This window comes from Natator depressus, chromosome 2, assembly GCF_965152275.1.
Source record: "Natator depressus isolate rNatDep1 chromosome 2, rNatDep2.hap1, whole genome shotgun sequence".
NCBI lineage: Eukaryota > Metazoa > Chordata > Testudines > Cheloniidae > Natator > Natator depressus.
The window spans coordinates 91,749,946-91,894,124 of NC_134235.1; positions in this window are offsets into that span (position 1 = coordinate 91,749,946).

A 144,179-nucleotide genomic window follows, 5' to 3' on the forward strand; every position below is an offset into this window, starting at 1 on the left:
CTCCCCAAATGATCCTGCGGCCTCAGCCTGATCACCTGATGCCTCAGGCAGATTGGTAACTGAAATCTGTCACACTTGTGTGAAAGATGTGTGCATACTAAGTAATCTTCTCAAGGCCCTATATGGTAGTCAGCAGTCCCTTCTTTGACTGCTTATGTAAGGAAAGATCCTGTGTGGAGACAGTGCCCCGGTCTACACTGAGTTTAGGTAGAATTTAGCAGCATTAGTCGATTTAACCCTGTACCCATCCACACGACCAAGCCTGTTTTGTCGACTTAAAGGGCTCTTAAAATATATTTCTCTACTCCACCCTGGCGAGGGGAGTAGCGCTAAAACTGACCTCGCTGGGTCGAATTTGGGGTAGTGTGGATGCAATTTGATGGTATTGGCCTCCGGGAGCTATCGGAGAGTGCTCCATTGTGACTGCTCTGGACAGCACTCTCAACTCAGATGCACTGGCCAGGTAGACAGGAAAAGCCCCGGGAACTTTTGAATTTCATTTCCTGTTTGGCCAGCATGGAGAGCTGATCAGCACAGGTGACCATGGAGTCCCAGAATTGCAAAAGAGCTCCAGCATGGACTGAATGGGAGACACTGGATCTGGTCGCTGTACGTGGAGAAGAATCCATGCAGGCATACCTCCATTCCAAAAGATGAAATGCCAATATATTTGCCAAAATCTCCAAGGGCATGATGGACAGGGGCTACAACAGGGACACACAGCTGTGCCGCGTGAAAGCTAAGAAGATGAGGCAAGCCTACCAAAAAACAAAGGATGCAAACGGTCGCTCCGGGTCAGAGCCCCATACATGCCACTTCTATGATGAGCCGCATGCAATTCTAGGGAGCGCCCCACCACTACCCCACCACTCTCTGTGGACACCTGCAAGGGGGCAGTCTCACACAACAGGGATGAGGATTTTGTGGATGAGGAAGATGATGAGGAGGAGGAGGTTGAGGATAGCACACAGCAGGCAAGTGGAGAATCTCTTCTCCCTGGCAGCCAGAAACTGTTCACCACCCTGGAGCCAATGCCCTCCTAACCCTCCCAAGGCGGGCTCCCGGACCATGAAGCTGCAGAAGGCACCTCTGGTGAGTGTGCCTTTGTAAATATAATACAGGGTTTAAAAGCAAGCGTGTTTAATGATTAATTTGCCCTGAAGACTTGGGATGAATTTGCGGCCAGTATAGCTACTGGAAAAGTATGTTAACTTATCTGGGGATGGAGTGGAGATCCTCCAGGGACATCTCCATGAAGCTGTCCTGGAGGTACTCTAAAAGCCTTTGCAGAAGGTTTCTGGGGAGGTCAGTCTTATTCCATCTTCCATGGTAGGATACCTTTACCACTCCAAGCCAGTAGCAAGTAGTCTGGAACCATTGCAGAACAAAGCATTGCAGCGAACGGGCCCAGGCTTTGGTGGCATTCAAGCAACATCCATTCTTTATCTCTTTGTGTTAGTCTCAGGAGAGTGATATCATTCATGGTCACCTGGTTCAAATTTGGGAAATTTGTTAAAGGGAACATTCAGAGGTGCCCATTCCTGCTGGGCTGTTTGACTTTGGCTGAAAAGAAATCATCCCACTGTTAGCCACATGGGGCCGGGGAGGCCTGTTCATGCTGAGCTATTTGCGTTTGGCTGAAAGGGATCTTCCCTGATACTAGCCATGCGGTGGCAGGGTGTGGGTGAAGCGATCATCCCAGAGAATTGCGGGGGGGGGGTTGCATTGTGCTGCACATTCACCCTAAAACCACAGTCCCTCCTTTTAAATGGCCAACCCAACAGGCTTTGCTTGGTATTGGAAAGGAGGGCGCTGCTGTTTGAAACTGTTCCCACATGTTATGAAGGTTGAAGAAGCTGAAATGCTTTGCCTTACCATGGCTGCCTGAAAGCCGAATTCTATTGCCCAGCTGAGCATGTGTGATGTCTCACACCAACTGGCAGGCACTCAATATAAGAGGCAAAATGCAACCTTGTAACAAAAGCACATGTGCTACGTAATGTGAATTGCTTGATTCAGTGTGAAATAGTCTTCCCTTTTGTTCTCTAAAATGTTTCTTTTGAAATACTACTCTCCCTTTTTTTTCCTCCCGCAACTGCAAATGTTTCTACGCTCCCCCTATCATCTCCGTCCCAGAGGCTAGCGCAGATTAGAAGGCAAAAAAAACGCACTTGTGATGAAATGTGTTCAGAGCTCATGAAGTCCTCCTGCACTGAAAGAGCTCAGCAAATGCATGGAGGCAAACAAGGGCAGAGACCAGGAAAGCATTAAATAATGTGATGAGAGGAGGGAGGAGTGCGATGAGAGGAGGGAGGATGCAATGCTGAGTCTAATGGGCGAGCAAACTGACATGCTCAGGCATCTGGTGGAGCTGCAGGAAAGGCAGCAGAAGCACAGACTGCCACTGCAGCCCTGTATAACTGCCTGCCCTCCTCCCCAAGTTCCATATCCTCCTCATCCAGACGCCCAACGATGTGGGGGGAGGCTACGGGCACCCAGCTACTCCACCCTGGAAGATTGCCCAAGCAACAGAAGGCTGGCATTCATTAAGTTTTGAACTGTAGTGTGGCCTTGTCCTTCCCTCATCCACCACCCCACCCGGTGCTTCCCTCCTCACCCACCCCTCCCAGGCTACCTTGTGAGTTTTCCCCCTATTTGTGTGATGAATGAATAAAGAATGCATGATTTTGAAACAATAATGACTTTATTGCCTCTGAAAGCAGTGATCGAAGGGGGAAGGTCGGTTGGCTTACAGGAAAGTAGAGTCAACTATAAGGGGGTGGGTTTTCATCAAGGAGAAACAAACAGAACTGTCATACCATAGCCTGGCCAGTCATGAAACTGGTTTTCAAAGCTTCTCTGATGCACACCGCGCCCTCCTGTGCTCTTCTAATCGCCCTGGTGTCTGGCTGCGTGTAATCGGCCACCAGGCGATTTGCCTCAACCTCCCACCCTGCCATAAACATCTCCCCCTTACTCTCAGAGATATTGTGGAGTACACAGCAAGCAGCAATAACAAAGGGAATATTGGTTTTGCTGAGGTCTAACCGAGTCAGTAAACTGTGCCAGCGAGCTTTTAAACGTCCAAATGCACATTCTACCACCATTCTGCACTTGCTCAGCCTATAGTTGAACTGCTCCTTACTACTGTCCAGGGTGCTTGTGTACGGCTTCATGAGTCATGGCATTAAGGGGTAGGCTGTGTCCCTAAGGATAACTACTGGCATTTCAACATCCCCAACCTTAATTTTCTGGTCTGGGAAGTAAGTTCCTTCCTGCAGCTGTTCAAATAGACCAGAGTTCCTGAAGATGTGAGCATCATGCACCTTTCCCAGCCATCCCACGTTGATGTTGGTGAAACATCCCTTGTGATCCACTAGTGCTTGCAGCACCATTAAAAAGTTCCCCTTGCGGTTTATGTACTAGCTGCCAAGGTGGTCCGGTCCCAAGATAGGGATATGCATTCCATCTATCGCCCCACCATAGTTAGGGAACCCTATTGCAGCAAAGCCATCCACTATGACATGCACATTTCCCAGAGTCACTACCCTTGATAGCAGCAGCTCAGTGATTGCATTGGCTTCTTGGATCACAGCAGCCCCCACAGTAACTTTGCCCACTCCAAATTGATTCCCGACTGACCGGTAGCTGTCTGGCATTGCAAGCTTCCAGAGGGCTATCACCACTCGCTTGTGAACTGTGAGGGCTGCTCTCATCTTGGTATTCTTCTGCTTCAGGGCAGGGGAAAGCAAGTCACAAAGTTCCATGAAAGTGCCCTTACGCATGCAAAAGTTTTGCAGCCACTGGGAATCATCCCAGACCTGCAACACTATGTGGTCCCACCAGTCTGGGCTTGTTTCCCAGGCCCAGAATCAGAGTCCCATGTCATGAGTCTGCCCCATTACCACCATGATGTCCACATTGCCAGGGCCTGTGCTTTCAGAGAAGTCTGCGTCCATGTTCCCATCACTATCGTGATCATGCTGTCATCGCCGCCTCGCCTGATTTTGCAGGTTCTGCACATACTGCAGGATAATGCGTGAGGTGTTTGCAATGCTCACAACAGCAGCGGTGAGCTGAGCGGGCTCCATGCTTGCCGTGGTATGGCGTCTAAGGGAGGAGAGCAGAGTTGCAGCAGAAGCAGTGGATGACGAGGGATGCCACGAGAGTAGATATTTATACAGAATGATGAGAGGACCTGCGAGGTGGATTCATGGCACCAGGAGAGCAGAGGTGCAGCGGAAGCAGTGGAGGACGATGGTTAGCACCGCGCACATTTCCCGAGGAAGAACACAAGTACCCGGGGGAGCACATGACAGACAACATGGAGAAATTCGCTATTGAGACAAGAGCAGCAGAGCAGAGTTGCAGCAGAAGCAGTGGATGACGACGACGGTTAGCAGTCTTACTGCACCGTCTGCTGACAGCAGTATGGCGTCTGCACGGAAAAAAGGCAAGAAACGATTGTCTGCCGTTGCTTTCATGGAGGGAGGGGCGACTGATGACATATACCCCAAACCACCAGTGACAATGTTTTTGCCCCGTCCAGCATTAGGAGCTCAACCCAGAATTCCAATGGGCAACGGAGACTGCGGGAACTGTGGGATAGCTACCCACAGTGCAACGCTCTGAACGTTGATGCTAGCCACTGTACTGTGGACGCACTCCACTGATGTAATGCGCTTAGTGTGGACATACGCAATCGACTGTATAAAATTGATTTCTAAAAATTGATTTCTATAAGATCAACCTAATTTCATAGTGTAGACATACCCATAGGGTATTTTAAATTAGTTTGGGTGCTAGAGAGTCAGAGAGCTACAGGGTCTTGTGTGTGGGAAATGGTCTCAAAGAATGGTCGATGTTGTTTAGTGAATCTCTCCAATCTTCACAGCTCTCAAAACGAAAATTAAAGGTAACAGATGCAATTATCAATTTTCTTAGATTTAATCCTTTCTACTTTCGTTCTGGAAAGTCAGGTCATATTTTCTTTTCCCTTGGCAACCATTCATCTAAATACCACTGGATAAATTAGCAGTTCACTGCTAAAAAACAGCTCTTCACTTTCACTTGAAAAACTGAATCAAGAAATAGACATTCTTCCCCCCCCCACCACTGACAAAAACTAAAAGTTTAGCTAGCTCAGCCTTAATATAAATATTCTGCCCAGTTCCAGTATATATTCATTTCGTATGAATTACTGTATTACAAAACATTAGCATTGCTGCAGTTATGATTGTGCCAGCACTTCCATTATAAAAGTCACTTGTCCAGGACTTTATTACTTGGAATTTAAATTATTTTTCAACCCTATAATGACATTACTCTCCAATTCTACAAAAAAGTGTTGGAAATACACAAGTGTCAAGATTGAAATTAATTGCTTATAATGATATAAATGTGTGAACATTAAATAAAAAATATTGTGTGTGACTGATGATTTCACTATAATACCATTTTTAAGGTAAAATGTATGTTATAACTATACAATTAGTCAAACAGCTAAAAATTGGCTTTTAGTCATATTACATATTATAAAATAAAAAGAGACTTTAATGTTATATTATGGTTTATGTGAGAAAATTCCCATTAACTGTAATTCAACCCAATATTCATATGTAGTATTTGCATTTCTGTGTATGGCATTAACTTTAATACTGTTATATCAATTGTTCTGTGACTGAGATAGGAAAGCTGTGGGAATCAAATATGAATTGTCTGATTTTTTTCCACACTAAAACATTTCCCTTCAGTTTTTATTTGAAAATGAAAAAGGGAAAGAATTATAACTTAATTCACATTTAAACAAGCGTTGCCTGCTTCTTTAATATGGAGATATACCTAACTCATAGAACTGAAAGGATCATCAAGTCCAGCCCCCTGCCTTCGCAGCAGGGCCACATATCATCCCTTATTTTTGCCTTAGATCCCTAAGTGGCCCCCTCAAGGACTAAACTCACAACCCTTGGTTTAAGAGGCCAATGCTCAAACCACTGAGCTATCCCTCCCACAAGTTCATTCAAACAAATTGACTAAGGCCAAAAACCTTAGGTCTTGCATCCCTCATGGTACGAACCCTTCAGAACCTCTACAGTCCATTGGTCTCGACAGTCACAGAAAAAATGAAATATCCCTCTTCCCCCACCAGCAGAACTCACATAGCTCTTACCTGTGAGTCACCTAACCTCATCCTCTGTTCCTGAGATCAAGTCCATGATCAAATCATTCCCCTCTTCTAATTGCCATAGATGATACAAAGGGAAGCTGGTGCTAACATCAGCTGGAGGTTGGTTTTTTTCATGGGCTGAGAGAGTTAGAGCTAACAAACTGTGGAGCCTTCCTGGTTCAGATGAACAGCTTGAAAACATAACCCACATAAAGAAAAGGAGTACTTGTGGCCCCTTAGAGACTAACCAATTTATTTGAGCATAAGCTTTCGAAAGCTTGTGCTCAAATAAATTGGTTAGTCTCTAAGGGGCCACAAGTACTCCTTTTCTTTTTGTGAATACAGACTAACACGGCTGTTACTCTGATAACCCACATAGGAAGCTTGAAGCAGTGGCTCTAAGAAGCATGAACTGTCCAGTGAATCATAAATATGGTATTATCCACACTTTAAAGTAATAGAGGGAGCTACCTACATGACCCCCACAGAGAATTCTGTGTTCAGCAGAAGAGTTCCTTGGGCCTGATCCCCCACCGTACGAACAAATACACCCTGGCATCCAGGTTAGGAAGAGCGGGGGCTCCATCTTCTACCATCCCTGCTACTTCAGGGAGGGAAGGGACCTTTGTTATCATGCCTGCTGTTCCTAAAGGGAGTAGACCCTCCTAGAGGGAAAGAGTGGCTCCATGCTGTTGGTTCTACCTCTCTGTGAGGGAAGAGAACATCCTCTTGCCCACTTGAAATGGCGGTGCTAGGCCACAGCATGTGGCTCTAAGGGCAGAGCCATAGTGGGTTCCTGTGTCATAGTGCATCTATGGCCCCAGGTTGCCTGAATCCAGAACTGATCAGGAGAATGTTTTGATGTGGAGCTTTCAAAAGAAGATGGGCCTGCCAGGTTGAACTCTACCAGAATCTTCACATCAGAAGGGCATACTTTTTCCTCCTGAAACTCCTCTACCCACAACAAAGCTGTTTAAAAAACTAAAACAAAAATGAAGAACAGTCCCATCTACCATTAGTAGGTTGCTTTCACTCTTTATGATCTTGTGATATATGCAAACCCACCCTCCATCCTCAAGAAGCATTTCTTTCTTTGTTCTCTAACCTATACCCCTGACACTTCCCAGAGAGACCCCACTATTTTAATTGATTATAAATAGACAAATATAAAACAGTGGGATACAGGTCTACTCATAGTAGAGGCACCTCCAATGACTATTCACTATTGCAGTGTTCTAACTATTATATCTTTTGCCTCCACATATTATCCCTTCTTGAACTTTGTCTAGTTTAGACCTTGAAGTCTCTAATCTTTCTGTAATCTTTCTACCTATAGAAAGAGAAAATAATATTAAAGAACTAATACATTTTGTAGTATTTTTAAAAGTTAGTTGCCCTGAGTTTCTTAAACATTAAAATTAGTACTAAGAATAGAGTATGTAGGCACACTAAAATACTATAATGTGTTTATCATAATATATAAAAGGAAATTAAACACTGCTTTGAATAGAGCCCTACAAGCACTGATCTGGCATTCATGCAGTCAAGATGATAAAGTACCCAGCTGGAGGAATTGAAAAAGCAGCTGGGTTTTATATCTTGTTGAACCTAATTGAGGGTGGAGTAATAGAAGGTCTTAGTTCACCTGTGGGCTGGTTAAGGATTTGCTTGCAGTTTTAAAAGCCTCATTTGGGGACCATAGGGAGAATTAGGGTGTTCAAAGGGAGAAAGGTTAGTCTGTCAGTCCATCTGTTGTAGGATTACTGTGTAAAGATAAAAAGAAAAGGAGAACTTGTGGCACCTTAGAGACTAACACATTTATTTGAGCATAAGCTTTCATGAGCTACAGCTTATGCTCAAATAAATGTGGTAGTCTCTAAGGTGCCACAAGTACTCCTTTTCTTTTCGTGGATACAGACTAACATGGCTCTTTACTCTGAAACCTGTGTAAAGATATATTTTCTAGAATCTTTTTTTCCTTTTCTGAGGTTTTTTTCCCTAGAGTGATGCCCTCTAGAAACATTTTCCTTTGTAATGTTTTACCTAGAGAAGCAACTTTTATAGGCTCTATTACCTTTAAAAAGGCTGGCTTAAATCTTACTAGACTTTGTTTCCAAGTTTACCTCAAAGTGAGAGTTAATATAGAAGAACTTCAGCCCAAAGAAAGAATACTGTGTGTGTTTAAGGTGGTAATGGGGGAAGAGGACCCTACAAGATCTTGAAATTAAGGTTTGAGTACCTGGTTCTACAAGTCTTACTCTGATGAGAGTAGCTCCTTTAAATCATCAAAACATCAGATGTGCTTTCTTGACCATAATTACAATATTGCTGATGAAACTATAATATCTGTCTTCTAAACTTGCTAATTGGGGGTCCCTTTTAAAGCAAGATTTAAACTATATACTTAAATTTTGTCTCCTAGACAAAGATATTCTAAATCCACTACTTCCAGTGAGGCTGAAATAAAAGCTACAAGTCTTATGTGGTGGTGGCTGTTTATTATTTGTATTACCATGGCACTTAGGACACCTAGTCATTGGCTAGGATCTTAGTATGCTAGGGACACCAAACAGAAAGATGGTCCCTACACCAAAGAGTTTACAATTGTTATCCAAAAGGCAAAGATTTTATGCTGAACAAAAGTAATGAATTAAGTCCCAAACATTAAAATGTTTTCTGTTATGGCTTTGTGCGCCAGAGGTAGACAGAGGAAGGACCTTCCACTGCAATCAAGAATGCCTTGGGGATATAAAGGCAGTACACTTAGAAGCAGTGTTTTGCTCCTCCTGTACAGAGTACTCTGCTCCCCTAAATGTTGTTCTGTGACCACAGAACAACAGGGAAGGGATCCAAGTTCATGCCCCACCCTACATTCAAGACGTGATCTCTGGAGCCTGAAGTGCTGCTGTTAGTGGAGGCTGGCTTCCTTTTATTGCTCCTGGGGCCTGATTTTCAGAGGAGGAAAGCATACAAACACACGGCTGAAATCAGTTATAGTAAAGGGTGTTCAGTGCTTCTGAAAATCATGCCCTTGGAGTGCTAGCAATCAAAGCATAGATGCCTATGATGTGTGCTAGCAGGAGAATGGGACTCATTGGTCCCTCCATGTGTTAGCACACCCAGGCCTAGAACTGTCTAAAGACAGTCTTCCAGGATGAGTGATATTCGGGCAGCTGTTTCTTCCTCCTGTGGTCATGGTAAAGCTGTAAAGCTGCATACATGGAGGCAAATAATTATCTTAGTTAGATTCAGGAAAGAATCAGACAGTTCACAAAAGAAACAGATACATAGCCACAGCAGCAGTATTTATGTCTAAATGAAACGACAGCATAAAATTCAAATATATCCAGTTGATATCACAGCAGGAATATGACATCCAATTATAACTTAAAAAAGCACTAGTCTGTGACAGGAGTTTTAATTGAAAGGATCCTCCCAAATAATCAGTGAATTTTTTAAAGAGAAGAATTCTTAGGTAAAGAATATATTTTAATACCAAAGACCATACTGGCACCTTTTGACAAAAAGACAGTATAAAGAATCTCCCTACAGCAGTAAAACATCAGTAGAAATATTTTTTGATATTGCATAGAAGCAGTATGGTGCTATTGTCTGTTTGCAGTATCCTCTTTAGCGCTGTGGGCCTCCTTTCACTTATGAAAACATCTTGAACTTCAATAACTGCACAATTCCATTAATACTTGGAGCACACAATATAGTGTGTATATATACAGGGGACATATGGGTTTCATGTTCTTTATCATTGATTGATATAGCAATTATTAGATAAAAGAATGTGGTCAAAACTGTAATATACTCTTTAGGATGTAGGCTGTTTCCTTTAATTTGAAAGCAACCCTGCAGAGGGAATTGCTTTTTATAATAGTTTGTACACAGGGCTCATAATAGCATCAGTCCAGTGGCCTGTGTGCTCTATAGCAAAATGGCCCTTTGCATCCAGGCTGGTGAGCAAACACCAAACTACAGGTGTGCAACAGAGATCTCAAACCCTGGTAATTTTTGCACATGGTACATACATAGGCTGTCTGGGGATGACTGACAATGTCACCAACTCGGTTCTATAGTGCTCTGCCATGGACTCTTATACCTGTAGAAAGTCCTACTGAACTCAGTGGATTTCCACAACAGCACAGAAACAAGGCTCATGTCTGCATAATGGTGGAAAAAAGGCGGGAATGGGTGTGTAGTGTGTGGCAAATTGGCGTGGCCATGAGTAGACCTCTGTACGCTGATCCTATCAAACAGTATAAACTGTAGTACTACCAATGCCTATACATAATAGATAGTGATATCATTTTCATTAGGATGTGCAGGTAAATGAAAGACAGACATACTGATAGATTTAAGCAGCAGGGTACAATTTTATTAAATTAACAGTAGGAAGAGGCTCCATCTCTATGCCCCATTTCAGATATTAAGCACTTAATTGGGGACAGTACAGTGTTAAAGGGCTCACATCCTATAACCAATCATTTGGGGTAGACCCTCTTCACCCTGACCCCTAGAACTCAGCACATTTCTGAATCATCTCACCCTTCTGGGATTGTACCAAGGAGTACCTCAGTCTGAAAAGACTTCAGGTCTCCCCTTCTCCTTTCAGGCAAAAGGTCCACCAGCCTTTTCTTGGGTCTCATTTACCTCTGGGAGTTGGCCCTTTTAGCCTTGATCTGCACTGACCACAAGCTACAAGTTTTTGGTGGACTAGCCTTCCTATATTCCTCCCAGCATGAAATTCCTATTTTTTACACTTTTTAACCTAAACCGTGGCTCCACAAAGCTGTGAGGAAGGTGAAAAACACTTTGGACAAATGGAAACAAATTCCTTCCTGAGTCCATAAAAAGGCACTCATTTAGATCTACAGCATCCTGGAAATGCAGTTCAATATACTTCCACTACAGAGGTGAGGCCGGGGGGGGGGGAAGGGGGGTGGGAAACTAATTACAGTAAGATCGCTCCAGATGCCTGGGAAGACTTTACACTGAGTAGGAGGGCGGTACCCATAATTTCCCCCTCTGCTGGCCAATGGGAAGCCCCTCCTCCTCCCCCCAGGCACACTCCCACATGCCCCTTGAGGCACAACAAGGGTTAGGCTTGAGCATGTCTGTTCATAAGATCTTCCTTCTCTTGGCCATGCCCTTGTTTGGACTGACCAAACTTTAAATCTAATATTTCACAAAGTATTACAGTATTTATAATTATTTATGTATTACTGTAAGTGTACACCATGCTCAAAAGTAGGAGAAATATTACAGATAACGAGTTCCTAATGATGCTGCTGGAGCAGTAAAATAGAATACAATCAAAAGTATGTCTGTGTTTGTGTGTGAATTTGGTGTTTGCACAGTGCTTTGAAGATGTAAAGTGTCAGTGTATATGTGCTACATTAGTAAGAATTTAAAGAATATTAGTTATGGGATAAATCTTAAAACAGTCAAAGTCTGTGTGTGTATTCACATGCTTTAAATCTGAATTGTTTTGAAACAAATGAAATACAACTGTCTGGGTTATGTGTCCTACTGGCTCTATTACTACCTTGACCTAATTTTTCTCTCCTTTCTGAAACTGAGAATAACGGATTCTGGTTGGGATTTTGGTCTAAGAGATAATTAGCTTTTTCATGTTTTGAGAATATTATCTAGTTGACTTTATGTTCCAGCTCTACAATATTCTATAAAATTAGTAAGTCTCTTCCCTTTGGGTGTGTGAATATAAAATTAGAAATTGAGATAAAAGTAAATTGTATACAATTATTAATCCCTTTGCTGCCCAGCTCTATTCTCAGGGATCCAATTATATTTATATTTCTCCATGAATGGGGGTAAAATCCATTCCTGTGCAGGGGGTCTCACAAGACACTATCAAGCACTTAAACCCTTGTACAGAGGTGAATTTTACTCTGGATTTCTGGAAAATGATGCCCATGAATTTTTAAATGGCTTATTTAAGTAGACTATTTCTTATAACCCACTAGTGAGCAACTCCCAGTGCTTTGGCTCTTCTTCTTTCTATTCCTAATAAATACAATGGTCCAGAACTATTCTTAAGTCATGTGATGTCTTTATTATGTCTAATGTTATTAACAACACCACAACTAATTGGCATGGAAAATCCTTGAAGAGATGAGCAATTGCCCACTCAGTATTTTCCTTAAAATGCCCACTTTTAAATGGGATCCTAAACTGGTGGGGTGCCTGTTCCTTCCCCTCACTTTGCCAATTGGTATATCCATGCCCAGGGCGATCCCTAGGGGGGCCCGGGGTGGAAGTGATGAATCCAGGACCAATCATGCCAGCCAATCACACTGGCCCATGGGGCCCGGAGCGGTTGTCCCAATTCGCCGTACCCACGGGACAGCTCTGTCTATGCCAAAATTCCTCCTGGGGATTTCCACTGAAGCCCTTTGGGGCCCCATTTAGTGTAGCCATGACTTAACATTAGTGACTTGTCCCCAGCCACACAATAAACCTGTGGCAAATCTGAGATTAAAATTTTGGATTTGTGTCAGTAACAATATCAGTTCATACTCAGAACCACATTACCTCCACAAAGGAAGAGTTAAGGGGATGGTATGCTGTCATCTGCTTTGGTCATCTCAAACCTTGTTTTCCTAGGGAGAAGGGATTGTGAGTGAGATTTTCAAAAGCACCTAAGTGATTACCTTTTTGGTTCAATAATTAGCTTGTTAGTGGTCTGCAAGAGTTTGGCCCCCAAATTAGCCATATTGTCAGAACTGTATTAGAATGACACCTAATGAGCACAGGAGAAACAGCTTCTCTGGTCATGTCTACTTTATTAAAAATCTTATACACAAAGCAAACAAACCAAAAAGTACTGTCATATAACAAAGGAGAGAAACATAATACCAAAAATCCAGCACATGCATCACTTATTCATTCTTTGTGGAGAGCCCTGAAGTAGAGGTGAGATGATCAGAAAGTGATCACCAGTCTGGCATATCTCAGTAAGTACCAAAGCACATAGACCAGGCCACAACCTATATGGTTGTTACATTAACACCCACTCTATCTTATGCATACTCAGCCCCCTGAGTTCAGCCCCCCTTGCCTTATCTATGGGTTCTGCACTCTACTAATAATTATTTTAATTAATCATCTACATTACACTTACTAGCATTCACATTAATTGGGTACTAGGCATGTTGAATATATGAAAGTTTCACTTATACATACTTCCCAGGAATCTCTCAAAATGTCACAACTTGTGTTCTGCTGTTCCTTTCTTCATCTCCATCAGCACTTAACATATTTGCTCACTAAGAGGCTTTATCTTGTGACCAAAGGTCACTTATTTGTTAGTTGTTCATGTCAACCTAAGACTTTCGGCCTCAATTAGTTTGGCTAAGCTAACTGTCTTGGAGGCCAGAGCATTGCTGGTTTCTCTACTTGTGTTACAGCCTTAATCAATACCTATATCCTTACATACCTAAATGCATGTATTTGGCTACAGTGAATTACATTTCCTATTTTCATTGAAAGTCATGGGAGTTGGGTGCCTAACTTTGGGTGACACCTTTGAAAAAATCATGTGTGTTAGTCATTGAAAGTAATTGGGAAGAGATGTAAAAAAACTGTGAAAAGAGCACTTTGTCCTTCTCTTTTGGACTGTTTATAGCACACAGTTGAGATATCAGCACAACAGCCTTATACCATGAATGCTAACCCAAGAAATGCTTTCCAGATCTCTAATGCAATCCTTGCACCAGGGCACAATATTTGATTATCTTGTCTAATCTAGTTATTAACAGTAATAGTGATGATATCTCTCTGGTCATCCCAGGTTGGCCAGGTTCTGTATTTTGCTGTTCTGTTGTTCAAGCTTTTGCAGGGCCATAATTTTCAAAAGCTAAGACCTACCTACATGAAGGAATTATGTTTAGATACATTCACTCACATTCAGAAGAGACTTTTGCACATGCAAAGTGAGAAATCCATGTGCAGATACATATTTGCATATATTACCCAGTTTCTTTATGCAGAAATTGGGGCATTTTTTTTTCCTGTTTCACACAGCTGTACTTTTGTGTTTTTGTGGGTTTTTTTAAAGTTGTTTTTTGGCACAAATTTAGCAAATGTGGTTTTTATTTGTGTGCGCCCAACCTTGGTGGGAAATCATTTGTACACAAAAGGCAAATTTCTTTGAAATGGTGTGACTACTTTACTTTGCACTGCTGGTGAAATCTGGCCCTGAAGAGTGCCTGACTAACCCAGGAGGATTATCCAAGTGTTAAGGCAGTCCCTTGGTGGAAAAGCACTGTGATGGGGCAATTATGCCTCTCACCACCCCTCTGTTGTTGATATAGCAAGAAAAAGGCAGCATGGCCAGAGGAAAGGAACATAGCCTGGATGCCCTTGCACTGCACTTATCCTTAGGTCATTTTAGCTCTTTGTAGTTGTTGCAGCCCTTGTAGTCCTTAGGCAACATGCTCATGGCATAAAACAACAGCAGAGATCTCCCACAGAATCAGAAGGGTGCGATGAGTGGTGAGCTTTGAAACATTCATCTCACCTTCATGTGTCAAAGTATTGTGTACCCTTCCTTTTCAGAGAGCAAAATTACTTGACAGAGTGCTGTATTTGCCCAGCAATTAACCACAGGTAATTTGTAAACAACATCTTGACAAGTGTTCATGAACCATGACTGGTTGTCTGTAAAATCTTGCGTTTTGCAAACAAAACTATGGACCTGCAGTTCCAGAAATGGTGCGTGCTTGGTTCACTGTTGAGCAGAATGCAGGGAGGGTGAGAGAGCGAGTGCTCAGAAAAATGGGAATTTTTCACTTTTATGACTAAACATATTTTTGAAAAAATTGACTGCTGATATCTGAAAACTGCTTAAACATTTAATAAAAACTTGTAAAAGTAGAGGCCGTAAGAGAGAGACAAATGATTTTGAGGGCTTATGATTGCTCATTTTCCCAGAAGTTTTGAAGAAAAGAGTGTAATTTCCACAGTTACAGTAAGCCATTTGTTCTAAACACAACAGGAAAAGGAATATCTATCATCTGGATATTTTTGAACTGTCTTCTATAATACATTCCTGATAAATGAACCATTGCACTGCCAGGCTATAATGGGTGAACAGCTTTACCGCTGAAAGCACTATTGTCCTTGTGCTAGCTTTAATCTCAAACTGCAGATTCACAAAGAGCCTTTCTGTTTGAAGAAAAAAGTTTTTTAGTAGGGTTCAATGCATTTTACTTTGGAATAGCACAAATACATTCAGTCATTCCCACCCCCCGCCCCAAAAGAATCATTCATGAAAGCAATTATCAAAGGAAGAGACTTTGACCTTCTGTTCCTATAGCATTTCCTCCTCATTCAGTCAACCGTCTAAGCAAAGTTGAATTTGGTTTATGACTGTCTACTGCGACCATATTCACAGTCTCCAAAGACCATGCTGTCATAACTGTAAATTTTTGGAGCCAGCATTATTTTGCACAATGACATTTAATGAGTGGTCAGGTCAGTGATTACAAGATATTAAAAGTAGCATTTGAAAACCCTTCATGAGCAAGCATGCTGAAAAAAAGAATGTTAAAATTTATCATTGATTAATATCAAATGTGGTGATTCAACAAACAGGGTTTAAAGTTTAGGTGCTCAAAATTCAACTAAAATATAGTTTGTCTATGATACAATGTGATCTGTGACCACCCTGTTCTAGATAGGAAAGTTTGACCAATGGAAATTATAGTCCTATCAATCTTCTCTCTGGCTTTGAAGGGAAGTTTGTTTATTTAACAAACTCTGAAGATTAAACGAGACTTGTAGCAAAAAAGTATTGTTACTTTATTCATTAAAGTAATTCTTCACCTTACATGCCAATAGGTCATCTGAGAAATACAAAATGTTCTACTTATTTAACAGACTTCTCCTGGGCCATACCAACCATCCACAAATAATTCTGAATTGCATTTTGTAATAAATATTCATAAAACCATGTTCATAAATGTCCACTAACATTAATTAAAAAGCTCATGGATGTACTATGAATCAGTTCTAATTAATACAAAATAATACATATTTATTTTCAATAGGTTAATGAACTCAGAAAAATGGTATAAATATTAATACAATAAAAGTGTGATCATTATTAATAGGTGATAAATATCCACAAGCAAGAAAATAGTTGGAGACTGACTGACTGTGAAAGGCATTTTTTAAATGAAATTCTGCAGAAAATACACATCTGGTTCGTAACATGAGGGTACAGGTATTTGTTTAGAGCAGGAATATAACTAAATTTAGTACAAAAACAATATCCTGGACTTTTCTGGATTTCTTCTCCAAAATTTCCACTGAATACAATTGGAGTTCTGGATATAGGACTGCAGTAAAAGTATTATTATAAAATAGTAAAATAAGTTAAAAAAAGGGAGTCAGTAAAATTAAAGTGTGCATAAATATGAAGGAAGAGGGAAGGTTATGAGAATAGATGTGTATGAGCATGAGTAAATGTATACTTAAATTTTAACAAGACCAACATGGGCCCTATATTATCATGCAGCTCTTTTTTTACTCTTATATTCACATTTATATGTTACTTTAAACAGCTTTCTCCATGATAATGTCTCTTTTGTGTTCACTTTTCACAACAATTTGTGCAAGTGAGTTGTATAGCAAATAAATGATTAATGTTGAATGTGTGAGCATTCTTGGAAATGGAATTTAAATTCACATTTGCAAGCATTTGCACAGTGGTTCAATGACTGACTAAAGACCAAAAACAATACTGCGCATTTAGAATTAACCAACATAGATGAAATAGTGAGTACTCACAGGGAACTATTCACAACCAATCCAGAGAGAAATTTTGACCCCAAAATAAATTGTTACATAATTTTGAATCACAAATACATTAGACAAAATTATGATAGTCTTGAACATATTATGTATGCAGAGGCTATATTGATAATATACATGATTTCTTGTAAATTAGTCCACTTTTAGTTAACCTAAGGCAAATTTTGAGATATAACCAAATTATAGCATTTGTTGTGTTTTCTGATTTCAAATTTAGTTATAAAAGGTGTGCACACAAAGGCATAGAGTTATGGTTTCTATAAAAAACCATGACATTAATGGTTATGACTTTTGTGCAATTGAATTGTTTTGTATTCTCACTGGCAGTTTTGCAGTATCAGCAGTTTGTGCATATATTTTCTTTCTTATATAAAAAGACTCTTGAATCACAAGTAGGTATCTATCATAGATTGCAAGTGGCATCTGATTACTATTCAAAAGTGCATGCAATGAGTTTAGTGGTCTCTATCCAGCTGCTACTGGACAGGTGTCTACCTCACAGAAATTACTATAAAAACTTAGTAGTTGATATCCTTGTTAGCAGTCTCTTCAGAGAGGCCAAGAACAGAATGGGCATGGACACTAACTATTCCAGGGATCAGCAACCTTTGGCACATGGCCCTCCAGGGTAAGCCTCCTGGCGGGCCGGGCCAGTTTGTTTACCTGCCATGTCCGCAGGTTTGGCCGATTTGCAGCTCCCACTGGCTGTGGTTCGCTGTTCCAGACCAATGGGGGCTGCGGGAAGCAGCAGCCAGCACATCCCTCAGCCCATGCCGCTTCCCGCAGCCCCCATTGACCTGGAGCAGCGAACTGCAGCCAGTGGGAGCCGCGATAAGCTGAACCTGCGGACGCGGCAGGTAAACAAACTGGTCCATCCCAAAGGTTGCTGATCCCTGAACTATTCTCTTACTATACAGGTGATGAAAATAGAGACACATTGTTGGATCAATGTAGGAAATATTGGACTGCTGCTGCCTATGCATTACTTGTTCTGAAAATATATAGGCAAAGAATTTTGCAGGCTATCAATCAGCAATCTTTACAAGTACTAAATTTACATGAACAATTTCAAAATTAAATACCAGTATTTTTAAAGTAGTGACAAATAGCTATTAAGAATGCAAATTTTAAAAATGAAGCAAGGGATAAGAAAGGAAGTAGGGAGGATCTGAAGAGTGAATGAGCGATAAATGCATATTGGTACTCTACATAAAGAAAAAAAGAGATCAATTTTCACTGTTATCACAACAGAGTATCTACTGAGCTGAACATTTTCAGTCATCATTGTTTCCATCTCAACATCCTTATCTTGAAGCAAGAACTCTCTTTAACTGTTTACCTTACCTCCTAAAAAACACTTCATTAATGTGTAAAGATTAAACTAGTAATAAATAAAAATAACTAATACATAAATTCAAACAGGCAACAATACATAAACATTGTAAAGTCTGATGTGGACAGTAAAAATTAGAGGAAGGCAATTAAGTAAGCTGCAAGCTGAATGGAAATAATTCAAAACACTATACTAGAGGCTCAAATTAAATTTGAACCCCTACCCTCCCCCTGAAAAAAGTAAGAGGTCCAAAACAATGCCACCATGGCTAAACAGAGTAAAAAAAAGATAGCTAGAAGCAAAATAACATCCTTTAAATGTAGGAAGTCAAATCCTACTGAGGAAAATAGAAAAGAGCATAAACTCTGGCAAGTCAAGTGTAAAAATAAAATTAAGCGGGCCAAAAAAGAATTTGAGGAACAACTAGCAAAAGAGACAAAAAACAACCACAATTTTAAGTACATCAGAAGCAGAAAGCCTGACAAACAATCAGTCGGGCCACAGGATGACTGAGGTGCTAAAGGAGTACTCAAGGAAGACAAGTCCATTACAGAGAAGCTAAATGAATTCTTTGCATCCATAATCTTCATTGCAGATGATGAAAGGGAGAGTCCCACACCTGAGCCATTCTTTTTAAATGACATATTTGAGGAGCAATCCCATACTAAGGTTTCAATAGTGGAGGTTATGAAACAAATTGATAAAATAGTAAGTCACTAGGACCAGATGGTATTCAATCAAGAGTTCTGAAGGAACTCAGATATGAAATTACGGATCTACTAACTCTGATACATAACTATTGCTTAAATCAGCCCCTGTACCAGATGACTGGAGGATAGCTAATGTAATGTAGATTTTTTTTAAAGGCTCCAGAGGTGATCCTCACAATTACTGAGTGGTAAGCCAGACTTCAGTATCAGGCAAATTGGTTGAAATAATAGTAAGGAACAGAATCATCATCCATATAGATGAACGCAATATGTCGGGGAAGAGTCAATGTGGCTTTTGTAAATTGAAATCCTATATCACCAATCTATTGAATTTGTTGAGGGTTCAGAGAAGAGCTATGAGACTGATCAAAGGATTGGAAAACATGCCTTTACAGTGAAAGATTCCAGGAATGTTGTCTATTTAGCTTATCAAAGAGAAGGTTCAGTGTGACTTGATCACAATCTACCTACATGAGGGACAGAATTTTGATAGGTTTCAGAGTAACAGCCGTGTTAGTCTGTATTCGTAAAAAGAAAAAAGAAAAGGAGTACTTGTGGCACCTTAGAGACTAACCAGTTTATTTGAGCATGAGCTTTCGTGAGCTACAGCTCACTTCATCGGATGCATAGCATATTGTGGAAACTGCAGAAGACATTATATACACACAGAGACCATGAAACAAAACTTCCTCCCACCCCACTGTCCTGCTCGTAACAGCTTATCTAAAGTGATCATCAAGGGAGGGCCATTTCCAGCACAAAGCCAGGTTTTCTCACCCTTCCCCCCGCCCCCCCCCCCCACAGACACACATACAAACTCACTCTCCTGCTGGTAATAGCCCATCCCTCTTTGAAACCTCTCTTTATAATGCGCATGATAATCAAGGTGGGTCATTTCCAGCACTAATCCAGGTTTTCTCACCACCGCCACCCTCCCCCCCCACACACACACACCCCCCTCCAAAAACCACACACACAAACTCACTCTCCTGCTGGCAATAGCTCATCTTACAATGTGCACAGCAATAATCCAAGTTTAACCAGAACGTCTTGGGGGGGGGGTTGTAGGAAAAAAACAAGGGGAGATAGGCTACCTTGCATAATGACTTAGCCACTCCCAGTCTCTATTCAAGCCCAAATTAATAGTATCCAATTTGCAAATGAATTCCAATTCAGCAGTTTCTCGCTGGAGTCTGGATTTGAAGTTTTTTTGCTTTAAGATAGCGACCCTCATGTCTGTGATTGCGTGACCAGAGAGATTGAAGTGTTCTCCGACTGGTTTATGAATGTTATAATTCTTAACATCTGATTTGTGTCCATTTATTCTTTTACGTAGAGACTGTCCAGTTTGACCAATGTACATGGCAGAGGGGCATTGCTGGCACATGATGGCATATATCACATTGGTGGATGTGCAGGTGAACGAGCCTCTGATAGTGTGGCTGATGTTGTTAGGCCCTGTGATGGTGTTCCCTGAATAGATATGTGGGCACAGTTGGCAACGGGCTTTGTTGCAAGGATAGGTTCCTGGGTTAGTGGTTCTGTTGTGTGGTATGTGGCTGTTGGTGAGTATTCGCTTCAGGTTGGGGGGCTGTCTGTAGGCAAGGACTGGCCTTTCTCCCAAGATTTGTGAGAGTGTTGGGTCATCCTTCAGGATAGGTTGTAGATCCTTAATAATGCGTTGGAGGGGTTTTAGTTGGGGGCTGAAGGTGACGGCTAGTGGCGTTCTGTTATTTTCTTTGTTAGGCCTGTCCTGTAGTAGGTGACTTCTGGGAACTCTTCTGGCTCTATCAATCTGTTTCTTCACTTCCGCAGGTGGGTATTGTAGTTGTAAGAATGCTTGATAGAGATCTTGTAGGTGTTTGTCTCTGTCTGAGGGGTTGGAGCAAATGCGGTTGTATCGCAGAGCTTGGCTGTAGACGATGGATCGTGTGGTGTGGTCAGGGTGAAAGCTGGAGGCATGTAGGTAGGAATAGCGGTCAGTAGGTTTCCGGTATAGGGTGGTGTTGATGTGACCATCGTTTATTAGCACTGTAGTGTCCAGGAAGTGGATCTCTTGTGTGGACTGGACCAGGCTGAGGTTGATGGTGGGATGGAAATTGTTGAAATCATGGTGGAATTCCTCAAGGGCTTCTTTTCCATGGGTCCAGATGATGAAGATGTCATCAATATAGCGCAAGTAAAGTAGGGGCGTTAGGGGACGAGAGCTGAGGAAGCGTTGTTCTAAATCAGCCATAAAAATGTTGGCATACTGTGGGGCCATGCGGGTACCCATAGCAGTGCCGCTGATCTGAAGGTATACATTGTCCCCAAATGTAAAATAGTTATGGGTAAGGACAAAGTCACAAAGTTCAGCCACCAGGTTAGCCGTGACATTATCGGGGATAGTGTTCTTGATGGCTTGTAGTCCATCTTTGTGTGGAATGTTGGTGTAGAGGGCTTCTACATCCATAGTGGCCAGGATGGTGTTATCAGGAAGATCACCAATGGATTGTAGTTTCCTCAGGAAGTCAGTGGTGTCTCGAAGGTAGCTGGGAGTGCTGGTAGCGTAGGGCCTGAGGAGTGAGTCTACATAGCCGGACAATCCTGCTGTCAGGGTGCCAATGCCTGAGATGATGGGGCGCCCAGGATTTCCAGGTTTATGGATCTTGGGTAGTAGATAGAATATCCCAGGTCGGGGTTCCAGGGGTGTGTCTGTGCGGATTTGATCTTGTGCTTTTTCAGGAAGTTTCTTGAGCAAATGCTGTAGATGCTTTTGGTAACTCTCAGTGGGATCAGAGGGTAATGGCTTGTAGAAAGTGGTGTTGAGTTTCCACAATATGCTATGCATCCGATGAAGTGAGCTGTAGCTCACGAAAGCTCATGCTCAAATAAACTGGTTAGTCTCTAAGGTGCCACAAGAATTTTGATAAGAGGGCTCTTTCTATCAGACAAAGGTATAATAAGATCAAATGACTAGAAAATGAAGCTAGACAGATTAGAAATTAGGCACAATTTTTTAACAGTGAGGATAATTAACCATTGAAACATCTTACCAAGTGCTGTGGTGGATTCTTCATCTCTAGAAAATTTTATATCAAGATTGGTTGTTTTTCTAAAAGACTCACTCTAGTTCAAACAGCAATTGATTCAGGGAAGTCTTATGACCTGTCATCTGATGACCACAATCGGACCTTCTGTCCTTATAATCGATGAATCTTCTGTAAGAAACACTAAACAGCATTCTGAGAGAGTACCTCCCCCTGCGTGCCATATAAAAGAAGGTATGCTCAATCAAGAAGCAAAAAAAGTTGACAGAAGTCATACCCAGGAAAAATAAGCATCCAGGGTGGATTCAGCTTTCCATTGTTTAGATTTACAATATTACATCAAGCATGCCCATGGTGGGATTTTTCAGTAAATTAAGTGTAGAAGCTGTAGCAAGTGAGGACATGTGACTTGTATTTCATGTGTACCACAAAAGAGAGAGGAATTCAACAAAGAGAAATACATTTTGGCTGCAGTTATGAAATGCCACGTGGGCTGTGAAAGAGCCCATTACAAAATTTGAACCTGTACATAACAAGATAGCTTATGATATGAGACTTTTCTAGACTCTTTGTAGTACAGAACACTCTGGATACTCCATGTTGGGTTAACGTAAATATAAACAATGTAAATAATCAGAATGAAAACTGATAGAAACACTGCACTGTCTGTAATTTCTGAAGAGAGGTCTATGACAACAATTGCTAATATTAGAGTTAACAAAATTGTTGTAGTGTTGAAAAATTATAGACAAGGCAAGATAAACATTTTAAGATGCCTTTAGGTCACTGTAAAGTGATTCCTTTTACCAATAACTTTTACAGATGGAAAGGGTCCTTCATTATTTAACAGAAATTGGATTAACAAAATACTGCTGTATGAGAGTACTGTGCATCCTGTGGTAGATCCAGTGGTAAACTAAAACAAAGAAATATTAATCTCTTTTTATTCACATATAGCTATAGTGGAAATCATATAGCAAAACTATATGGAGTTTAAAAGGACACACCTTTTTTTTAAAAACGTATCCTGCTTCTTTTGTGAAAACTTGTAGGAAAATAATTAGAAGAATTGCAGAAATAGGGAATCATTTTATCTGGATAATGAATAGGCAGGAGCAATTGTATGTGTTCTTTAAAATTTATGCAAGTGTGAGGATCTACATCTGGAGTCATCATGTATATCTGATTGGAGGTGGATCAGTGTCCAGTTCCAAAACCACAATTTTATTGACTAATCTGGCAAATTGGGGTGAAGACATAATGAAAATAAAACTTTGGATGCAAATTACTCTTAATAGTTAGGCTTTAGACCGGGCTAGTGAACAAAAAAATGTACGTAAACACTGTAACTGTCTCGGAATCATACCTCAAACTGTTCTATGTTTTCTATGAAAGAGGGCAATATGCCTTGGCAGAAACTACATATGGTTTTGCAGAGAAAAATAAATAAATGTACTTAGTTATAGTTTGTGTTTGTTGAGGGCCAGAAATGGTACATATGACAAACACTTCTGTTGTAAAGACTATGAAGGCATACTGTGATTTGTTTGCCACATATGTTTTGCCTGAAGAGATAATATTGGATAAAAAGCCCTCAGTTTGTTCCTGCAGAATTTCCAATTTTCCACAAGGAAAAAAATAAAGCAGTAAAACACACTAAATCAGATACTTATTACCCAGCTACAAAAGGATGACCAAAATACTTTCTGCAAACACTAAGAAAAGGCAGTAGAAGAAAATGGGGGTAGAATCTTACAACAACATATTGCAAACTTTTATTTTATTATATAGTTCAACATCACAGACCACCACGCAGGAAGAAAAACAAACAAACAAGCCTCTCAGAGTTGTTTCTTACAATAAAGAATTAAATTGGATTGGCCTAGACAAAGTTTAACCAAAGAACTAATGTGAAAGGCTCCGTAAAAGAGTCCACAACATGGACCTCCTGGTTTGTATGACTAGGTGAAATAGGACCTACTGGGGAAAACTTACTCAGGAGGAAAGGTACTTATTCACTTTTGCTTGATAACCACTGCAGCAATGCCAATATGCTCACTGCAACCTTCATGTGTGAGGGTCTTTTTGCCGCTAGTTGGAAGAAAAGGACTGTTGCCCCTTTAAGCGCTCATTTACAGGAAGTTTGGGAAAGGAGGGGAGTTTATAGGGATGGACAGGAAAGGCAGGAAACAGCTGGGGCCAGGTCAGGAGTAGGTCACTGCACTGCCCTTCCTGCTGACTGGAAGATGGGTGGAGTATATTTATACCTCATGAAGCCCTGGAGAGACCCTCTGTACCAGGATCAGGCTGGCAGAACCCACCCATCCCTGACCTTTTACTTGTAGGGGTGGGAAGAAAATTTTCCTCCATCACCAGATTGGCTGAGGTGGGGTGGGTTTTATTGCTTTTCCTAAAGCTGGTCTGGGACCCAGTGGGTTGGAGTAAGGGGATAATTTATAATGTCAAGTAAGGGGATAATTTATAATGTCACAACTTAATATGAAAAACTTGTGGCAGATGTCCAGTGCTGGCCCTTGGCATGGAAGGGATACAATTATCAGATAGAATCGATTGGAAAATAGTTTGAATGAAAGCATCCCTTGAGGGAGGAGCTGAGTAATGGGGGTTTGTGGCTCCTATGTCTATAAAGTGGAAATCCAACCCTCTCCTTTTCCTAGCCCTCTAAGCTGAGGAAGGTGGTTTGAGGCTTCTCTGTCTGCAACAGTGGGGAGCTCACCCCCTTCTTTCCCGCACTCTTCAATTTGTTGCTAGGTACTCTCAGATATTTTAAGTGAATAAAGTTGTGGCTTAATTAAGCCACGTCCATTGCCTCCTGTCTTTCTTCCAGCATGGATGGACAAAGAGGCCATTCTATGTCCAAATTAAAGTCTCCACAAATAGATTGAGAGCTTTCCAAAAATGAGAAACAGTTCACTCTGAAACTGGATGGAGGCAATCTGGGTTATTCAAATGGCCTGTCCCCTGAATTAGTTCTGATGTATGGGATTTCAGATGCTATAGAAGAAAAATACATTCCTATGCCACAGAGGTTCTAAAACTGTGCCAAAATTGATCATATGATCAAAATCGATCAATTGATCCGAATGGTCTGAAGTAAATAGGATTAAATTCAATAAGGACAAATGCAAAGTACTCCACTTAGGAAGGAACAATCAGTTGCACACATACAAAATGGGAAATGACTGCCTAGGAAGAAGTACTGTGGAAAGGGATCTGGGGGTCATAGTGGACCACAGCTAAATATGAGTCAACATTGTAACATTTTTGCAAAAAAAGCAAACATTCTGGGATTATTAGCAGGAGTGTTGTAAGCAGGACATGAGAAATAATTCTTCTGCTCTACTCCACTCCATGCTGATTAGGCCTCAACTGGAGTATTGTGTCCAGTTCTCGGTGCCACATTTCAGGAACGATGTGGACAAATTGGAGAAAATCCAGAGAACAACAAAAACGATTAAAGGTCTAAAAATATGACCTATGAAGTAAGATTGAAAAAAATGGGTTTGTTTAGTCTGTAAAAGAGAAGACTAAGAGGGGACATAACAGTTTTCAAGTACATAAAAGGTTTTTACAAGGAGGAGGGAGAAAATTGTTTTTCTTAATCTCTGAGGATAGGACAAGAAGCAACGGGCTTAAATTGCAGCAAGGGAGGTTTAGGCTGGACATTAGGAAAAACTTCCTAACTGTCAGGGTGGTTAAGCACTGCAATAAATTGCCTGGGGAGGTTGTGGAATCTCCATCATTGGAGACTTTTAAGAGCAGGTTAGACAAACACCCGTCAGGGATGGTCTAGATAATTAGTCCTGCCATGAATGTAGGGAACTGGACTAGATGACCTCTTGAGGTCCCTTCCAGTCCTATGATTCTATGATATTCATTGTTTAACCCCCTTCCATTATAGTCTTCTCACTTCATCGCTCATGAGTCTCTGGTGTACCATCATGACATACACAGACGATGAGGTCAGACACACTTGGACACACTATTGATTGTCATGAACATCAGATGGTGTAATCCATCAAGTCATCCATTCTTGTCTCAGAAGGTATGTCTGCACTGCAATTAGACATGTGCAACTAGCCCATGCCAGCTGACTCAGGCTCATGGGGTCTGGACCTAGGAGCCCTTTAATTGTGGTGTAGACATTCAGGCTTGAGCTGCAGCCTGAGCTCTTGGACACTCCTACCTGTCAGGGTCCTAAAGCCTGGGCTCCATCCTTAGCCCAGACATCAATGAAACAGCCCTGCAAGCCCAAGTCATATATATTTTTAAAATAACATGTATTTTCAAAATAAATTAATTTTTGTGCTGCATCAAAATACAAGAAATTTATATGTGTTTAGAATTAAAGTACCATCTTAACTTTAACTGTACAACTATGCTTATCAGGCAAATTCTCTGCCAAACATTAAGAAATTCAGATGTTCATCACATTTTATTCAATAGCTTTAATTAAACCAGGACACATGGTAAAGAGAATACTTTTAGAAGCTCAGACTTGTGCTATAGTGTTTTGATATTGATTCAGTGCATAAAATTAATTATAGATATTGAAGACTACTTTTCCATCTGTATTTTTTTTTCAAAATGTATGTGCCCTGATTCCTTCCTAGCTAGAGTACTCTCTATTACAGACCAAATCCTTCTCCACAAAACACCCAAGTAGCCACACTTGATGCATGCTAGGAATGCTGGATTTTCAGGGCAAAAATGATACTTTTTGTCAGGGGTATTTGGAGCCTCTGGTGCAGTTAAGGATTGAAATAGTGGCTTAAAGCCACATAATCACTTCTTCCTTTGGGCTGTGAACGTTGTGCTGCTCCTCGTCAAGGAGCTTGGACAGGGGATTCTTAAGTAGTAATAGGTTACTTTATCTCTGTATTTGGCACTGCTTTGGCCACTGCTGGAATACCATGTCCAGTTCTGGTGTCCACAGTTCTAAGAAGGATATTGATAATTTGGAGATGGTTCAGAGAAAAGCCACAAGAATGATTAAAGGATTAGAAAACATGCCTCATAGTGATAGACCCAAGGAGCTCAATCTCTTTGTCTTAACAAAGAGAAGGTTAAGAGGTGACTTGGTTACAGTATATAAGTACTTACATGGGGAACAAATATTTGATAATTGGCTCCTCAGTTTAGCAGACAAAGATATAATATGATCAATGGCTGAAAGATGAAGCTAGGCAAATTCAGACTGGAAATAAGAGAAATATTTTACAGTGAGGGTAATTAACCATTGGAACATCTTACCAAAAGTCATGATGGATTCTTCATAACTGGCAATTTTTAAATCAAGATTGGATGTTTTTTTCTGAAAGTTATGTTCTAAAAGATATATATGTTCTAGTAATTATTTTGAGGGAAGTTCTCTTGCCTGTCTTACACTGCATAGAAGGCTAGGCTAGATGGTCAGAATGGTCCCTTCAGGCCTTGGAATCTATGAATCTAAGGCACAACACGGAATTTCACCCTGACTCCTAATACTATTAACATTTAGTATCCTTTGTATGTCTGATACTTACAAAAAAAATGCATTCTATTTTGAGACGTTTCTATTGCAGTAATATTGTGAATGGTGTGTTGATATTTGTCTAACTTATATGAAGTTTTCTTTGGATAACGTGCATTGTGAGGAGATAATTGGTAAGATCCCCATTTGGCATAAATCAATATCATGCCAAGTCAATGGAAAAATGCTGATTTACACCATCAGAAAAGAATCTGAACTTGTCTCAATTTTTTTTCATCGTTTGTAAACTCTCAGGAGTGTAGTAAAATATTAACTACCTATGAAATACAAGAGAGACAGGGTGGGTGAAGTAATATTTTTTATTGGACCAACTTCTCTTGATGGAAGGGGCAAGCTTTCAAGTTTCACAGAGCTCTTCCTCAGATCTAAGAAGGAAACCAGAGTTTCCAAGTTAAATACAAGCTGGAACAGATTGTTAAGCATGAAGGTTCATAAAAATTGTAGGAGGCCACTGAAAATAAAGTGAGACAAAAACATTTATAAGGCAAGTAAGATAACTGGAAGTATCAGTGAAGGAGTTAGATATCACATCTAACAAAGAATGGAATGGAAGATTCACCCCTAGAAAGTTGGGAAAGAAAATTAAGAATGAGGGTTTAATTTTGGCCTCTGTTACAAACATGCAAAACTCCTAGGCCACATTAAGCATTGTGCAAGCAAGCACATGGAGTTCAGGAGTTTTGCTGGCTAACTATATGCCAATGATAGATTTGTACCATTGATTTCATAATACGCCATAATTATTAGGTTGGGCAGTATGCATACAAATTAAAGCTCTTTCTAATGTCAGAAAGTCCATTAATAGAATTTACAATGACGTAAACACCACATTCAGCCAACACCCAAAAGAGACCTTGAACAGCAGGGGAAGAAGACTTCTCAAAAACGTATTTCTGCTTAAGAAGACTAACTTTATTCCCAATTTAATTTACTCATCTTTTCGAAAAAAAATTATGAACATACTGGACTTTTAAAATTCATACCATTTAATAATTACATGGCCTGAGAACTGTTTCAATGTCTATGAAGCCTAGTTAACTTTTTCAATGTACTTGAATATGGAGCATGGGCTGGATTTTTAAAGTGGATGTATGCTTACCAGTCCAACTACTAATATTGCCATTGGGATTAGTATTTGTTATGTTTTGTATAAGATCATTATGGTTAGAGCTGAAGAAAAATGTTTTGGATGAAACTTTTTTCACCATAAAATGCAGATTTTGGTTAACTAAGACATTTTGCAAATTTGTATTAAAATTGCTGAATTATTTTTGTCCCCCACAAAAAATCCACCCTAAAAAAGTCAAAATGTTTTGACTTTTCAATTTGAAACAACTTTTTAAATTACACCATGTATATTTTTTTTAATAAAAGCTAAGAAAACCCCCTCAAAACCAAACCAAAACATTTCTTTTTGGTGTCTACAAAGTATTTTGTTTGACATTAAGCAATTTTTTAAAAAAAATTTCAATTGGATTTGTGTTAACTTGAAACTAATTTTTTTAATGTATGGCTTGGTCATCAAACTGAAAAATTAGTTATTGTCACAGCTTTACTCATGGTATCAATGTACGTGCTATATATCTACCCACATTCCCCAAAACAATGGCACTTTTGGAAAAACGTTGCTATGGGCATTGGAGTAGTGAAAGGGTATAAACTGTATTTCTAGTTTCCCCACTAAAAAAAGAACCTCTGTAAAGCATCCTTGAAGATGTGTGCTTGACAAATAGCCTCTGTGGCATGTGATAGGGAGCACTACTTATCTGGTAATAAGAAAGGTAAGTGTACAGATCAAGAGAAGAATGGTGATGAGAGAGAGAGACAAAAAACTCTTTTGGAGAAGGATTTATTAGCATGTTACTTTATTCCTTTTACAAGTATTCATAAGTATTTCAAGAAGTCCCTGCCACCTCAGCACTGCTTTGGTTTATGTCATTGCAAAAGGGAAAAGGCTTGCTACCTTATTATTAAGAGAAGGCTTAGTTTTTTCTCTTGTCTCATCAACTCTTGCTGTGGAGACATCTTCTTGTTTCACATAATGGACGCCAATAATGATGAGATAACATTTTACTAGGGAGAAATTAATATTCAAAATCCTAAAGTCAGACTTTGGGTCAAAAAAGAGTAGACTGTTTTAATTAGATCATTCTGTAGCCTTGCTTTAGGGGGAAAAAAACTGGTATGACTAGATATAGTACCTTAGATTGGTAAATAAATATTCTTACTCCTATTTGTTCACAGGGTTCAATGCTCCCCAGTGGAACTTACCAAATTCCTCCATCGGAATGAATCATTGGGAAGTTCTGCCAAGGCAGTCTCATTGAATTTCCTGGTTCCTTTGTGGGAAGGAACAACTTGGCCCATAGTTTCTTTTCTGAATGCCGAAGTATTTCCACAAATAGGTGATGCAGCATGTTGCATTATACATAATGCCATGATTGGTCACATAAGTGCACATTTATCCCTAGTATGGAAGAGGATGCAAATTCATTGACCTGAAAGTAACATTGTATTCACATCTCAGTGCAGATAACCCATATATGGATAATGTTCTCAGATTTAGTGTCCCCCTCCTACCCCCCCCCCCATTCTAATATTGCTTAAGAACAGATAATTTCCTGGTTTGGAGGGGAAAATGTACCAGATTACCTGGATTATCAGGAATTGTAATACAGCTCTGTTTAGCAGTTGACATTAATTGTTTGTGCATGATGGTTTAGAGACATATACACTTATTTTCCTAGGGCTCATTGTACCTTAAAACAATGGGTTCAACTCTAACAACACTGCCATGTAAATAGCCAGTACATTAATTAACAACCCACTCTAAAGCTTAAAACCATGGTAAATATCTGTTATGAAAGACTCTTCTGCAAACAGCTGTAGTTATCTATCACTTGCACTAGGATTTTTCCTTCCTATCTATGATTTTAATCAACAGTAAGCAGAAAATGTTAACATACAAATTTAAATTGCAATATATGTAATACATTCACAAGGTGCATTGTTGTGCACAGTACAGTACAATCAAATTCACATATTTGTAATTCTTACAAAATGTCCTGTGAAAGTTTGGAAAAGGTTTTCAAACTCACAGGTAACTCTAAAATCTAATATAAATCATAGAGGGAAAAATATTGGATTTCTCTCATAGCTTAATCCTAGCAACAAAAAAAGAATAACAATTTCAACAACAGCAGTTTAATATTTATTAAAGAAAATTGTATACACCTATATAATATTAAGATATTGAAACTTTAGGAATTACTATTCTGTATGAATGAAAACGATTAAATAAAAATATGATCATCGATGGTTGCCATTTTTTGTTTCAATATGTATTCTTTAATTTTAACACTGTTTATTCCATTCCAAAAGACAAAGATAAACAATATGTGAACATCTTGGCTAATCTGAAGTGTCCTTTTATTGAAAAATATTTTAAAATGAAGAAAAATCAAATATTGTAAAAAATTAAAATATATCATAAACAATAATTTTAAACCTCAAATAATTTTTTTCAGACACAGGTGTACCTTGCTTAGTTTCAGTCCCTTTTGGAGTTAGTCTTGTTAACACGTAAGGGAGTTAAACTCTAATCTTGAATCTCCATATGGCACAGTCTAAAAGAGTAGAACTGTATCCAGTGGATTCAGTGGACAGCTCTGCCATATGGCTGGACTATAATCTTTAGTAACTCAGATCCATTTTATGTCATCCTTCCTTATCTTATTTTTTTATTTAGAAATCGAGAAAAAACATTAAAAGGATAAAATTAACAATACTGACGTGTAGTTTCTTCATAAACTATAGATATTTAACCAGATCCCTTGGTTCACTCCTCCGCTTTGCAACAGTCCAGCAGTAAAGCCAGCTTAACCAGCCAACTAAGGGTTCTCCATAGCCATGGGAAACCCAGGAGGTAAAAGGCTCATATGCAATCGCCCTTCTAGGATCATGCTCTAGGTTCTCTTGCCAGTGTGTCCCAGTACCCTGGCAATCCCTTGCTGCTGGAACAGACCCTAGGGGTGAGAGGCCAGTGGCCATAATTTACAGGAATTTGAAGGTTTCTCTGGCTTCTACTGAGCACAGACTCAGAGCACAGCCATCCCTAGGATTAGAGGATTGTAAAGGTGGCTGAAAGTTACCCTTCCCCTATACTCTCCAGTTTTGTGCAAGCAGTTTGGACTCCATTCAGTCACTGTCTTGCACTGATATAAATATGCTTTTATGGCCTGGAGCAAACAATATGACAATGATATGACTGTTTCAAAGAGTGAAAGGAAATACTGTAGTATGTGTTAAAAATGACAAGATAATTAAAATGTGATTCTTCTACTGATTAAACTGTGCTATTTAATACACTATTATTGTTTACCCTCTGAGTCATGAGAAATAAGTACATTGAATTTTAAAGGGAAGGGATCAACTCTGGATCCTGTGGTGCAACTTTGTCTCCTTGACTCACTGTACCAAATTCTTCCTTACAGTAATTCTTTTGATGCCAATGGGCTTACTACATGAATAAAATTGATTCACTGACTTGGGGTCATAGTATTGGCCTTCCACAGTCTGACTGCGTCTTCGATCTGGGTTTCATGGGGTAAGTGCTGTGTGGATTTTCACTGCAATCAGTTAATCAATGTGATAATACATTTGACTACATCTCAAGAAAATGAATTCACTTATGTTCTCTTTCAGTTTATATATTGAACTACAGGATCACATATTTCTGTTGTAAAGGACTGGAGATAATACCGGGTGAGTGCTGAAAAGGACAATATAGTGATGAGAGAAGTTGAGACATTTAGGTTCAAAAGCTAAGATGGTAGTAAAGGTTGAGCAATTAATTTACAAAATCAGGATTTAGATGTAATCTTGCCTACAGATAATTAATTACTTCTCAATCAACTTTAAAAATAAGAAAATAGAACGGCTTAGACTGATAATGGGAATAGAATCTTTCACTTACAGATCTATATCATTTGAAATTTAGCCAAGCCGAATAGTGATCTTACTGCAGTTTTGTCTGTATGGAATGAATTGTTGGATCTCAGTCCAATTCCTAGTGACAAGATGCATAGATCAGAAAAAAAAAAAGAAAAAAAAAATCAGTCAGTGCCCTTGTCAGTATTCTCAGCAAAACATCCAATATCAAATCGACATGGATCCTAAAAACTACATTTTCACTCCATATTGGTGGTGCCAATCAGTTGAATAACATAAAAACCTGTATTCGTTCTGGCCCTTCCATACCTGCTCTGAATATACTGCCTAGAAGACTTCAATCTCCAAATACAAGACTAAATTTATCAATATATACAAAGTGGAGGATTTTTTTTAAGTAGCTGTTCGTAGTGTAATAACTTCCTTGGAAATGAATAAACTGAAGATAATTCTAGTATCTGTGTAATTGGAATCTCTAACGGACATTAAGTGCCTTTCTCATTATGAGGAATTTATGCTCCACAATAGCTCAATAACAGACTACAGCAATTACATATGTTGCATTATGTCATCTGTCTGGGACAGAGTTCTTGTTTGATAGATTCATAGAGTCACAGCCTTTAAGGCCAGAAGGGACCATTATGACAATCTTCTCTGACCTCCTGCATAATACAGGACAAAGAACCTCACCCAGTAATTGCTGCATCGAGCCCATGTCTGAGCTATGGCATATCTTTTAGAAAGTCTTGATTTAAAGAATCAAGCGATGAAGAATCACCATGTTCCTACATATGTTGTTCCAGTTGTTAATTATCCTCATTGTTAAAAAGTTTCACCTTATTTCTAGTCTGAATGTGTCTCACTTCAGCTTCCAACCAGTGATTCATAGATTATAAGGCAAGAAGGGACAATTGTGATGATCTAGTCTGACATCCTACATAACACAGTCAATAAAATATTGTTATGCTGCCTTCTGCAAGATTATAGCATTATCTATCAGAAACTTCTTCCCACATAGGTATTTACTGACTGATTTCATTATCTCTTAATCTTCTCTTAAATACATGAATAGAGCTTCTTATGTTTCTAGTATAAGTAAGGCTACAATTTTGTCATGGATGTCATGGGCAATTAACAAAAATTCATGGAAGCCGTGACCTATCCCTGACTTTTACTAAAAATGTCCATGACAAAATGGGGAGGGAGGAGGGTCGAGCGGTGACTGGGAGCTACGGCCCCTACCCCGTACCTGGGAGGGACCCCTGCCTGTGATGGCTGGGGAGCTGTGGGGGATCCCCTGCCGCCCAGGGACTGGTGAGCTCTGGGGGATCCCCCCCATGGAGCCTGGGGAGCTGCAGGGGAGCACCCCACCCGTGGGGAGTGGGGTGCTGCGGGGGACCCCCACCACTCTGGGTGGCAGGGGTACCCTGCAGCTCCTAGCCACCACGGGAGGCGGGGGTATCCTGCAGCTCCAAGCCGCTGCAGGCTGAAGTCATGGTGGTCTGAAGAAGTCACTGATTCCATGACCTCCATAACCAAATCGTAGCCTTAATTATAAGGCATATTTTTCAGACCTTGTATCATTTTTGTGGCTTTTTTCTCAGCCCTTTTTTCAACATTCTTTTTGAAGTGCAGAGACCAAAGTTGATACAGTCTTCCAGTATTGGTCTCACTAATGCCATATGTAGCGGTATTACCACCTCTACTCCTCCTGATTGATACTCCCTTCCTTTTACCTCCATTGATTGTATTTTGCCCTTCCGCTCATAGAAATTTATGTTCAACTGGTTTTCCATCATGACCACTAATTCCTTTTCAAAGTCACATCTTTCCAGGATACATCCCCCCTTTTAAAAATGTGACCCTACATTGTTTGCTCCTAGATTTGTACCTTGCATCGGTATAACTGACCTGTCCCTATAATTATTTATCACTCTATCAGCTTTTATGTCATCTGCAAACTTTACCAGCAATGGTTTTGCATTTGCTTACAGGTCATTGAGAAAGGTATTGAATAGCATTGGACCAAGCACAATTCCCTGTTTGACCCCAGTTGAAATACTCCATTGGATGAAAATTCCCAGTTGAATTTTATTAGCGCCAGATATATTTAAAAAAACCGTCCTGTTTTGCTCACCTTTGGTAAATAGACATATTGTTTTGATTACTTGGTGTTAATAATTATCCCTTATAAAAAAACAACTTTAAGAACAAGAAATGGTATGGCAAGGAATAGGTGATTTTTGATGTCTTCTACAATGAATGTGCACATATGCTGTACTAGTTGCAGAGTCTGAAGATTTCAAAGCGCTTCACAAATATAAATTAAGCCTCATAAAAACCTACATGTGGCACATAATTCCAGTTACACTCATTTAAGTACAGAATTAATGTTACCCAGAGAGTAGTTATGGCCTAAGTTTTTTTTAGAAATGTATTTGCAAAGTGCACAAAAAAAAAATCTTGTGTCTGAGATGAGGTGTATAAAATGTTTGAGGCATGTACATAAGATATGTATTGGACTAAGTAAGTGTCTACCAGGTCACACAATGATTCAGTGGAATAACCAGGAGTCCTTCTGGCAATCAGTCCCCTTCTGTAATCATTTGATAAGAGTGCAAAAGATACTTGTCAGAGATGCAAAGGTGTATCCTGTGATCGTGGAAAGTAGCCTGGTTTTGCCTAGTGAAATAAAAGGCAAGTATAATTATATGTTGTAATGTAAGGGTTTTATTGTGACTTTAGAGTACTGGCCCCTGGAGATCCTCAGCATGCAATCATTTAAGAGGATATAGCATGCATTCCCTCCATAGCTGGGCAGTAATGCTGGCTGCTTCAGAAAAAGGGGGAAAGGGGAATTTCAATCACACTTAGTCTGATGAGCACAAGAACTACAGTTCCGAGTAGTTCCAGAATCTGGATTAAGGGAGTAAGATTGATTGCAACCTCCTTAAGATGGGAATAGACTATTGAAATGAAAAACAGGAACAGCTCTGTTGTGAAAAGTGGACAGTTTTGGTAGGTTGAAGGGAAGATGTATTCAAAGGATGGTTCAGAAGCTGGAGTGTGAGACTTGTGTTGGGGGCATGAGGACAAATTGGGAGGCTTCATCTGACAGGCCTGGTCAGTCAGGTTGGAGGTGTTCCTTAAAGTAAAACATTTACTCAGGCTGCTATTGATTTTACTGTTTTTTGAAAGCTTCCACAGTCCTTTAGGTGACAGGCACACTGGGAGAGATCCTGAAATCAGGGACATGTTGTCAATATGTGCACAGTCTTGTCCTAAGTTTTATTCCATTCATTCCATTTCATCAGCTGCATTTGCTCCTGACATGTAAGCATTTCTATGTGACATCAGCTTGTTAGGTCAATATGATTTGTTTTGTTTTGATTTTTTTAGCTGTGTCTTCAATCTTGATTTTCATTGGGAACCCATTGGGCTTATTAAGGTCAAAATTGTAGAATGCGGCCACCAGGTGGTTTCTCCACAATTGGTTGCCATCAGACACACAACTGTCTACATCTCTTATTTGGGAATGGAAGGGGAAAGTTTCTCTTTTAAATGATTCATGGACTGCTCGGGGAATGCCAAAGGCAATGAAAACTAAATCAAAAACAAAACAAAACACAAAACAATTACTAAAGGTTTAAAGCACTATGTGGATAGACACAATTCATACATAAGCAAGAGTTAAACCTTTCAGCTTAGTCCCTGTGTTGTCATTAGTACCTTTATACTCATTGGGTTGTCCCTTCTCACTTTGCCCAGCACGGAGCTATGAGAGCATTCAGACAAAGAGCATTCCAGTGAGTACACAAAGTGTGACATTTTACTTCTAGAACTTCAGTGTTTGGATATAAAGCATTGTAAAACAGATGAACATTTTCAAATAATGGTGTCAGACTGCTGAAGGACACTCAACTGGTCTCAAGCCAAGAAAACCCATCCAGATTACTTCAGGCCTGACTTGTGGACAAAGAATCCTTAGGATACATTTCTAATTTTCGCTTTCTAGATATTTTATGCTGATCAACCACCATTTTTACATCACAGGCCAACTTGCTCTCTTCCTTCCTAGTTAAAAAACAATAGCAACCCTGTCTTCCAACTTTTAATGATGTTCCAAAAGCTACCTTACTTTACTCATTCAGAGAAATACACAGCAGATTTGAAGGTCTTACTACTGCAAAAGGCAGGAGTATATAGAATCCTTGGCTGGCTAAAAAGCAGGGTTGCAGAGTAGTTACTTCAGCTACTGCTGAGGTATTTAATTGACACTACTCACATTTTTACACACTTCAAGCAAAGATCTGGTAAAATATCAAATTTGTGTTTGACTGATAGCACAGCCAGCTCACTAAATTGAACAGAGCAATATGTCAGATGGGATGTGAAAGAACAATCTAGCCCTTAGACAGAGATTGTCATCATCATATGTGGCCTCATATCTGGAACCTACAAAAGAGGCTATTGGTCATCATTAAGGCTGGTTCATAGAATCATAGAATATTAGGTTTGGAAGAGACCTCAGGAGGTCATCTAGTCCAACCCCTGCTCAAAGTAGGACCGACACCAACTAAATCATCCCAGCCAGGGCTTTGTCAAGCTGGGCCTTAAAAACCTCTAAGGATGGAGATTCTACCACCTCCCTAGGTAACCCATTCCAGCTCTTCACCACCCTCTAATGAAATAGTGTTTCTTAATATCCAACCTACACCTTCCCCATTGCAACTTGAGACCATTGCTCCTTGTTCTGTCATCTGCCACCACTAAGAACAGCCTAGCTCCATCCTCTTTGGAACCCGCCTTTGGGTAGTTGAAGGCTGTTATCAAATCCCCCCTCACTCTTCTCTTCTGCAGACTAAATAACCCAAGTTCCCTTAGCCTTTCGTCGTAAGTCATGTACCCCAGCCCCCTAATCATGTCCGTTGCCCTCCGCTGGACTCACATCCCTTCTGTTGTGGGGGAACCAAAACTCGAAGCAATACTCCAGGTGTAGCCTCACCAGTGCTGAATAGAGGGGAATAATCACTTCCCTTGATCTGCTGGCAATGCTCCTACTTATACAGCCCAATATGCTGTTGGCCTTCTTGGCAACAAGAGCACACTGCTGACTTATATTCAGCTTCTCGTCCACTGTAATCCCCAGGTCTATTTCTGCAGAACTGCTGCTTAGCCAGTTGGTCCCCAGCCTGTATCGGTGCATGGGATTCTTCCTTCCCAATTCATGAGTGTGCACTTATCCTTGTTGAACCTCAGCAGATTTCTTTTGGCCCAATCCTCCAATTTGTCTAGGTCACTCTGGACCCTATCCCTACCCTCCAGCGTATCTACCTCTCCCCCACAGCTTATTGTCATCTGCAAACTTGCTGAGGATGCAATTCATCCCATCATCCAGGTCATTAATAAAGATGTTGAACAAAACCGGACCCAGGACTGATCCCTGGGGCACTCCACTTGATACCGGCTGCCAACTAGACATCGAGACATTGATCACTACCCATTGAGCCCAACAATCTAGCCAGCTTTCTATCCGCCTTATAGTTCATTCATCCAATCCATAGTTCTTTAACTTGCTGGCAAGAATACGGTGGGAGACAGTATCAAAAGCTTTGCTAAAGTCAAGATATCACTTCCACAAAAGCATCTCTAAAGTTGGAATATATTTCAGAAAAATAAATTGGACCTGGTGCCATAACTACATCCAAGACTAATAACTTTAATGCAGGTGACTGCTGAGGAATAGGGTCCTCTTCATTTGATTTAGCACAATTGTTCCTGTAAGGCTTAGAGACTACCAAATAAGTAGTACTATAAAGTAATGTATACAGAAAACATTATGTCTGATGAACGAGGCAACAGCTACTCTGCAAGGTTTCCCTCAAGGATTGGTTTTAAGGTCTTGTTATATTTAAACACCTGTATTAAATGATCTTTGCCTGCAGTTACAGCATGTTCATTTGCATTTTAATGTGGATGATATCATTTGGATGTCAGTGGGCCCTGTTTAGAGAAGTTCAAGGACACTCATCAGAAGGCTTTTGATATAGCACACATTTAGATCAGCATCTAAGTAGGTATATATAAAATGAAAACAGTACTATTTTCATGATAACATGTACATTTGGGGAAATTTTAAGAAACTGGAAGCTTCAAAATACATAAATGCACAGTGTTTCTTTAGATAATCTGTATTTATACACATCCTAGGCTTTTTCTGACATAACTAATATATCCTTTGACATATATACAGACTTTTTTGTGCGAGAGTAAGACTCATTTTTTTCTTTCAAGAGCATACATTGTTTCCTTTATAAAATCCTATAACCTCAAGCTAGTTAAGACAGTTTTTTTTCATTCAGTTATTCAAATTAGTCCTGAACACCAAATCTAATGTGCACTAGTGCAATTAACCCCTTAACATCAGTGCACACATGCCTGAGAATGACCTATATCCAACAAAGTCATATCTGAATATATAATAAGTGGGAGAGATCACTCTTATTCCTTTGTTGCTTGGTGGAAATCAGTATTGAAGTTTAGGTTGGGGCAGCATTGTAAACAGGGGTAAGGAAGTCAGTTGCACTACATACCATATCAAAATACAGATTAAAGAAACTCATTTTTTGTAGCATTACAAACTTAAAAAAAACCCAATCAAACCTCTTTTACAAACAAAGTTTTCTTGACAGCTGGACATAAAAAGTAAAATATGTGATAGAAGAAACCATTTTTTAAAAGGATTGTTGTTTTCATATTATCTTTTAATTAGTGCATCATTTATTCTGTTAAAAATATACCGGCAGGTCTTCCATAGATTATTAAGCACCACCGTTGTGACTCTCAGGGCAGAGATGTCAACGGAGATTGGGGCCCATTGTGCTAGGTACTGTGCAGTCTCATATCAAAAGGCAGTCCATACCCCAACGAGCATTTAATTAAGTAGACAACACAGACGGAGGGTGGGAGGGAAACAAAGGCACAAAGAGACTTAATTTTCCAAAGTCACACAGTAGGTTAGGAGCCTGTTTTTCTGAGTACTACTCTACTGCTTTATCCACAGAACCCCACAGCCTTGATTGAAGTTAGTATGTAAGACATTTCAGAGGAACCTAAAGACCATTATTTAGGATTTAAGTCTAAGACACTTATGCACTCTAAGGGTTTGTCTATGTGGAGCGACAAACACACCAGACTGGTATGATTTGTAAAGAACACTAATATACTGTAACTGCCCTTGGTAGATACTGCTGGTGTGCACCAAAAGACATCTAATTTGCATTAACATGATCTCAGTCTGAAATAGATATATTTTAGAGTGCACCAGCAGGATTTACACGGGGCAATTAGAGCACTTTAGAAAGCACACCGCTCTAGTGCACTTTGCTGTAGCTGTGTAGATAAGCCCTAAGCAGCACTTACAGGCACAATGCCATTACATTATGGGATTTATTTCCTTTCTTGATTTCAGTGGGACTGCTCACATGAGTAAGGGTGCTCAATGTGAGGAAGATTTGGGCCCATAATTTGAAGGCTTGACCACTGAGCTGGACTGAACTGTTATATTAGCATAAATTTGGAGAAACAACATTTATGGTTTCAATAAAGTTGGGTGGAGAAAGGTAATTATATTTTGCGGAGGATTTCAGTATTGGTTTCATTTTGATTTGGAATGATAAACTGTGTGTATGAGCTGGAAGGAAATCAAGCAGGTTTATGACAGAAATCTGGCAAGGAAATCTTGAACCCTGCCTGGTTTCTATTGCAATTTTGTCAAAATCAAACCATCTCCGCAAAACATTTCAGTATTGATGGATCAGCAAATTCTAATCAAAAGAATATTTTATTGGAACTTTTCTGATCAGTTCTAATTTACATGGCAGTGACTGAGAACAAATATCACCCAATGAACATTCAGTCTTTTTGTCATACATTAAGTGTAATCACTGTATAAAGTGTGCATCAGTAGGAGAGCAACTCCCCTTTTGTTGTTTGTTGACAATCTGTCTACATATATATTTATAAGGACATCCTTCTGTGTTTTGCTGTAATTGTAAAGTGCTTTTGTGGATGATACCTAGAATATAAAACACAGGTGAGGGTGACTAAGTACTGAACCATCTGTTTGATACATCAACCGATAAGAGAGAAAAAAAGTAGAGAAGAACATAGCAAACTAAAGTGATAAAAGCAAGGAGACCATAAAAATAAAATACAAAGGTAAGAGGCATGACCACAAGGACACCATAACTTTATTGTACAGATGTATAGTTGGTAGAGATTTGTTAAACCCTTCCCAGTACAGCAATGAGGGAGTATAAACGAGACAAAGTTTTTACAACTGATCAAGTGACAAGTCTAGCAACTGGTAGCTTTTTCCATCCTCAGCATTTCCCCAACCAGTTGGTCAGTATGTAGGAAGGGAATTTTATGTGCCCTGGCCCTAGTCAATGGCTCAAATAAGTTTGTGAAGAATAGAGTTCATGCTGAGCTGTGCTTTCTTTCAATATATGTTAGACTATAGAAGTAGTTAGCAGGTATTTTAATACTCATACATATCTCTATATATTCATTTTATCCTGTTTTTGTTAGTGTGGAAATAACTAAAAAAATGCAGCTTACTTTTTTTGCACGTTGGCACATTCTGTGACTTTGTGTACATAATTGGTTGAATAGGGACCACCAGTATTATTCTAAATGTTACAGGGGAGGGGGGAAGCAAATGAGTACAAAACAAATCTGGTCTATTTCTTGTTTTGATCCCTTATAATCAGAATTAAGTACATTAAGGCTGAATTCTGAATTGTTCATCACTGCAATACAGGGGAAAAAAAGCCCTTGAGAATTTCTGCAGCTAAAATATATAGCAGAATAACAGAAGGCATATTATAAGAATTCACAGATAATGCATTAAGGACAACAAAGTCTTTTTAAACTAAGGGTATGTCTACACTACGGAATTAGGTCGAATTTATAGAAGTCGGGTTTTTAGAAATCCGTTTTATATATTCGAGTGTGTGTGTCCCCACAGAAAATGCTCTAAGTGCATTAAGTGCATTAACTCAGCGGAGTGCTACCACAGTACCGAGGCAAGCGTCGACTTCCGGAGTGTTGCACTGTGGGTAGCTATCCCACAGTTCCCGCAGTCTCCGCTGCCCATTGGAATTCTGGGTTGAGATCCCAATGCCTGATGGGGCTAAAACATTGTCGCGGGTGGTTCTGGGTACATATCGTCAAGCCCCCGTTCCCTCCCTCCCTCCGTGAAAGCAAGGGCAGACAATCGTTTCGCACCTTTTTTCCGGAGTTAGCTGTGCAGACGCCATACCACGGCAAGCATGGAGCCCGCTCAGGTAACTGTCACCTTATGTCTCCTGGGTGCTGGCAGATGCGGTACTGCATTGCTACACAGTAGCAGCAACCCATTGCCTTCTGGCAGCAGACGGTGCAATACGACTGGTAGCCGTCATCGTCATGTCCGAGGTGCTCCTGGCCATGTTGGCCAGGAGCGCCTGGGCAGACATGGGTGCAGGGACTAAATTTGGAGTGACTTGACCAGGTCATTCTCTTTACTCCTGCAGTCAGTCCTATTGAACCGTCTTATGGTGAGCAGGCAGGTGATACGGATTGCTAGCAGTCGTACTGTACCATCTTCTGCCGGGCAGGCAAGAGATGAGGATGGATAGCAGTCATATTGCACCATCTTCTGCCAAGCAGCCATGAGATGTGGATGGCATGCAGTCCTTCTGCACCGTCTGCTGCCAGCCAAAGATGTAAAAGATAGATGGAGTGGATCAAAACAAGAAATAGACCAGATTTGTTTTGTTTTGTACTCATTTGCTTCCCCCCTCCACTGTCTAGGGGACTCATTCCTCTAGGTCACACTGCAGTCACTCACAGAGAAGGTGCAGCGAGGTAAATCTAGCCATGTATCAATCAGAGGCCAGACTAACCTCCTTGTTCCAATAAGAACAATAACTTAGGTGCACCATTTCTTATTGGAACCCTCCGTGAAGTCCTGCCTGAAATACTCCTTGATGTAAAGCCACCCCCTTTGTTGATTTTAACTCCCTGTAAGCCATGTCATCAGTCGCCCCTCCCTCCGTCAGAGCAACAGCAGACAATCGTTCCGCGCCTTTTTTCTGTGCGGATGCCATACCAAGGCAAGCATGGAGGCCACTCAGCTCACTTTGGCAATTAGGAGCACATTAAACACCACACGCATTATCCAGCAGTATATGCAGCACCAGAACCTGGAAGAGTGATACCGGGCGAGGAGGCGACGTCAGCACGGTCACGTGAGTGATCAGGACATGGACACAGATTTCTCTGAAAGCATGGGGCCTGCCAATGCATGCATCATGGTGCTAATGGGGCAGGTTCATGCTGTGGAACGCCGATTCTGGGCTCGGGAAACAAGCACAGACTGGTGGGACCACATAGTGTTGCAGGTCTGGGACGATTCCCAGTGGCTGCGAAACTTTCGCATGCGTAAGGGCACTTTCATGGAACTTTGTGACTTGCTTTCCCCTGCCCTGAAGCGCATGAATACCAAGATGAGAGCAGCCCTCACAGTTCAGAAGCGAGTGGCGATAGCCTTGTGGAAGCTTGCAACGCCAGACAGCTACCGGTCAGTTGGGAATCAATTTGGAGTGGGCAAATCTACTGTTGGGGCTGCTGTGATGCAAGTAGCCCACGCAATCAAAGATCTGCTGATATCAAGGGTAGTGACCCTGGGAAATGTGCAGGTCATAGTGGATGGCTTTGCTGCAATGGGATTCCCTAACTGTGATGGGGCCATAGACGGAACCCATATCCCTATCTTGGCACCGGAGCACCAAGCCGGCGAGTACATAAACCACAAGGGGTACTTTTCAATAGTGCTGCAAGCTCTGGTGGATCACAAGGGACATTTCACCAACATCAATGAGGGATGGCCAGGAAAGGTACATGACGCGCGCATCTTCAGGAACTCTGGTCTGTTTCAAAAGCTGCAGGAAGGGACTTTATTCCCAGACCAGAAAATAACTGTTGGGGACGTTGAAATGCCTATATGTATCCTTGGGGACCCAGCCTACCCCTTAATGCCATGGCTCATGAAGCCGTACACAGGCAGCCTGGACAGTAGTCAGGAGCTGTTCAACTACAGGCTGAGCAAGTGCAGAATGGTGGTAGAATATGCATTTGGACATTTAAAGGCGCGCTGGCGCAGTTTACTGACTCGCTTAGACCTCAGCGAAACCAATATTCCCACTGTTATTACTGCTTGCTGTGTGCTCCACAATATCTGTGAGAGTAAGGGGGAGATGTTTATGGCGGGGTGGGAGGTTGAGGCAAATCGCCTGGCTGCTGGTTACACGCAGCGAGACACCAGGGCGGTTAGAAGAGCACAGGAGGGCACGGTACGCATCAGAGAAGCTTTGAAAACCAGTTTCATGACTGGCCAGGCTACGGTGTGAAAGTTCTCTTTGTTTCTCCTTGATGAAACCCCCCGCCCCTTGGTTCACTCTACTTCCCTGCAAGCTAACCACCCTCCCCTCCTCCCTTTAATCATTGCTTGCAGAGGCAATAAAGTCATTGTTGCTTCACATTCATGCATTCTTTATTCATTCATCACACAAATAGGGGGATGACTATCAAGGTAGCCCAGGAGGGGTGGTGGAGGAGGGAAGGAAAATGCCACACAGCACTTTAAAAGTTTACAACTTTAAAATTTATTGAATGCCAGCCTTCTTTTTTTGGGGGCAATCCTCTGTGGCGGAGTGGCTGGTTGGCCGGTGGCCCCCCACCGCGTTCTTGGGCGTCTGAGTGTGGAGGCTATGGAACTTGGGGAGGAGGGCGGTTGGTTACACAGGGGCTGTAGTGGCAGTCTGTGCTCCAGCTGCCTTTGCTGCAGCTCAACCATACACTGGAGCATACTGGTTTGGTCCTCCAGCAGCCTCAGCATTGAATCCTGCCTCCTCTCATCACGCTGCCGACACATTTGAGCTTCAGCCCTGTCTTCAGCCCGCCACTTACTCTCTTCAGCCCGCCACTTACTCTCTTCAGCCGCCACCTCTCCTCCCGGTCATTTTGTGCTTTCCTGCACTCTGACGTTATTTGCCTCCACGCATTCGTCTGTGCTCTGTCAGTGTGGGAGGACAGCATGAGCTCAGAGAACATTTCATCACTAGTGTGTTTTTTTTTCTTTCTAATCTTCACTAGCCTCTGGGAAGGAGAAGATCCTGTGATCATTGAAACACATGCAGCTGGTGGAGAAAAAAAAAGGGACAGCGGTATTTAAAAAGACACATTTTATAAAACAGTGGCTACACTCTTTCAGGGTAAACCTTGCTGTTAACATTACATACATAGCACATGTGCTTTCGTTACAAGGTCACATTTTGCCTCCCCCCACCGCGTGGCTACCCCCTCAACTCTCCCCCCTCCCCGTGGCTAACAGCGGGGAACATTTCTGTTCAGCCGCAGGCAAACAGCCCAGCAGGAACGGGCTCCTCTGAATGTCCCCTGAAGAAAAGCACCCTATTTCAACCAGGAGACCATGAATGATATCTCACTCTCCTGAGGATAACACAGAGAGATAAAGAACGGATGTTGTTTGCATGCCAGCAAACATACACTGCAATGCTTTGTTGTACAATGATTCCTGAGTATGTGTTACTGGCCTGGAGTGGTAAAGTGTCCTACCATGAAGGACGCAATAAGGCTGCCCTCCCCAGAAACCTTTTGCAAAGGCTTTGGGAGTACATCCAGGAGAGCCGTGAATGACAGGGCAAAGTAATCCTTTCACATGCTTGCTTTTAAACCATGTATAGTATTTTAAAAGGTACACTCACCGGAGGTCCCTTCTCCACCTGCCGGGTCCAGGAGGCAGCCTTGGGTGGGTTCGGGGGGTACTGGCTCCAGGTCCAGGGTGCGAAACAGTTCCTGGCTGTCGGGAAAACCGGTTTCTCCGCTTGCTTGCTGTAAGCTATCTACAACCTCATCATCATCATCATCTTCTTCGTCCCCAAAACCTGCTTCCATGTTGCCTCCATCTCCATTGAAGGAGTCAAACAACACGGCTGGGATAGTGGTGGCTGAACCCCCTAAAATGGCATGCAGCTCATCATAGAAGCGGCATGTTTGGGGTTCTGACCCGGAGCGGCCATTCGCCTCTCTGCTTTTCTGGTAGGCTTGCCTCAGCTCCTTAAGTTTCACGTGGCACTGCTTCGGATCCCTGTTATGGCCTCTGTCCTTCATGCCCTGGGAGATTTTGACAAAGGTTTTGGCATTTCGAAAACTGGAACGGAGTTCTGATAGCACGGATTCCTCTCCCCATACAGCGATCAGATCCCGTACCTCCCGTTCAGTCCATGCTCGAGCTCTTTTACGATTCTGGGACTCCATCATGGTCACCTCTGCTGATGAGCTCTGCATGGTCACCTGCAGCTTGCCACGCTGGCCAAACAGAAAATGAGATTCAAAAAGTTCGCAGTTCTTTTCCTGTCTACCTGGCCATTGCATCTGATTTGAGAGTGCTGTCCAGAGCGGTCACAATGGAGCACTCTGGGATAGCTCCCGGAGACCAATACCATCGAAATGTGTCCACAGTACCCCAAATTCGACCCGGCAAGGCCGATTTAAGCGCTAATCCACTTGTCGGGGTGGAGTAAGGAAATCGATTTTAAGAGCCCTTTAAGTCGAAATAAAGGGCTTCATCATGTGGACGGGTGCAGGTTTACATTGATTTAATGCTGCTAAATTTGACCTAAAGTCCTAGTGTAGACCAGGGCTTAGTTTCAGAGTTAAACAGATGATTGCAATACATTTATTCCTATTATGACACATAAAAATGATTGCATATAAATAATACTATATGTTCAACATTTATTATGCATGTTTGACATATGCACATTGAAAGACTAATTTCACATTCTACTCCCCTGTGGCAACATCTGAAAGTGTTATAAATTAATAACTCACAAATTGTCATACAAATGAAAAGCAATCATACACATTAGTCTCTTGACTTATAGCTGGACTTTGGAGGCTCTAGTCATTGTCAGTTATGATAATCCTCAGTAAGTCTTCCTGTTTAATTACTAACCCTCTTGTATGCATACGATTTAATAATTCATGCAAACTACCATGCTGTTTGTTGTGATAAAAATTTTATCTGTGCACACTGGGAACAGATGAGGAGTAGCATTAGTGCTCAGTTTATTCTTCCCCAATAGTTCATGACATTTACATCAGTCTCCTGTGATCATTAATATGCCAATCCAACAATTATTTTCAACCATGCTTTTGGATGATTGGCACGCTGTCTATAAAAATCCTTTTTAATAAATAGAAGCCAACAATATGTGAGCTCATCACAAATTCAGTATCATCCAGCAAAAATGTTCAATTTACTGGTCAGCTGCTTGCAAGATATTCTTTGTTCATTCTTTATTAGACTACAGTCTTATGATCCAACATCAGAATAGTTATAATTCGGGTACTGATGCTAAATAAGCAGTCTTTATCATAAAAATACAGGAGGAATACATTAAATGCTAAGTAAAAAAATTAAGACCAATTCATTCATTCATTCAAATCTGTTTGCATATGGAAAGGTTGTTTTTTAAATATTTAAACAGAGCCCAGCATGATTTATGTCCACTTTAAATAAATAAATAAATAAATAAACCCACACAATTTTCACTTGTTTATGGAAGGATATATGATTTGCTTTTATAGGATAGAATTTTTATGTTTTATCTTAATGACTCCATCCCCCACACACTTATTCACATTCTTCACTTTAAAAACACAGATACTCAAATTGAAATTAGAGGAACTAATCCCATGAATAAAAATAAGCAAGTGTGTAAGCGTTTGCAGGGCTGGCATTTGCGTTAGCAATACCAACAAGGAGTATACATAGAGAAGTATTTAAATGTACTAGTTTAAAGCACCTACTGGCATTATCTGAGAGGGAATATATTAAATAACAGAATTTCATCTAGAAAAAGGGAGACAACAGGAGAAATGAAAAGTACTAAAATAACCTTCAGCAATATAGTAGAGGGCTGAGATTTTTCTCTGCATCAGTGTAGCCTTTTTGCCTTCTGAATTTCATGAGCTGACAGGGGGGGAAAACATTCAGATGCGTTTTTGAAAAATATTACAGCCTTATGATAGAGTAGTAAGACATAAAATGAGTTGTGACTTGCTAATATTTCTATCATATTAACACATTTTAGAACAAAAATATATACTACTATGGAAATTACAAAAATTTCTGAGGTCTGATAGCCCCGTCATTTGAGGGGGGTGTACATCATTTGAGAAGGAACATAAGACTTCAAAGTACATATATCAGGTTCTTAGCAGTATTGGTGAGTTTGCAGTACACTGGCATATATATCTCTGCCAGGTTGAAGGTCTGCAAATGGACCGCAAGTAGGATGGCTGGTTTGTGCAGTGTTAAGACAGAGTTAAGAAAGGCCTCCTTCTATTTCTGTAAGAGGCCTCTGACCTCAACAGTGCCAAAAGTGTCATATCTCATTGCATCCTCCTGATGGTCCTTCCGCGTGTTGAAAGAGAGGTCCATCGTTTCAAGATGAAACGGTAGGAAGGTTGGCCATCTCCTTTCATCTTAGAAACTCTAGTTGGCCATATTGTACTTATAATAACTGACTCTCCGGGAAACAGATCAGATGAATTGGATTTAGAGGACACCGATAAAAAAGGAAAAGGAGTTATTTTCTCTCTGTCTCAGACACAAAGTCCAAGGAAGTAGCCCAGACAAGCAGTCCCAATTTTTTTGCTTGCACTTGCCTGTGGATAAAAGATTAGGGCAGAGGAAGAAAAGAAGCTAGTTTAGGTCAGGGAAGGTAGAGGAAAGGGTAATCCCAAGTTACTGAGGGGATCAAATGTCATCTGAGTCCTGACTGAAGGGAAGGAAAGAGTATTTCCATCATCCCTGTGTCCCTCATCTTACAATAAGCAAGGGTTCAGCATTGGATAAATGAACAGGTTAAATAAAAAAAATTATAATTAAGACACATAAAATAATAAAATATTAAAAATAAGGGGGGGAGTATGAAAACTCTCCCCCACTTATTTGTAATATTATATATTTAAAATATTTTGTAAAGGGCAAAATTTAAAATAATGCCTCAATTATGCAAGTATTTATGCTTGTATAGATGTGTGGCCTAGAAAGAAAGAAGGCCAGTGGTAAAGTGATGGTTCAGTCAGGCCTAGTGAAGAGTATAAGAAATGCAGCCCAAACACTAAATACAGTATATTACCAAGTCTGTAATCAGAAGTGCCTAGGGTAGCCCTCACTGAAAATGCCAAGGCCAGGGCAGGCTGCAAAAGGAGAGGAGATACTCCCAAAACTGTTGTTTACTACTGAAGTTAGATTCACCAACCAGTATTAATAATATAATAAATGGTCACCCATATTCCATACTGCATCATAAAGCCATTGAGCTGAAAGTATCGGCAGTGGTCACTGTACTACCCAGAGGAAGTTCATTTCTCTGCCCCTCATTCTTTCATATCCTGTTACTTTTACACTTTGCGTATTGGCCAACAGAAAGGAAAAAAAAATCATTTTAAATGTGAGGGCCTTGGAACAGTTTAATGGTTTTCAGATTTTAACATGTTTTAATAATATTATTAATTATGTTAAGTCAACTCACATTTGTTATCAGAGTGGTAAGTCTGCAATCTGCCAGGAGATGGCAAAGGAGACCTGTCTTTTTAGGAAGTGGAGGCATGACTGGGACAGCTTTGTTGTTTGGTACTTACAAAGGAGATAATAGTCTCAGGTCAGAGATTCCAGAATCTGTGAGTCATCCAGTAAGAAGCAGACAAAATGTGACCTGGAAAATATCCTTATGAAGAAGTCAGAAGCTGCATCAATAAAAAAAAAAATGGAAGAACTAAAGAGCCTGATTATGCTTGATGTAGTTACCTCCAATGTTGGGATGAGGGTCCCAGCATGGGCCTTTCATCAGTGGGGAATAACGGCGCTCATCATTTCACCTGAGAGGAAGGACAGTCTGGTTATTTTGTTGTTAAGGCAAATTCAATTCTTGTCTCTGCCACAGAAGTTCCTTGGACAGGTCAATCTCTCTGCCTTAGTTCCTGATCTGTAAAATAGAGAAAACAAGAATACAGACTTTCTCCCACTCTTTTTCTGTATTGTCTTTTTAGATTGTAAGCTCTTCAGTGCAAAGTCTGTTATTTTTTTATATGTGTGTGTTGCACATAGTGCAAGGAGGTACTGATCTTGGTTGGGCTCTCTAGCAACACAAATACATAATAAGAGTAACAAATAAGCACCCAGTACCTTATGTGATTGGGGCCCTCCGTCTTTTTTTTTTTTTTGAAGTTATAAAACAGACAAGCAAATAATGTCTAATTTGGGGAAACCAAAAGCTATTGACCAAATAGAGGTCTTTTAGAGATAGGTGCTAGAGACCTGCCATTTCTCTCTGGGGTAAGAATGAGGATATTATTTTATATTTCATCCTTACTTTTTTTAAGCCAGTAGGTATGGATGAGAGAAATAGATTGAAGTGACAGAGGTGCTGGTTTGGGATATTGATTTTTCATGTTTCTTTTTTGTAATAATGTGTTAAAAGGACCTTCTTTGATGCTCATTGTAGACAATGGAAAAAAATCCTCTGACTTCAGTGGGCTTTGGATAAGGCCCTTAAATGATCAGCTTATTAATAAACTGCCTTACCCATGGTTCTTTAATAGTTTAATGGTGTGGTTCATAGAGACAATTAGTAACCAAATGGAAAGAAAGGAGCCCCTAGGTTACATTATTATTTGCCCATGTGATGCCAAAAGTTTTATTTCAATATCTTGACTGTAACTCTGATTACTTGTGGAAGTCACCTGGGGAGCTAGCTTGCCTTTAAAGAAGAAATAAATCTTAATTTCATGAGCCTAAGGCAAACTTCAGTCTATTATCTTCTGTAGAGTCTACAAAAGTAAGAAGAAATTATTGGAGCATCAGCAAACAGCAATAAATACAAATAGGTCAAAGATAGACTGAAACACAAAGCCATGGTGCTTGTCAACATTGACATGAGCAATGGGAGGAATACAGTTGGCAAAAGATGAATAATTTCATGTTAAAAGCACAACTGGCATTAATTAGCACCCTGGTTGGAAGTCTCAGCACACAGGCCAAGGTTACACTGCTGATCCAAAGCTCACTGAAGTCAGTAGGAATCTTTTCATGGTTTGGGCTGAATTATATAGGCTGAATTCATATAGGCATAGGAGGCTTACCATTCCTCCAGGTCAAGATTTATGCACTTTGGCAGAGCAATACAGGGAAGCTTTCACTATTACTGACTGTTGGCTACAGTGAACAAACAGGGTGCTTCACACACCAGAATGTTAATTGTGGCATCTGCAGAGCACTCGAACCACTTCAAGTTATAACTGAATTATTTTTAATAAGAAAAATGAAATGCTAGAACTGGGGTAATACTGTTATCTAGAGCAAATCTATCATATCCTAGGTTCAGGAATCCTTCACCATTTTAAACCGTCCCCTCCCCGATTTATAGAAGTAAAATCAAATATACATTTCAATCAAAATTATTCCCTGTCCCTAGCATCCCTGCTAGGATGCAAGCTCTTGCTATGGTATTTTGTTTTGTTTGTCAGGATTGTACTAGAAAACCAAAAGTGTTGTGGTTATACAATATTTTCTAACCTATGTTGTATAAAATTTATTTTCAGGGAGAGGATAAAGTCTTCTGGGAGATCCATTTTCTTTTACTGGATTTTTTTTTTAAACTACATGGTATTTTGGGTACAGTGAGATACATGCCAAGGACAAAAAAAATAACTTGTTCTTCAGACATATCCTAGACAGAATTGACATTTATCCTTGTATCTTAAAGGTAAATGTCTGAAAAAAAAACATATTTTTATTTATTTTGGGTTTAGGAATATATTAGGATACTCTCTCTATACAACCATATATGATAATATTTATTACATAATATTAGAAAAGTGTATCATATTGTGATTTCATGGCATTCAAGTTTCTATTAAATTAAGTTTAATGTTTTAACTAACTATATCTGCTATTCTTTATACTATCTTATTTCCCTGTTCTCTTCCTTCTTTACTTTTTCCTCAGTTACTAATTTTTATTATTTATAGGTGTTACAATATCAGCCAAGGGGAATAATCAAGATTGAGGGACATTTTCCTAAAAGCTGTAGAAAACACTGAGTAAAGTTTAACTCTTTCATCTCTTCTTCTCTCTTTTAGGGCTTGTCTACACAGGGACAGCCAGGAATATTAATCCAAATTAACTAAATGTGTGAATTTGCAGTGAATTAGTTAAACCACTAATTAGTCACACCACTTTACAAAATTCACAAATTAAGCTAAACCACAGTAAGGCCACTTTAATTCTTAGGCTTTGTCTACACTACCACTTTTGTTGGTAAAATTTTGTTGGTCAGGGGTGTGAGAAAAACACCTAACTGACATAAGTTTCACCAGCAAAAGTGGTGGTGTGGACAGCGCTGTCGGCTGGAAAAGCTCTCCTCTCAACATAGCTAACGCTGCTTGTTGGGTATGGTTTAATTATGCCAGCAGGAGAGCTCTCTCTTGCAAGCAAAGAGCGGCTACATGGGAGACCTTACACGGGCACACCTGTAGCGGTACAGTTGTGCCACTGTAAGGTCTGTAGTGTAGACATAGCCTTAATAACAGTGTCCACACAGGGATTTAATGTTTAACTAATCCACTTCAGATTCATACCTTTGTTAATGCAGATTCATTTTCTTGGATGATCCTGTATAGACAAGCCCTTAGTCTCTGGTGTTCCTTCTTTCCTTTTCTCACACCCTATTTTTGTATCTTCCGATGAGTTTTCTTTGTCTCCCTCTCTTTACACTATTTAAATTTCTCCCTCCTGACCCTCCAGTTCGCCTTCTTTTTCACTATTATTTTTCCAAATTTCTCCCTCATTCACCTCCCACTGCAGCTCTGGTCCTTTCTTTTTTCTTCATCTCCCCTTTTCTCTTTTCCTGCCCCCCCTCCAGTCCTGTGTACCACCTCCCTTAGTGTCTGCAGATCCCAGCTACCACCATCTTCTTAACTGCTATTCTCCTAGCAGTGATCAGTCAAAGCCTCCACTGTTAGCCTGTAAGGAGGATTTGGCCAGCCCCAAACTCTGCTCCCTCCCTCTTTTTATGAGAAGGACAAAGAGGTTGTAGGGAGTAGAGATCAGGATGTTTCCCAGCTCCTCCACTTCCCATTACCCTACCAATGTTTATAAGGAGAAGGTTCTACTGAGGGTATCCTCTCCCACCATAGCAAAGGAAGCCATGTTAATAGATTTGATGTTCTGTATAGTGTTCATCTATCCAAGTAGTGAGCTGTGGTACCACAGACCTCTTTGATGGATCTACAGCTGGAGAGCCCATGCTTGATCATTTGCTGTCTACAGCTGGCGAGCCCATGCTTGATCATTTGCTGCTTAATTTAACTATTAGAAGTTTATATTATAGAGATATAGTTGGATGTTTGTGAATACGTATAGACATCATATTGTATGTGTAGACATATTATGTGCAATCTATATGCACATAAAATATGTAACATCTTTAATAAATTTGTAAGACCAGTTAAGTTTATTGTTGTGCACTGTACTTGACTTTCAGATTGCACAGTTTATAACACTAATTGCCATGATATCACAAGTCTTTGCCAAGTAGTGCCCCTTCCTCTATTTTATTACCATTTTTCCCAAGTCCAACGATAGCAATCATTGTCTCAATCAAATTAAACGTAATGTAAACTTATGGAGAAAAGGAGCAAACAAAGATACACAGTAACTATAAATTAATATGCATGGTCTATTTTCCAAGTCAAGCAATTCAAGATGCTTACATGCTGCCGTAGGATTCATCTTTAGAGGATTGCTTTTGACCTTGGAGTCTGTTGTCTTGAACTGAAATTACACTCCACTCATCACTGTCAGTGTCAAAAGATATATCAGTATTCACAGCAGCAACACAAGCAGCAAATTCCAGAGGAAAAATATCTGTTTACTTTTAACACTGTCAATCGTTCTGCAATCTCACTATTTAGTAAAAAGAAAAGGAGTAGCTGTAGCTCATGAAAGCTTATTCTCAAATAAATGTGTTAGTCTCTAAGGTGCCACAAGTCCTCCTTTTCTTTTTGCGAATACAGACTAACAAGGCTGCTACTCTGAAACTTGTCAATATTTAGTCTTACTCATCAGTGGGTAATATGATTCCCAAATGCACAGAAGGCTTTTAAAATTAAACCTGGAAGATTAAATGCTGCGCAGAAAGTAGGCCGTATTTGAGGGGCTTTTTCAGTTGATTTGTTTGTTTTCCCCCCCCTCATCTATTTTTCAAACCAATAGGCAAAGGAATCTCTATAGACAAGCTTTTTTGTTTGGTTGGTTTGATTTGTTTTGTTTTTTTGTTTTATTGCTCTTAAGTTTGGGTAGGTTTTCTATATTAAGAGAGTATGGTCAGAGTCAGACAGTGACCTTCTACTTCTTTTTCTGAATTGTAGTGGTGATTTTAATTCCTTTCTTGATTGTGAGACACAGGGTTGGAGGTTAATGGGATAAGCATGAGGAGGTATATATTGTAATGTAATTGCATTGATCAGCAAGTGTCAAAGGTTTTCTCTTTCTCTAGTTTATCTAAGATACAGAAGCTCCAGGGCTGGACTAACATGTTGCTTTTGGACGCTCTATCTCAGCATCTCTTTCAGCATAGACCTATAAGCATCCCCCAGTTGTTGGTCCATCAGAACTTCTCTCCCTTCATTTTGGAAAGATTAACTTGGGGATTCAGCTGACTCCAATCTCCCCTTTTAGAGGAACCACCATCACCTGATAGCTGATAAAAAAAACAAACTAACCACCACCACCCCTTCTTGATGATGACTGCATTGGTATTTCTGTTTTTGACCAAAATATTTTTGGTTTTCAGGCATTTGGTTTTTCAAGAAAAAAAATCAAAATATTCAGTGGAAAGCAGACACTTTTGGCCAAAAAATGCATTCCATTGAAAACCCAATTTTCCACTGAAAAGCAGGTTAGATGGAAAATTTTCCACCAGCCCTAGTGGAAATTTTCTGGCAAGGCAGAGGTTCAGCTTTCATAGATTGTTTTTTGTTTGATTTTTTCCCCCCGCTTCTACTTCTCTGTTGCTCGGGCCTCTTGGTATTAAAATATGTGCACATGCTTTTGTAAGCCTGTGCTAAAGTGTGTAACACTAAACTGTTATTCATGTGTGATCGCCAACTCAAACTGCTCTTGCAGCATTGATTCTATTGTCAGTTAAAATTAAAGCAAGACAGAGATATTGGGAGGTAAGCTACACATTTGTTTGGACTTTAAACTTTGACAATACGTTGGCTGCTGTGTGGACTTTATTAGACCAAAGACAACATGCGACTTGCTTTAAAAAGTTCATTGCCACTGGCAGAGACAGAAGCTTTTGGGAATGTCAGACAGTGAGTTCTGATGCCATATCACTTACTGTGGGGATATGTTTACATTCATGCTGTCTCATCAGAGGCAGTTCTATTAAGTTAGGGACAATGTTGTACACCTGATTAATTGTATAGATTTTCCCTTATTGTAATGTGGAGGCAGCACAATTTCTTTTATTCCCTTACCACTTCCAGAAAGCTGGGTTCAGTTCCATATTAGGCACAGTGATCATACGGGGGGTTTCTAACTCAAAGGCCCTAGTTGGGGTATTTATGCACATAAAGAATTACAAATAGTCTTGTTCTACCCATTAATCAATTATTTTCAAAATTCTCAATTTCCATTCTATGTATTGTAGTCATTATGAGCTATATTCATCCCTCATATCATTCCATTGATTTCAGTAGAATAACACCAAGAATTTTGTTGTCTGTTACGTACTTGTCCTTAGCCATTTTAGGCTAATGTAATATCAACATCACTTATGAGGTTGATTGCTGTTCCTGTTATGTACTATGGATGGGATTTGGAGCTGATTGAAACATGAGAACATTATTCATTAAAGTTTTAGTTAACCAAATGTCCCTTTTTTCTTTAGAATATATTTTAATTTGAAAACATTTCTGAACAGGCTTAGTGGGATTTTCAAAATTTAAGCATTACCCTAATATTATTTCCATTGAAGTACCAATGGGTAAATAGCCCACTGAGATCACTGGTTGTAGAGTTAGGTTTAATGCTGAGTGCTTTTGGAAATCACACCCTACTTATTTATGATGTTCTTTAAATTATTATTATAAATAATTAACGGAAAATGTCACATGGCTGTTCCTGAGAGCTCCCTGCCCCAGTTTTGCATGCCCAAGAGGTTCAACCTGAGTGTTCCCACACAGTGAAAAGGAAAGCTCCACTCAGAATAATACCATGAGTCCTTGTCTTCCTACCTCTCAGCTTTACTCTTTTGCTGATGCACAGGCCAGAGCTTGGGCTTTTCAGGACTTTTCAGAAAGCCTCACACAAAGTTAAACTTCAGGGCTATTGAATGAAAACCCCTGGTAAATAAATATTGAAGTTCACAATTTCAAAGAGAAGGCTATACACTTTCTTGGTTATTTAAGGCATTAGAAAAACACATTGTAACTCGTAGATAACCTAATTAGTATTTGAAATACTATGAATAACTTTTAAACAAAAGCTATTAAACAGTAAATCTACTGATTTCTTATACAGAGTTTCCCCCTTTTGTTTATGTTACACACATTCAAATATAGGATTTCAACATAATTTCTATACTTTAGCACACACATGGAAACACATTCCCTGCTGATCTTCTCGGAAATGATTTCTCAGTCTTTATGGCATGACCATAGGATGTATGTGTATCAGCTGGACCGTTCAGAGCTTGCGAAATGACAGCATCTCAGTCCCTTCAAACACTTCAGAACCCAGTCAGCAAACAGTCCGGAGATCTCCATAACTAGATGCATTCCAGCACCAGGGTTAATAGCTTACTTGTCTTCTCAGTTGCTGGTGAAGCAGAAGTCTGTAGCTAGTATCCTATAGCTAGTGGTACAGGGATTGGGACCCAGCCCTTACAGCAGACATATATCTTAGTTCTGCATTTATCAGCTACTGAGTTCACAGCACTGTCTTTAACTCCTGTATCTATAATCTCTACTCCCCCTGCCCCGCACTCTGATTGGCTCAGCTCTCAGATGATGACGAGCATATGACCTGCCAGGTTGGTTGATAGCAATGAACTTCCTATACAGCCTCAGAAATGCTACTGACCATGTCTAATAACTGTCACACCCTTTCTGGATATTTCTGGGTCCTTCTAGCTGAGTTGGCCTTCCCTGCTCTCTACACATATGCAGAGACTTGGATCCAACCAAGATCCATGTCTCATCCCCACTGCTTTTCTTGTCTTCCCCTTGAGAAACCAAGTCAGTGCTGCTGTATAAATCATGTGGGTTACATCATCTTTGTACAAACCCACAACTCCATGTGAAATTTGGCCCTGAGACCTAAGCCTGTAGATTTCACACAACTTTCCCAGTACTGCGGTTTTTAACATTCAATATTAATTTAATATAAATCATCACCTGTGCATATACACCCTGTGTTGCACAGCTGAACAGTAAAATATTATCAGTTCAACAACATAATTTTGTTCCAGCACCCTTAATTCAAAACAGTAAAGTCTTTTTTTAAAAGGTAAATAAGGTGTCTAAGGGGTTTTGTGCAGAAGGTTTGTTTTGTTTAGTATCTTTGTCTCATGTTCATGATGACTTCTAGTACATGTGCATACAACAGCTGCAGAGATCTGATACAGCATGGATCAACTCTGATGCCCTGTTCTCTCTACGTGCACCATGTGGATGTTCTGAGAGAGTAGCTAGATAGAATATATGATCTGAATTTTTGTCAGGTGGCTTAAAAAGGAAAAATGTGCCTTGATCAGTTAGGAGATGACACTTTTAAAATTATATATGTGATCCTCCTGGTCATTTCTATGCTACATTTTTTTTTCATTTTCTTAGTTCATACTCAAATGCCTTTTTTATGCTTTATATTTCTTCCCTGCTTGTCATATGACAACGTCATCATCTCTCTATATCACATTATTATAGTACTTTATGACACATCTCTTTTCTCTCTCTTTTATCATAATGGCTCACTATACTTTTATCACATTATATCATTTTAGAGTCTTTTTTTCATACATGCTGGTTTCTTATAATTTTTCCAGATTGAAAATTTTAGACTCCTACTTGCTCTTATTGTACTTTAACATGCTTCTCTCCTTCAGCATTGTGTAATTCTCGTGCAACCTGTCTGACCTAACTCTTGTTTTAAATGCCATGTCTCTTTTACATGCTTGTAATGTACACTCCTCTGACAAAAACAGGATTTCTATTTTAGTTCAAACTCACCATATATGTTGTCAGATTGTCATATCTAGTTCTGCAGAACATAGGCATTCACATAATAGAAACCCATCCACAGATGATAATAGTCACAGCTACTAGATTGATCTTTTATGATCTTTTATTTGAGAAGCAATACAGACTAATGTAGGGAGTACTGGATTGGGACTCAGGGGACTTTGGGCCTGACCTGCCTACATGACTTTGGGCAAGTCATTTCAACTATCTCTGCCTCTCTTTCCCCTACTGTTTGTTGTCTGTACTGTCCGTTTAGATTGCAAGTATCTTAGAACAGGGACTCTCCCAGTGTGTTTGTACAATGCTTAGCAGATCCGGGCCCTAATCTCATGTGTCCTCTAACTAATACAAATAATAATAATTTAATACTCCAACCCTGACTTATAATGGGAAATTCCAGGAGTGAGTGAGTGGCTAGACTCCACGCCCAGTATCATCAGCCTCTGTTTAAGACTGAAATCAGAGGTGGTAAATGTGCTGTGCACACTTGTTCACTATGAAATGGACTGAGGCAATCATAACCAGCTAAATTCACATAATTTGTGATCATTAGTAACCTGGGTTAGATTTTAACGTGTACGCAGATATGAATATCTCTAACTTATATCCAATTTATCATAATAAAATAGAACTTATAATTAAATTTCATTATATATGTTAGACTTCCTTAAGAAATAAAGAAACTTAAAGAAAACAGGATCTCCATGATTTACAATTTGAAGCAACGGTGATATAATTTATCTTTAGCATTGAATCCCGTGCAGTTTTGCTCTCCATGAAGCACAAATGCTCGCTCAGAACTGAAATGGAAAACAAAGCACAGGCCATGAAGACAATCTAATTGATAGTCAACACTGTTCCTCAATTGGCACTACCCATATCAGAGATGATATCCAGACATTTAATTTGAGGTGAGAAAGATACAAAAGCACTAACTTTATATGTGAAAAATAATAAAGGAACAGAAAGGAAAGGAGTAGTTTAAATGCTGCATAGCTATCAAAGTAAAATGTCTACATGTTGTGATTTAGAAACATTAATTTAACTCCTTCCATGTTGGAGACGAGGGATCAAATCCCAAGGTCCTTACTCAGATTTCTCTCAGTTACTCAGGCAAATGCCTAATGAAATTAATGAATAAGGACCAAATATGATTGAATGGAGGACATCACAGTTCTGGCCCTTTGTGAGGGATAGATTCTTGCTGACAGCTGCACAGGTGCCTAGTGTCACCCCCAAAATATGGGGGTATTCAGGGCCCTCTGGAAAAGAGGGAGGTACAGCTAAGTGTGAATCCCAACTTTATTATCTCCTAACAAGAGGAACCAATACTTAACAGTCTTTAGCCAAGCACAGCAAGCAGTTATAGGCCAGACAAAGTAGGCTTACCCTTCCCTAGGTTAGAATAATAGAATATCAGGGTTGGAAGGGACCTCAGGAGGTCATCTAGTCCAACCCTCTGCTCAAAGCTGGACCAACCCCCAACTAAATCATCCCAGCCAGGGCTCTGTCAAGCCTGACCTTAAAAACCTCAAAGGAAGGAGATTCTACCATCTCCCTAGGTAACGCATTCCAGTGCTTCACCACCCTTCTACTGAAAACGTTTTTCCTACTATCCAACCTAACCCCCCCCCCCACTGCAACTTGAGACCATTACTCCTTGTTCTGTCAAACAAGGTTGGGGGGAGACGCGATCGTCTAGTTGGTTCCTCTGTAGTTTCAGTTCCCATCTCCCCCGAACAACACAAAAATCCTTCCTTATATACATTTATTTCATTCTTGGAACATGCAGATTTGACATAGCTATCTTAAAATACACACAGGCTGTGTGGCTAAAATCTTCATTCTGATTGCACAATGCCCATTTGATTGCACAATGCCTTCTTGATTACACAGTGCATTTTTAACTGACACAGGTTAAGTTAGAGAGATCTGGTGGGTCTACAGACACTTTGATTATATAATGTTTGCTGCTTGCAACACAGGTCATAGGGGCTTTGGTTTACACACAGATTGCTTACCCAACACTTGCAATGTACACAGACCCCAGACCAGGTCAGTTGTGAGAGCTTGGGTTAAACTAGGGTGGGGGTTGAAAGGTAATATCCCACATTGTCCCCCTGCTCTAGAATCAGAAGCTGCTTAAATTCTGAGGTTTGCCGTCCCTGATCCTTGTTGGGCCCCATAGGCTGCTAGCTATCTTGGAGAATGAGTAGGGGCAAGTGGATGGCAGTGGCAAGGTTCTGCCCCCTCTTCAGTAGCCAAGATTACAATCTTGGTGCAGTGTTGAGCACACCACATCTTCTCCAAAGGCAATGGAGCTACCACTCTGGTGTGTGCATTCCAGGAGCTTGCCGGAGGAATTCTAGCTGACTCAACAAGAATTCATTCTGGGGACTCCAGTCACAGCAATGCCTCTCTGAACCACTGCCTCTGGAAACTGCCAAAGCACAGTGCAAAATCTTGATGTGCCCCTATAATGTGTATCTAATTCCAAAATTACTACTATTAATTCATTCCAAATTTACTACTATTAATTCAAAAATTACTAATATTAATCAAGGCTACAGAGATGGTCAACTGTGATTAAGTGAGCATGTTAATTAAGAGATTATAGGACCAACTCATCACTCAATAGAATTATACCATTTTACACCAGCTGCAGATCAGCCCTGAAATGTCTAGGTGCCAGGTCTTGTTGCTAGATTTTTACCCTCAACTTTATCTCAAAAGAAATGATTAGTTCTAAAAGCATTCAAACTGTCTAGAGGAAATCTGGCCAGGAAGGTATTTCTGATTCATAAAACATAAAGCATATCTCCACAGTCCTTCATGCTCATTTTTTGCCACCCGTCAATTTAAATTAATTGATATACTTTTGCAGGTGAACAACAGCAATGAGAACAGCTTGGGTTTTCCAGCACGGATATGTGTACTCTGCTAAGGACCACGAATTACCAGCAACATTTGGAGTAATGAGGCACAGCTCATTTAGAATGTTTGTACATTTAAAATCAAGCTGAACACATGATTTTAAGAAAATATTTTAAAATCAAAAGCAACAAAATACCTTGTATCACATCTCAGTATGGCATCAGAATGACTTATATCAATCCCATTATTATATATGTGGGAGTATATCCTGTCCGTAAGAAATATAAGGCTACCAATACAGCAATCTGGTTATAATGCAGTATAATACTAAGTTCTAAACTCTACTACAGTCCTTGGCTATCTGAGCTAAAGTGGCTTGCAACACTTTTACTTGTTAGTGGAGGGAGTATCTCACACTGAGTTCTAGTTATCCCAGTGAGCAATCTGGGAGTACCAGTCCTCTTCAGTCAACAGGGTGGTTAGTGGGGATAGTAAAAGAATTAACAGAACACAGACTCCCAGGTCTTTGAGAAGACCATTTCTGTCCAGAACAAGCAAAAAGCTAATTTATTAACTAGAATTAGAATAAATCAAGTTAGTAGCATTCATACACCTGGGAACCCAGATATATTTTGAAGGGTCTATACATATGTAGAGTGTATTTCTTGCCCATGGCTATCTCAAAACTGTAGTCCCCTTCTCACTATCCCAGACATAAATCTCAGAACTGTCCCCCTCTCCTCCCCCCGGCCCTGTCAAAAACAAATCATCTCTACTCTTTCATCAGCGGTATACATTTAAAATACATATAACTAAAACATATGGATTGCTGTACGACACTGGGAGTCTAGCGGTTGTATTTACCTGATACATAAATCTTTCCTCAACCCCTAACAGCTAGATGCACTTGCATTATTTCTGTCCTCATGACTGTGGTGTTGAGAACCAGATGGATGCCCCTGGAAAAGCAGCTCTGCTGGTGCATTTGAGCTTTGTTGGTGTTCTTGGCATGGTTCAAATTGTTCATCAGCGTGCTTGGTCTTTTCACTTGTCACAGAAACAGGAATGAGATTGAGCTTAATGGTTTCCAATTTAGTATTTTGGGGACATATGACCTGACAAAAGTCTGTCTTTTGGGTCTGATCCCATTTCTGCAGTGACATTATAATAGCTGCTTAGTAGCACTACTGAAGTTAAGGGGTTGTCAGACTTTTCATTACAATCCCCTATTTTTAGGAGTTTTCAGGTTAGAGAAAAGTAACATTAGCAAATATGGCATTAACATGGTAGGAAATTTGCTTTGTAAAGTTTAAAGAATAATACTTTTTTTGTGAATTTCTGGCACACAAAACAATAAAAGATTTTATCTGGTTAAGAAGTTTTATGCACTACAAACTCAACATGGCTGGTTCCTCCCCCAAAATGACATCAATTAAACTACTTCACATGCTAAAATTTAAGCACATGCATAAAGATTTTTTTCTGGATTGCAGCCTGGTGGTGTGGTGTGTGTACATGTTGTTTTCTACAGCTAATGACATCTAATTTGAGGAAAAAATAACTTATTGCATGTAGGCTCTGATTTAGGAAAGCATCCTTATTCAGGATAGCTTCTAAGCATGTTCTTAATCTGAAGCACATACTTAAAACCAAGGGACTTCAGATAAATCAGATTTGCTAAATTGTGGCGTAAAGTATCAAATAAAGACTGGAGCCCATCTGTTAGCCAGGTTATGGAACTCAGTCTCCTTTGTGTAACCATTTTAAAGGTCAGCATATGTTTCCTAGTGTTACCCCAGAATTTGACACTACTGCAGTCAGACATTTTGTATGTTGAACCACTGCCACTTGAAAACCAAATACCACATACTGAAGAATAATCATAGGCCTTTGTGAGGCAAGGTGAGACAGCTACATATTTGCAGTTTGTTAGTCAGAATGGGAGGATGGGACAGAAAGTTATGGACGAGAGTGAGTTAATAGCAACTGTGGTTTAAGTGACCCTGTTACGTTGTTATGACTAGAAATATTTTGATGATAAGAGATAATGAGTAGTTTTGCTGAAATTTGGAGTATTGGTGACCTACTAGGAGTTATTGTTAGGATATAGATATTCAGGCCTGTCTGTAAAGGCCTATACGCTAAGAATTTAGATGTATTCTTATCACTTGGCTTTGATTTGAAAGAATCAAAATCACTGTCTGCTGGTGTAAGAGCCTTCTCTTACTGTGGCAGGCTGAGGCCCTGTGCTTAGGCTAATGCCTTTGGCTAAGCAGCGGAGGCAGCCATAAGCTGGGAAGCAACCGGTCACATCCTCACATTCCAAACTAGTCACATTGAAATAAGGTGCTATTGGTCTGTTAGGAATACAATCCTGTCCTGATAATGCCTATCGCCTCCAGAGAAAGGGAAGTGCCTAGAAAATGTAAAAGGAAACTTAGTTTGATAGCATCCTATCTGGCAAGAACTCACTTATCAATAGCTGGGATGTGAAATCCTCACTTCTGTATTGTTTTGTCATTATAGTTCCCACTTTGCTATTATTTGTCTGTATAATCTCTGTCTGGTTCTGTGATTGTTTCTGTCTGGTGTATAATTAATTTTGTTGGGTGTAAACTAATTAAGGCGGTGGGATATAACTGGTTACATAATCATGTTACAATATGTTAGGATTGGTTAGTTAAATTTCAGGAAAATGATTGGTTAAGGTATAGCTAAGCAGACCTCAAGTTTTACTATATAGTCTGCAGTCAATCAGGAAGTGGGTGGGAAATGGGAACAGGGAATGGGGGTGGGGAAATTGGAGTCATGTTTTGCTAAAGGGGGAAATGGGAACAGGGAATGGGGGTGGGGAAATTGGAATCATGTTTTGCTAAAGGGGGAAATGGGAATAGGGAATGGGGGTGGGGAAATTGGAATCATGTTTAGCTAAAGAGGGAAATGGGAACAGGGACACAGGTGTAAGGCTCTGTGGTGTCAGAGCTGGGAAGTGGGACACTAAGGAAGCAAACTGGAATCATGCTTGCTGGAAGTTGACCCCAATAAACATCAAATTGTTTGCACCTTTGGACTTCAGGTATTGTTGCTCTCTGTTCATGCAAGAAGGACCAGGGAAGTAAGTGAGTGAAGGAATAAGTCCCCTAACAGTTACTATAAGTTATGTGCTTTGTTTGAAGTTAGCTATACAAAAATTAGGTGAAAGAATATGCTTTGGAGCAGTCAAAGGGAGCTTTTCTTCAGGCAAGGAGCTGACATCTAAACTCCCCATCAGCTTGACGGAAAGAAGGCCCCTGGAAGCCTGGGATGTCCTAAACCTATTGTGTGGGTGTGTGTGTGTGCGTGTGTGTGTGCTTAAAGTCTAATAAATTGAAGTTTAGATATGAACACACTTGCTACTATCAATGATTTATCAGACAGAAGAGTTGTGCCCCCTATTAATGTACACCTGACACCTCCTGGAGAGAAACAGTTAAGTTACCACAGCTTTGAGTTCTGAGAAACCCCGGGTAACAAATCTGGAGAGCCAGTTGCCAGGAGTGATGGAGAGGAAGGGGATGATTGATGCAAATAGTATGTTTATTTTCAATAGAGGGAAGGGGACAGGAGAGCATAGTTGCATCCTGTAATTTTCCATGTTGTAGTCCTAAATTGATTTATGGATGCATTCCGCAAGTGATTCAGGGCTCAGGCTAATAAGCCTGGTTGAATGAGAAAATATGTCAGAAGGAAAGGGAACATCTGGAAAGTTAGAGATAGTGTTGGAAAACAGTTTGATTGATTTTGTACAGGAGCATGATAATGATTTTGAAAGCTTGGTGCCTTTAGCAGCCCCAGAGCATTCCTGCAGCTCTGTAAGAAATGGGAAACCTGGATTAGGGTGGGAGTATGGATTGCAGCAGTGGTTTTAACTGAGTTACCACAGGCGTCCCAGGACCCAGGCAGGCCAAAGGGAATGAAAGTTGTGCTCTCAAAACCATTTTGGGGGATCGAAAGGCAATAGTAGCTGTGATCAGAGGGAGTCATAGCTTAGGAGGAGGGGATAGGTCAGAGGAGGATCTTGACTGGTATCTTCTCATTATGAGTATAAAAGGAATGATCCCCATGAGCTTTTTTTTCCCTTGGGCACTTCCAGGCAGTCCCCACATGGTCCGTTGCTTGAAACACTGGAAGAGTTCCGGACGCCCATGCCCATAGCTCCACGGTGAGGAAGACTGGTTTCCCAAAGGGGTAACCAAGGAGGGGAAGAATGGGTAGAGGTCAGGCCCTTCTCCCCTAACCAAGCTAGAGCTGAAGGGAAATTGGTTGGCCCAGTAACCCAGAGAACAGCCTTGGGATGGCTGTCAAGGATATTTGGCACCTCCAGTCTCATGCCAGCAGATGTGGTAGCAACTCCCTCTCTCCGCTCAGAGCCAGGATAGAGGGTAGGAGTACGGGTTCCCAGATGCTTTGACTATGGAGCCCCACTTCTAGATTTGTTTTTGCTTACAGTACTTTTTCTTGGCTTAAGTTTCCCTTGTCTCCTAAGTCCTTCTCTCTCCCCCTCTCCTCCCTTTTTTTCCCGCTCCTCTCTCCTCTCTCTTCCCCCTTGCTCCACTCCCTTCGCTGTTTTTCTTCTTTTGTGTTTTTTGTTTGAAAGTTAAGGGTTAAAGCCACAGTTGGCTTTACTTTACTGAAAGTATTTTATTGTCCTTGAAAATATGGTTGCCTAGCAATAAAGAATGTTGCTGTTGATCCTTCTTGGAAGCAGTTTTGAGAAAAGCAGTAAATTAATAAAATAAGGATCGGGCCCAGAGCTTTTTATTTTCATGGCCATAAGGATTTGTGGCTCTGCCTGAAGCAACCTCATTTAAAGCAATAGCCCTCCCAGATAAGACTTTAAAGGAAGGCGAGGCTAAAGGGGAGAAAGGAGACAGGCCCTACAAAAGTCGGGGCAGATCCCTTGATCCCTGGTGGGTGGAGACAGCTCCTAGGAAGCTTGTCCACCCTGGAACTTTTGTTAAGGCTGCCTGAGCACAAAAGGAAGATGCCCCCAGCTCCCCCGCATTTGGGCACTGATGGGTGGAGGAGATTCATGGTTTATGTGGAGTTTGAAGGAAGGGCATTCAGACAGAATTTATTGTTAGATACAGGGGCCAATTATTCCTTGTTGAGTACCCATAATGAGAACCTGTTTGAATCTCCAGATGGAGTTAACCTTACAGGGGTTTAATGAGGCATACAGTGTTGTTCACTTTTGCAGAAACATTCTGTATCAGGGATAGTAAAGAAGAAATAAAGGGTAATTTGGTTCAATGGATTTGGGAGGAGAAGGGATCCTGGGAATTGATGTCTTGAGAGAATTAAGAGTGTTAGTTGATTTTGCTAACATGGTCCTATAGGAAACATCTCCTGGCACACCAGTGAAAAGTTCAGCGAGCTACCACATAGCAGCCCTTAAGGCATCTGAAGAACTGGAGTGCCTCACATGCCCCCCACCCCCAAATTTTTGGCAATTACACCAGGAAGTGTGGGCCAAAAATAAAATAGAATGTGGTAAAACTGAGGCAGAAATCCTAGTCACAGGCCCCGATCCCCCACCCCAGATAGGTATCCAAAAGAGGCAGAAGCCAACCAGAAAGAAACAACTGATCATCTTTTAAGCCAAGGGGTTTTTGTGGATCAGTCAAAGCTCCAATAATGCTGCCCTCTGACTGGTCCTTAAAAGTGATGGCAGGACTTGAATGATGGTAGTGGATTCTTGCCCCCTTAATTCTGTGACCCCACTGATGGCTCCCATTGTGGCTAAGTATCAGGAAGTGATGACCTCCATTGTAAGAGGGGCCCAGTCGTTTTCAGTTTTTGGATTTGGCCAACGCTTTCTTTGTTATCCCTTTACATTGGTTTAGCTGTTACAAATTTGATTTTACCTTTCAAGGGAAGCAGTTTTGTTTTGCCAGGGTCCCCATGGGCTGGAATGATGCCCTATTTGTCATGCCATGTAGTCAAGATGCGGGATGGGATGCCTGAAAGGGACAGTGATATTGATATCTATATATATCTATATATATAGATAGATATATAATATATATATCGTAACAGGGCAAGACCAGATGGCTATAGAAAAGTAGTGGGAGATAGCTATATTAGCTCTAGGCTAAACAAATCCCTGGTACCAGGATAAGTTAAATGGCAGCTGCTCCATGTTATTTAAGATACCTGGGGCCAATTAAGAACTTTCCAGAAGGCAGGGAGAATGCTAGGCTGATTGGGACACCTGAAACCAATCAGGGACTGGCTGAAACTAGTTAAAAGCCTCCCAGTTAGTCGGGTGGGTATGGATTTAAGGAGCTGTGGGAGGAAGTTGTGCTGTTGGAGAGACTGAGCAGTACACACCATACCAGGCACAAGGAAGGAGGCTCTGAGGTAAGGGTGAAGTGGAGCTTGAGGAAGTGGGGGCTGCTGTGGGGATGTAGCTCAGGGAAATGTACGTGTCATGTTTCTAAAAGGTCAGCTACCATAGCTGATACTATTAGGGTCCCTGGGCTGGAGCCTGGAGTAGAGGGTGGGCCTGGGCTCCCCCCTTTTTGCCCCCCTGGCCCCCAATTAATCACTGAGACTGGGAGACAACAGACACTGTGCCAGGGAGGATAGCTTCGCCTCGCCTCCCTTGCTGGCTTAGGATGAAAATGGCTCAGTAGACTGTGACCCTTGTCTCTAGAGAGAGAAGGGTTACGTGGAGGGTCACAGTCAGCCTCTGAGGCTAGCAAAATCCACCAGGAAACGCGGGACCCATGGAGACAAGGACAGAGCTTTGCCACTATATATATATATGTGGATGATATCCTGATTTGCATTCAGACCAGGGGACAGAACTTAGAAGTATTGGATAGAGTGTTACTTTAAACGCAGTTTCCCAAATATTTTGAAAGCCCAAAGAAGGCCCAGTTCTTCTCCCAATAAGTAAATTACCTTTGTGTGACCTTGGGACAGGAGGAGTGCTCCCCTGATCAACAGAGAATGGAGCTGATTCTTAAATTTTCATCTCCAACGGACATTACAGATCTTATATTCTTTTGGGGAACGGTTAATTTCTCCTGAGATTTTGTTGAGGGATTTTCAGAGAAAGCAGCCCCACTGCCTGAATTGTTAAAGGAGAAAGTAGGGGGAAACAGCCATTTGTGTTGCAGCTGGCAATTACTTGAAAGGGGGATGGAAGCTGTGTTGAGTCAGAGCCATGGAGCAGGGCTCTGCCCTGTGGCTTATGCCTCCAAAACTTTAAGTGAAGTAGAGAGGGGATTCACCCCCTGTGAAAAAGGAGGTTTTGGCACTAGTTTTGGCTTTGCAGCATTGGGAATATTTGGTGGGATTTTCCTCTGTGTTACTGAAAATTCACCCACTCCCTAGTGAAATGTGTGCTTACTGGCAAGATTAATAATGGCCATGTTTCCAGCCCCAGCAAGTCCCAAGCAAATCAGCTCTAAGCTGAAACTCAAGTGGGTGCTCAAAGCAAAGTTAAAAGTCCAAAGGGTGGGGAAAAGAGGGACTCATGCCTGGACAGGTCTGAGTAAAAGTGAATACATTTAGTTTAAATATTTAGTGATACTTTCTTTATATAGGGAGCAGGAAAGTTTGTTTTGCTTTGTGTTTTAGACAACCATATGGAAGCTGGAGGATCTTGGAGATGATACACTCCTGCATGTTGCTTTTGCTGCTGTTTGGATTGCAGTCCTGCTCCTTTGGTGGTGTGAATCCAGAACCTGTTGTGTTTGAAGTGTAGGGAGACTCTCCATGGATGACTGTGGAGTGTGACGTAAACAATGCATAAGAAATAAATGTTAATGTTGAGGACCCAGGAAGAAGGAAACTATGCTGCCAGTGTCTTTTTGGCATGTCCCACCACTGGGACAAAATGGATGCCCATGCCTCCCTCCCTCTTCCAGACTTTCCAAGAGCTGATTTCATGTTAGTAGAGGGAAGACATGATAAGAACCCAAGAATCTGGGAGTGCAGATGGGTAATAAACTCAGTTCTTTTCTCCTCTGCGAAAGCCCGTGCGTTCACTTATGGACTGACATCCGGAAGCGGAGAGCTATGGGGGAAAAGACAATTCATTTTAGGGCTGAAATACTCCCTTTCATTCCCAAACACTGGACAAAAAGATCTGGGGGAGACCATACTAAAGATAGTGACACCAGGAGGGGAATGGGAAGTTATTTTTCCCTCTACTTGAGAGGCTGCAGGTCCTCAGGAAATGTGTAAGAGGGACAAAAGATATTCAGATAATAATGTGTCTATATGGTGCATTGGTAAAATGTTTATTAATATGTAGCCAAATATGACAGGGAAATGGCTACTGCAGAGACTCCATGGAGTAAAAGATATACAAGTGTGGATTTTGGAACCACTTGTAATTAGTTTGATCTGAGCATATGTGTTTCAAACCAATATCAAGAAACAAATGGTGATTAATACAATCCACACCTTGAAAAAGGTTATTGTGGACCTCACCTTAGGAAACATCTCGGCAATAGATCCCTATTGTGAAAAGTTTCTCCAGCCATTATATGAGGCTGGAAAAAAATGGATTAATCTACATGTTGTCCCCAGACAACACAAGGACTGAGTAAAAAGTGACCTATTGGGATCATTTGGCACAGGGTTAGGATTTCTCAATAGTAGAAATGAGGAGCTGATTGCAAATTAAATGAATGCAATGGGGAACACACAAAGGACTTAGCAATGCCCCCAAGGGTATTCTTAGATTGGCTAAGGTCCAAATAGAATTGGGTGGCACAGGTTTTTAAGGAATGGGAGCAATCCCAATAAAAGGAACACCTCCGCCTCTTGCAGGCTGTTGGTGCCCTCCAGAGTAATGTTTCCTTGGCCCTGACATGCATGCAAATGCAGATGTGGATTACTGATGTTGTAAAGGACATGATTCAAGATGGTATGAACAGAGTACTTCCATTGAAAATTAGGAACATTATCTGGAAAATATTCCACCCAGATTGAAAGGGATTTACAATCCTGGTGGAGAATGGTAAATGTTATCTATGATGAAATATCTGGAGAGATCACTGTATTTGTGTTATTAATGTTAGAAGCAGAAATAAAGTGGGTTTCCCCCATTGCAGCCTTGGACCTTAATGTTAATAAGACAGTGATGGAGCCCATGGGTCACAGGATATGGATAATAAAAGAGGCCCGGGGTGGAGGACAGTAGAATTGGGAGCCATCTTAGAAAAATCTGGAATTGGATATGAATGCACCACAAATACCTTGCAGCCACAGGATGTGTGTTTAGAAATATAAGAGGGAAAATGTTGTTATATTATTAATCCATTTGTGAATGAATTTGTGAGAGAGTATGTGGGTGATAATTGTGTATGTCTTAGAAGGTGGTGCCCACTGTTCATAGTTATGTGCATTGTGTACTTTATAATTCCCATGAATATAGATGTTTTTGTTATATTTTAGATTTTGAGGCATTATTTACATGTTGCAAAACAGGAGGCATTTAAGATTGATTGCTGTTCACTCCACCAGTGAGATTAAACAAGTAATTGAGTGAATTGGCAAATATCTGGAATACAAATGGTGGGAGACATTGTTGAGATGATCCCCCACAACAACAGGTATTTTAAATTTGGCTTTACATTCAATTGTGGTGACTTTTGGAGTTTCAGATAGTGATGATAGTTTTGTTCCTAGCACTGACATACTGGATGTGAAGGAAGATAGATAGGTTGCAAAGCCGGTGTTGTTGCAAACCATGTGTACTTCCTGAGGAAATCTGCATGAAGTCTAGTCTATAACGACATAGAATCAGGGGTGAAAAATGAGAGTCCAAGTCAGAAGATTGTCTCTTCGAGAGCCTGGAGCCTATGATGGGCCTCATCAGTAACTCACTGAACCTGTACATGTGTGCAGATCTTAATATTAAAGAGATGCGGTCTGCAAGGAGGGGAGTGTTACTCCAGAACTTGACATTCCGGTGTGTACCCCAGAATTGGACAGTACTGCAGTCAGACATTTTGTATGTTCAACCACAGCCATCTGAAAACCAAATACCACATAGTGAGGAACAATCTTAGGCCTTTGTGAAGCAAGGTCAGACAGCTGCATATTTGCAGTTTGAAAATCAGAATGGGAGGATGGGAAAGTTATGGAAGAGTGAGTGAATAGCAACCTTGGTTTAAGTGACCCTGACACATTGTTGTTGTTATGACTAGAAATGCTTTGACGATAGAAATAATGAGTAGTTTTCCTGAAATTGACCCACTAGGAATCACTAAGTTACATGCTTTGTTTGAAGCTAGCTATAAAATATTAGAAGAAAGATTTAGAATATTCTTTGGAGCAGTCTGAGGGAGCTTTTCTTTAGGCAAGGAGCTGACATTTAAACTTCCCATCATCTGGATGGAAAGAGGGCCCCTGGAAACCCAGCTGGTGATCATTCTAAACCATCTCAGACTGAGAGTAACTATTGTGTATGTGTGTGTGCTCAAAGTCTAAGAAATAGTAGTTTTAGATAAGAGCATGCTTGCTTGTGTCAATCATTTATCAGACAAATGAGTTTTGCCCCTTTTTGATTTATTCCTGACACCGCCTGGAGAGAAACAGTTAAGTTACCACTGCTCTGGGTTCTGAGAAACGCCGGATAATACTGGGATTGACATGCCACACTGAATGTAACAATGAGCAGAATTATGACTATTCTAACTCATAACCCTTCTATGCTCAATAAGGAGTACTTTAGTATATGCTAGTTCAGGGATCGGCAACCTTTGGCATGCAGCCCGCCAGGGTAAGCCACCTGGCGGGCTGGGCTGGTTTGTTTACCTGCCGTATCCATGGGTTCATCCGATCGTGGCTCCCACTTGCCGAGGTTCACCGCTCCAGGCCAATGGGGGCTGTGGGAAGTGGCGCGGGCCAAGGGATGTGCTGGTCGCTGCTTCCCGCAGCCCCCGTTGGCCTAGAGCGGCGAAGTGCGGCTAATGGGCGCCACAATCAGCCGAACCTGCAGACGCGGCAGGTAAACAAACCAGCCCAGCCCGCCAGGGAGCTTACCCTGGCAGGCCGCATGCAAAGGTTGCCGATCCCTGTGCTAGTTGATGGTCACCCTTTCTTTAGAAGAACATGGCAGTCAACATCATTATCTGCAATCTACCGCTTCCTTCCAAATTTTGCAGAATTGTTGCATTTTATAATTTAATCTGGAATAGGTCTACATATATCAATGTACATATTCCTTTAGTTTAATCATCAATTCCTTATTTATCAAAAGGCACTTCAACACAAGCCACAATTTTTGATGTATGATTAAAATGTAATAAAATAACTTCACCATACTGTAAAATACTACAAAACTGGTAAATAAGTTATATTATCATAACAACAACATGTTGTTGGTTGTGCTTATTTAACTGAGAAAATTACAACATTTGCAGTTTGAAGAATGTTACTTTCCTTATTATGTTTCTCCACCAATAGTCTAATATGCCAAGATCAAAGATGTCCTTGTGAAATGTACAATAGCACATGAGTAAATAATTGTTTCATTTACACTGGTATAAATTAGAAATAATTCCACTGAAGATGACAGACTTACAGTGGGGAAAACTGGTGTGAATGGATAGTCAGGTCCATTGTCTCTGATCCAGCAAAGCCTATGCTTAATTTTAAGTATGTGAGTAGTTCCACTCAACTCACTTGTCAATGGAACTAACCATGTACTTAAATTTAAATATTTGCTCAATTTCTTTGCCAGATGATGGTCTTACTCTACAGTAGAACTGGTCAGGAAAAGAGATTTTGGAAACTTTTTTTAATAGAAATTTCTGAATCAGATTAATAAAGTAGCAATCAGCATTAAAATTATTGTAATTTTGTAATCCTCCATCCAAGTAACATATTTATGGAAATGTTATTTGCAACAATTTGAAAAACAGATCTCATGACCCAAGATGTTCATTTCTCCAAACTGGAGGTCTCATACCCAACATGACTATTTCACAGAAGAAATCAATATAGTCTTTTAAATTTTTTTCTCCAAATACTTACTAAAGGGCATTTGAACTGATAAAAGTGAATAAAGGGAACTTAAGACTTTTGATCCCTTCAAGTGGAAAGGCCAAATTTCTGTAGTCAGCCTCCCACAGTGAATTGGGGGAGGGGAGGGGGGAGTTCAATTTCAAGATTCTGACACAATAAAAACATGGGAATTAGCTGTGTCAATCAGTCACTCAGTCAGTGACCTGTTACAAATATCCATATTATAATAGATGGAAATCAGATGAACTGATTACGCTCACAAATATAAAAATGTCATGTCAGAGTTTAGCCCATACTGTGCACCAAAGCAAGAAGTGGAGATAGTTGACTAAGAACATTGATCTGATCCAATATGGCCATTCTTATGGTCCATCTAGCCCAGTATCCTGTCTTCCAAGGGTGGCCAATGCCAGATATTTCAGAAGGAATTAACAGTACTGGCAATTGTTGAATGATCCATCCCCTGTTGTCCACTCCCAGTTTCTGGCAAACAGAGGTTAGGGACACTCAGAGCATGGGGTTGCATCCCTGTCCATCTTGGTTGACCATCCTCCATGAACTTATCTAGTTATTTTTTGAACCGTGTTATAATTTGGCCTTCACATCATCTCCTGGTAATGAGTTCCACAGGTTGACTGTACATTGTGTAAATAATTTTCTTTTGTTTGTTTTAAACCTGCTGCCTATTAATTTCATTGGATGACCCCTGGTTTTTGTGTTAAGTGAAGAAGTAAATAACACTTCCTTATTCTCTTTTTCCACACCAGTCAAGATTTTACAGACCTCTATCATATCCCCTCTCTGTAGTCTCTTTTCCAAGCTGAAAAGTCCCAGTCTTTTAAATCTCTCCTCACATGGAAGATGTTCCATAACTCTAATTATTTTTGTTGCCCTTCTCTGTACCTTTTCCAATTCTAATATATCTTTTTGAGATGGGGTAATGAGAACTGCATGCAGTATTCAAGGTGTGGTTGTACCATGGATTTATACAGAGGCATTATGATATTATTATGATTTTTATTATATTTAGACTAGTGTTTGTGATGTCAACACAAACTTCAGAAATCTTTTTCCTAACATGGCAGTAGACTGCAATACAAACTGAGAATGCCTACAAGAAACTGTCAAAATCAAGAATGCAGACTCCCCCTGTCCCCAACACCCCTAAAAAACATGTGTATAAATCTCTAGGAAGCAAGTCTCATAGTACATGTCCTCACCCCTATTCACCCAAGATAAGTTCAAGGATGATTTATCAAACCTCCTCTGGTTAGCTTTCCTCATAAAATTGATGATATCCAGATACATAAGCAGAAAGCCTGACAAGAAAAAGATTTGACTTAGATAGATGGGGAAACTAGAGCTAAGAAGTTTTGACAATAGAGCTCAGAAATCTTAGTGCTAGAAAATGATTTTACAACCGTGCAATAAAAAGGACTAATGGCGATAGTGAAATGACGTTAAAATGAGAGAATCAGGAGAGAGATAAAAACATGCAAATTCTAAGTATTCCTGCAAATGGGTAGGAACTGACACAGTGGGATTCATATAGACTTTTGTCACAGATATTAGATGGTAATGAAAGAAATCCATTATATATGGAATGATGTTAAGGAATTCCCAAGAGAGGCCCTGCCAGGAAGTGAGAATGCACAAATATCTTCTAGTAATGGTGAACATTGTGTAAATGAAAAAGAAAAACTCTTACAAGCTATAAGGAGTTAAAAGACAGTCTGTATATTTAAACCATATCTTCAGTTCTCTAACCTACAGCCGAGAGGAAGGAATGAACCAAGATGACACTGCCTGCAAAAGGGAAATTATCATTACTATTAATTATATCAGGATGGATGATGAACAAAACTCAAAGGAAGATACTTTTGCTGCCCCAAGTACATCCCATTCTCAAGGCCATATTCTGATATCCTTACTCATGATAAGTAGCACGATACTCCATAAATAATCTTAATGAAGTAAACGGTTTTAGGAAGAGCTCCTTTCAAAGCTACAAATATATTGGGCATAATCTGGTGCTATATTTATTTTATAAATCAGTGTATATTGAAGACATGCCAATCAGGCATTCCAGTTTGATTCTGTGTGATGCATTATAATAAAAATCCTTATATGAAAAATAATAAAATAAAATAAAACCTCCAGCTTTCTCTGGTTTCAGAATACTCAATAAATAATATTTTCAGTGACATCACGATGAACAGCACTAACTCCATGAGGAGAATTATGAGCAGTTGCACAATGATAAAATTCTTCATATCTGTACCAAATATTTACAAGCTGGCCAATAGTGTGTTCAATGAAAAAATCCAGACTGCTGGCATGTTGCATTTAGTGCATGAGTCCCTTGTAGAGAAATAAAAACATGATACACTTGATGATGCCGCAAAAAGGACAGACATGAAAAGGATTTTTGTTTTCAGATTGGCCATTTACTGGGTTTATTGGATGCAGTTTGTCTTAGATTTAGCATAATGCAGATGCATAGCAGGGACTATTGTCCTGTGCATGGAAGCTGAAGCTGCCTACAGTATTAGGATGCCTAATTCCCATGCAAACTGATTGGAAATGGGCATGCAAATGTCCTAGATTGCTTTGGAAATGTCAGCCAGAGCCATTTTAGATACCTGATAAGAGCAGCACCTTTAGAGCCTGCCTACCCTAGTGGACTGATTGTGAAACCTTTACTTACATTGCTAAGCAGTCATTCACATGAGTAGATTCACACTACTGAAGTCAAAGGGACTGCTCCTATGGGTAACTGCTCCCCATTGTTTACAGTCTGTCCCTAAGTGAGGAATCCATAGCAGAGACATTTGTCATACACAATACATTGTTGCTTTGCATGTCCTTGTAACAATGTAACACATTTTCCTGGTTGAGACAATTGTATAGCAGGGTTTGTAGCTGCTGTTCAAACTGGGGAGAAATCACTGTAGATTGCACTTGTTCAGACAGGTCAGAGAGAGAATGACTGGCGCTCAGATATTGCAATCACAGCCAATATTTGTATAATGCTTTGTATTAAAAACAGCCTCTCAGGCATTTAATAATCATTGCAAGGTCAAGGCAATCCAAGAATGGTTTATTACATTTTTTTTCTTGGTGTAAATACAGACAGTCACAAGCCATCTCCAGACTCTCTCCTGTTGCACAGCAATTACTGCTTTCTTCTTCCTTCCCTCTGAGTAAGTAAGGAGGAATGCACAAACATTATTAGTTCTGTAACAATTTACATCTGTAAAAAGGGCTTGCAGTATAATTGAATTAAATTTGATGATTTTGAATGTGTTGCTTTGTGATTTATGTTTTGACTTGTGCATCAAAAGTGCATGAATGCTAGGTAGGTCAGGTATTTTGACTATTAGGTCAGCTATTTCTGCTGCCATCTTGCATTACATCATTCCCTGAAGATTTCCTCTATGCTATTACTTCTAAGTCACAGCTGATTTTTTTCTTTTTCCTGTCAGAGTATTTCCCTAAAGAATAATGTCTTGCACATTGACAAGATTCAATGTCCTTTAATGGGGGTGGGAGGAAAAGCAAGTCAATGTATATGGCTTGCAATGGTCATCTCTTTTCTTCAACCTTAAGCTTGCTATCCAAATGAAAGCTAGTTACTATGAGTCTTGCTATATGATGACCCTGAAAGTTGAAGTTCTTTATTTTGGGTCTAAATTATTTGGCAGTGTATAAAAATTAATAATTAGGAACTCAGTAGGTTCTGCAAAATACTAAGTGGACTCAGTTGAGTTGCTCAGTGCCTTTTGTCCACATTGCCCCATGACAATGGTGCAAATGTGTAGGAAAGTGGGCACCATGTATGCTGAAACGTATAGGTCCTGATTCTCATTTACATGAAGTACCTTTTGCACTGCTGTGGCCTTAAAGTGAAACCCAATAGGTCAGAGCACTGTAAAGGGCACTTACTGTAAATGAGAACCTGAACCATATGGCTTGATTCTTTCAAGTGTTGAAGGCTCACAACTCATGGTGTAGAGTGAAAAAGTTTGTACAGCTGTTTTCTGTGCAGTAACTCATAGGACCCAGTACCTCTTGCAGGGTGATGAACAACACCTAGGCCCAGATCTTCAAAGTTATTTAGCCAACTAACTCCCACTGAAATACCTTTGAGGATCTGGGCCTTACTGCTTAAATAGGAGTTGTGGGTACTCAGAATTTCACCAAAGGTGCTCAGCACCTTTTGGGTTTGGGCCTAAGAGGCAGCATGGGCAGCAGCAGTGGAAACTTTCCTATACTGCATCACCAAAGCATGCAAATCTGTTCCTCAACTTCACTCTAGGAATGGGAGCAAAGTTCATTCCCTGGCCAGTGTGTACTCTTTAATTTCTCTAATTGAGCCAGTTAACTTGAATCAATTGGGTTATTGGGTTTGTTGTGTGGATAATTTTATCCACCAGAAACCAGACTTGAGACCATCAACTCATTTTACACAGATCACTGTCAAAACATCATGCAATGACAACTTCTGTCTCCTCCAAGCAAAGTTATTAGCAATTAGTTTTGAATGGGATATACAGGTAAAAGTACCTAAAAGCTTTTTTTAAGGTAAAAGATATACAAAAGTTTTTGCATTTTGTACATGTTTGCTATATAAATATGCAGCACACCAAGGACTGTGTTTGGTTTGCATGTCAATAATTGTCTCCCACCTTACAGAATCCATATATTTTTCACTGTAATTGTGTGAAAAAAAATTACCTCCAATAATTGAGCTGATAATTTGTAGTTTAATTTGTGATGATGCAAGCCAAAAATTTGGGAAAAACAAAAGGGGGCACTTAGGGAAAATGTATTTTTAATATACAGAATAGCCATCACTGACTGTAACAGAATACTATCTAAAAAGTCTTGTCACAATGGATGGCAGATTTTACTAAAACTTGGACTAATGAGTCTTTTGTTTTCAGTCTGAATTTCTTACCCAACAATATAATTGCTGCTATCAAAAAAAGTCTGAAAACACTTTCAACACAGGTGTCAAGATAATTTCCATTTTGACACTGAGCAATAGACCTCCCTCCCAGAGGCAAGAGGAAAATTCTTACTTTAAATGAGAGCTAGTTTTAGAGAAAGTGAGCTTGATATTTTCAGTTAATGAACTGAAAACAGTTTAGAATGAGCTCAATTGACAAAGACATATTTTACCAATTAACAAATATATAATAGGTAAAAATGATTTGTCAGCCCACTTAAAAATAGGCCCTGAGGCAAATGGCACAAACTGTCTTTAATGCAGCACATTTTCTGCAGCGTATTTTGAGGCTCTATAATGTATCTGGTCCTTAACAATAATCACCCCTCCAAATCTAAAATCATATGCAATATTTTTCTCTGATCCTAACCTGGAACTGAATTCACATAAATGTTAAATGCATAAATGCATGTTAACTCTAAATCAATATACTTGTCTTATCAGAGACACACAAGCTATGTTTAGAGGTGTTTATGTATTGTGGGCCACCTTCCCTCATTGGGTAGTGGGCACCACATCCTGATCTGTTTTTAAAAAAGTATGAAAAATAAGAGCACCCTGTATGACATCATCCCCTGGCTTTTTGAGTTTAGGCAGCAAGTCTATGTGGGCATGAGTACAAAATACTCTTTGATTCATAATCCCTGGCTTTCTCCGGGAATGTCTCATTAGGAGTCAATGCTGCATCTTACCTTTTGTGGCTGCTATGATAATACTTAGCCACAGAGCAATCATCCAATGACCGGATGCCATCTTATGGTCTTGTGCAGCCTGTAGGGATCATGGGAGCAGTGGAGCAGCTCCAAATTGGCCACCTCTTGTCTCTCTTTCAGAGTACTGGGAAGCTGTGCCCAATCAAATTCTCTGTCCCTCAGGCTCCAGCTATCTGACCTTTATGGAATAGTCCCATACAATTTAATAGAAAAAATATAATCTTTCTAAAGACTAGATCTTGGAAGATACTAAGCACCCTGTTCCCAATCAGCAAAGCATTTAAGCGCCTGCTTCACTTTCAACAGGTGAGTGAGACTACATGGGGCTGATCCACAGATGACTGAAAGACTCCTATTGACTTAAATAGGCTTTGGATCAGGCCCACAGAGAGGCTAGGAGGTCACATGCAGAATATTATCCTCATGTTTAAAAGCTGAGGTTTAAAACTTATTATATAACACGTTGGCTGGACCGAGCTAGTAAAAGAACTGCCTTTGTGCACGTACAAATACAAACAAAAGTTGTAAAAAAGTTGATCTTTAAATGTATTTTTTGCTTTGTTTAAGCTCCATATAAACCCACTAGTAGACTCAAGAAAGGGTTAAGGTGCCACAAGTACTCCTTTTCTTTTTGCAGATAAATCCCAGAAACTCATTCTCTCTGTGGGAAGATAGGGATTTATTTATTTACTTTTGTTAACAGGTATTAAATCGCATCCAAACCTCAAACCTCAATATCTTTGTAAAAATATGCAGGTAACACACATCTATGACCCAACTTTTGTGATGGTATGAAAAAAACAAAACCCCACAGCTGTTTACATATCATAAAAAGATGGTTTAACATGAGATCCCATTAAAAATGAGTTTTGTATGTTTCTTTGTGCAGTTATTATTACAGAATAACGTAAAGTGTGCCTTTATGGGAAAGTTCTATCAAATTTTATTAGATAGTAAATTTTCTATCGACTTCGTAATCTGACATGTAGAAAACTATAGAATGACTGTAGGACCTGGTCCAAATCCCACTGAAATAAACAGAAAGACTCCCATTAACTTTTGTGAGTTTTGGATCAAGCTTCTCTTCTCTATTTTATTCTATAGGAGTGTTTAAACATCTATAGTAAAGATATTATTCTCTATTACACTCTATAGAACTTCACAATCATTGCTATAATAACTGTATTTAATTGCTAAAAATTATTATTGTTTTAATCAGTATCAGTTTTTCATAAAGGGACTTTCCCATAAAGGGATACTGCTCAAAATATACACGAAACAATTTTTTAACCAACATTATTATTCAGACGCATATCACAGTATATTATAGATGTCAATCAAAAAGAAATTATAAATGGGAAGGTAAAAATGGTCAAAGAATTAAGATACAGACTTCATTCTTCAGTTACATCTGTGAATATCAATAGTGAAACCAACAGAGCTATAACAGGATAAAGAGGATTAATCCCAGAGTATCTATCCCACTAAAGACAAAAATATACTTGCGGATTTCTCCCCATTACTTATCCATCAAAAGAATCAGGACACGTTTTCTTAGCAGTCACTGTTCAGAATCCTGAAGAGCTTTAAAGTCCATGTTACATTTTCACCAGCTGACAGTGTACCATACTATAAATACCATGAATATTTTGACAGTTAGGATGAGATTTTTAAAACCAATAAAATCATTGATTTCAAGGGCAACAGAGTCAGGGCAATACTGAGTGCTTTAAAAATCCTTCAACTATTTAGGCCCCAGTCCTGAAGTGAATACGTGTGTAAGGTTAAGTGTGTAAGTGTGTAAATCTGTGCAGGATTAGGACCTAATAAGTAGACTGTCCCAATTAAATACTAAAACAAACTTGGAAAACATATGTGCGTGGGGAGGTGGGGGTGGGAATTTAAAACATACACTCTCTCTTCACTCTCTTGCTCCAACATCATTATGTCCACATCATAATTTATGACATTTTATAATTTATAAATGTGTAAAACTTGAGATGTATAATTTATCCTTCAGATCAAAAATGTGTATGTATACTACTCGAGGGATCTGGAATCTATCCTTCATATATATATGCATGCATCCACAGCGTGATTCTGAAATTTGCAAGCTTTGGCATCATGATCAGTGAGCAATTTTCTGAAATCTTGTGGGTATTTTTTTCTTTCTGTACAGATTTAGAAATGTAGCAACCTGGAAGGCACATTTATTTCCAGTGGAATAACACGCATGGGATTAATCTAGAGAAATTAGTATAAACATTGGTTACAAAACATATTATTGGTCACTTTTTCTAGTTAGAGGCAGATCAAGTAGGATAGGCATAAAGGTCCACCCATTGTGGAACTAGATCCTGTAAGAGCATCTTTGAGATCTGAGCTCTAAAACAAAATGGGGTTTACACAAAGCATTTGGTCAGAATGGACATAACTGGTTTGCTGGAAGTGGCTGTATTCTGTGGTGACCTTCCTTGGTACTAATATCAAAAGTCTGATCCAAAGTCCATTGAAATACATGGAAAGATTTGAATGGCCTTAGGATATACTTTAAGGGTATACTTCAAGTATCCAGTGCTGCAACTGTTCTGTACAAGTTGACCCCTGCACAACCGCACGGCTCCATTGAACTCAGTTCAGAGTATAACATACTGTGAGACTCCTCCAGCAAAGGCAGGCTTGTCTGACATGTAATGAAATAACTGGTTCTCTGCAGGGCACAAGCACCCACCCATACTAATCAGCTTAAATGATTAGGGCCTTCATTTGTGTGCAGGAGGACTGATTGCCCAGGAACATCTAAATTTTGGTAGATTTATTTCTTACACAATGTTAGTTTACCTTTGTCTACAGGACATTTCCAAAATAATCCTGTGATCCCAGATGTACTGTATAAGTGAGTTATCCTTTGTCACAGAATACAGCTGTAATTATTCATCTGATCATACTCTTTTAAAGAAATGTATAGCAATCCCAGTGAGTGAAAGTAGGTGCAGATAGAACCATAATTCAGTAAAAATTAAATTAAATGTTTTCTAGATTATTTGTAAAGGACAAATGGAAAACTAATTACTGACAAATATATAAAAATTAGGTACTGATCCATATGGTTAAGACACCCATTGAATGTAAAGCGCCCCATGTAGGGTCAGGGGTCTGCACATTTTGATGCTTGTGCAGCATTTTGAGTCTTACATTCCTGTGTTATGTACTGTTAATATTAGAGATTCAAATATTTATATTGGCTAAAGCACAAAAGCTGCATTTTTAGTAATAAGAATTAACAGATTGTTTAAAAAAATGATTCTAGTGGAAGTCAAATTGTGAAGGTTGTTTGGCACTTTGCAAATAAAACACTTTGGAAAAGCATATTAAATAATGGAAAGTGGGGTAGGTTTGCAGTGCATGAAGTAGGAAGCAATACCAAACATAAGACATTGGAATTAGGTTTCCACAATAGTCATCAATTTATGTAAAAGATAATAATTATCATCAATGCCTGAAAGGAATTTCCAAGACACCAGAAAACTTACACTCCATTATCTTAATTATCTAAATTGTGCTCTGTTCTACTTACAGCTTATGCCTTGAAATGACATTCCTGTAACAAAATGCTAGAACGACAAGACATCCATTTTTCATAATAGTTTGCTTTTGAATTGCTTCAGTGGTTAAACTAGTAACCCCCAATCCTCTAAAACCTCATAATCATACCTACTAATGAGGGCAGAGCTGATCAGCCCCAGGTTACCTTATTTAATTAACCATCAAGGGCCAGATTCTGATACCCTTTATAAAAAAATGTTGAGTAGTACCTTACTCTTGCAAGTAGTCCCATTGTTTTAATCAAATAAGGTACTACTCGATGTGAAGAAGACTGGATGAATCTGGCCCCAAATCAAGCCTTCCTTTTTGTGCCTGATTCTTCATGGTGCCTTACAAAACAATGTTTGTTTCTGCCTTGGAGCACAACTACTATAATTACTGTTTGTGGAAACAACCACATGGAACACCAAGAACAATGTGCCTAAACAGCTGCCTGCCGCATCAAGACAGAGATGTCGTGCGTGACTTGCCATTTAGTATTGTCGAACCAATAAAACCCTGCTAAGAGTAAATGTTTTTTGTTTTGTTTTTTATGTAAACTACCGGGGATTCATTTACCATACCTCTGCTTTTAGGGAAGGGAAAATGTTTTTTTCCCCAAAGTAAATAACAGACTTACTACCTGAGTGCAGCGAAGACCTAAAAACCATTTCATAAGTCCAAGCTGTCTTGCAACCTTGGCAGAGCAGTTTTTTCCAAAGTCCATCAGAAATGAACCCCTAGGGACAGATGCTGTGGGAGTGAGCTTGAAGGAAAATCCTTTCCCTAATCAGCATTTCTCAAAGATAATTTATGTCGGCCTGATTTCCAAAGATTGGTTCTGAGATTGCACATGTTGGTCTGGTTATTTCTCCAGGTTCTTGTCAGAAAATTGCATGGCTCCTCAGTTCTTTTCAAAGAAAGAAGCTTGTGCTGCTTCACTAGCAAATTAATTGAATACTCCTGCACCAATGTACTTTCATGTCTGCTGCTTTCCCAAAGGCAGGCTTGTCTGTCACATAATCACTCTGCTACTATTCAGCAATTGACCTGATTCAGGTACAGGGAAGGAACAAGTGCTCCTGTGCAATCAAACTGGGTCCAAGGTACACCAAAGACACCTTGATAAACTAATTTAATACCAGACAGTAGTGGTAAGTCAGACATCGTCTAGTAAGGCAGATTGCATTGGGGGAAAAGAGTTCCTTTGCAAGTGACTTGTTTTAAATCTGTTCATCAAGAAGCAAGTATGAGAATAGGGTAATGTCCGTGCATACACTCTATGTATATTAAACATGCATGCCCTCAGCTATGACTGCTAGCTGATTTTGGAATCAGCATAAAATACAGACTTATTTGGGAAACTCAGAATGTCAGGTTTGTCAAAACTGACAAAAGCAAAATCCACAAGGGAACGGTTCAATGGCACTTTTGTCTGAACTGAAATCTAAACAATTCTAAACTTGTCACTGAAAAGTAATAAGTTCCAAATAATATATATATATTCAAATGAGAAATTTTAGACAATTTTAAATTATGTCTTTCTAATGAGCAAGACATAGTTTTATAGCACCATTGAATTGTCATACTGAAGATTTATACCTGAAAGTTTTAGCACCAAGGTCATAAATGTGCTCCTGATGGCAGGAAATAGAGAGGTTGATAAGCAGATCATTCAGGCATTTTAAATATTCTCAGCCAATATAACTCTTAAAATAACCGAGTTCCTTTTCCCCTTATACTCCAGACATCAAATTATGTTATATGACAGACTAATACATATGGTACAATAAGAGGTAATCACCTGCCTGTAACTGTTGTTCTCAGAAGATATAAATCTCTGAGGATTACCACCCCAGGGTAAGTGTGCCTGAGCGCTGGCCTGCCAAGAACTGTGCTGGTTCTAGAATTATAAGATATTGGACACGGTAGGAGTAGTCTCACTAATTATGCTGGCCATCATGCTATAGTAACCCGTTCCTTTGTAGCAGGAGGTAAAAAATATTTTCTGTAACAATAGCCTATTTCAACAGAATTTAAAAAAAAACAGCAGGAAGTCACAGAGCCCTCTGTTTAGTGAGGAGCAGAGTGGCAATGGACTGGCAATGCATTCAGATGTATATCTTCAGTGACTAAATTATGTTTAAATACTGCTCACAGTATCTGCAACTCTTCTCTGGAGGGCCCATTCCTCCGAAACCCCACTCTTAAGACTAAATCTCTCCAAGGATCTTTCTAAAGGGAAAATGTAACAGTGAGTGCGGTGGGTGGGCTTTGAGTTAAGAATAATAACTACCTTTTTAAGCTGGAGGGATAAAATACTTCTTAAATATAACCCTAAGGAATGAAAAAAAAAACCATCAGCATATCTATCCTAGAAATAGTTACTGTAATACTAACAGGCCAGATCTGGATTTGAGCGATGACTGTATGTCTGCCGTGGAATTCTCCTGGCTGGATACATGTCAGTGGCTGGCTGCTGTAGTAGTCTTACCTCTCCCAGAATAGACATTTACGTGACCTGCAAGTTAAAGGCCCACCAAGGTGCAGCTGCAAACAAAGAGCCAATTAGACATGGTTCTCTTGGAGACAACAAAACATACTGATTTAGTGTCAAGTCAAATAACAGATTGGGTGGACTTTCCTAAAGGCTTTAATCTAATTTAGTTTAAAGTCTCTGACCCTTTCCACATAGAGCTGTGGGAAAGGTCTTAGCTAGGAGGGGCAAGCATCTTGGGGAACGTGTCCTCAAGTTGATTAACTAATTACTAGAGTTGGTTCGGTACTCTTTTTTGTGAGAAGGTGCCAATTTGTCAAAACCAAAGCTTTTTGCAGAAATGTAATAGAACAGCATCATCAGGAGAGAGACTCTCTGGCCCAGTGACCAGAGCACCAAGCTGGACTGTTGGAGACACCGGTCTGAGTAAGGCAGAACGGGAACTTTAACCCAAGTGTCCTATAGCCTAGCTGCATATCCCAACCACCAAACTGTTGGCTGGTCTTTCTTGCTTTCTGTCTTCCCCCACCCCCTCTGAGAAACCTTCCCAACAAAACTGTAAACAAAAACAATATGTTTTCATGAAGAATTTTTGTTACAATTAATTAGCATTTTCCTACAGATGTATTTTGATTGGTGGGGAGGCCAAAAAATCTCCTAAGCAACTCTAGTGAGGAATAAACTCAGACCTTCCTACCTTAATCTGTGAACTGAGTTTGGAATGTCACATTTCAGGTATATCCTTTAATTGTGTGTACTTCCCCATTGGTAGGATTCACAAATGTACAAATTGAACTATGCCAGCTATAAATTTTATGTAATAAGTAGTATTTATTTAGAATACAATCACTGTAGGTCAAGTCAGGTCTATCCCTTTTTAGAACAATCTCTAACCTTTAACTGTCAAACTACCTTTCTCTTGAAAACTTCACTGAAACACCAGCTTTTGCTTGCACCTGTTTCTTTGCATTACTTCCTTCATCGTCCATCCCTTTCTACCGTATTCATTTTACTGTATTTTAACCATTGAACAATTTAACCCATTATAAATGAGAAACTGAAGATTAGAATCCATTTAATTTGTCTCTTATTATATTAGAAAGGGGGAGGGGGTGGCTGCGCGGTTAAGGTGCTCACTGCCAATTAGAAAAGTTGTGAGTTTGAGTTCCGCTTGATCTCACACTGAAAGGCTTCTTCAAGTTCATGCACCTACAAAATGGGTATCTGATACCTTGGGTTCGGGGAATCAAAGCTGGTTGGACATGATGCTGGCCATATCACCCCTTGCTCTACTAAGGGCTATGAAACTAACATGCCTTAACCCCATCAGACCGATGAGCCATTGGCTTGGGGGAACATTGGCTTCTTATATAGAACGTTCTGAACACTTTTCTCCTATGCAGTAACTGGTGTGTGTAAGCCAGCAGCGTTTCGACTTACCACATCCTAAATCGGGGGGGAGGAGGGGGGAAATACACCACCATACATACAAAACCAAAACAACGCCCCCCCTTTCTCCTCTTGTCTTGCTTTAATATGTGGAGTTAACATTATCTTCAACATTTGGATTTGAAAATTATAGCTTTTTCCTAAAAGGAAAGATAAATAATAAGCCCGTTAAGTACCTAGCATGGGGAAAAAATAAGCAGATTCATAATCCCAGTCAGAATGATTTCCCATCACACTGTCCCCTTTGCTGCAAAGAGCCACATTAGTGATGTACAATCATGACAGATAAACACATCGGTAGGATTTTAACATAAAAGCAGGGAATCATTTGGGTGTTAGTCCTTGTTTTTCTGTTAACAATTTTCACTTTGACAAGTTACTATGTGCCTTTGTTTCAAATTCACCTTTTATCTGACAGTTGTTTTTTTTTTAAAAAAAATAGAAGATAAAAAGAGAGAGAAAGAAAAGTGTTTTCTCATTTCCAGTCTCTGAAGACACTAATCCTTCTCAGACATATTCAGATCAGAAGATCTGTGAAATATTCAATAATTTGATGAGAAGAAATGACAGCTAAACCTTCTTGACCTTTTGTACAGGCTATTTACACAGTCTAGTAACACCTGCTTTGTAATTAATGTGCTAATCAAGGCAGCAGGGTTCACCCGTTACTGTATTTCACTACAGCATTCCAGATTTGTTTCCACAATTCTATCTCAATTAGTCACCAGCAGCTTCTAATGTAGCCTCTCATTACAGAAAGAAAATTGCTTTCAGATTCTAAATGTATCAAAGCAAAACAATCCTTTAATGTATAGGAAACTTATTATGCATTATACTGAAGCTAATTTTCTTTATACCACAAATTTATATGTGCTCAAAAATAGATACAAAATGAGTGATATTTAAGTTTGCCCCCAAAAGACATGTTTGAGAATAGTTCATAACAAACTGTCATAGCCACAGATTTGAAAGAGATGTTCCATAAATATACTGTTTGGTTAGGTTCTATACACACACACACATACCATTTTATGTCACATACTTCATGTCCACTTGCAATATTAATACCTTTTGGAATTACTAAAATGTCACCTGGAAAGCAGAGAAAATTTGGAAAACTGTCATGTGGATAGGGTTCCCATGGAAACCAATTTCCTCAGTATCCATGTGTTCAATGCAGCTCCCTATATTTTTGCCTGGCTTGTAGTGAAAAAGCTGTAACAATAATTTTGACCAAACTTATACATTGTTAACATGATCAAACCCCTGCGTACTGCATTATCCGGCACAAAGAGCCGCATAAAAGCTGTGTGACTTAGGAGCCAGAACATCCGACTGGGACACAGGAGACCTGAGCTCTATTTCTGCCTCTGCTGCTTGGTGACCTCGGGTGACTCATCTATCTGTGCCTCAATTTCCCCATCTGTAAAAATGGGATAATGTTGCTGCCCTCCTTTGTAAAACACTTTGAGATCCACTGATGTAAAGTGCTATGTTATAATGATCACCTGATCATTATGCAGCACCATTTTGAAAGCACTGACTAAAGTGCTACATAGGGGGTGTACAGTGGTGTCTGAGATAACTAAAGAGCTGCATCACAATATCTGCAATATGCTAAGTATTGCCTATAATAAATATAGGGAAGGTAACCTCAACAGAGTATTGGTAGCATTACCTAAACTATTTTTCCAATTCAAAGTTCGCAAGTGAGGACTATACTTAATTATTTGCACTAGAGTTCCTAAGCACAATCAAGGCCCAACTGTGCTCGCTGCCATACCTACGTGTAGTGAGACATAGTCTGTGTCCTTAAGTGTTTACAATCTAAACAGAGAAGACAGACAAAATGAAGGAAAAAAATGTACCGAGATGCAGAGATTAAGTCCCTTTGTGAATCGAGTCCTTAGATTTTTGCTAAGCTCCTAGACACCCTGCTGCCTAGAGGAATTCTCAGCCCTGAATTAGGTGCCCAGGCTCCCTGAATAAGTCTTGAGGAGATTTAGGCACCTAAGAAAGGGATTCTTCAAAGCCAAAAAGCTGAGCAGGGAGCTGCCTAAGCTTTCAAGGAGTGAAATGTAGAGGAAAGTGGAGGGGCTTAAGGGCCAGATTCACAAAGGTACTTAGGCTCCTACTGCTAAACTATCCACGCATGCATGCCTGCCAGCTAGTCCCCAGCTGTTCCTTGGACAAGGCTTGATCCAATGTGTGTGCTCTGAGCACATTACCAGATCAGGCCCCAAAGGCCAGATATGGCGGGGGGATGCCTACTTTGTGAATCGCTTTAGATTGTTAGTTGAGAACTTGTGTCAGGGCTTAGGCAGCCCCTTATGTGTCTGGGGACTTTAGGGCTCAGAGAGTTAGGTGGCAACTGAGCAGTGGTTTTGAGAATAAATTGTTGGACTTAAGCACCTAAAGAGGCAGTGAGGTTAGGGTTGCCAACTTTCTAATTGCAGAAAACTGAACACCCTTCTCACGCCCCTGTCCCACCCCTTCTCTGAGGCCTCACTCCTGCTTATTCCAACCTCCCTCCCTCTATCGCTCACTCTCCCCCACACTCGCTCATTTTCACCAGGATGGGGCAGGAGGTTGGGGTCTGGGAGGGGTTGAGGGCTCTGCCTGGGGGGTGCAGGCTCTGGGGTGGGACCGGGGATGAGGGGGTTGGGGTGCAGAAGGGGCTGTGGTTTGGGACCAAGGGGCTCAGAATGTGGGAGGGGGCTCAGGGGATGGAGGAAGTCTGCGCAGCTCCCCGGAAACGGCGGTATGTCCCTCTGGCAACTAGGTAGAGGGGCGGCCAGGGGACTCTGAGCGCCTCCCCCGCCCACAGGTGCCACCTTCACAGCTCCCATTGGCCATAATTCCCGGACAGGAGTTGCAGAGCCGGGAGCCGGGAGTTGCAGAGCCAGAGCTTGGGGCAGCGCCTGCAGACAGGGCAGTGCAGGGAGCCCCCCGGCCACTCTTCCACCTAGGAGCTGGAGGGACATGCCAGCTGCTTCCTGGGAGCCGCACAGAGCTGGGCACAGAGCCTGCCTGCGCCATCAGCTGTGCTGACCAGAGCTGTTAGGGTCCCTCTTTGACCAGGAATTCCAGTCAAAAACCAGACACCTAGTAACCCTAAGTGAGGTGAGTAAGTATTTTTGTGACTCTAAGTGACTTCCCCAAGGTCACCTATATTAAGTGCTGATGTAAAGAACAACCAGAGGAAGCCATTTTCAGTGCACAGAAGCAATTTTGATTAGTTCAAGAAAACCCAGGAACTATGCTATGCATCACCTACTGCCACCTTATCTATTAACTAGTGAGGCTGGCTGCGAAACAATTTTTTCATTAAATGGAATTCTTAAGGTTTTGGAAATTGTTTTCATTCTGCATAGGAACGAAACTGAGTCTTTGTGATATTTGTCATGAAATAACTCCTATTATTTCACAAAACATTTCAAAAGAGGCCTATTTCACTGCAGAATAACTAATAACTCACTGGTTAGGTTACTCATTTGGTATAAGGCTGTTACATAACAGCGAAATGCTCTAACCATTGGCCTGTTGGCTATTCTAGAAAAGATAAATATATAGATCATTTTGACCAGAAATCACTTCTTGGACCTGAGGAATCATTGCACCAAGAAGCTTCAGTTTCAACAAACCAGCATTTTCTTAGGAAGAAAAAACAAAACAAAAATTGAAAAATTTCCTGCCTGTTAAACATTTACATATATGCAATGAGAGAACACTTCTGTAACAACCAAGGAAGTATGTGGCAGAACTATCTTTAAGAGTGTAATTCTCTATTTTATTTTATGGGGGTGTTTTGGATTCAGCTTTGGAGCGCATTTACTTTTTTCCTGTTTCTTACTGTGTTGTCTGACTGCACTGTTAGTTTACACTCTGTATAATGACAGGTTTCAGAGTAGCAGCCGTGTTAGTCTGTTTTCTCAAAAAGAAAAGGAGTACTTGTGGCACCTTAGAGACTAATAAATTGGTTAGTCTCTAAGGTGCCACTAGTACTCCTTTTCTTTTTACACTCTGTAGTAACCCACTAATTACTTTGCATATAATTGTATAGTTCTCAGTCTATTGCACAATTATAACTGAAATACACTGTCATGTGTGGCTTCTGTGACCTACTTATGCTTTACACTATAGAAACTTCCTTCATCTATACTGAGGATAGAGCTGCTTGCCAAAGCCAAACCAAAACCTGACTCTAATACTGTTGATCTTCATTCTGTGCTGAGCAAAACAAATCTAAAAATAACAAAGTTAAAATGTACTATGAAAGTCAAGTATATTGTGTGAGTATAGTCCCTGGTTAGAGTTATTTTGCAGTAGGGTCTGTCTCATAAGCTATGACTTCTGCTGTGATCAGTCCTTTGACAAACTTGCCTTCAGTAGTTTCTTGGGAGGATCAGCTGATCTGTAGCTCTCAGTTTATCAGTAGAACTCAAACATTTTCAAAAATCCAACACTCTAGAGCCTTGTAATCTCAGTGGGAAAGATCAAATTGTGTTTAGTCACTTCAGTGGATGTTTTAATGTTCTTTGGGCTGTTTACAAAGACTATGATTTTTGTTAGTTTTGTTTTCTGATGTGAATCCTTGAAAACAAAGATATCATACTGTCCTATTCCCATTTTGTAAAGTGAAATGCTTGCACACTATAAATACTTTATGGATCAATGTCCTAACAGAAAAAGCACAAGATAGGTAACTAATTGGTGTCTGATACAGACCACCAAATCACAGTAAGGAACAGGATGGCTGACATTTTGTGCACCAAACTCTAGTGTGTAGGAGGAAAAATCTTCATGATCTTGGAGGACTTCAATTTGAGTGACAAATGCTGAAGGTCTCATGCTGCCAGTACTAAAATATCCTTGGAATTTCTAAATATTATAGATGACAATTTTCTAACTCAAAAGTGTTGCTTACAACATGGGGGAATTTCATATTAGATCTCGTGCTGTCAGATAAAGGAACTGATCACAGAATTAAAAATTAATGGTAGCTTAGGTACAAGTGATCATGACTCGATCATGCTTATCATGTGCAAACAGAATAAAGTCTAGACCAGTATATATATATATATATACACACACACACACATGGCGCTTCAAAAAGGCCAATTTCACAATTAAAAAATTATGAACCAAATTAGCTAGGAGACAGAAATTTAATCAGAAAATATGGATAATTGTTGGGAATTTTAAGAACATTTTCCTAGATACCTCAATTATGAAATAGTCACTTTTGGGGAAGAAGACCCCATTGGTAAAAAAATAGCCTCATTAACAGTGCTGGATACTATAAAAATTATGTATATAAAATGGAAGAAAGGGGAAGTTGATATTAATTGTTTACAAATCAGAAGCAAGAAACTAAAAAAAAAAAGGGGGGGGGGGGATGGGAGACAAGGAGAATTCTATAGACAGCAGAGTTGAGGACAATAAGAGCATGAGGAACAAAATGTAACCTAAAAATTATATTGGTCCATTGCCAGATGGAAATGGCAGAATTATTGATGATAATGTGGAAAATGTAGACGTGTTCAATAAATAATTCTGTTCTGTATTTGAGAAAAAAAGATGATATAGTCATATCTTTCCATTCTGCTTGTATCTCAAGGAGATGTTAAATGTCAGCTGCAAAAGTTAAGATATTTTTTAAATAATCAGGTCCAAATAATTTGTATCCAAGAGGTTTAAAAGAGCTAGCTGAAGAGCTCACTGACAGTTAATGTTGATTTTCAATAAGTCTTGGAGCACTGGGGAAGATCCAGAAGACTGAGAGAAAGCTAATTTTGTCCATTTTTAAAAAGGGTAAACAGGATGACCAGGATAATTATAGGCCTGTCAAATTGACATTGATTCTGGGCAAGATAATAGAGTGGCAGATACAGGACACAATTAAGAAAGAATAAAAGGAGACTAATATAAGTAATGCCAATTTTTTATGATAAATACATCCTGTCAAACTATCTTGATAGCTATTTTGTAAAATGTGATTACAGCTTTGGTTGGTAAAGATAATAGTGTTGATGTAATATGCTCAGACTTCTGTCCGGTGTTTGACTTGGCAGCACATAACACTTTGATTAAAAAACTAGCCCAATATAAAATCAAGATGAAACACATTAAATGGGACAAAGGTTGGCTAATTGATAGGTCCCAAAATGTAACTGTAAATCGGGAATCATCATTGAGTTTTGTGTATATTTCTAGAGGTTTCCCAGAGGGATCAGTTCTTGGCACTACACTATTTAACATTTTTATCCATGGCCTGGAAGGAAACATAAAATCGTCACTGACGAAGTTTCTATTAAACACAAAAAATTGGGGGAGTGGTAAATAATGAAGAGAACAGGTCACTGATTCAGAGAAATATGGGTCACTTGGTAAACTGGGTGCAAGTAAACAATATGTATTTAATATAGCTAAATGGAAATGTATATACATAGGAACAAAGAATCTAGGCCATGCTTACACAATGGGGGACTCTATCCTGAGAAGCAGTGCCTCTGGAAAGGAGTCTGGTTTCTTGGTGGTTTATTAACTGAAGATGAGATCCCAGTATGCTGCTGTGGCCAAAAGGCCTAATATTATCCTTTGATGCAAGAGTCTTGAATAATAGTAGAGAGATTATTTTACCTCTGTATTCTTCACTCGTGCAACCACTAATGGAATACTGTATCCATTTCAGGTGTCCACAGTTCAAGAAGGATATTGATAATTTGGAGAGGGTTCAGAGAAGAGCCATGAGAATGATTAAAGGATTAGAAAACTTTCCTTATAATGATAGACTCAGAGAGTTTAATCAATTTAGCTTAATAAAGAGAAGGTTAAGGGGTGACTGATTACAGTCTGTAAGTCCCTATATAGGGAACAAATATTTGATAATGGGCTCTTCAGTCTAGCAAATAAAAATATAACATGATCCAAGGGCTGGAAGATGAAGCTAGACAAACTGAGACTGGAAATTCCATGTAAATTTTTAATAGTGAGAGTAATTAACCACTGGAAAAAATTACCAAAGAATGTGGTGAAGTCTACTCACTGGCAATTTTAAAATCAAGATTGGATGTTTCCCTAAAATATATGATTTAGGAATTATTTTGGGGAAATTCTATGGCTTGTATTGTACACCAGGTCAGACTAGAGGATAACAATGATTCCTTCTGGTCTTAGAATTTATGAATCTACAATAGAAGAACTAAAAAATAGCAAGGAGTGAACATACTCTAGCACTTAATATTGCTTCTAAATTTTATACCACAAAAATAAAATTAGAAAGTTATTGTGTTTTTGGAAACAGTAATTAATTTCATTAAAATGAACCCAAGAGCAGATTGGATTTTTTTAAAAATGAAAGCATGTTTTAATCAAAAATGACCATTTTTTCAAAATTGGAATTTTTCAAGTTAAACTGTTAACATTATCAATTTTTTCCAGTTTTTGTGAAATTTTCTGCAAGGTATTTCAATCACTTTTTTTTATTAAAAAATCATTTCAGAAATGGCACAAAACCATTTGAATTAGAAAATGGGTCCCATTTCAAATTCTGACAAAAACATTTTTCAAGGATCAGGTGGTTCATCAAAGTAGAACGCTCTGATGCTATCTTCAATATTTCTGGTGTACAGATCAGGTCCTGATAAACCACTTATGTAAGTGGGAGGTATTTGTTGTTCTTCAAATTGCTATGTTTTCTTCATCTCCATTCCAAACCCTGAAAATGCTAAAAGGACAATGTCAATAAAGACAAATGCTTTATATTATAAAAAACCCAAAACTTACCATTGGGACTGCTTTCAAAGGTAATGTCCTTGGCCCCAGTTCAGAATAGGAATTAATTATGTGCATAATTTTAAGCGTCTGGATACTCCTATTGACTTCAGTAAGATAACTCAGTGATTAAATTATGCACGTTTAACTGCTTTGCTAGAACTGGGGTTTAGTGAGGATTGTCTCCTGTAAATGTGAATGATTTGCAATTACATAGGAAATGTGGATTGGACCCATTATTATCAAGATCAGCTTTTTCTGCATTCCACCTTTAAAGCTGGCTTTGAATGCTGCATAACTCCAAGTAATTCTTTCTGAACTATTTTTCTCCTCTGTAAAAGACTCTGTCTATAATACACTTTAGTGGACTGTATATCTGAATGGTAGATAGCCAATATTACATTTTGCAAATAATTGCTAAAGTGAATAGAAATGAGAATAAGACTACTATTAATAATTACAGAGACCTCATTTCCTTGGATATTTTCCCTGCACATATTTTTGTCACATAATGTGAGTGACTTTGCATCTCACCCAGCTGTAAATTAAAATGAAACAATTAAACACGTTTAATTAGCATTCCCAAGGCCTTTTAAAAATGCTGCAGGATCTTTAACCCTTACTACACTGGCATATTCTACAGTGGCATCTAAAAGAAAGTTTAGGATGATGTGTAGATTATATGTGTATGTTTTCAGAATAAACTAATACATACAGGAAGGTGGGGAAGAAGGCAAGAAAAATATATCAAAATATATTTCTAGTTTTCTCTTAATTTGTATTAGATAAATTAGGCATTCTAATGGTGATTCCTGAGCAGAGGAAAGGCAATCTAAACATAGAAACAAGTCATGTGCAGCTGCAACCTATGAGGGGAAATACCTATGTGGAAGAGCAGTTGCAGACTTTTAGTATAGTTGAAATTTTCATAACTTTGAGAAGGATTAATGTCCTTTTCTTATATATCACACACACACACACTGATGTGCTCAGACCCCATCAAACAATAAAAGCATAACTGTCTACATAACTGGTCAAATCTAAAGCTAATCACCATCTGGATTCTTATGGATTGTGGCATTGTCTTCACCTGAGGAAGAAGGATGGCAATAGGTGGCCACTACCATGTTTTCTGAAGTCTTTTAATTAAAAAGGGATTGCTAGGCTTGCCTAACCTGCATATTTTCTGGGTAGTTTTGTGGTAGTAAAAAGTTGTCTCCCATACCATTCAGCTGAGAGAGCCATAAAGATAAGCAAATCTGCCACTTGAAAAGGTTATATGACATGTTACCATTGAACAATGAGGAGATACTTAAGCATAGCAATTTCTATATTGGAAATAAACTATTCAATTTAGAAACGTTGTTTTCTATTTCCTCATTATTAAGCTATGATTAACCTTGTTACTAAGAGTATTTTTATGTCTCCTGTAACATCCTCTTCCTGCCCCAAACAAAAAGTCGCCCAAGAAAACAAGTTTCTTACATGCATACAAGGGTGGCTTCTGATTCATTAGGTAAAATGAACACTTTTATTGCTAAAAGGAACTAGCTTTCCCCTTAAATTGTTAGTATACAGAACAGCATGGGAATTGTTTACACTGTCTCTCCTTTATTATGTCATCTTGGAATTTAAATGATATGTTTAATAATTTTTTTAAAGAACATTCACATTGGTTTGCATAATTTCCATTGCTTTGCTTTTCCAGTAAGAATTTGCATTCTGAAAGCAGATGTGTTTCTAAACTGCATCAAGCGATCACCCTGAGACTTTTTCTGGACAGCTACAGGTTTTTTTTTAATCCCATATATACTAATTTTCCCTCTGAATGCTCATGATGACATCTTTACAGCACCTCAAGAGTACATCCTAACAAATAATTGTAGGAAAAACATATTCCATTGCCTCTCATGCATTCTGATTTGGGCTGCAGGCCAGAAAGAAGTAGAAAGAACCCCACTTATGTCCCTGAAAGGATCTCCTGGATCTTGGGTGAAATCCTGGTCCCTCTAAAGTCAATGGCAAAGCTCCCACCAATATAAATAGGTCCAGGATCTTCACCCCTTTAGTTTAGGAGTAAGATCACTGCATGTCTTTTCCTCCCTCATCCCTATCCATAAGTGGGTGGTGAGCAGTCAGAGCTTTGTCTCTGTGTCAGCACAGAAGATGTCAGTAATTTGCTGCTCATACAGGCCAGTGTAATTTTACTGCCAATAACCCCTTCCTTCCCCAAGAAAGGGTTGAAGCAGCAAGAAAATCTGACAGAATTCTTTCCCTGTCCTATTCTTAGGGTGGTGAAGCTGTGCTCCATACACTGGGCTTGTGGTAAAAACACAGCCTTATCCTAAATGATGGGTTTTTGCCCTGCTTTGGCTACCAAAGGAGTCACATGTCAAGAAGACATGACAATTTTTTTTAATATGCAACCAATAATGTCTTTCTCGTCTGAACTTAGTTTTGACCTAAGAACATAGGGAAGATAAGTATATAGCTATAATTTAACTTTCTTTGCACGCTAATAATAGCATAGTCATGTATCCGGTTAGTGAATAAGATGTGGGGGGAGGCAGGAGTATGATCTGTGTTCTACTCCTGACTCCGCATCAAATTCCCTATGTAAGTCTTCAGTTTACATTTACCCCATCTGTTCCCTTACCTCGGAGCAGTGATGTGTAAAGCTTTATTCATTAATGTTTGCAAAATACTTTAAGGTACTTAGATGGAAGGCATTGTAGAAGTTCTTACTTGGATGGAAGGCACTGCAGAAGTTCAAAGTATTACTATATTTATCATTTTAAATTGAACTGTGTCTGTCACTCCTTTTCGTTGTTCAACAATCATGACAAATTCATTTTTTTTCTTTCCATGTAAATAGAAAATAATATAATAAAATGTTTAGTTCCATGGCATTACATCAAGCTCACTATAATGGCACAATCCAACATCAATACCTAGCAGAAATAAATGTGGATACATTTACATGTGTGTTTTCCTTTAAATGGGAAGATCTGTGCCTTCTATTCTTTCCACAGGGTTTCTTGTGTTAGGCAGGTCTAGTGTTTTGCTTTGTAAAGACGTAATTCTGAGCAGCTCCTGTGTCTGAATCTTCATTTACAACCTGATCTTCAGCAACAAGCTGCCCATTCAAGCTTGTAATTTCAATTTTCCACACATTTTTGTGTGTGTTCTGTATATCAGTGAAGTCTCATCTAACCATCCCACAGCCTTAAGTTAACCATTTATAACATAGCTTGGATTCAAAAAGTCAAAGATAATGGAAAAGGGAAAACCACAAAAGAGAGAGGTGGCCACATTCATTCTTATGTGTCCCAGCTTCACAGGCTCAGTGCATTCTACTGATTCATCATCTAAACTTGATTTAAAGTGACATAGCTGATACCACTTTAGCAGCTGCTGGGTCTTATTACTGTACATCAAAAGAACACCTCCTGGTGGACAACAAACTGTCACTGCTGTTGGCTAACATTAAAAGAAAAAGTCATGTTACCAAAACACCATTGGTACCTGGATTTAAATTGTCACAGATTGATTTAAAAAAATTGGAGGGGGAGGGTGAAGTGACTTTAAAACAAGATTGGGTTTTTATAAGGAAAAACTCATATATTCGAGAAGTTAGCACAGCAGCTGTCACTGGACTGAGATGGAAGGTGACCTTTTGCAGAAGGAAGGTGCCTCTGGGGTTGTCTGGCTGTCACCATATCAAGTCTGTCAACTTAAATATTCCATAATTCAAGTGGATGTGGATACATGGCACAAAGTCAAAATTCAATTGGGAGTACACAAGTATATATCACCACACTCTCCAGACCTGGGGATCCAGATTATTCTGCCTAAGGACCTGATACAAGACAATGAATAATGGAGGGCTACAAAGATGGTAGGCCATAGTCTGAAGTGACTCCGAGGAAAACTAATTTAGTCTTAAAGATGTCTAAGTAGATTGTAATTTAAACCTCACTCCCGTTCTTCAGTGCACATATTACACCTAATTAAACTCCCTGTTGTCAACCTTAGACTCACAATCACTTATCAATGTGTAATTTAAACTCTTAACTTCACATTGCCTCTGAGTCTGAGTAGAATGGCATCTTCACTGATGTAACTCATATCAATGGACAAGAAGAGATGAGTGAAGCAGGAGACTAACAGGATGGTATAAAATTGTATAATCCAAAGTAAAATACAATCTGAGGGCTTGGCTACACTTGCGAATTAGACTGCATTAAAGCAGCCCCGGGCTCCCTAGCTCACTACCTGTCCACACTGGCAAGGCACGTAGAGCGCTATGACTCCATGGCTAGAGCGCTCCTGGTACTCCACCTCGGCGAGAAGATTAACGCTTGTTGCGCCTTGGCTGAAGCACCCGGGCATCAGCATGAATGAGGTACTGCATTACTGTGCTCTGATCAACCTCCGGAAATATCCCATAATCCCCTTAAGTCAAGTGGCCACTCTTCTCATTGTTTTGAACTCGCTGTAGGAATGCAGATATTCCCTTTAAAAGCTCTGTTTCTGACAGCCAGCATGCTTATCTGCTCCGAGACAAAGCAACGATTACTGTGGAATGCTGCGTGTGTGTGAGAGAGAGGCGGGGGGGGAGTGGGGTCTGCTGCTGTCTGAACTTACAAGACAGCATGCTGACATGCTCTCAGCCCCCCCAAAACCCACTCTTCCCCCCCACATACACACAACACACTCCCTGTCACACTCCACCCCACCCCTCCCATTTGAAAAACATGTTGCAGCCACTTGCATGCTGGGATAGCTACCACAATGCATGGTTCTCTGTGGCCGTTGCAAGAGCTGCTAATGTGGCCACGCCAGTGCACTTGTAGCTGTCAGTGCGGACAGATTGCAGCGCTTTTCCTATTGCGCTCTGTGAAGGCCAGTTTAACTTAAAGCGCTCTACATCTGCAAGTGTAGCCATGCCCTCCTGGTGATTCCCTTAGATTTCCTCAGACTTATGCATGCCCACTGACCAATATATAATTGAATATGAGCGACTCTGAAGTTAGTATAGTATGGAATAATTCTCTCCACTAGTGTGAATTAAGAGTAACTCCAATGAAATCAATGGAGTTATATGGGGGTAAAATCAGATACTCAAGAGAAGGATCAGATCAAAACAGTGTAACTTACTTGCCTTTTACACCTTACTCAAACATTTCCAAGGTGGAATTTCCTCTCATCAGAAGAACTAAACGAAGATTCATGTTATATTATTTATTTTCTCTATATTTGTAAATCAGGGGGGGTTTGTCTAACAAAATAAAGTGATAGAAGTCGAAGAAATCTGATTTGAACTAAGGGTTTGCTTGAAAAGTGTATAAACACTGCTATTGAACATAATCACTGGTACATGAAAAGTTGTGAATGGCGGATGGGGGGGGGGGGCGAGGAGATCTTTTGAAGGTCATGATATTTTAGTCGCATGAAACCATTTAGAAAAGGAAATTTCCTGGCTCCGTGCACAGGCAGTGGGACTTAAAGAGACGGAGAAAAAAAAAACACTGTCAGACAAAAGTGGAGTTGCATCAGGGATGAATATGGTCCGTGATAAGTGGACGTAAGAGACAATATCCATGGCAGAGGAAAAATATGATGCACTTGGTTGTAGTCATGTGAAAACACAGTTTAAAATGAATATGTCTTGCAGGTACAACCAGTGGCAAGTCTTTGAAAATGTAATATTCTATATGGCAGGGTTCAAGCAAAGACTGTGGGAGAACAGAGTGAGGTAAGCAAAATACCTATAGACATGTCATACCTGCTGAGGAGAAGAGGAACTTCAAGAAAAAGCCATTCTAGGGCCTGACCCAAAGCCCACTGAAATCAATGTAAGTCTTTCCATTGACTACAATGGGCTTAAGCTCAGGGGTCCTAGTAGCTGATAAGTCTACAGAATAAAACACATGGTGCAAGGCAGCACACCAACATTGAAGGTATAGGACAGGAAAAAGTTAGAGAGCTCAGAGAATTATGGGGCTGATCCTCAGCTGTATAGCTCTATTGAAGTTAATAGATTTACACTAGTTGAGGACCTGGCTAATATATTTTTATTTTAACCATGAGAATGTACAAGCTTTCACAGCTCTGATGAATAATTTACTAGAGTAATATATACATATTTCTCATTCTGTTTCAGGCACTGTGAACCATAAATAATTCTAAAAGCTATTGTTTTACTGAAAATAACTAACACCAGCAATTAAAAAATACTGGTCAGTTCATTACTACATTAAAAGATGCTGAATAACAAAACTGTCTTTCTAATATTTTAGATTAGTCTATTATCTTCATTATCAGAGAAGAAACAACTTTGAATTAAGTGTCACCATCCACTGCAGATAATTCCTTTTAAAAATTTGTTTGATTTAAGGTTTCAATTATCTTCTCATAGAAAAACTGCATGGTGACCTGAAGTAGAAAGTTTTAAATGTGCAATGAAATAAGGAAGCATTTAAATAGTTATAATTTAAAATGCAAAATGAATACTCTAAAATAACATTAATAGAAATATATTTTATAAATATAAATATATTTCCTTTCATAATTTAAACTTCTAATAAACAAGAACAGTTTTTATATCTACATACAAAACTTTAGAGCCTTGATTATGTCAGTCAGGGAAACTGTTAACATCTTTCTAACAAACCATGTTTAAAAGGGTTCTTGCAACAGTCATGCTAAAGCAGTTTCCCTAGAAAATGGGTATAAGACTTAATTATACTATAAACTAGGCAGAGGTTCCTGAATCCAACTAGATTGTAAATTTAGGCAACAGTTTTGTAAATTATTTTATAACATGATTACAGCCAGCCTCCTCTATAGCTTTATTTGGTGAACCAGTTTATAGTCACACAAATCAAGAACAATCTGTTAGCATGAATCTAGCAAGAATAATGCTTAATCACATACTGCTAAACATATCTGATCCTGCTTTCATTAAAGAAGACCCTTGATATGGATTTAATCAGGCCTCATATGTATTATTAGATGTCTGGGACTACCCAGCAGATAAAAGTGTACAGCACAGGCAACTCCATTTTCATTCAAATAACTACCTGGGGATTCCACTAGTCCCTCTTAATTTTCCATCCAAGTCCCCAGGCCAACCCATGGCTTAAACCTTACTATATACCCCACCTCGTAGGAGGGTTAAGGTGGACTATAAGAAAGGGGGGTTGGCTCCATGCTTTACCAATCATAGGAGCCCCGAATCCCCTCCCTCCATTTCATTAACCAGAACCTCCTTTTTAAGTCATTTACCAGGCCATTTATCTTGTCACTGGATGCCTTCCCTATGGAGTACCTGCACTGGATATCTGCCACAAGCAGGCACCATCAATTAGCTTGGCTGCTTCCCCCCCAAAAACAAGCAAACAAACAAACAAACAAACATTTTGGTCTGGCAGTCAAACACCCAATGGCCTCTGGTCTGGCAGCCAAAAACATGTCAGCCCCAAGTCTGACAGGTGAACACCCATTCTTCCAAAAGAACTTGGTTGCCCCTTGCACTATGCCAAGATCGTCGAGGACACAAGCAGATGGGTTGCCAACAGCCATGTACCACAGCACCTGCCCCTCTGTGATGGGCCATATCGGTGACCTGCATTCTGGATCCTGAAATTGGAAGAACTCATTAAAACTTCCTTCATAGCTCAGCCATGTGCCCAGAGCCAAGAATCTCCATACCCCCTGCCAACATCATATGCTGAGGCACCATAATGCAAGCGGCATCTGCTCGGGTTCATTGCTAGCTCCTGGTGCAAGCTCCCAAAATCTGTTGAAATGAAAACGAGACAGGGCATCTGCTATGCCATTATCTATTCTGGGCATGTGCTTGGAAGAAAAATGTATGCGTTCACTAACTTAATAACCCTTTGTGATCTGGAAGTCTGGTGATTGATAACACGTACCACTGCCATGTTGTCGCACCAGAAACACACCCTTTTATTAGCCAGCTCCATTCCCCAAATAACCACTGCAACTAAAATGGTGGTGGTGAGGGGGAATCCATGTCACGCACTACCCCATTTTTTATCCAGATGGAAGGCACACTACCTGCGTTGGTAAAACACCCCAAAACCTGTATCCCTGAAGCATCTGAATGGATTTTCAAACCTGCCTCTATTAACCATTCCTCCCTCCATAATAACACCCCATTAAATTGACTCAAAAACCTTTCCCACACCTTCAAGTCTTCCTTCATCTCTTTAATAACTCATATGTAATGGTGTGGCCAAGCTATGCCCATTGTTTCCGCCTCAAGCCAGCACAGAATGCCTGTCCCAGGGCAATAACTCTGTAGGCAAAATTCAGCTCCTCCATAATAGACTGAAGGTCTTGTAGTATGAGTTTTTTGGCTCATACAGCTCTTCTGAGCAATCCCAAGAGCTCCTGAAGCTCATTCTGAAGGAGTCGTGATGTGCCTGCCCTTGTGTCCAGCTTGATCACCAGATAGGTCAATGTAGTAGAAGAGCCATATGTTTTTCCTTCCTCCAGGGGTACCCCCAACTATTTAGCCAGAGCCTGAGATGTGTCCAACAGGTGAACACACTCATCTGACTCAGCTCGTCCCACAAACAAAAAGTTATCTAAATAATACACCACTTGGCATAGTCCATCTGCCTGCACCACTGCATGGTGCAACACGTACTAAAATTTTCAAATGCTGAATAGGATACCGGACAGCCCATAGGCATAACCTTGTCAAAATAACATTGTCCCTCAAAAGAGAAACCCAAAATGTCAAAGTCCAACGGATGCACTGGCAGCAGTTGAAAAGCAGATTTGATATCACACTTAGCCATTAGTGCCCCAAGCCACAAGTCCTAACCACACAAAGGACTTCATTAATGGAGGAATAGTGCACAGAACATAGCGCCGGGTCTATTAATTGTTAACAGAACCACCTCCTGGTTATGAAGATGATGAATTAATTGATATTTCTCTGAAGTCCTCTTGGGGATCAAACCCCGGAGAGAAACCAATAGGTAATTGTTTAAATGACCCTGCCACCCTACTCTCATTTAATTCCTGTGTAATCTTTTTTTGAACAATATATCCCATCGGAACAATTGACTTCAAATTTTTGACATCACATGGCTCCCACTCCCCAAAAAGTCAATCTGAAATCCCTCAGGAAACCCCTCACACAAATACACCCCATCTGTTTTGTTAGCGTAATCCCATAGGAGAACCCTTAACATCTCCAACCTACCTGGTGATGGTGTTCATGCCCACTGCACCGTCCCCAGCTCACCCCCTTCGCCTGCTTGTGTTCTGTATTCCATAACCTGCTCTGGTTGAGTCAAACCTGTGGCTTTGCCTGCTGTGTGGAGAAGGGGCTTCCATTGCCAGGGCTTGCAACTTTTAAAGCCTTCTGGCCTTACATTCTCAGGGGATGAGTCAGTGCTGCAAAGCTGACCACCACCCACCTTTCTGCAGCAGTTTCTGACCTCCTCCTCCCACTTTCCTCCGCACCATAGCACTGCTATCTTCCTCTGGCAAGCCTGGACAACGTCCCACACCCGCTTCAGGTGCAGTCATTGGGCTTTGACTGCAAGGTACTATAAAATAAGTCCTCCAGGAAGCGTGAGGATATTACACTCCCTGTACACTGTATATGGTTATTTACCGGATGATGGACTTCCTGCTGGATAGGAACAAAGAAGCCCAGGACAGAGCAGTCACAGGCTGCAGCTGTACAGATTAGTAACTCATTTGTTACCTCATCTTGCACACAGTTCTGTTCATAAAAAAGGGTTTAACTTGACACCAATGTGCTTGTCAGTAATATAGTACACACAGTAGCATTGGATCTGTGCTTGCTTGGCCAGTGTAGGGAGGACTTTTGTGCTAAAACAAAATGGGGAAAAGGAAATATTTGTCAAGAGGAGAGCAAGCAATGTATTTGACTGGTCATTATTTTTTACAATATCTATATTACTGTTTCATAACATTTAATGTAGTTCTTTCTCCTGTGCTCAACTAATCTTTCTGTTTGATCATGTAGTCAAATTATAATTCCATGTTTTCAACATTATTCTTATGCTATGTAAGTTATTGTGATGTTAAAAATACACTATTATGCAGTTTCCCTCTGCAAGATTGACTAGGATAAATTTCCCCTTACTGTAGTTTAGTTAAATGTTAGGATGACACACAAATTGGGGCAGGGCAAATAATGAAGAGGGCAGGTCACTGATTCAGAGCGATCTTGATTGCTTGGTATATTGGCTTCAAACAAACAATATGCATTTAATATGGCTAAATATAACTATGTATCTAAGAAAAAAGACTGTAGGACTTACTTACACTGTATCCTTGGAAGCAGTAACTCTGATAAAGATTTGAGAGTCATGGTGATAATCAGCTAAACATGAGCTCCCACTATGATGCTGTGGCTAAAAAAGCTAATGCAATCTTGGGATGCATAAAGAGGGGACTCTTGAGTAGGAGTAGAGAGGTTATTTTACCTCTGTATTTGGCACTGGTGTGACCACTGCTGGAGTACTGCGTCTCGTTCTGGTGCTCACAATTCAAGAAGCATGTTGATAAATTGGAGAGAGTTCAGAGACGAGCCATGAGAATGATTAAAGGATTAGAAAACATGCCATAGTGATAGAGTCAAGGAGCTCAATATATTTAGCTTAACAAAGAGAAGGGTAAAGGGTGATTTTATAACAGTCTGAAAGTCTCTACATGGGGAACAAATATTTAATAATGTGCTCTTCAATATAGCAGAGAAAGATATAACATGCTCTAATGGCAGCAAGTTGAAGCGAAACAAATTCAGACTGAAAAATGGTGCATTTTGTTTTATTATTAAAGTGGCAAATCATTGGAACAATTTACCAAGGGCTGTGATGGATTTTCCATCAATGATACTTTTAAAATGAAGATTGGATGTTTTTTTCTAAAAGAGAATGCTCTAGGAATTATGTTGGGGAAGTTTTGTGGAAGATCAGACTAGATGATCATAATGGTCACTTCTTGCCTTAGAATATATGAATGAGTTAAATTGTGAAGAAGACAGCCATTGTTAAAAATACAAACATGGAACTCACAGAAAGGATGATCATTTATGCTCTATGAGCCAAATCCTTGCGAAATCCTACTAAAATCAAATGAAATTCTGCCATTAACTTCAATGGGATCAGGAACTGGCCTTATTATTGTATTCTGCAGTGCCCAAAATGTGTTAAATGTTCCAAAGAACAAATAAAAACTTGACATTCCTTACTCAACAGTACTTACAATCTAATTTTAGATACACTCTTCTTTGTTACTCTCTCTTATTGTGTTGTATTTTAACTGTGATAAAGGGCCCAAAACTTGAAGGGCACTAGTAAAAATGTCAAACGTATGTGAATAAAATAAACAGGAGTGGAGGGAGTAAAGGAAGATACAGTGTTAACACACTGTGGTTCAATGAGCCCTAAAGCTTGATATTTGAAAATTCCCCACAGTATTTGTTTGTATAAAGATTCCCCTTACTGTGCTTTAGTTTAATGTTTAGGAATTTCAAACCACCACCGCCCACAAAATGAAAGCTCATTAATCCTGTTGTATGCTACAACTGCTGGTATTTCTAACATAATATGGGCTGTCCACTGGCAGAGATCTAGGAAGATTAAATGTATAATGACATGTGACTTGATGTGACTATTGTATTATGTCCATTGTACTGAAATGAATTTCCATGTTAAAGAAATAAGCCATTTGATATGTGCTGCAGAAGTTGCTGAGAAGTTCTCTCTTCTTACAATGGAGTGCCCACATGAGGTAAAGTCCTGCAATGTGCTGATGCTTTAATGATAGACACCGTACAGCTTTTCTTGTTCAAATTCAATTTCAGAAACCACAGAATATATTAGGGATGACTTGCAGCAAGACAATGGAGTACTGAAATGCAGATTATCTTGATGTGCTGCATGCCTTTATGTAGTAATGGTGCATTTTTCAACAGTCTTCGTATGGACAGATCATGTTTGGCTCATTGATTATTACTTAGTGTAAATGTTCATGTCTAATTGTTTTCCCACAACTTCAAATTATAGGAAACATTAAGAGGATAATTGATAGGAGTGTATGTGAGAGAGCTAACATTAAAATGAAGTCTCTAGGAAGAATTTTGTATACGTGAATATGATTTATATTTTAAATAAAGGTGATATGTCTGCCTTGTTTTCTTTAGCATTTCTAGCTAGTGCTATTCTGATTTTTCATTGTGCTCTCCGTTTGCAAAGATGTTCCTCCTCTTAGGCAGGTATCTGTGTTACAAAGGCAGTGTTGTCTTGTTTATACATGTGTCCTTTATTCACATTGTTCTCCCTTGCATGGGGACTGGATGGCTCACATAATTCGTAATGACAAAACTTTTCAAGTCTAGGCCAGATGGTGGCTGAAGATGAAATGTTACTGTGGTTAATCCCCACCTATTAAATGTCCTTTTGTATTTCTTTTCAAAATGAAACAAAAGTTAAATATATTTCTCTTTCTCCCCTTTATTCCCAGGGTATGTCTTGACTGGTATATAAGATGTGTTGTGTGTTAGCTAACACACTCTAAATAGCATGGTCTACAAGTCCCATATAGACAGACAGTGTAGATTTAGGCCATGTCTACATTACCACTTATGTCGGCAAAACGAATGTCACTCAGTTATGTCACACCCCTGGGCGACATAAGTTTCACCGGCATAAGCAGTCATGTGCACAGCTCAATGTCAGTGAGAGAGTTTCTTCTGCCAATATAGCTACCACACCTTTTGGGAGTGGTTTAATTATTCCGATGGGAGAGCTCTCTCCCATCATCATAGAGTGGCTACATAAGAAATCTTATAGCAGTGCAGCTGCCTCGGTACAGCTGTACTGCTGTAAGCTCACTAGTGTAGACACAGCATTAATGTAGCCTTCACTAGGTAAAAAAGGTTACCTCAGGTTAGCTAACATATGCTAACTAACATGCAGTAAAAGCATAGTGAAGACAAGGCAGTTTGTAAATTACACACATATTAACAAATTGTGGTAAACCCTAGAGTGAAGCCTAGAGAGTCTCAGAACCGCCTCAAGATGCCTGAATGGAGACTGTGTGCATATGTGTGTGTATGGAAGAGCTGACCCTCTGAGTCTTTGAATTTAAGGAAAAGGGGCAGGAAGGGAGAGTGGGTCGATCTGCAGCCTGACAGGTTCAGTCAGACAGGTGAGCAATTAGGGTTCAGTGTGTGGGGAGGGCCTTGGACTCCAGGAACTCGGGGTTGATCTAATTTACATCTAGTTGTCTATGTCCCAAAGAAGATGTTCCAACATTCTGGAATAGCTGGAGTTCAACGTTGCTCTGAGTGCTCCCACATAGAATGTGTGTTTGTTTTACCATGCACAACAATGCAGGTTAAAATCTGATTGGGATGGCATCTTCTCATACTAGGTGACATTGTTGTCCTCTGTGCAATCAGGAGTAGGGATTGGGATAGAATGGTTGCAACAGTTTGGGCCCTGGTAAGAGGATTCTTGGCAAGTAGATCTGGACTGCTGAGGTGATACATTGACAAGAATGGATTTTAGCTTGTCAGTACTATTCAGAAGGGAGAGGAAATTATGAAGTCTATACAGCCAGATCTTCACTAATGTAAATCAGCACACTTACACTGACTCAACAGGGCTATGCAGATTTATAATCCTTGAGGATACGGTCCACCTAGAAATGATCTCTGCACTGAACTGGATCAGCAGCGCTGTCCTTGAGGGCATCTTCACAATTCTGGGTGTCTGCAGTGAATTAAATAAGAGGTTTGCTATTGACTTCACTGGGGCCAGGATTTCATCCTCAGAGAGGACCAAATTCTGGACCCATTCAAGTTGATAGCAAAACTCCAATTAACTTAACTGTGGCCAAGATTCAAACCAGAGAGATTAAAGTGTAAACAGCTACACACAGAAGATGTAATAGATACTGTGGACACTACTTGGTATAGGGCTTATGATAGAGCTTATTATTACATCCTAGTCTCCAGGTAAGACTACAAGGTACAGGAAGTACAAGGTATGCATACCACCAGAATAGCAAAAGTGGATATCCTCTCTTTTATATTTCATTTGGCTTTTCTGTTCTCTGCCCATTTTTCACAGTTCCTTGCTATTTGTTTTTCCCTCTGTCCCATTTTGTGTTCCTTTCACTTCCATTTTTTTTCACTGTTTTTTTTTCTGTCCTCCCCTTCTCCTTTTTCACAGTCTCATCTGAGAGGAATGCAAGCACTGTACCCAGTTAGAATTCAATTCAAACTTTCAATCTCAAAGGGTTCAAAATCTGACTACATGAGTTTACCATCCTTATTAAATGCACTGTTATCTTCTTTTAAAGAAGTGATAGTAGCTTGCTGTTTTGGATTATAAGTACAGACATTTCCCTATATACATATTACATGCAGGATCTTAATTTTAAAAAGCTGACGTTACATGGTAAATTTTTTCAGCACATCCAGAAGTTTTGTCCAGAGCATTAAACATAGATCTCGGCCAGTGGAGCTTTGCTGATTTGCAGCCGCTGGGTATCTGGCCCAGAATTTTCCAGAATCCTTCAGTTCCTAATCAAAACACCAGTAAAGTTGTAAGATTGTGAGGTTTTGACTTACAGGCTTTACTGTCCTGAAATATGTGCAAGTTTTATGGATCACTCTAATAAGTGTTAACATTCAGTGATAAATAGAACTGCCAAGCATTGTCATTCTACGGGGAAACTGCAGCAGATATGAATGTGACTCAGAATCTCAACTAATGTTAGATCTATTTCTCTCTGTAACTTGGTAATGTTGTTAACAACAAGGACATATTTGCATGGGCATTGCTATTGTACTACACTAATAAATTCCAAATGTTCTCTCAACTCAAAAAATATACAATAAAATATTCTCTTTTCTCTTCAGCTGCTCAGCATGGTTTGGATGAACTTCTGAGAGCATTATCAATGCTGTGAAAACCAAAGGGAGGACATTAAATCCCCATTTTTCCATCATTGTGAAGGCTAAAGCAGTACTGCGGTACCAAAGTAGAAGCTGATTTTGTTACAGTCGAGTTGTAGGGAAACTTGAAGCATGCCACTACCAAAAACACATTATTGTTGATCCAGAAGAAAGGAAAGAGAGCTAGGTGATCATGTAATAGTAAAGAAAGTCAATTTCAAGACATGCAAAGGTGGAAGTGGTCCCAAAGCCACCACTAGTATGAAAATACTGGAACTGAAGAGAATTTTTATGGTGAAAACATAGGAATCAGTATCCCATACCCCATTGTTATCATAATAAAAACAATTACAAAACCCCCACAAAACTTATGACATACTCTAATGTGGTTTGCACCCACCTCTCATGAGCACCTCCCGGTCAAGTGTGTGTGTGTGCCTGCAGTTTCCTCAATTTCCTTTGCTCATGGTGCCCCCTGTCAGCCACTGTGCTTGTCAGGCAGGTCTTTGGTGACTCAGCCTTCTGGCTGAGTCACACTCTGTCCATGTGTGAAACAAACAAAACAAACCCCTTCCGGAGTATATTGTCAGCTGGACCTATCTCAAAGCCCTTGGTATGGTCCTGCAGCCATCTCTGGGCTCAATTCTTGAACAGTTCAGTAGAACCCATCATGGTACACTCAGTTGGGGTCTGGCTACCCAGCAAAGGTTCCTGCCTTGGGATGAACCATTGTCCTCAGGGCTTCCTCCATGGAGACTCTCTGCCTTCACTTGAGTCCTCAGTGACCCCAGCTCTCTCACTGAGTCAGCCTCAGTTCATCCCCCTTCAGGAGTGAGGGTGGGAGACGGGTAACACAGTTCCAGGTATAGCCCTTGTCTAGCCCTCTTTAAACTCCCTTTTTCAGGGTGTAGGCACTTCCCCAGTGGTTTTTGGGAGAACCCAGGCCTGCCCACTGCTCTGGGCCCAAACCCAGGGACCTTCTAAGTAGCGGCCACGATCTGCATCCCTTTTAACTAATTGCTACTGTTTCCCTGGGCCACTTCCACATAGCCCTTATCTTTATCAAGTCCCAGCAGCCAGCCAGGAGCACCTTCCTTGCTCCCTCAGTCCCTGCTAGTAACTGCTTGCCTTGGCCCTTGCAGCTCCTGCAGCCAGCACCTCTTGCTCCCCAGGTCCTTGTCATCAGACTGTTACTACCCATGGAGGGGCCACCCTGATCTTTGGAGTAGACCCCCACCAATTGGTTCCACTGTAATAACAGTTCTAGTAGTCACATTTCATGATTGAGCAGTTCCTTTTAATATGCCCAGGCTGGCCATACCCGTAACAGGTCTCCTAGCTCCTTCCTGCTAGTACTTCCCGTAGACTGCAGGGCACCCCAACCCTTTTACTGTTGCAGCGTGCCCCTGAGTATAGAACCCTTGGGGCTTTTCCTTTCTGCCCTGTTCCCTGCTAGCGCTGAGCTGTCCGTGGTGCTGCAGTTCCCTTTGGCCATTCAGGAGCCCCCATCTGCACTCCTCTGCCTCCCTCAAGGAACTGCAGCACCATGGACAGCTCAATGCTAGCAGGGAACAGGGCAGGGGGGAAGAGCTCCAAGCTGGCTGCTGGACCAGAACATAAAAGAGCCCTGAGGTAATGGGGAAGCATCAGGGAAGGTTGGGGCTGGGAGGAAGTGGCCCATGGAACTGAACACAGTTAGTTAAAGGGACAAAGTGGTGTGTGGTTGCTATTCTTAGGGTAGCTGGGCTGAGACCTGGAGAAGTGGGCAGGCCCAGGTCCCCTCCCTGCCTATAGGCCACTGAGGAAGTGGCCTACTCTCGGACGGAGATAAAGCCCAGGAAGGGAAACTGAACTGTTAAGAGGCTGAGCTATGTCCCAAATAGACCAAAAGCAGTGAAACTATTGCCTCCAAGGTGGAACCCTGAGGGTTCAGTCCGATACCAGGGCTGGGACGGTTTAAAGACTTGAAGACACACCCGGCCAGAATGGTTGCTCATGAGAGGTGGGTGCCACGCTATAACACATACATTTAAGCATTTTTCCCTGTTTATAAAAATGCACTTATTGTGACCCGTAGGTACATGGAAAACAATTGACAAAATACTCATAGGGCAATATTTTTTCCCCATTTAAGTCAATGGGAGTTTTACTACTATTTCAGTGAGGCTAGGATTTCAACCCTACTGTATATTTATTCCTCAAATGCTACAAAGTTAACCAAAATATTAGTGGCAATTAATTATCATCTTCATCTGATATATTTCTGGCATTGCCCACAAAATGCCAGATGGTTTCCAAAACGTAGTGTCTGCCCTGAATTGTATTCTAATAAAGAACTCTGCAACCAACAAAATTATTACAAAATCCATACCCTAGTAAAAAAAAAACAAATTCAGGATTTTTTTTTACAACTTTACTTTTCACATATAGAGTTGATCCCTGTAATTAAATCATACTGGTATATAGAAGCTAATGCTAGATTTGCCATATTTGATTTCATGAGCAATGCAAATATATATATAAAACAAATTAATGCTTCAGTAATTTGATTAGGGGGTTATGTGTGTGTATTTTCCCTTCTTCACCTAATCAGTAAGGCTTAATTTTGTGGCTTAAAGCTACAAAATCAGATTTTCAGTCTAATATTCACCAGGAATGGGAGTGTAATCTGTCTGCAGCTGGCTAGTTGTGAGTTTTGCCAGTGGAGGAGAATTCTCATCTGGTGTAAAACCAGTGAAGCCAATTGTTATGCCAGCCTCCTTCTCATCCCAACACAGAATGCTGACAAGAGGAATGGTGTGATGAAGGCAGATAAAGGGTTTGATCTCTCTTCCCCTGTGGCAATTTTCAGTCTGCATATGGCCCCTCAGTGTAATAATTTATCATAGCTGAGGACAGGGCAGGCTGAGAGTCAAGAAGGCATATGTGGCTCCTTCACATCATTCTTCCCACCCAAACATATCTTGTTGTAGGAGAGAGTCTTTCCCACAGTCTTCAGCAGGAGAATGGGTGGCTAGGAGGAACACCAACCTAATGACAGTTTGTAGAGGTCTAAGCAACTGTTGCCTGGTACAGAGGGGGGCCAGAGCCCTACCCAAGCTCCTTCCTGTCCTCTACAGGTGTTTTAGTGCTGAGATCAGCACCAGAATTTCCTGGTCCTTGCGCACTGAGGGTACAGAGGGCCAGAACAAGGTCTATACCCGACTTCAGTGACATTTACACCCAATTTTGAAGACTAAGAGAAGACTTCAATGATGCCTAAGCCTTATCCTGACCTTCTTTGTGGGACTTACTTTTACCTCCAGTGTATAAGGCCAAGAATGGAATTATTTAAATGCCCTTTAAGTCCTTGAAATAGGGCTTTAGTGGCATTGAAGTCTCTCTAGTTGGGGAGGGGTGTACTCCTATGTGTTTCACTGTCCCTTATGCACTCTCCCTGTGCTAGGTACAATCTACCTGTACATCTCCTCCTCACCATATTTGTTTGTATTTGTAGCACTGTACAAAGTAACAACCATGTTTCATTTATGAGCTGAGTGATGTAAAGAAACATCTCAAATGTCTTAGAAATCTAGAATGAAAAATAAAGAAATCAGAAAGAACTTTAGCTTCTGATGTATATACTGCCATTGGCTTGGGAAGGTAAGCAGACAGGGAAATTTGCTTACTCTACAGATTACTGATGGAGCTCAACTGAGGCAGATGACATGCCAAACAGCTGAGCTCAAAAAGAAACTTCAAAATATGTCAAACATTGTTCCCTAACTTCTGATCCAGAACAAGAGACACCAAAACTCAAAAGTAATGTAAACTATGGAATACATACAAATGAGAGGAGTTGGGATGACACACTATTGAACCACACTAGTCTACTATGAAATACGGTAAATAAATGAATGAATATCCTGCTCAGATTTGTATCAAGGTATTGTTTTAAAAATCAAACTTTGAACAAGCTTGTCCTCATCACTGTTGGAACTGTAATTATATTCATTACAAACCTGCAAGCGATACTTCTCCCAGAAGGCTCTATAGGAGAGATCATTGCCTGGGTACTGCAAGAGGAGCTAGGGTCTGGTGGATTGTCAGGAGAACAACTAAGGCCTCTAAGTGGATAAAGGGATAATAGGGTGTTACTTTAAGCAATTAAAATATAGATTGGGTTCAGAATGATTTTTAGTTGTTTTATCTTTCTTTTTTATGTAGGTTGCTTGCTTTGCATTGACGTTTTGAGATAGTCACTGAACTAGTTTATCTTTTTATAAAAGTATTAGAAAATTAAACAAGTTATAGAACAAATATGAGTTTAAGACAAATATGTTACCAGCTAATTTAACTTATAGTTTGCCTAATCTAATTTAAAATTATACAATAGTCAAATCAAGATTATGATTAAATGTAATCAGTACATGAATGGTTTAATTTATTTGGCATGCCAATTACTATAGATAAGTAATTAAATAAAATTATAATGAACAAGTTAAGGCAAACCATGTTTTAAATATTTCACAGGAAGGTTAAGTGGCAAAGTTTGATTTAAGCAATTCAGCTAAGATTCTGATAAAGGCATAGACTAGTCCCTGCTGTGGTTTTAAGAATATACAGCTCTTAAAATAATAACTTTCTCCTTTGGCTAATTTCTCCCATTAATCTTCAGTGCTCATAAAAATCCCATCAAATTTTTGTTTATCCAGTTTAATTTCCCTCCTAGCTTTAACATGATGCCTGTATTTTTTTTCGGCAGTTAGGCACAGATACAAATTCTTTATATAGTCTCACACTTTATAGCAGATTTAGAATGACATTGGTTTAACCCAGAGGCCTCTTACTGTTTATATACTAGTTTTAGGATTTTAGACCCAGATCTAGGAAACAAAGTCCTAGATATGGCTCCACTGTAATCCAGAAGACTGCTGCCAAACCCTGTAAGCAACTAAGTTTTCATGGTAAAAGTTCCCTCAACTCCTATGTTTCTGCCTATGACCATGTGCACTGCTGCCTCTGTCTTTGCACCCAGATGCCTATCTCCCATTTAAGCCCCAGAGCAATCCAGGAACTGGGGAAAGTGAAGTGTTTAGCCACCTAACTCACTTGTGAGGTCTGAATCAGTGGGTGTTCTCAAATGCCACCAACCAGATTGGGTTGCATTCAAAACCCAGCTAGAGCACTTGGTAGTGCTCGTCTTATAACTTTTATCCCAATGGTTAAGGCACATCCCTGGGATGTGGGAGAACCATGTTCAATTTTCCCTCCTCTGCCAAAGTGGGAGAAAGGATTTGAAGAGGAGTCTTCCAGCTGTGAATAAACCACTGAGCTATAAGATATTTGGATGTTTGTATCCAATGTGGATAAATACTTAAGTAGTCCTTGGGCCAGAGAGCAAGTGACTCTGTATTCCAGTGGTTTGGAAACCCAGCTGGAAGACCTTGGGTGCAGTCTCCTTGCTCTAAACATTCTTTTGTTATTTAGCTATAGTGGAACAGCTTTAGCATGTAAGACTGAGGGAGCCAAGAAAGCCCCATAGCTCAGTGGTTAGCACACATTCTGTTGAGTTAGGGGATCCTTTCTCCCCCTCTGACAGAGAGGGGGAATTGATCCTGGGTCTCCCACACCACAGTCAAGTCCTCTAACCACTAGACTAAAAACTACAATATGGGCGCCACCTCATCTTCCAGGCATTTTCCATGTAGCAAGGCAGGTGTCTAAACTCATTCCAACAAGAAATGGCTCAGATGCCTAAACCTCCTGATTCCAGGTAGCAGGTTGCTGAACAGAGATAGGTGCCTCCCAGGAGCCCGGACTTAGGTGTCTATATCTGTTGGAGAGGAGGAACTTAGCATACACTCCTCTGGTCAGCATCTCTCATTGATGATCTCAGGCGGATCAGCTCCTAGCATGCTAGCTAAGATCACATTCTTAGGTATCTATTTGTCCCCATTCATTGAATAGGGAGCCTACTTTGGGAAAGATTTAGTGACATACAAAGACACAGAGAGAGAGAGAGAGGGAGAGAGAGAAATGGGTGTTGGAGCAATTCACATGTTCTCAAATTGCTCTACAAAGGAATTTTTGTACTTCTTCTCAAAGTCTTTAACTCACATGACTGGTATTAGTTTGGAATTGATATTTACTGGTATGTCTATCAATGACAGGGTGAACTGGAAGCATTTTGAACGTAGGGAAGTCTCTCTCAATCTCTTAGTTGTAAACTTCAGGCTTGGCTTATCTGATGTTCAGAGTTTTATACCTCTCCATCTCTGGATGGCTGGTCCAGAAAGAGAGCAGGATATAGCTTCCGATGTCATTGTAGTTGTGAAGGAGCCCCCTCTCCTTCCTTCCTCATGGTTAGGATCTTTTGTGGGGATCAATGTTCCCTTTTTCACCTCAGGGCACACCCCAATATCTTCAAAGGCCAATCAGGTGAAACCTGGTAACTGTAATTTGGCCTGGCATCTTGACCTTGAAATCACATTGAAGTTTCCAGGTTAGTGTATATGTGTCTTGCAACAATCTGTTGATAACCACAAACAGATGTCTCTTGAAAACAGGACACAGGAGGGCCCAATACATAAATTCCCTAACTGTTTAAATATAATTAATAGCTCATCAGCATTTGCACATTCCCACACATTCTCATGACACTGAGTTCTGACACTGGGAAATTCACCTAAGAGATAGACACAGATTATAGGGCAAGTGAATGATCTTCCCCTGAAAACCTTTAAACCAGAAAGCTACTTTGGATATCTTCTAGCAATGCTGTTTCATTAAACAAATGGCCAAGTAAAGTTTCTCAAGCCTAAATCCAAATATGGCCTATGTTTCTTACATGGATCACAAACATTTGGAGCCATGTGGTGGATAGGAGGAGACTTATTCAAACATGAAAATCACTGAAATGATTACTATATCAAAAAGTTTAATAATAGGATATGAAGTTATAAGCACAGAAATTTCCATAATTGTTCTGACTTGTGCTCCATCCATTCCAGCATCTTGTGTTTGGGAGTGATACAAAATGCACTTTGAATCAGGTTCTCTAACAGTTGCCAGTTCCAGATATTTCAGAAGAATGTGTGTATCTATGTAATGGACAATTATAGAATAACCTACCCATAGGAAAACATATTTCCTAAATCAAGGCTGTTAATTTTCAGCTTACTCCCTATAAAATGAACATGTATATAAAGACCTGGTAGCAGATTGCAATGTTTCTGGAAAACATTGCAAGACTGGGACATCTCAGTGTTAAACTGTTGCCAGGTTGAAAATTGATCAACGCTTCCTGGCCCAGACAAGAAAAGAAAGTGCAGTGGTATAAGAAATGAAATTTTATAGTGCAGAAAAAGATCTGATTATTTCTTTTGAACTTGAAATAGTTGTCCAGTGTGAGGTTAGAGTTAAGATTCAGATCGATATTTGTTTTATCTTAAGCTGTTTCACCCATCCCCATTACTAACCCCTGCTAAGAGTGTGTGCTGTTCCACTGATACGAAGGGGACTTATTGAGGAGTTTCCCAGCACAAGGGAATCTTTGGCTGGCTAAAACCACTGTTGGGTTTCTTCAGCGATAGGCGGGGATGGAGTCAGAGCACATTGCACCCTGGAAATTCCAGTACAATGGAACAGTTGTTAAAAGACCATTTCAGACAAATTAAGTTAAAGCAGCCCCTTGGACTGTCCCCTGGATTAAGGAAGGAACACATATGGTTTACAATCACCTTCAACACTCTTCCCCACTCATCTGCAATGAGTGGGGATCCAGCAAAGGGTATCTGTTTCAAATATTGTGGGTTGTTTCATTTTGCGTTGGGATTTTTTTATTTTTTATTTTTTGCTGTTGCAATTATAAGTTACAATGTAGTTATTTAGCTTATGTACAGATGGAACATATATATTACAAAGATTGCAAAATAAAACATCAGAATATCCTATCAGATGTAATCTATAGTAGATAGAAACAAAGTCATACAAGATATAGAAAAGAACAATACAGTGTAGGAAGAAGTAAGAAAATACCAGAGCCTCATCTGGTGAAAAACAATATAGTTCCACTGACTTCAATGGGACTGCACTCTGATTTACATCATCTGAGAATCTAAGTAAAGTTTATTATTTTTAGAACACAGAAGATTTGGTTTTTTCGGGACTCTTTTTTTGGTATAGTCATGAGGCTCCTCAAAGAAGTTAAAGCTGAAGTAGAATCACTTTTCTGAAAAAAAAAATATAACTGATATCATCACACATAAAAATGTCAAGGAAAATAAATAAATCACAATAGCAGAATCATTCCTAATGGAAAAGAAACTCCAGTGACATAGAGTTCCCTTATATTTATATATACTATATTAGAGATGCAAGTTACCACAAGGCCTTCAATTGATTTGATTTTTCTGTGGTTGGTTTAACTCGATATTTCAAGGTCTTGCTTCTTTGCTACGTTGCCCTTTGCTTCTTAGTTAAGCCTTTATTTTGAAGTATTATAAGATGCACTAGTTTGAGCATCAGTGAAAAGAGAGAATATGTATTGGTTCATATTGAATCTCACTATATCCCAAGTCAAACTGATATTTGGTCCATTTCTCCTCTCATCACTCCTTCCTCCCCCCCCCCACCTAACCTTTAGAAACATTCAGTTAGAAAGATGAGCTATTTCAACAAAATAGGTGCAGGTATAAAGGATTCCTATGGCTGAACGTTGTGTGCTGCTGTTACATGTGGGTTGTTAGGAGTGGGCCAGATACATGGGGCTGATCATTTGGTACCTGGAACAACTTGGAGAAGGGATAGGAGAAGAGTGTACTGAAAAAGTGGCACTTTTGCAGCTTCCTGATCTTTGGGTTGCCAAGCATTAGTCTAGGAAGTAGGGGCAATTTAGAGTGGACTCTGAGTTGCTGTAAAGTGCACATTGGCCAATGGCTCTTAAGGAGCTTTTCCAGCAGTCGAAGGTTGACGGCACACAAGACTGCTTTTGGCCAGGCTTCTACACTGGTGTAGCGCTAACTACAATAGACATTTTTCCTGAGTAAAACTAGGTAAAGATTGAACAATACGGGGTGAAGGGGTTGTTTTATGATAGTGTACTGCTTGTAACTAACAATTTAACATCTTATACTGCACCATTTTTTGATAAACTGAGTGTAAATAATCCCTGTAATTCAGAACCATTTATTCACCTTCCGTATATACATAGAATCTGACACTTTTGAAAGTCATTTGCTTAAACTGCCTCTAATGTTCTGTAAAAGCTCCTTTACTAAATGTGGACACAATGCTCAGAGTCAATGAGAAGAGATTGCTCAATCTAAACAAATTTGTGATAAACTTCACTGGATGAGATTTTATAATGCATTTTTAAAAGGTTGAAAACTACCAAAACCTGTTTGAGTATTGCCCTGTTTGCTCATATCTGACATCATTCATAGTGATTTCTATCTCACAGACTGTTCTGTGAACATTTAAAATGACACCTAATTATATTCTCTGTTGAAGAGTCAATGCATTAATATTTATTTCTCTTAATGTGGTCTCTGATTTTTATTTTGAAGCACTTACCCATATAGCACAGGTTAAAAAACAAAAATAAAAAAGATCCCTGTTTCTAAAAGCTTAAACACCAAATGTAACAGACGTTAGTGGCATCATGTAATACGCTACTAGAAGATGCTCAGATACTTTGTTGATGAGTGTGGTACCTATATAGAATAGAATACAGACTAAAGATGATGCCAAGAAATGACTAACAAAACACTAGGGAGGGACTGGAGAATGCAGACGAAGCAAATGGATAACCCCTGAATGCTAGTTCACAGCATGATAGAGTCAAGAAGTGTATTGACATTTGAATAAAGAAAAGATTGAAGCCTTGCAGACCTGCTCCACACATAGGAAGTAGCATGCAAAAAACAAGTATGATGCCAGTTATGTGGAAAGTGGTCAAAAGTGGGAGGGGGTACAGAAGGGAGCCTTACTGGCAGGATGGAGGGGATTTAAGGGATTTGGTAAGAGAAAATGTTGGATAAGAAATCAGGACAGAGTTGTATGGGACCTTTAAAGCAAGGAGAAGAATCTTGATCTTTGTGCATTGGAGAAAGGGGAGCCAGTAAAGAGGTTCACAGGGGTGGCATGGTGAAATCAATAATCACTATCAATAAGAAAGGATTTAGACATGGCATAGTGTGGATGAGAGAGAGAGAGGAATCTGCTCAAGATGAACCTGAAGTTACAGATATGAGTCATATGGAGTTTGGTGATGATTTCAACAGTGATTGAGAATGGGAGGCATGAAATAGTTAAGGAGGAAGGACCAGGAGTTCAGTGATATCCACACTGGTCAAGTCTGATAGTGAATATGTTACAGATGAAGTTAAAATGTGCGATTAAGCACAGGGCCAGGAGAGGAGAGGAAGTTTGTGAATCATCATCATAGAGGTGGTAGGGGTGGCTGGAAAAAAATAATTCCGTTTCAGAATTTGTTTTTGTTTCACATCAGAATGAGACTGAGACTTTTTGAAAACAACACAGCTCTCAATCAGGGACTTGAACCTGAGTCTCCTACATACCGGAGAATAGACCAGAGAAAATCCCCAAACACTGAAGTGTTCTGGGGTGGCTTGCACTTGCTATTTGATCAGAAATTACATACTGGACCTGAGAAACCTTGCCAATGAAAGTTTAATCAAAACTAATAAGTTTCATTGAAACGGAAACTTTTCACAGAATCAGCAATGATAAAAAATTTAGAAAACCTGACCTATGAGAAAAGGTTAAAAAACTGGACACGTTTAGCCCTGAGGAAAGAAGAATGAGGGGGGACCTGATAAGTCTTCAAATATGTTAAGGGCTGTTATAAAGAGGAAGGTGATCAGTTGTTCTCCATGTCCACTGAGGGTAAGAAATAATAGGCTAAATCTACAGCAAGGGACATTGAGGTTAGATATTAGGAAAAACTTTATTACCTGGAATAGGCTTCCAAGGGGGATTGTGGAATTGCCAGCATTGAAGATTTGTAAGAACATGTTGGACAAACACCTGACAGGGATGATCTGGTGCTTTTTTGGTCCTGCCTCAGCACAGGGGGCTGGACTTGATAACTTCCTGAGGTCCCTTCCAGACTTACATTTCTATGATTATATAAATGTCCATAGAAAAATCATTTTGTTGAAAAAATCCTGATCAGCTGTACTGAAATTTGAACTCTATGAATAGATGAGATCATGCAAAGGAGAAAAAGTGTGGGGAACAAGGTCAGATCCCTGAGGGACGGCAATGGAAAGTGGGAAGGAAGTGTAGAAGGAGATGCTGAAGAAGCGACCAGAGAGATAGTAGGAGAATTTTTGGAGGGCAATACAAACCAAGATGTGGAGAAGTGGATAACATAGAAAACAGCACCAAAATTGAGAAAGACAATAGTTTCTGAAGCCCTGATATTTGGCCATAAAGAAGTCATAAGGGAGCTCATTTAGAATAGTCTCAGTGCAGTGCCAGGATCCATGTTTTCTTTTGGTTTTAGTTTGGTGGTGGTTGTTTTGGGTGTGTTTTTTTTTGGGGGGGGGAGGGGGGGAGACCATCTGTGAACAAACATCTCATAGGCACCTACAATATTTTACTGCATCCTAAGCAGACACACTGTGAGACAGCATGGGGGGAAATATCCAATATATATAACACCAATGTTAAAATAATGGTGAAATGACAACCTGTTTTATGATCTGTTTTATGTAACTGAAGATGATGATGTTTGCAAGTGTCTCCTGTTTTTGTTTCTTTCCCTCAGTTTTTGTTCTTTATACTTTTCTGAAGTATTTACTCTATATTATTTTATATACATATATTTTCCATACATATATTTTCAGTCTAACTCCAGCTTTCCCATCTCTTTTCAGTTATAGATCATTTTCCCATTAGTCTATTTGTCTTGAACTTTTTTATTATGTATTTCTGTTTCTCTTTCACTCTTCTGTCTTTGTTCCTTTCAGGATGTTTACTTCTACTCTTAATTTTATTTCTTAATCTCTTTTCTTCTTTCTGCACTGGTAAATTTCCTCCCTGTGCTCTTTCTCCCTATCTCTAATTCCTCCAGTCAGTCTTCTTCCCTTCCCCCTCTGCCCTCCTGGAATGTTCCCTTTCATTCCTATTTCAATTCTTTCCTGTACCCACCTCTACTCTCTTTCTTCTTCCTGCCTCTGAGACCCAGATTTCCCCTTCTCTCTTCCATATCTGTACCCCAAAATTGCCACAAGTCTTCCCCTTCATATTTAGTCAACAATCCCAACAAATGCTGCCTTTTAAATTTGCCACTGTTTACCTCCCTCCAGATTTAACTCCCAAAATTTGTCCCAGATTTTGCTTTCTAGATTTGACACCTGGGATAACCACATTCCCCCTTTTCATTTTACAATTTAATCTTCCCCACATTCACCAGAGCCAGCTGTAGCCTAGCAGGGATTTTCCTTGCAAGTGTGACTATTGTCCACCAGAATTGTGCTACTTTTGTTCTCTCTCTCTCTCTCTCTCTCTCTCTCTCTCTCGGGAGAAGCATGACAGGATGAGGAGGTGATGCGTATACATCAGTGTTACCTAGTAGTTCACAGATAGAAGAGTATTAATTGTTCAAACTCCTGCCACTGTTGAGGCTGAGATGATATACAGCATGATTCCAGAAATGAGATGATTCCAGAAATGGCAGCTCCCTTGCTGGAATGTGAGAGCCTCCCCCACCCCACCCCTCAAACAAACAAACAAAAGACCCATCTCACTGTATGGAAAATCGGTACTCGTTCAAAGCTCTGCACATTCACCAGTTACAATTCCATGCAAAAATCAGATGAAAGAGCTATAGAAGTGCTAAGTATTATTTCGATTATTAGTGATCCTAAGAACAGAGTCATTTTTCAGGGCAGACCTGTGAAATAGTTGGTATATAAAAGGAAAGTTAGCCTAGATTTGAAGTTCTGCTTTAACTAAGTCAATTTCACACCTGCTCCTTTTATCAGTCCATATGTTTGTCATCAATGAAAAATCCTCTCCACATGAGCATTTGCAGTGGGAATGATGATGACACATTTCATTATCTTCAGTAAATTGGATGAATCAGTCCTTGAACTGTGGAATACCCCACACGGGTCTTGTCTGCATTGCAGACTTCACTCAGTTATAGCATAATTGAGTTGAACTCATCATACAGAACATGCACTTCCAACTCCATTGTGAGGTGAAGCTTTTCAGCAGAGGTACAAAGAGTGTGTAGGATTTTTTTCCCCACAAATCCAAAGGTCATAGACATTTTAAATAACTGAAATTAAGCAATTTCAATAAGTAATCAATGGCAGCCCTCTCTAAGGCTCTCTGAAGTTGGTCAGCAATTTTTAAAGCTGCACATTGATTTCAAATCACGTATGTGTTCTTCATACCCTGGGTCAACTTCTAGTATACTGAAAGATGGTTATTGCCTTATTTCTTGCTATTCAAGAGTGTGAATTACACCCTATAGCACTTTTAGCACATTATACAAACTGGGCCAATTAAAGCACATGTAGGGAGCCATATGAAACAATTCAGTTGGTCCTTCCAGCTATATGGCCAAGATTCAATATGCAATGTACTCCTTTCCACACTGAAAACTCTTATGCCATTTGAGGGGTTGCAGTTCCATTTTGGAGTGGAAAACATGTCGAGAACTGGTGTGTGAAGGGAAGTTAGCAGAATCACCAAAGAGCTCGGTCATGATATATGAAACCACAATCCTTCTTAAACAAGAGGAATTTATTAAAGAAAACAGCTACTAAAACAGACCTAAACAGACTTGCACCTTTCTTGATTTGTTGCTTTGTCTTCTTTGTTTATTAGGGACAGTACTGTGCCTGGAACTCCATACACTACACAGAGAAATCTAGTGGATTAATAATATAGTACAAGTAAATATATACAGTCAGCATGAAATAATTCAGATTCCACACCATGTGGCAGTGGAACATGGACTGTAAACAATGCAATAGAATGGCATTGGCCCAAGGGACTCGGGCAAACTTTTGCAAATACAAATGCTGATGCAAAAGAAGCATTTATGCTTCAATAGAAATCACCACTTCTTCACCTTCATGAAACAGTTTTATCTTCCTAATGGCTTGTGAACTAGTTTTCCTGTCCTAGGCTTAAGAAATATCACTGAGGAGAGGCTCAGCAATGAAGGATACAATCAGTTACAAGAAGCTAGTTAATTATTTTTAGTAATAAAAATAATTATGGTAAGGCTCAAAAGCCCCAGTGTGCTGGGTGTGGTACAAACACGGAAAAGAGACAATCCGTGTGTTGAAGTTTTGTGGAAATGGGCCATGCAGGATTTTAATTAACGAAATATTAACCAAAGCAACTGAAAATCGTAATTCAGCTTTAGGCTCAGCTGAGGAAGAGAAGTGATTTTATGTTTTAGTGAAGAATCCTTCAGCATTTGAAGGGCAACTTGTTTATTACAGGCTTTGCAGTATCATGAAAAATTTGAATTAGTTTTCAGGAAATAGAGTTCTTGTCTTAGGCTTCAGTAACTAAAACAAAGAATGATGCCTCATGTATAACCATGTCATGTTGTAGAAAACCAGGATTTGGATTTGTAAGGCAATGGTGACAGCAGCACTGGCGTTACCCTTATCATGGAAACCTGGAAAACAGATTACCAGAGAAACCACAGGAAACAAACAAGAGCCATGTTGGCTTGTTTGAGAGATCAGCGTAGACAGAAAAGTGGGTTTTGTTTTTGAGATTCATTAAAATTTGTTCCCAAAAGAGCAAGAGAAGGTGAGCCTTTTTAATTTTTTTCTTCAGTGCATGACACTTACATAGTTGCTCACTTACAGTTTTTCTGGTAAAATCAGACTCTTGGCACTAAGCAGACTGGTGCTAGAATCCATGTACATGTTCAATCCTGTGCTATCTATATAACCTCATCAGCTAGTATTCTGTGTACCCTGTGCCTCTTTCTAGCTATTGACAAGGATTCTGAATACAGATGCTTCTGATCTCGTATTATACAGCAGATTATTTCAGTACTGAACTCCTTCAGTGCAGTGTCAGATCATGCCCTTACTATTGGCAATATTGACATTTCTACTGCACATCTCACCGGATGCCTTGTTTACTTTTCCATGACATAAGGGGAAAATATTTCTCCACTTCTCCAACCCTCCCCAATTTTTCTATAAATGTACATTATTTTCTTTATGGCTGTTTTTTTTAAAAAAACATGGTTACGGGTTTCAAACATGAGAATAGTAATATATAATTGTAAGCTTTCCACCAGTCAGAATTGGCATCAGCAAAGGCCAGGTTCAGTATCTAGGGGTTCCTTTTCAACAATACAACGCAAAATTGTCTTGAGCCCACACCCAGTGACCTGGGATAATTACACACCATCCCCTGGGTGCCTCTAAGAGGCAATACTTCCCTGCTCACAAGCACAGACTCTGAGTTTAGCAAAAAACTTAATAAAAGGAGGGAAATAACTCAGCATTAATTTGGGAAAATGCCGTAAACAGGGTTAATAAACATGAGCAAAAGACCCATCCCCAAGTAAGTTGGGCAGTGTCTTTTTCCCCTCAGGTTCCAGCAACCCAAAAGTCCCTTTAATGTGCCTGTCCTTTCTTTGCACTGCATTCACAGTGGCTGTCCTTTGGTCAATGCAGATGCAGAGTTCACCTCCCACCCTGCGTGGAGGAAGGGGGAAAGGAGGCACCTTACTCGCTCCACTTCTCAGGCACTCACTCACTCACTACCCCTCTCCGCCCACTACCCTACTGGCCGCGCACTTGCTTGAACCTTTCCGCTCACTCCAATTCTCTCCACCAGCTGCCCTGCTAACCAATCACCAAGATGTTTTCAGGGGCCACCACTTAACACAGCTCTCAGTGATTTCAGCTGTTAGTGGGGGAGCCTCACTGCTGGTACACATAGAGCAGCCTCTTGCATCCAAGACACTGTCCCAAACCAGGTCTAATACTTACACCTAGGTATCGGTGATTTAAGCTCTGCAGCATGTAACAAGACTCTCAATTGAGTCTAAATTTGCTCTTTTATTACATAGTGGAGACAGGAAGGGACAAATAGTATCTACAACCCTTAAACAGGGCCCACATGACCAGGTAAAGATACCTGTCCCCCTCCTCTCTCCACTCACCGGGCTTTGGAACCCATGTCCCTGCCAAGTGAGTGCCATTTAGTTGAGGGTGAATCCCTCCATAGGGATGTGCCAAGAACACTTCTGCTGCCTTCGATTCACACAGCCAGGATAACAACCCTTTATTACTCCTGCCCCAATAACAAGAAGACTGGGGATCCAACACCAGCCAAAAGTGATAATTTGGGCAAGCAATCCCATCCTGCTGAGCACCTAGGCAGGGTACATGTACCCATGCAAACAAGATCAGCTCCTGAAGTCCTCTTCCATAGCTCATCACTAGATATCAGTGGAGAGCTCATTCAGACTCTGCTTACATAATTAAAACCGTACATGCAGCGAACAGACAAAATACACAGCTATCAGGCACTACAAAAAAGAAAAGGCTTTTATGTCATCTATGATGATATTATGTGAAAGGACAGAGGGACACCTCACGCTAGATTAATCGAGACATATAGGTGCTATGAGTAAACTTCATCTCTGTGCAGAAAGCTAGCAAAAGTCCTACTCATCACTTACCTAAATTGCCCTTCAGTCTTATTTTCAAGTACCAAAATTAGACTGAAGTGGTGCATAAGCCTTCTACTGGGCTTTTGCACATGGGTGAATTTCATCTTATACGCATGAAATTCTATATGACCAAAGTTTTCACACACTTAAACTGTCAGCTCAGAATTTCCTCAGGCATCTTTTCTTATTTCTCAACTGATGTAATTTCTGATATCCCGTAACAATTGATCTCTCCAATATGAAATCTATACCAATTGATGAAGGTTGGTGTTTGGTCATTTCCAGATCTATTTTCCAGCCATATTTCTTTTACAAGTATATTTAACCTTTGAAAGTGTAGCAGGGTGGCTTGCCCCTTTACAGCTAGAGGCCTGGAGCCAGCCAACCTTGATTACTAAGGAGGCACAGCTGAGCAGGAATCATCTGATTCCCCTATAAAGGCAGCAGGAAGCTGTAGAGAGACAATTCCCAAAATAAATATAGGGGCTGATGGGAGCAAGTAAGTGCCAGCAGAGAGACCTGGGACTTGGGGAGTGAGACAACAGGCAGGAAATGCCTGGGATACTTGAAAACTTTATTTGGAATGTTTGTTAATCTAATAAAGCCGAACCCAAACTGGGGTGGGAATAGACAAAAGAGTTTGTGAATGATTCCCTATAGGGGGAAAGTGAGGGAAGGGGCTGCTTGCAGAACCTCCCTGATGCTACCAGGGGATGCCTGGCTGTTGGTGTGTCATTGATAGTTAGTTATTATTATCATCAAGTAATTCTGATTATCAATTCCTTTACTAATCATTGTAATAACATTGATCATGATTGATTTACTTAGCAATAATGTGAATGTCTTAAGGGCTTCTATAGGATTCCCAGTGTAAATTCAACATTAATGATTGTGGCTTTGATTCCAAGTGTTCTTCTTTCTTGCAAATTATGTTCTATGGGTGACAGAAATAGCTATGGCATCAGTGGAGAAAATACATTTTATTGCTTCCTTGGGAAGATGACATTTCTAGAACAATGGCTCTGTTTTTCTTTACTTGTTTCCTCCCTGGAAAAGGTTAGTGTCATAATAAAAGAAGCCAGCTTCACCCTTTCAAAGATGAAAAGGAAAGTCTTCCTTTTTGATTGGGATTTAGCTAAACCAGATCCAGATATGTTAAATACAGAGGTGTTAAGCCAGATGTGTTAAATACAGAATATATATAGTACTATGGATCCTTCTTATGTGGTGAAATTGTGCCCTGTGCAGACAACTAGCACAAGCCCTGTGCACCACTTGGGGAACTGAATGTTGCACAAACATTGTATGGGCCCTCTGCATGGTGGTGAATTTCATCCATAGCAAATTGTAAACTGGGATATCACAGTGAACTGGAAGCAATTCAGAGCATTTTTCACTACAGTTTCTATTCAGCTACCCTGAATCAGATTCTGTTGTAAGTGATTATTTAACAAGTCCAAAGTGAATGTGATCAAGTGTGAGTGAGAGATGTGGGGGCGGTGTCATATCCTCATGTTAAAAAAAAAAAATCCATAATTGAACATTTTTTCTAAAACAAGCCCTGTCAGTTTAAAGTTTGGAAGAAGTATTTTTAAATGCATTTTGCTTTTCACTGTTTATGCTTATTTAGAGCATTTATCTAAATTTGACAAAGGAAAACAATTAAGGCAGTTACATTTTCAGGTTATTTTGTGCTACAATTACTGTGAAAAAATGTTTATTTCAAATAGTTCCAACATTTTTTTCTAAATTGTGGCAATATTTCTAGCTGTCTTACAATTGGTAATGGGGTTGTTTATATAAAATCTGCTTTTAGAGGCAAATACATTAGCGTCCCTTTAAACCTGTAATGAAATATTTTGGCTGGACCATACCACTGATTTCAATGGGACTACTCTCAGTTTATGCAATCTGTTCAACAGTAAAAGTGTCTGCAGGATCAAGCTCTAAATGGACAGACACAGTGCACTCTGGGACCAATGACCGGAGAAAGATTATTAGAGGGGTGGGTTTTAAAATCAGGTGTTCAGTAGCACTTTTCACTTAGGTGGATTAGTAATGTAGCTGTAACAGCATTGAGAGAGAGACTTTTTAAAGAAAACTCCAAGGGTTAAGTACTCACCTATTCTAAATCAGTATAGTTCCATTTACTTTAAATGGAGCTATGCTGGTTTGCTACAGCTGAGGATCTGGATCAGAAGTTTTTAACGGTGTAAATGCCTTGGGGAGATGAGGAGTTTCAATTTTAATGAAATGTTGTAAGGCTGTCTGTATGCTACTCATAAAACACTTTCCATGATAAAACTCTACCTATTTATTTTACACCAGATGAGAGTCTGGCTCAATGATACAAGAAATGGAAGTTTTTCTCCTTGGCTAGGACAGAATTATTCCTTTGAATACAAATAGTTTTCAAATTATGCTACTTCTTATGAGCAGCTGAAACTTGTGTGTGTGTTTTTGTGCTTGGCAAACAGACAATCAGAGGCACTGATCATCCTTTATAATTTTGCCCCTCTAGCAAAGATGTGATCTTCAATCACACCTCTGGTTTAAAACTTAAAGGAGATCAATACTGTTTTTATTTTGCTGTTTGATAACTTGCTGAAAATGCAGTTCGTGTTTCCTATAATGCATTTATTTCAGTGACCATTTGTCATTTTTCAATACTTTAGATGATATGGAAACATCAAGAGACAGTAAGCAAGGCCAATATAGCTACGTGTGTCCCTCAACGTGTCACCTGCCATAAAGAAGACATCCTCAAGAGGACTTGCTGAATGTGCTAACCAGCTTGCCAGGCACCAGGGAGGATGCCTATTGCATTGCAGAGGAAGCAATGAAGGATATATATTACTATTTGCTGGACAACTGTCCACTGCAGGCATATAGTATATTTTATATTACTAATTGACTCACGTTTCTTTCCTCTTTCTTCTCCGCTTACCAATTACTCCTTAAATATATATAAAGGACAAATTTTCAAAGGAATCTTCTTAATTGATATATTTTGTAATATATAATACAGGCAATTGCTGTGTATTATGCCTACTTGAGTGGGATATTTTGCACACAAACTGATACAGGTGCAGATGTTTAAGGCATTATTTAGAAGGGTTTTTTTTTTTTTTTAATAAATTACCCCACAAATTATCTCTCTTCTCTAGAAGGCTCAGCCAGTTCTTAGGACTAAATACTGTCAAATTTTGTGGTGATCTCAGGGAGTGAAATTTACTTCCTTGTAGAGGCACAAGGCTTATTCACTGCTTAAGACCTAGTTGGAGGGCTTAAGGGGGATTTATGTGAGCTGGTCAACAAAACCAGTTTAAATTATTTTCTGTGTCATACAGCCACTATGTTTAGCTTTTCATATGGCACAGCATATACCATGGCTGATACACAGGTATTCGGTGTACTTTTTGCCACAGTATATAGAGACTTCATATAATATAAGGGACTTAAAAATGGATTCTAAGAAACTCAAAGAATTGGTGGATAAGGTTCCATAGGAAGAAAAACCTAAGGGATAAAGTAGTTCAGGAGAGCAGGCAGTTTCTCAAGAGACAATAATAAATATACACCTGAAAACTATTCCACTGTGAAGGAAAGATAAGAAGAACAGTAGGAGACCAATATGGCTCCATCAGAAACTCTAATGACCTGCACATTTTTAAAAAAATGAATCTTATAAAAAGTAGAAACATGGACAAATTGCTAAGGATGACAAAAGATTAGCACAAGCATGCAGAGACAAAATGAGAGAGGCTAAGGTACGTAATGAATTACACCCTAACTAGGAACATAAGACATGAAGAAGAGATCCTTTAAATACATTAGAAGCAAGAATAAGATGAAGGATGGTGCAGTCCTTTACTCAGTGGGAAGGAGAGCTAATAACTGATGACACCAAGAAGGCTGAGGGCTTTAATGCCTATTTTGCTTCATTCTTCACTAAAAAGGTTAATGGTGACCAGATAATCAGCACAAATAATAACAACCTGGGGGAAGGAACAGAAGCCAAAATAGGGAAAGAACATGCTAAAGACTATTTAGATGAGTCAGATGTATTCAAGTCAGCAGGGCCTGACTGAATTCATCATAAGAAGCTAAGTGAAGCAATCTCAGAAACATCAGCCATTATATTTGAGAACTCATGGAGGATAGGTGAGGTCCCAGAGGACTGGAAAAAAGAAAACATAGTACCTATCTTTTAAAAAGGGGAATGAAGAGGATGCAAGGAATCATGGACCAGTCAGCCTAACTTCCATATGTGAAAAGAGAATGGAACAAATTATTAAACAATCAATTTGTATGTATGCACCTGGAGGATTATGTGGTTATAAGGAATATCCAGCATGAATTTGTCAAGAACAAGTCATGCCAAACCAATCTAATTTCCTTTTTTGACAGGGTTACCAGCCTAATGAGTAGGAGGGAAGCAGTAGACATAATATATCTTGATTTTAACAAGGCTTTTGACCCAGTCCCACATGAGTCTCATAAGTAAACTAGGGAAATACTGTCAAGATGAAATTACTATAAAGTGAGTGCACAACTGTTTGAAAGACCATACTTAAAGAGTAATTATCAAGGATTCACTGTCAAAGTGGGGGCCCTATACAGGGAGGTCCTGGGTCCAGTACTATGCAATATTTTCATATGCTTATAAAATTTGCAGAAGACACCAGCTGGGAGGGAATGCCCTTGACAAATGAGAATTCATCTGAAGAAGTCAACAAGAATAAATTCAATAAACACAAATTCAAAGTATAACTTTTAGGAAGGAAAAAATATAATGCACAACTACAAAATGGGGAATAAATGGCTATGTAGTAGTACGGCTGAAAGGTATCCGGGGGTTACAGTAGAAGGGATCTAGGGGTTATAGGGGATTAAAAATTGTGTGTAAGACAGCAATTTGATGCAGTTGTAATAAAGGATAATAGCATTCTGGGGTGTATTAACAGTGTCATATGTAAGACACGGGAGGTAATTGATCCTCTCTATGTAGCATTGGTGAGGCCTTAGCTGGAGTACTCTGTCCATTTCTGGGTGCCATTCTTTAGGAAAGATGGGGATAAATTGGAGAGAATCTAGAGGGGAGCAAAGAAAATTATAAAAAGTTTAGAAAACCTGACCTATGAGGAAAGATTAAAAAAACTGGACATGTTTAGTCTTGAGAAAAGGAGACAGAGGAGGGACCTGATAATAGTCTTCAAATATACGTTAAAGAGCACAGTGATTGTTCTCCATGTCCACTAAAGGGAAGACAAATGGCATTTAGAACTGATCCAAAGATGAGAACAACTTTTTTTCCAAAAAATGCTGACATTTCTAAGTTGGTTTCATTCAGAAATGTTTGAAATGGACCCATTTTGGTTTTATTTTTAAAAACTTATTGAAAGCATTAATGAAAACACTATGTAAATAGTTAGATTTTTTCATTTACTGACAAAAATTGAGAAATGAACATTTTTCTATAATCCTTTGCATGCTTTTTAAAAAATTCCCAGAGAAAGGCACAGCATTTCTCTTTCTCCCCCTCCCCCACTCTCTGTCACACACAAATAAACTATGTCATCCATTTTTGATGAAAATGTATTTTTTGTAAAAGCCATTTTTTCAACGGATGTTTATGTCATGTGTGTGTGTGTGCACGCGCGCGCGCATACGCATGCATGGATATACAGTGTCCTGCAGTAGCAGACCATAGTTAAGGTTGTGTTGTATTTTTGTTTATTTGTTTTACAAGGTCTGTACCTCAGTGTCTCTCAGCTTTTATCAGAACCCTTTTTTGTAAACATACCATCAGAAAATTTGAGCCAAATTCCAGCCACTAATCAATGTGTCTGGAATGATCTTCAATGTGTATTTTGTTGGCTTTTTTAGGAAATTTGAGGAAGCTGGAACACCAAAAAGCCTGATTCTCCTCCCCCCCCCCCACCACCACACACACACACACAGTTCACATTCACTGCCCCATTCTGCTATTTGAGCAATAACATTATGACATCAGAGAATCTCTACTGATCACTCCCTCCCTCCCATTCATTGTCATGCTTGGCAAGAGTTAATGTTATCCTGGGAACAGCTTCCTTTTTCATAACTGACTTACCTCATGTGACAGGGTCAGGCGAGATGGCTACAGGAGAGTGGTCCTACTGGGATCCGGGAAGTGGGTGGGCAGAAGAATTAATGAAAGCCCTCCCACTGCTAAAGGACCTCCCCCCAGCTTAAGGGGAGGATCCACATGACCTGGAAGCCAGATGATTCCAGGGGACAACTAACAGGGACAGAAGTGAGGTCAAAGGGTCAAACAAAGGGAACTTGACAGGGACACCAAGCAGAGAACCCCAAACAGCACTCACTGCTCCTCGAAGGCATCAAGGGAGCCAGTGGATGCCGCCCAGAGGAACTCTGCCCGGATGCGTGAACAGACGGAAGGTTGGCCAACCTCCTCTCCCTGGTTTTACAGATGGACATTTTAGCCAGGGCTAGGAGGAGGTTGACCAGGAGATCCTGTGACTTTGGGGCCATGGATAGGGAGTGCATAGATAAGAAGGTGAGGGGAAAAGTGCAAACAAAAACATAACAGGATGTCTAAGAGGAGCCGGAAGAGGGGCTGCAACCTGGCGTACTTCAGGTAAATGTGCACCAGGGTCTCCCTCACACCGCAGAAGGGGCAGGTGTCGGGGACGGGATGTGAACCGCACCAAGTACATGCGCGTGCTCACAGCTCCATGAAGGAGCCGCCAACTGATATCGCCGGAGGGCCTCAGGACCAGGGTGGAATATAGGCTGGCCCACCAGGGTTCCTCAACCTCCAAAGGTGGCAGGAGGTCCTGCCACTTTGTGTCGGGGTGCGGCGCGAGGGTGAGGATGTAAAGGGTGTGGAGCACGAGCATGTATAGATGTTTCCTCGGTGCAGTCTGGAAATGAACTGGCTACAAATCGTGCAGCCAGTTCACGGTGAAGGGGCTGGGGGGGGAGGGGGCTGGTTGGGTCCATGGGGCAGGGGCCCATGAAAAGGTATGGAGGGTCTGGGGTGGAGGGTGGGTGGGGCGTGCCTTCTCGCAGGACCCAGTTGAGGTAGGCCTGAGCACCAGACGGTAAAGCGGCCCTCACCTCCTGAAGTACGCGCCAGGAAGTACAGGTCTGGAGACCCCCATGCACCAAGCAAGTGTCAGAGGATCCAGCCAGTCTCCCTGGTTGTAGTCCAGGTGGACTCTGGTGACTTTGCCAGGACCAACCTCTGGTGCACTGAGGGGGACTCCGCCACCTGCACACGGAGTGTGTAGCAGGGGCTCCGCTAGAAGATCTTCCCCCTCGGTGGCTGCCACAGACCTGGTCTCTGAAAATAGTTTCCAGGTCTGGAGGAGGTCGTGGTAGAAGACCGGCAGCCCGGAGAGGTCTTGCGGAAGACCTCGGTTCGGCTCAGGGATCTGGGAGGTGGGAAGGGGGTCGGTTGCCCTACACCTATGAGGGATACCCCATGGGACTCGGGTCCCGGCCGCGTGGCACTGGCCGTCGCCTCAGTAGGGTCGGCGGCTGTCAGCAGGGTGCCACCTGTGGCTGGGCAGATGGAAGAGCCCAGGGGACCTTCGGAGGCGGGAGCAGAAGCTGCGGTTAGGGGGATGGAGCATGGGAAAAGGGGGGCCGGGGTGAGGTAATTTTGATCGTGGCCTGCTGGCAGAGGGTCATCCTCCCCTGGGTGACCAGGGTCAGACCCAGGCCCTTGATTGCCTCATAAATGGAGGGGAGATCACCTTCCACTACCCCGGGGTTCTCCCCACCGGCACCCGAAGCGACGCTCACTTCACGGTTCGCAGGGGCTTCAACTGTTAATGGGGGCAAGAGGGGCTCCATCAGGGGCCTCTGAGGGAAGGGACTCCAGTGAAGGGGCAGTAATGCCCTCCAGTTCTGCCATGTCTTCCCCAGTTGGTACTGGTGGACAAAATCCACCTGGGGCAAAGCAGAAGGCCCGGCATCGGTGCCCTCCTTCCTGGTCTTCTGTGGGACTTCCGCATCGGTGGGAAGGAGTGGAGCTCCAGCATTCCGCTTGCCCCACTTCCCCTGTACTAAAGCCCAGCCCTCTACAGCATCATCTGGGGGCTGGCTAACAGGGGTCGGGTCAGGGGCAAGGGCAATGGCTCAGGGACGCGGGGAGGTAGGGGTGGGGCAGCATGAGGGCGGGAAGATTCCCCCTGGGGCGGGACCTCTCCCATGCCCGGTGGTATCCCCGCCTCACCCTCTTCCACAGGCCCCGCCAAATTGCAGGCAGCGGAGGCGGGGCTCTCCTGCTCATCTGGACATACTGGGGGAGGTTTCTCTTGGGCCGGAGTGGGAGCAGTGGTGGGCTGGGAAGGAGGAGGGGCGGCACTGGGATGCCGTGGACACCACCACCACCTGCGAGGGGTCCTTTCTGCCTGCCTAGCCATTGGACTGCCACCTGGAGTTGATGGAGCTGCCGCTGTGTTTGCTGCCTAGAAGCTGCTGGAGCCTCGAGGAGGAAGACAAAGAGGACCATTTGCCACTGGGGGAGTGCTCGGAGATTCTGCAGACCACCATGGAGGGGGCCTCACAGACTGAGTACCTTTTGAACTGTGCTTTTGTGGTGGGGGTCTTGACTGTGTCTGTGAGGACACAGGGGGTGTGGTGTGGTGTGGACCCTTCCCCCTGGTCCATCCATGTATCCCCCCTTTGTCTCCCCCACCATCATCATTGCTGCCCCCTCCACCACCCACAGTGGTCACTTACCATCTGCTTCAGCTCCTGCCTCTGGGACTCAGCTGCTTGCCTCTCTGATGGAGATAAAGAATCTGCCAGTTGTATCGGAGCTCTCGGAAGCGGTGCAGGAAGGCGTGCGCCAGTACGCTCCATGCCGGACTACCTGCACCATAAAGGAGCCTCTGCAGGGCCTGAAGGTGGAAGACATAGACCTCAGTATGTAGACACTTCAGGACCTGCCCTCCCTCCTCCAGGGGCATCCACAGCAGCAGCAAGAGCTGGGGAGGGGTCCCTCACTCCCCTCCTCTGGGGAGTGGGCCAGCAGGCCGCCCAAGGGCTGTAGATGGAGCAGCAGCAACTGAGGGTTGGGGGTCCAGCAGCCCAGCAGCAAGCTGGTAGCAGAGAAGTGGGGGGTGGTGTCTGGCCCAGCCAGGAGAGTAGCTGGAGCAGCAGCAAGAGCTCAGGGCCTAGCAGCACCAGGAGGAGCAGCAGCCCTCTCCCTCCTTCCTCCCTCCAGGCCAGAAGGCTACAGGAGAGTGATCCTATTGGGTTCCGGGAAGTGGGAGGGCAAAGCCCACCCACTGCTAAAGGATCCCCTCCCTCCCCCAGCCTAAGAGGGGGATCCACAGGACCTGGAAACCAAATGAGCATGGGGGACAACTAATGAAATAACAGGGACAGGAGTGTGGTCAAAGTGTCAAACAAAGGGAACCAGAGGGGGACACTGAGCAGAGAACCCTGGACAGGGCCCAATGCTCCTCAAAGGGGCCAAGGGAGTCAGTGGATGCGGCCCAGAGGAACTCTGCCTGGATATGTGAACGGACCAAGGATCGGAAATAGGCCCCACAGTTACAGGAGACTCCATCAGCAAACCTCGTCACCCTGGTTTTATAGATGGCCATTTTAGCCAGGGCCAGGAGGAGGTTGACCAGGATGTCCCATGACTTTGTGGGGCCATGGATATGGAGTGCATAAATAAGAAGGTGAGGGGAAAAGTGAAGCCAAAAATGTAACAAAATATCCGTGAGGAGCTGGAATAGGGGCTGCAACCTGGCACATTCCAAGTAAATGTGCACCAGGGTTTCCCTCACACCTCAAAAGGGGTCGGTGTCCGGGATGGGGTGAACCGGGCCAAGTCCTCGCCCATGCTCATGGCCCCATGAAGGAGCTGCCAACTGTTACCCCCGGCGGGCCTCAGGAGCAGGATGGAATATAGGCTGACCCACCGGGGCTCCTCACCCTCTAGAGGTGGCAGGAGGTCCCGCCACTTTGTGATGGGGCAGGACACAAGGGTGAGGACATGAAGGGTGTGAAGCACGAGCGTGTATAGTTGTTTCCTTGGCATGTTCTGGAAGCAGACCAGCTGCAGATCATGCAGCTGGCTCACGGTGAAGGGGGTGGGGGGGTCGGTTGGGTCCACGGGGCAGGGGCCCAATAAAAAGGTCATGAGGGCCTGGGGTGGAGGGTGGGCAGGACGTACCCTCGTGCAGGACCCAGTCGAGGTAAACCCGAGCAGCAGGCGGCAAAGCGGCCCTCACCTCCTGAAATACACTCCAGGGAGTACGAGATCTGGAGAGCAAATTGTGCTGAGCGAGCATCAGGGGATCCAGCCAGTCTCCCCGGACGTAGTCCAGGAAGTCTCCGACTCCTGTGACTTCTTCCAGGACCAATCTCTGGTGCACCTAGAGGGACTCCATCACCTGCACACGGAGCTGGGGGTTGTGTAGCAGGGGCTCCTCAAGGAGATCTGCCCCAACTGTGGCGGCCACGGACCTGGTCACTGAGAACAGTTTCCAGGTCTTATTGGAAAACCCAGGAAGTGGGTGGGTGCAAGGACATCTTGGTGCGGCCCAGGACAGCGTAGGCCTGGTCCAGGTGAACCATGTTCGCCAGTACGGACCCTACCCTCAGCAAGATGGCTTTCGCTACGACTTTGTAGTCCGTGCCAAGGAGCAAGACGGGATGCCAATTTTGTAAATCGTGGAGGTCCCCTTTCTTTGGCAATAAGGTGAGCACAGCTTGCCTGCACGAAAGAGGGAGGACCCTGCTCTGCAGAGACTTGGGGCTGGTGGTCAAACGCCTCTCCAGCTATAAGACCTCCTGTTCCAACTGGTCTATCGCCACATCCCTCTCTCGGCTGATGCCCTGGGTGTAGTCACGGCAGAAGAGCCAGGCACACACATTCCCCAGGTCCCACCACCGCTGCGCCGAGGGAAAGGCTTCCGGAAGGAAGCCACAAAGCACACATCCTCCAACAAGCTGTTGTTGAAATGCCAATATCTTGTCCCCGGCCTCTTTGCGCAGAGAGAGGCCGTCACGGTGGCTAAATGATGATCAGAGAATGGGGCCAGACAGATGTTGGAGGAGTGGGCCCGTGAAAGGTGGAACGTGATAAATAGATGCGGTCCAACCAGGAGTGGCATGACCGATGGGCGACCACCTGGACAAAGGTGAACGTCGAGATGTTGTCCGGGTGGTGGTTGTGCCAGACGTCCACCAGGGAGTGATGTTCGACTATCTCCTAGAGGACGTCCCTCTCCTCGAGGGTCCCAGGTGCCAAGGAAGGCGGACACCTGCTGATAGAATCACAGCCACTCTGTGCCCAATGTTGGGGCACAGATGTTAAAGAGGTTGACCATGAACCCCTCCATACGGACCCGGAGGTGCAGCAGGCAGCACGGCACAGCCTCGGTGACCCCCACCCCCTCGGGCCGTAGGTCGGGGGAGAATAGGGTCATCACTCCAGCCGTACGAACTGTGAGATGGCTAAAATAGACCCGCTCCCCCCATTCCAGCCTCCAGCTGTCTTTGGCAGCCAGATCCATATGGGTCTCCTGCAGGAAAACCACAGAGTACCCCCCCTCCCGAAGGAAGGAGAGCACCTGGGACCTGCGGAGACCCATCCTACAGCCCTGGGTATTCAATGTTGCAATGATTATAGATGCCATGAGGAGGGCTGGGGGGGGGGATCCTCTCCAGCAGGGTCGCTCGCAGCCCCCATCGGGCCGCGAAACAAACCGTGACCTACCCCGTAGATGAGCAACGAGTCATGGAAGCCACGGACCCGCTGGTAGACTGCGGCGGCCTGCTTCCCAGTCCTTTTACACTCGCCAATGAGGGCCCTCGGGGGACTTCCATCAAATCTGAAAGGGGGTTCCAAAGAGGATGGCTCTAGACTGTTCTCAATGGTAGCAGATGACAGAACGAGGAGTAATGGTCTCAAGTTGCAATGGGGGAGGTTTAGATTGGATATTAGGAAAAACTTTTTCACTAAGAGGGTGGTGAAACACTGGAATGCGTTACCTAGGGAGGTGGTAGAATCTCCTTCCTTAGAGGTTTTTAAGGTCAGGCTTGACAAAGCCCTGGCTGGGATGATTTAACTGGGAATTGGTCCTGCTTCGAGCAGGGGGTTGGACTAGATGACCTTCTGGGGTCCCTTCCAACCCTGATATTCTATGATTCTATGAAATCCTCCAGGCCCCCATTGCTGGAGACTTATTATGGGCGCCACGGATGTCTTCAAGGAACTCCCACAGCTCTTCCCGCAGTGTATGGGGGGCCAGGGTCACTAGCCCCTGGCTATCCTCCGGATGGACCCCTGACACAGCCCCGTGGCCTACCAAGATGGGCAGGCAAGGGGTCGATGCCCAACGTAGTGCCCGATGGGCTGGCACCACACAGCCCACCTTGAACCCTGGCTCAGTAGGGGGTGGTGGAGGGAAGATAGCAGCCCCTCGTGGGTCCAGACAGGGAAACACAAAGGCTGCTCCCTGGGGTCATCTTCTGGAATATGGGGCCGCAATAACATTGCAGGAGGTGAAAGGAATAGGGACAGGGTTGGCATCAGGGACAGGGCTGGGGACAGGGGCAGGGGCAGGGGCAGAGGTGAGATTCTCGGCTCCAGAAGCTGAGCAATTGGGTGGTGGAACATCTAGGTCAGGCTCAGGGGTTCGGGCGGTGGGAAGCAGGCTCTCAGTGATGCTGGGTGCAGGCTCCATGGTTGGTTTGGCAGCCACGGCACCAGGAGGTGAACTATCTTCTGTAGGGCCCCCACCAGGGAAGGAGGTCGATTGCCCCACACCAACGAGGGGTGCCTCTGGTGGCTCAGGTCCTGGCTGCGTGGCACTGGCCGTCGCCTCAACAGGCTCGGTGGCCATCAGCAAGGTGCCATCTGCGGCCGGGTTGGTGGTAAAGTTCAGGGGTTTCTTGGAGGCAAGAGCAGAAACAACGGTTAGGGGGAGGGAGCATGGGGAAAGAGGGTCCGGAGTGAGGTCTCCCAGATTGAGGCCCACTGGCAGAGGGTCATCCTTCCTGTAGGTGACAGCGGTCAGACCCAGAGCCTCGATCTCCTCATAAATGGAGGGGAGATTGCCTTCCAACACCCCGGGGTTCTCCCCACCGGCACCTGAAGCGACAGTCGCCTCGGGGCTCACAGGGGCCTCAGGTGGTAATGGGGCAGGAGGGGCTCCATTGGGGGCCTCTGAGGAGGGGATTCCCACGAAGGGGCAGTGCTTTTCTCCGGTGCTGGCACTGGTTGGTGGAATACATCTGTGGGCAAGGCAAAAGGCTCGGCATCGGTGCCCCCCTTCCTGGTCTTCCAGGGGGCTTCAGCATCGGTGGGAAGGAGTGGAGCTCGAGCCTTCTGCTTGTCCCGCTTCTCCTGTACTAGGGCCCAGCCCTCCATGGCATCATCTGGGGGCTGGCTAGCAGGGGTCGGGTCGGGGGGCAGGCCAATGGCTCAGGGACTCAGCGGGGGGTAACGGTGGGGCAGCACGAGGGAGAGAAGATTTCCCCCTGGGGCAGGCCCTCTCCTATGCTCGGCTGTATCCCCACCGCTCCCTCCTCCACAGGCCCCCCCAGATTGCAGGCAGTGGTGACGTGGATCTCACGCTCGTCTGGGCATAGTGGGGGAGGTGCCCCTTGGGCCGGAGCGGGAGCAGTGGTGAACTGGGAAGGAGGAGGGGTGGCTCCAGGTGCCGGGCAGCCAGGGGCACCAACGATGACAGGGCTGGCGCCCTGCAAGGGCTCAGGGGTCCCGGATGCCCCTCCTTGCCAGGTCAGTGGGCAGTCCCGCCGGACGTGCCCCATCACCCAGCTGAGGTAGCACTGGGCCTCCCCCATAGAATAATGCACGCGGTAATGGGCCCCTTGGTAGGGGACCAGGAAGGACCCCTCGAGCGCCTCTCTGTCACGCGCCACTGGAGGCAGTTGAAGCTGTACTTGCCGGCGGAACGAGAGAACGTGACTGAGGGCAGGGTCTTTGCAGCCCAGTGGGAGAGGGCTTACAACATAAATGGGCTTCCCCAGGGTAGAGAGGGTGGGTAATAGGGCGGCATTGGGATGGAAAGGAGGGACCAGAGGTCAGGACTAGTCATACGCCCAGGTCCTCTAGCAGCTCTAGGGGGACGAACACACCTCGCCCCGCCAGGCCCTTCTCCTAGGCCGCAACTTCCGATGCCAAAAAGAAGATGACCTTTCCATACATTTTGGAGGCCGCCACAATGGCTGTGGGCCCCACCACCCTCACCAATGCCCACACGTAGGCCTCCACGTTGGGCGAGGCACGGGTACCAGGAGGCAACGGACACCGTGCTTCCTGATCATGGTGGGGAAGGGGCCCCAGCCTCTATAGATGGTAGCAGAGGCGGTGGGCGGGAGAGATGATGTAGTGGCAGGCGGGGGGGCTGCCGCCACCTGGGCGTACGCCCTGGGGACCAGGGGAGAGGCAGCCACAGAGCTGGTGGAGGGAACAGAGGGGAGGGACGCCATGGGCACGGGGGGCAGCCCCTGCCATGGAGGTCTTGGTCTTTTTAGCGGGGCCCTTCCCCTTCTTTTTACCCTGGCCCTTCCTGGCGGCTGGGGGTGCTTCCCCAGAGTCGGAAGGGGCGAGGGACGTGGCAGCAGCAGAGGTCACCCCGGTGTCCACCACTGCCCCAATGGGGGCAGTAGCAGGTGGAGGTAGAGGCTCGAGGTGGAACAGGGCAGCAGGTGGAGGAGGTGCTGTGGGGTCTGCCAGAGGAGCCCCACCCACCTTGTCCCCTGCCATAATGAGCAGGGAGGGAGGGAGGGGGAAACACCAGAAAAAGGAGGGGGAAGGGGAATCAGGTTGACCACTCCTCCCCGCTAGGCTACAGGCAGGGAAGGAGAGTGCCAAAAGGGGTGGGCTGGATGCGGGGGGCAATCAAGGGCTAGGGGTCAGTCACCGACACAGTGGGATTCCAGCTCCTCTAGCTGCACTAAGGGAGGGGGGAATACAACAGCATTGGGCGGTGCAGTGAAGAGGGTTCAAACTAAAATGGAGAGGGGCACAAGCGCATGGGAGGGGGCATGCGCGCATGGAGCGAGCGGCTAAGCAGGTTGGAGGTAGGACAGGGAAGCCAAGGGGCTAGCTTCAGAGGTTGGGGGGGGGCAAACAAACAAGAGCTGCAGAGGGAAAAGGACGGGACAGGCAAACAAACTGAAGCTAGTAAGGGGGGGCTGGAGCAAAGGGGAAGGGCTAAAGTCTGCAAGGGGCAAATGGAGCAGGTAGCAAGGGGCAAAGCTGTGTGTGGGGGTGTCAGTCCAAGGGGAAGGGGGGAACGTGTGCCCACATGTGCTTGCACAAAAAGTCAATGTGGGCTGGCTGCTGCTGCTTCAGATCCAAAAGGTGGTGAAAGGGCATGGCAAGCTAGGGGAGCAGCTGAGTGCCAGAGGCAGGAGCTTGAGGCAGATGGTAAGTGTCCACTGGGGAGGGTGGAGGGGGCAATGATGGTGGTGGTGGGAGGAGTTGGGGGGGGACACAGATGTATCAGGGGGCAGGCTTCATGCCACACCCCCTCTCTCCCCACAAACAGTCAAAACCCCCACCACAAGAGTACAATTCAAAAGTTACTCAGTGTGAAAGGCCCTCTCCACGGTGGTCTGCAGAGTCTCTAGGTGCTCCGTCAATGGCAGACAGTCCTCTTCTTTTCCTTCTCGGGGTTTCAGCAGCTCCTCTGCAGCAACCACAGCAGCAGCTCCAGCAGGCAATATGGTGGTCCAGGCAGACAGAAAGGACCCCTCTCAGGTGGTGCTGGTGTCTGCAGCAGTAACCGCTGAACTGGGGTCCCTCACTCCCCTCCTCTGGGGAGCAGGTCAGCAGCCCACCCCCAAGGGGCTGTAGTTGCAGTACCCGAGGGTGGGGGGGGGGGTCCAGCAACCAGGTAGCAGAGAAGGGTGGGGGTGTCTGGCCCAGCTAGGGCAGCAGCTGAAACAGCAATAGCAGTATCAGGGAGAGCCCTAGCAGCAGTACCAGAAGCAGGAGCCATCTCACTCCTTCTCCCCCTAGGCCAGAGGGCTATAAGAGAACGATTGAAGTGAGAGATCTTGGTCCAACTAAGGCAGGCTAATTAGGACACCTGGAGCCAATTAAGAAGCTACCAGAATCAATTAGGACAGGCAGGCTAATCAGGGCACCTGGTTTTAAAAAGGACCTCACTGCAGTTAGTGAGGTGTGTGAGAGGAGTTGGGAACAAGAAGTGCAAGAAGCTGTGGGTGAGTAGGCATACTGCTGGAGGACTGTGAAGTACAAGTGTTACCAGACATCAGGAGGAAGGTCCTGTAGTGAGGATGAAGAAGGTGTTTGGAGGAGGTCATGGGGAAGTAGCTGAGGGAGTTGTAGCTGTTACAAGAGACACTGTAGATAGTTGCAATCCACAGGGCTCTGGGCTGGAACCCAGAGTAGAGGGCAGGCCTGGGTTCCCACCTTTCTTCTCAATTCCCTATTTGAGATGAGAGGAGGCAACCTGGACTGTGGGTCCCACCAGAAGGGAAGGTCCCAGCCTATCCCCTGACCCACTTGCTGGGTCAGTAGAGACTGCAGGGTTTGTTCTCCTCCCTTTCCCCAGGCTGGCCAGTGATGAGGTTAGCTGAGTGAATGGCAGTTCTGAACCACTAGCAAAAGTGGACAAACTGTGGGCTGTCGTGAATCTCTGAGGCAAGCAAATCTGCCAATAAGCACAGGACCCACCAAGGCAGAGGAGAAACTTTGTCACACTCAACTTACCATAACACTATTCCAAACAAGGGTCCCAGGAGGTGCTGCAATGCAAGCATGCTGGGGTTGGATAAGCTCCTGCTTTGCTCCTTTGGGTTTATACTGTAGTAAGTTCTAATGCAGGGATTGGCAACCTTTGGCACGCCACCCGCCAGGGTAAGCCCCCTTGGTGGGCCGGGCCGGTTTGTTTACCTGCTGCATCCGCAGGTATGCTCCCACTGGCTGCATTTTGCTGCTCCAAAGGTTGCTGAACCCTGTTCTAATGGTTCTTTTCAAAGGGAAATTGTTAGTTAGTTCCTCAAAAAGTGTTACATGAAAATAAGATGCAAAATACCAGCTCATTTTCATGTATATGTATAAGTTTCCTATAAATTGGGGGCTCTGGCTTTCTGAATATGTATCTTAGAAAAAAAAAAGATGGAGGTGATATATGAGAGTCCATACTCTGTTTTTTTTTCTTACTGTAACTTTCAAATGACTTTGTTTTAATTGTGTAACAGTTATTTACTATTAATACTGTAAATACTGATGTTGGAAGGCTTGTAGTAAATGAGAGAGCTTACTGTTGAGAAAGGATGCTCTCATGGTAGAGCAGTTGACTGCCACCCTGGAGACTGGGATTCTTTCTCTGCCTCTGTCGCTGGACAATTCACTTACTACCAACTTTTCACAGGTAGTCATTTTTTGCATGTAATTAAAGTCTGTATCATAATTAAGACTATGATTTTTGTCTGTGACATTTTTAGTAAGTCACAGACATGTCACAGGCAATTAACAAAAATTCACGGAAGCTGTGATCTGACATTTTACTAAAAATGTCCATGACAAAACAGGGAAGGAGGAGGGTCGAACTCCCTGCTGTGTCTGGGAGGGACGGCCGCCTGTGGCAGCTGGGGACTGGAGTGCTCTGGGGGACCTCCTCCCCATCTCCCCCCCCCCCCTTCAGAGGCTGGGGAGCTGTGGGGGATCCACCCGCACCAGCTCGGGAGCTCTGGGAGATTTGCCTCCCACCACCAGTGGCTGCTGGGGAGCTGCCAGGGATCCCCCACCGCTCACAGGGAGTGGGGAGTTTGGGGGGATTCTCCCAGTGGCAGGGAAGTGCGATCTGAACGCAAGTCTTGCGGAGCCCACTTCAGTGCCATAGCCGCAAGACCATCTTCCCTCTCTAGATATTCAAGGAAACATATTGAATGTTTTATGTTATGAGGTGTAATTTTGATTGACTGTAAGGAAGAGCATGCTGACATACTGATGGCGGTGAGATGCCCCTACTGCACATAATAGTTAATAGTATTGCAATACCCCTTTTGTGCACCAAGCATAAAATATAGTTTTGTTTAATTCTAATGTTCAGTGACCTCCATACAATCCCTACCAGATGTGTTTTTTTTTAATAAACACAAACTTAGCTTTAGATTAACTTATTTTTATGGAATTCTGCAAGCAGTTGTTAGTCCTCCTTTATACTCAATCCATTCAAACATAAATAGAAAAAAAGAAGGAAATGAGGCTTGTCTTGTCACAGTCTCCTAAAGTAATTCCACTTAGTGGAAAGTAGAGTTGCACATTTGTCAGTCACACAAACAACACTTTGAAAGACTCTACATAATTAAGCATCTTCTATTTAATTATATAATTGTGTCACTGCTTTGGCACTTTCCAATTGCTTCCTGCTGTTACATAGACACCCTATTCAAATGGATAACCAAAGGCAACACTGAGGTCAAGGAAACAAATTCTGGAAGTCTTCTCGAGGTCATTGACCTCCATAGCCCAACTGATGTTTTCATTTAT